The 137273-nt window shown below is 39.3% G+C and overlaps 26 protein-coding genes and 5 pseudogenes across 37 annotated transcripts in view; 15 read left to right on the forward strand and 16 right to left on the reverse strand.

The window, feature by feature from the left end:
- The window catches only part of si:dkey-57a22.11 (uncharacterized protein LOC569865 homolog), a 7494-nt gene extending 4424 nt beyond the window's left edge, over nt 1–3070 (forward strand). The window contains exons 7-9 of one of the 4 annotated variants that reach the window (XM_034203703.1): nt 1–1131; nt 2559–2673; nt 2768–3070. The exon at nt 1–1131 is cut by the window's left edge and continues 1587 nt beyond it. In XM_034203703.1, coding sequence (XP_034059594.1) covers nt 1–1131; nt 2559–2673; nt 2768–2903 — 1382 coding nt within the window. In that variant the 3' untranslated portion in view covers nt 2904–3070. The remainder of the gene's footprint in view (nt 1132–2558; nt 2674–2767) is intronic. The other 3 variants (XM_034203704.1, XM_034203705.1, XM_034203706.1) reach the window with 3 other exon arrangements.
- A 7462-nt stretch (nt 3071–10532) lies between these two features.
- Nucleotides 10533–14527, forward strand: LOC117538089 (uncharacterized protein C2orf80-like). The gene is made up of 8 exons (XM_034203619.1): nt 10533–10573; nt 10657–10738; nt 10841–10923; nt 11370–11460; nt 12076–12153; nt 12266–12353; nt 13443–13552; nt 13821–14527. The coding sequence occupies exons 1-8, from the start codon at nt 10533–10535 to the stop codon at nt 13887–13889; spliced, it is 642 nt and encodes a 213-aa protein (XP_034059510.1). The 3' UTR covers nt 13890–14527.
- A 961-nt stretch (nt 14528–15488) lies between these two features.
- Nucleotides 15489–17690, forward strand: LOC117538113 (gamma-crystallin M2-like). The gene is made up of 3 exons (XM_034203652.1): nt 15489–15500; nt 16362–16604; nt 17415–17690. Exons 1-3 carry the CDS (start codon nt 15489–15491, stop codon nt 17688–17690), a joined length of 531 nt encoding a protein of 176 aa, XP_034059543.1.
- Nucleotides 17691–19668: 1978 nt separating this feature from the next.
- Nucleotides 19669–22210, forward strand: LOC117538117 (gamma-crystallin S-1-like). The gene is made up of 3 exons (XM_034203655.1): nt 19669–19705; nt 20358–20600; nt 21860–22210. The coding sequence occupies exons 1-3, from the start codon at nt 19697–19699 to the stop codon at nt 22130–22132; spliced, it is 525 nt and encodes a 174-aa protein (XP_034059546.1). The 5' UTR covers nt 19669–19696; the 3' UTR covers nt 22133–22210.
- Nucleotides 22211–23508: 1298 nt separating this feature from the next.
- On the forward strand, nt 23509–25922 carry LOC117538123 (gamma-crystallin M2-like). Its single transcript, XM_034203665.1, has 3 exons — nt 23509–23517; nt 24118–24357; nt 25650–25922. Exons 1-3 carry the CDS (start codon nt 23509–23511, stop codon nt 25920–25922), a joined length of 522 nt encoding a protein of 173 aa, XP_034059556.1.
- A 760-nt stretch (nt 25923–26682) lies between these two features.
- On the forward strand, nt 26683–27587 carry LOC117538111 (gamma-crystallin M2-like). Its single transcript, XM_034203650.1, has 3 exons — nt 26683–26691; nt 26802–27044; nt 27255–27587. The coding sequence occupies exons 1-3, from the start codon at nt 26683–26685 to the stop codon at nt 27528–27530; spliced, it is 528 nt and encodes a 175-aa protein (XP_034059541.1). The 3' UTR covers nt 27531–27587.
- A 1785-nt stretch (nt 27588–29372) lies between these two features.
- Nucleotides 29373–30159, forward strand: si:dkey-57a22.15 (uncharacterized protein LOC795575 homolog). Its single transcript, XM_034203651.1, is given in 4 exon segments — nt 29373–29416; nt 29543–29785; nt 29886–30095; nt 30097–30159. Coding segments are annotated over 4 exon segments (525 nt in total). The 5' UTR covers nt 29373–29407.
- A 4060-nt stretch (nt 30160–34219) lies between these two features.
- On the forward strand, nt 34220–35248 carry LOC117538121 (gamma-crystallin M1-like). The gene is made up of 4 exons (XM_034203663.1): nt 34220–34278; nt 34403–34478; nt 34581–34832; nt 34926–35248. Exons 2-4 carry the CDS (start codon nt 34470–34472, stop codon nt 35199–35201), a joined length of 537 nt encoding a protein of 178 aa, XP_034059554.1. The 5' UTR covers nt 34220–34278; nt 34403–34469; the 3' UTR covers nt 35202–35248.
- Nucleotides 35249–41196: 5948 nt separating this feature from the next.
- On the reverse strand, nt 41197–42044 carry LOC117538105 (gamma-crystallin M3-like). 3 transcript variants are annotated; one of them, XM_034203642.1, is made up of 3 exons: nt 42033–42044; nt 41583–41822; nt 41197–41488 (listed from the first exon to the last, which is right to left on the reverse strand). In XM_034203642.1, exons 1-3 carry the CDS (start codon nt 42042–42044, stop codon nt 41210–41212), a joined length of 531 nt encoding a protein of 176 aa, XP_034059533.1. In that variant the 3' UTR covers nt 41197–41209. The 3 variants fall into 3 exon arrangements, with proteins under 3 accessions (XP_034059533.1, XP_034059532.1, XP_034059534.1); XM_034203641.1 differs by lacking the exon at nt 42033–42044 and adding an exon at nt 41942–41956; XM_034203643.1 differs by lacking the exon at nt 42033–42044 and adding an exon at nt 41942–41950 and having other exon boundaries at nt 41197–41476.
- Nucleotides 42045–48609: 6565 nt separating this feature from the next.
- On the reverse strand, nt 48610–49542 carry LOC117538110 (gamma-crystallin M3-like). The gene is made up of 3 exons (XM_034203649.1): nt 49531–49542; nt 48971–49213; nt 48610–48885 (listed from the first exon to the last, which is right to left on the reverse strand). Exons 1-3 carry the CDS (start codon nt 49540–49542, stop codon nt 48610–48612), a joined length of 531 nt encoding a protein of 176 aa, XP_034059540.1.
- Nucleotides 49543–56613: 7071 nt separating this feature from the next.
- On the reverse strand, nt 56614–57435 carry LOC117538126 (gamma-crystallin M3-like). Its single transcript, XM_034203669.1, has 3 exons — nt 57397–57435; nt 57007–57249; nt 56614–56907 (listed from the first exon to the last, which is right to left on the reverse strand). Exons 1-3 carry the CDS (start codon nt 57424–57426, stop codon nt 56632–56634), a joined length of 549 nt encoding a protein of 182 aa, XP_034059560.1. The 5' UTR covers nt 57427–57435; the 3' UTR covers nt 56614–56631.
- Nucleotides 57436–59558: 2123 nt separating this feature from the next.
- LOC117538128 lies at nt 59559–61160 on the reverse strand (annotated as a pseudogene).
- Nucleotides 61161–70905: 9745 nt separating this feature from the next.
- On the reverse strand, nt 70906–71788 carry LOC117538095 (gamma-crystallin M3-like). The gene is made up of 3 exons (XM_034203628.1): nt 71744–71788; nt 71326–71568; nt 70906–71219 (listed from the first exon to the last, which is right to left on the reverse strand). The coding sequence occupies exons 1-3, from the start codon at nt 71774–71776 to the stop codon at nt 70941–70943; spliced, it is 555 nt and encodes a 184-aa protein (XP_034059519.1). The 5' UTR covers nt 71777–71788; the 3' UTR covers nt 70906–70940.
- A 5091-nt stretch (nt 71789–76879) lies between these two features.
- LOC117538129 lies at nt 76880–77850 on the reverse strand (annotated as a pseudogene).
- A 2581-nt stretch (nt 77851–80431) lies between these two features.
- On the reverse strand, nt 80432–81247 carry LOC117538100 (annotated as a pseudogene).
- Nucleotides 81248–83890: 2643 nt separating this feature from the next.
- Nucleotides 83891–84668, reverse strand: LOC117538098 (annotated as a pseudogene).
- Nucleotides 84669–88339: 3671 nt separating this feature from the next.
- On the reverse strand, nt 88340–91651 carry LOC117538097 (gamma-crystallin M2-like). The gene is made up of 3 exons (XM_034203632.1): nt 91600–91651; nt 88782–89024; nt 88340–88683 (listed from the first exon to the last, which is right to left on the reverse strand). Exons 1-3 carry the CDS (start codon nt 91630–91632, stop codon nt 88405–88407), a joined length of 555 nt encoding a protein of 184 aa, XP_034059523.1. The 5' UTR covers nt 91633–91651; the 3' UTR covers nt 88340–88404.
- Nucleotides 91652–93413: 1762 nt separating this feature from the next.
- Nucleotides 93414–94253, reverse strand: LOC117538099 (gamma-crystallin M2-like). 2 transcript variants are annotated; one of them, XM_034203634.1, is made up of 3 exons: nt 94203–94253; nt 93855–94097; nt 93414–93757 (listed from the first exon to the last, which is right to left on the reverse strand). In XM_034203634.1, exons 1-3 carry the CDS (start codon nt 94233–94235, stop codon nt 93479–93481), a joined length of 555 nt encoding a protein of 184 aa, XP_034059525.1. In that variant the 5' UTR covers nt 94236–94253; the 3' UTR covers nt 93414–93478. The 2 variants fall into 2 exon arrangements, with proteins under 2 accessions (XP_034059525.1, XP_034059524.1); XM_034203633.1 differs by having other exon boundaries at nt 93414–93760; nt 94203–94230.
- A 1763-nt stretch (nt 94254–96016) lies between these two features.
- Nucleotides 96017–96847, reverse strand: LOC117538096 (gamma-crystallin M2-like). Of its 2 annotated transcripts, none has more exons than XM_034203631.1 (3): nt 96795–96847; nt 96447–96689; nt 96017–96349 (listed from the first exon to the last, which is right to left on the reverse strand). In XM_034203631.1, exons 1-3 carry the CDS (start codon nt 96825–96827, stop codon nt 96071–96073), a joined length of 555 nt encoding a protein of 184 aa, XP_034059522.1. In that variant the 5' UTR covers nt 96828–96847; the 3' UTR covers nt 96017–96070. The 2 variants fall into 2 exon arrangements, with proteins under 2 accessions (XP_034059522.1, XP_034059521.1); XM_034203630.1 differs by having other exon boundaries at nt 96017–96352.
- Nucleotides 96848–98667: 1820 nt separating this feature from the next.
- Nucleotides 98668–100149, reverse strand: LOC117538130 (gamma-crystallin M3-like). The gene is made up of 4 exons (XM_034203671.1): nt 100146–100149; nt 99392–99462; nt 99044–99286; nt 98668–98946 (listed from the first exon to the last, which is right to left on the reverse strand). Exons 1-4 carry the CDS (start codon nt 100147–100149, stop codon nt 98668–98670), a joined length of 597 nt encoding a protein of 198 aa, XP_034059562.1.
- A 1087-nt stretch (nt 100150–101236) lies between these two features.
- LOC117538131 lies at nt 101237–102677 on the reverse strand (annotated as a pseudogene).
- Nucleotides 102678–104896: 2219 nt separating this feature from the next.
- Nucleotides 104897–105680, forward strand: LOC117538108 (gamma-crystallin M3-like). The gene is made up of 3 exons (XM_034203646.1): nt 104897–104947; nt 105034–105276; nt 105365–105680. The coding sequence occupies exons 1-3, from the start codon at nt 104939–104941 to the stop codon at nt 105638–105640; spliced, it is 528 nt and encodes a 175-aa protein (XP_034059537.1). The 5' UTR covers nt 104897–104938; the 3' UTR covers nt 105641–105680.
- Nucleotides 105681–108483: 2803 nt separating this feature from the next.
- On the forward strand, nt 108484–109248 carry LOC117538107 (gamma-crystallin M3-like). The gene is made up of 3 exons (XM_034203645.1): nt 108484–108535; nt 108633–108875; nt 108976–109248. The coding sequence occupies exons 1-3, from the start codon at nt 108521–108523 to the stop codon at nt 109246–109248; spliced, it is 531 nt and encodes a 176-aa protein (XP_034059536.1). The 5' UTR covers nt 108484–108520.
- Nucleotides 109249–111429: 2181 nt separating this feature from the next.
- Nucleotides 111430–112208, forward strand: LOC117538120 (gamma-crystallin M3-like). The gene is made up of 3 exons (XM_034203662.1): nt 111430–111471; nt 111581–111823; nt 111930–112208. The coding sequence occupies exons 1-3, from the start codon at nt 111439–111441 to the stop codon at nt 112206–112208; spliced, it is 555 nt and encodes a 184-aa protein (XP_034059553.1). The 5' UTR covers nt 111430–111438.
- On the forward strand, nt 111462–114879 carry LOC117538119 (gamma-crystallin M2-like). 3 transcript variants are annotated; one of them, XM_034203661.1, is made up of 3 exons: nt 111462–111471; nt 114196–114438; nt 114533–114879. In XM_034203661.1, exons 2-3 carry the CDS (start codon nt 114244–114246, stop codon nt 114812–114814), a joined length of 477 nt encoding a protein of 158 aa, XP_034059552.1. In that variant the 5' UTR covers nt 111462–111471; nt 114196–114243; the 3' UTR covers nt 114815–114879. The 3 variants fall into 3 exon arrangements, with proteins under 3 accessions (XP_034059552.1, XP_034059549.1, XP_034059551.1); XM_034203658.1 differs by lacking the exon at nt 111462–111471 and adding an exon at nt 114038–114090; XM_034203660.1 differs by lacking the exon at nt 111462–111471 and adding an exon at nt 114038–114090 and having other exon boundaries at nt 114536–114879.
- Nucleotides 114880–116644: 1765 nt separating this feature from the next.
- LOC117538104 (gamma-crystallin M2-like) lies at nt 116645–117486 on the forward strand. 2 transcript variants are annotated; one of them, XM_034203638.1, is made up of 3 exons: nt 116645–116697; nt 116803–117045; nt 117140–117486. In XM_034203638.1, exons 1-3 carry the CDS (start codon nt 116665–116667, stop codon nt 117419–117421), a joined length of 558 nt encoding a protein of 185 aa, XP_034059529.1. In that variant the 5' UTR covers nt 116645–116664; the 3' UTR covers nt 117422–117486. The 2 variants fall into 2 exon arrangements, with proteins under 2 accessions (XP_034059529.1, XP_034059531.1); XM_034203640.1 differs by having other exon boundaries at nt 117143–117486.
- Nucleotides 117487–119248: 1762 nt separating this feature from the next.
- LOC117538103 (gamma-crystallin M2-like) lies at nt 119249–120093 on the forward strand. 2 transcript variants are annotated; one of them, XM_034203636.1, is made up of 3 exons: nt 119249–119301; nt 119407–119652; nt 119747–120093. In XM_034203636.1, exons 1-3 carry the CDS (start codon nt 119269–119271, stop codon nt 120026–120028), a joined length of 561 nt encoding a protein of 186 aa, XP_034059527.1. In that variant the 5' UTR covers nt 119249–119268; the 3' UTR covers nt 120029–120093. The 2 variants fall into 2 exon arrangements, with proteins under 2 accessions (XP_034059527.1, XP_034059528.1); XM_034203637.1 differs by having other exon boundaries at nt 119750–120028.
- A 1771-nt stretch (nt 120094–121864) lies between these two features.
- On the reverse strand, nt 121865–122666 carry LOC117538125 (gamma-crystallin M3-like). The gene is made up of 3 exons (XM_034203668.1): nt 122658–122666; nt 122263–122510; nt 121865–122160 (listed from the first exon to the last, which is right to left on the reverse strand). The coding sequence occupies exons 1-3, from the start codon at nt 122664–122666 to the stop codon at nt 121887–121889; spliced, it is 531 nt and encodes a 176-aa protein (XP_034059559.1). The 3' UTR covers nt 121865–121886.
- An 8118-nt stretch (nt 122667–130784) lies between these two features.
- On the reverse strand, nt 130785–131726 carry LOC117538114 (gamma-crystallin M3-like). The gene is made up of 3 exons (XM_034203653.1): nt 131718–131726; nt 131366–131614; nt 130785–131066 (listed from the first exon to the last, which is right to left on the reverse strand). The coding sequence occupies exons 1-3, from the start codon at nt 131724–131726 to the stop codon at nt 130785–130787; spliced, it is 540 nt and encodes a 179-aa protein (XP_034059544.1).
- A 1709-nt stretch (nt 131727–133435) lies between these two features.
- Nucleotides 133436–134333, reverse strand: LOC117538088 (gamma-crystallin M3-like). The gene is made up of 3 exons (XM_034203618.1): nt 134325–134333; nt 133928–134167; nt 133436–133757 (listed from the first exon to the last, which is right to left on the reverse strand). The coding sequence occupies exons 1-3, from the start codon at nt 134331–134333 to the stop codon at nt 133482–133484; spliced, it is 525 nt and encodes a 174-aa protein (XP_034059509.1). The 3' UTR covers nt 133436–133481.
- A 2406-nt stretch (nt 134334–136739) lies between these two features.
- The window catches only part of LOC117538122 (gamma-crystallin M2-like), a 1199-nt gene continuing 665 nt past the window's right edge, over nt 136740–137273 (forward strand). Inside the window, exons 1-2 of the mRNA XM_034203664.1 lie at nt 136740–136748; nt 136923–137165. Coding sequence (XP_034059555.1) covers nt 136740–136748; nt 136923–137165 — 252 coding nt within the window. The remainder of the gene's footprint in view (nt 136749–136922; nt 137166–137273) is intronic.

Raw genomic sequence — 137273 nt, forward strand, 5'->3', positions numbered from 1 at the left:
AAGAAGAAGAACGTCATGGAAAATATGAAGCATGCAACGAGCAAGAACCACCTGAGCAGTTCCCGTTTTGTGCAGATGAAGTCACCCAATCAGAGTTCTCTGAACCGCAGTGCAAAATAAAGAGAATAACTCAGCGAGTGAAATGCAGAGGGACATTCGTGGTCTCAGTGGCCAGGGAAAGCATCTTCTCTATCGGAGTGTCACCAGAAGTCAGTGCCCTAGAGCAGGACTTAATGCCTTCTACTGAAACCTCCACTTGTGGGACGGAAGAACCGGCAACAGTCATGGATGCCGGCGTTGATCTAAATAATTCAGAATCGAACCAGCACCGCGAAGGAGACCTTATCAAGGAAACGCCAAGCTCCTGTAAGCATCCATGGCGGGCCACTATGGACAGAGAAGCCCTTCAAGAGGATTTCAGTTGCAATGATGACCTCGAGGTACTGGCGCTGGACCAAGAGCGTACTTCAGCATCAGAGGTTCAGATATCTAAAAAAGCCAGGAGAGAGGGAAAGAGTAAATCTACTAAGAAGAAAGTTCAAAGGGAAAAGCGTGTAGATAATTTAAGTAAAAGAAAGAAGAAAGACAAAAGAATTAGCTTTCAAAATGAAGTGTGTTATCTTGAGGACGGCGGGGATGCCTCACATCACCGTGGCGATGGCGTTCCTGAGAGAAACGAGGAACAACTAGACGATTTACAAATGGCAGACTTGCATTCTCACATAAACGAGTCAGATGACAGCTTTGGCGATTTATTTGATTCAAAACCAAGCGAGTCAAAGTTCGGGATGGCACGGAATCCTAAGTGGTGTAGAAGGACATCCACGGCGGCACACACATCCACAGGAGGCAGAAAGCCACAGGAGACAATGATCGTCTACAGGCGGAAAACTCAAGACATTGTTACATTAAAGAACAAGAGGACCACTCATGTGTTAAACAATCTGGACACCAGGGAGGAGGCGGTTCGTCAGGATGTGGGAAACCTGCTGATGGACGAGATGCCGCCATGGATGGACGTAAATGTCCTTGATGACACCGAGATCGACTCTTTACTGGCTACTCCCAGGAGGAAGACATCTGTCCGAGCGGCCAAAGAGTCCCCTGCCGTCACAGCTAAACCCTCTCTAGGTAACCATTGTTTTCTCTCTTTGTTGTGTGCTCAAATTGTTTTTATCTAGTGTAGTAAAGAAGTTAAATGACATTGATTGGTCGTACAATTGCAACCTGTTCAACATCAACACCGTTATGGATGTAAAGATGTATTGAGTGTAAACGATTGCGAGAACATGGTTATTAGTAATAGATGGATAGATACTTTATTCAGCTCAAATTGGGAAATTCTGGGAAATTCAGGCATTGACATATTTAAAAGGTGGAATACAGTACAAACGTAATACCATTTTTAACACGTGTATTTCGGTTTATTAAGGCATTCATTTTATTATTCTACAGTATTGTTGTTTTATAGTTATTTGTTAATGTAACCCAATTTATGTTCTTTGAAATTGAAAAGGGTATTGTGTTTGTTACTTTTGTTGCAGTTGTATATGTCTTAAGTGTAATTTGGCTTGGCTTCCTATTTTGTATGGACAATGCTTTTATTATGAAGGCGAGTTAGCGCTGTTGACAGGAAGTTGTTCTCGCTATGGAAACAACGTGACGGCGAAAAGTAATATCTACATATAAAGACGGAGAAAGTAAACGATAAAGTTTATGGTTAAGTGTTGGCACCCCCTGAAGAGGCACAAGCTCTTAAGTTGATATTGGAGATTTCAATAAATTCAATTTGGCAGCTGCAGTGCAGCGCGGCTGCCAAAAAAAAAGAATATCCGAATAACGAAATTGAAAACCGAATAGTGGCCCAACAACCGAATATTCGGGTACGGCCCTCGAATCAACCAGGATTAAAAGGATGGTGTTAAATCAGTGGGCTTTTATCCATTAAGTCAATGTATTACTTACTCTACATCGTATGAGGATAAAAGCAATATGTTCTGTGAGCATCAGAAAAACGTATTTTATACCCACCCTCAGAAGTACATTGCTTTGACTTTATGCTGTTTCTGACATCTCCTGCACTGACCGTAGAAGTGTATAGAAGTTCCTCACACAACCCCACTTCAAAAAATGTACATAAAGATGGGGTAGGTAACTTCAGAAACACTTTGTTATATTCCATGGAATGCTCTTAACATCCCAATAGCAATGAATACATTAAATGCTTTGACAATAAATACATTAAAAAATATCATCTGGAAGCCGTGAATCATCTGAGCCGGCCCGGCTAAAGTAACTGGATGGCCTACCTGCCTGTCAGCTTTCCATCTGTGCACAAACTTATCTCGTGCCCTCATTGGTCATGTGCGCGCTCGTGTGTGTTGGAGGAGGGGCTCTGTAAGGAAGTCTGAAGGAAGAGGCAGATTTTTTTCGGCTGCATACTTTCAAATTCTAGCGCACTCGAGCTGGTTTCTCCATTCTTACCTAGCCTACCTTTAAGATTCAATTTTGTTCCATTTTTTTAAAAGGCAACTTAACTGTGATTTATTGTGCTGCAGCAGGGGGCGTCTTAACGTCACTAACCAACACCATTGCCACCCCAGAGCATGAAAATGGAGGAAGGAGCCGGAGAGGGAAAGGTGTAGTCAACTACAAGGAGCCGACCATTAACGGGTGAGGAGCCTCCACCCGTCGAGAAGAATCAGCGTAAATGAAACCAGAAAAACAGCAGCCAGTAATCATGTGTATTTCTTTCTTCTTTCAACAGTAAAATAAGGCGTGGCGACAAATTCACAGACTGCAAGTTTCTGAGTTCCCCTGTGTTCAAGGAGGAGAAGAAGAAGAAGAAGAAGAAGAAGACCACCAAACCCAAGTTGGAGAAATCTGTTTTGCTGGTGGACTGATTCTACTCTTTAATTATTTTTTTTGCCTTGTTTACATTTTTAATTGTTGTTTTTTTATTCAGCTTAATAAAGACTTTATTTATTGCTTGAAACCATATGTTGTAGATTAGACTGGACAAACGTGTGATCTGTGTGAAAATATTAAATGTAAACACTTACTTCCATCAGTGGTGTAATTTTTTTAATTTAATCGTTTATTTGGCAGGGACTATGCACAGTAATGAACACTTAAAACATTTACATGTGTCAAGCGTAACAGTGCCAGATTTAGCTTTGAGCTCATTTCCACCCGCAGTCCCTCACATAAAACATTTAAGAAGTTTACATTTGACAAACATAGCAAAAACTAAATACATGATATGCAAAAAAACAAGAGCAGCACACACAAGTATTTATGACCAGTGGCGACTGGTCATTAGGGGCACAGCCCCACCTAGTGTCAGCAGAAAGTATTAAAAATAATGATTACAAAAAAATGCAAAAAAATATATTAAATATATTTTAAGATCATGTTTAATCATCTGATTCGTCTGTACATTGCTGTTTTAGTCTGTGTTCTGCTAATTAGTGTCTACAGTGTGTGCCTAGTTATATGATGAATTGGAAATGGGGGACCCTGATGTAAACAAGACGAAAGTCTTTCTCTGGTCTGCATCCCCTTAACAATTGTATGTTTTGAGCTGTACTGTACCCAATATACAAGCTGTTAATAAACTTTTCAATCAATCAATCAAGCCTATTGAGCTGTTTAGAGCCATGTGGGACAAAACCCGATCCTGCCCTTCCCTCTTACTGTCTAAGTCAATGGTGACTGTAAACACTACACTGCGCATGCTCAGAATATTTTCCTATTTAATGTGTGTGGCAAAGAAATAATGACCATAGGGGCATAGTGCTGCCATCCCCACCATACGTCATCTCACATCATTCAGAGCTGATTGGCTGTAAGTACGTGTGCCGCGAAAAGTGTGGTGTGTGAAGAGGAGACGAGAGAGCTGCAGTGACGCGTCCTAAAACCCGGAAGTAAGCTTCCCTCGACAAAAAAAGCAATGAGATTTCTCCATAGGATTTTAGAAAATAGCTCCAAATAAGATCTGTGGGAAACAAACCTGTTAGATAAATGCACGTTTTGTTCAGCCGGATAATATAGACTTTTAAAACTACAAGAACATAAGGAGGACTTTTACAAAAAAGTAATAGAGATTTTTGTCCAGAAGGATCGGCAAATGGACTTAATCTTCAAGTCAAGTTAAGACTGCAATTTTATTGAAAATGGGATCTTACTGAGAGAACAATTCAATATTTAAATGATAAAATTAAAATGTGGGTATCCTTCTGTTGAACTGTCTGTTTAAAATGAATTGAAGCATCAGACAAAAAAAGCTTTTGAAAATATTATTATATTTTGATTTAGGTTAAAATATAATATTTGTAAACCTGAAGAGTCAGTGCCAGTGCCTCACCAGCCATGAACCTCACTGCAGAAGCTTATAGACATCTGAGTTTTTTGTGCCCCACCACTTTTGTACATATAAAAACGCCACTGTTTATGACATGGTAATACAATATAGCAGCAACGACATATAAAGTGCAAGAGAAGATACAAGAGCTACCTAAAGTGCGAGAGGAGATACCCCTGTATTGTAGTGCATTTAGCGGTGATGGCACGTCTGTTCATTTCTCAACCATTCTTTGAGTTGACCTTTAAAGCAATTGAGAGTGGGACAATCCCGTGTCTCAGTTGGGAGGCTATTCCACAATGAGCTGCCGTAAGAAGGACTCAGATCCTGTACGCAAGTAAAAGTAACAATACTACATTTCAAAAGTAGTTTTTTACGCGGAAAAGTCAAGCGTTTTATCAAAGTAAAAGTACAAAAGTATTAGCATCAGGACATACTTTTATATTCCATATGTCATATATTTTTGAATATATATATTTGTATATATAATATCTACATGTATATTTTCTATTTCAACATGTATATTTTTTATTTTATTTCTATTCTTGTTTATTTACAGTTTTATTGTAAAAATGCCTTGTCTTTTATGCTGCTGCAACAAAAACAATTTCCCAAATTGGGATCAATAAAGTACCATCTTATCTTATCTCATCTTAAAGCACCAAAAGTCAAAGTACTCCTCATGCTTAATGGCCCATTTCAGAATCAGTAGAGTTACTGCGTTACTATATGTTTTTATCACAACCGGTAAAGGTGGATCTAATTTGAATAACTTTATATACGGCAGCTGGATATATTAACCTAAACATATATGTAAACATGTATTTAATAATTAATTTAGACTTTGTGTTAGCTAATAATCTAAACCTAAAATGTAATTCAAGCTGTAAAATAAATGTAATGGAGTAAAAAGTATGATATTGGCTTCTAAAATGTAGTAGAGTAGGAGTAGCATAAATAACTGAGAATACTCAGTGAAAGTACCTCAAATTTGTACTTAAAGGTCACCTATCATGCTATTTTTAGGCAATAGCATAGGTCTCAGATATATCAAAAATATATAAAAAACATGTCTATGAAGTGTTTTGCTCAAAATACCAAACAGATCACCCATTCTATCCATGCCTCATATCCCTCTATTTCACTTCCTGTTTCAAAAGTGCTGATTTTGGGGAAAAGCTTTAAAAAAGAAAAGAAAATGATAAAAATAAAAATAAAAAAGGAGGCGGCTGAGCTCATGCGGGACCCGGCAGCATGGATGTATAAATCGGCCACTAACGGCTCGACTGTGACGTCAGAGTCTAATCCCGCCTGCTCCAAATAAGGGCAAAGAGGCGGGACCTGCTGCCTCCGAACTGGAAGTAAACAGAGCTAGCTCAGGCTAAGAAGCTAAGCTAACATGAAATACATGCATACCAAGTTACTGCTAACAGTGTAGTTCCCCTATATAAACGTTACATTCATAATCAAATGAGACAATCTGCAAGAGAATTAGCTATATTTTGTTATTCTTAATGCTTGTCATTCACACGTTGAGAAAAGACGGACTCCACCGCCCGGTCCTAACAGAGCCGCAGTGGGCTAGCTCCGGGACGCCGGCTGGAGCTAGCCCCCTGCGGCTCCGTTAGCTCCGGCGGCCACCACTGGGATAATTGGGTCCCCTATTAACATTTGCTCCCGTTTAGCATTATGGGCGTCATAGCCATAGACTATAAAAGTCTTACCCAAGGCTGAATCATAAACTAAAATGTATATGTATGCATAAAGGGTTACGTCCTTAGCTGGCTAATAAGTAACAAGCTAAGCTACCAAGCACACAAACACCTGCGAACGGGGTTAACATGTATAATATTATCATTTTAGACTTCTTGGAAGTTCTGTTAGTACATTCAAGCGCACAGCACGACATTTTAATTGTCTGGTATTTGTAACAATATTCCCTAAAAGGCACAATCACCATGAACCAGTGGCGGTTCTAGAATATTTTACATGGGGGGGCAAAGGGGAGGCAAGAGGTCATGCCAGGGTGGCATAGGAGGACGGACAGTACGTGGTATTTTATACTGTATATAACCTATTTATTGTTAATTCATGCCCTAACACAAGTGTTCTTAATGCACAAGAGAAACAAGGTGTTCAGACAAACAATCGGGTGCCCTTTGAGTCCCCCAAGCTTACCTCAACCATTTTAAATGAAAGGAAACTACAACATGTATTTTAAAGCAATGAATTAATGGAACAGGTTGTTTTGCATTACAATGTAAAATTAAATATATACTTTTGTCTTAGACAGACATATTTGCATGTCCTCACTAAGCATTATTACATACTAATTTAATATTAAACAAATCAAAATGGCCAATTATCGCAAAATGTTGCTGCTAATATAATCACATGCTTGTCAACTTTAACTCATCAAAAATCAATTCTGAAAAAATACTTGAATTATCTATGAAATTGCAATATTGTCCCTCAGTTTGTTTCAACCCCGTCACGCCATATCATTTACCCTCCTATTAAAATAATGGATCAGTCCATGTGTGATCTGCATGGAATTACATCACAAAAGTGTCAGTTTCTTCTCTTACCTATATTTCAGTTTTTGTATTTTCAGATTAAGATTGACAAGCTCAACAATTCAACTATGTTGTATGAATTAATAATAGTAAATAATTGTTTATCACAAAAATAAACAATAGTTTTGCAAAATATTACAATGTTGTAATGTCCTTGACTTCCATGTGGTGCCATATCTTAGCTAAACAAGGTCTCATGCCTACTTTTTGTCAAAAACTTCAACCCTGTTACATTTTTTCAAGGAAATTCCTAGTAATTATTTATATTTTGTGCCTGAGGTGGGAACATGTAAGTAGTCCACTACCAGATGTTATGACCAAACATTTTGGTTTCATTTTTCAAAGATATAAAGACCCAAAAGGCACCCGATTCAGAGAATACTCAGAATTCTGCATACTGTATGTACTTAATTATAATTAAGTACACAAATGACATCACCCATCTCTTCAGAGAGCTACAGGTGACCTGTGCAGCAACACATTTCAATCAATATTTGTCAATACTAAGAGCTGCTAGATTGTGCTGCTGTAATGGAATATGTAAGGAGAATAAGAACATACCATGTGGTCCAGCTGGAGTTTCATCTGCCTCCTGATCCCTGCCTCTGGCCCTCTTTCTGATACTTCATCTTTATTCCTCACATATATTTCTTCTTCTTCACTAATGTCTTCATCTCCTCCTCTTCCTCCTGCTCTGACCCTCCTGGTCTCTTCAGCTCTCTTTTCCTTTTCCTCTTTCTGTTCGTCCTGATCACTTCTCATATGTCTTTTTGTTGTTGTTGAATCACTCCTATACTCTGGCCTGTAAGAGTCTACTTGTGAAAAGCACTGGTACAAATGCTTGTATAACTTTACACGTTAGGGCCATGTAGCCTAGCTAATATGTAGCATATTGTAGTGCCAGGATATCATAAATATAACATCAGAAAGTATTGATCAAGCGCACACAGGCAGCTGTGTTTGGATCCAGTTTTTACGGTAAAGGATGTATCCTGGTTTCATTGATCTGGCCTCATGGCTGTGATGTGTAGTTTACGTGGATTTAATAGTAGGCTACCGCGTAGTTTAGCAAAGTGATCGATCTCCCAGCTAACGCTGTCTGCGTAGTATTGTGTAACGTAACGCCCCAAACAGCGCCCGTCTGTTAAACGCTATCGATTCAAACGGCAGCGTTTTATTAATATTTAGTTTCAAGCTCTCGTCCTTAGTAAAACAAAACTAGTGGAAAGGGAAATGCTCCCAGGGGAAGCTGATCCATAGGTGCTGGGACAGCTCGCTCCCTCTCTGCAGCGGTGTGAGCCGCGGTCTGTGTGAACGCCGCTCCGCAGTTTAATGCAGGGCCGTAGCTGCGTTTTTAACGGGCCTAAAATGATATTTAAAATGATTCAATTTTAACTAATGTAATGCTTGTTTTGTTGCTTGAGAAGCTTGTGGAAATAGTGTAAGTTTGTTTTAGTACAGTTTTAGGGAAACAAAAGTTAGGGGGGCAGCTGGGGGGGCAAGGCTCTACAGTGGGGGGGGGGGGGGGGGGGGGGGGGGGGGGGGGGGGGGGGGGGGGGGCAGCTGCCCCCTTGCCCCCCGTAGATCCGCCCCTGCCATGAACACGGCTAAAGCTAAAGGGTCAAGTACAGTATTATGACTAACTAACGTTGTAGCCTCTATGGTTGTAGCCTAGCAGAATGGACAAGTTGCTGTTAGCTGACAGTGAGGCATGTACTGTACGTGTCCATCAACGTGACCACGCCCTAATTTATGCAAACACTTTAAGACCTAATATAAATAAAAGGGTCGTGTTAGAAAACAATTCACTCACAGATTCATAATCATGAAGGTGGAATCTAACTATCGATAATAATATTTATTGCATCCATGGGTAGAAACATGTTTTTTTCTGCTGTAAAGTTGTGCATTTTAACATGGGGGTCTATGGAAATTGCTCCTTTCTGCAGCCAGTCCCTAGCGGCCCATGTATGAACTGCAGTGTGTGGCACTTCCGTATTGGCTTCCCGGCTGTTCCCCAGAGTTTGCCGCTTGGTCTAATCTAAATACTGCCGTGATGAAACGCCATATCATGGATTATCAAGGATTATTTCTGAAACAGTATGGAGCTCAAAGGCTTTCTCTCTTGCCGGTTATACCACAAGGTGAGTTCCTTTTTATTTCCTGCTTCTTCACACACATGCTCTCCAGTACAGGTTAGCTCTGAGTGTTAGCGATGCTAATGTAAACACCGACCATATTACGTCCAAAACAGTCGGGCATTGTTTCTGATAGCAACGTTTCTGATTGGGCCGTGGGTCCACATTTCCGATATTACGTCAAATCGGACGCAAATCTGGATCAGCTCCGTTGTAGCCCCGTTTTTAGAGATGTGGGTACGGAGGAAAAGAGAGAGGCTTTTGTTTTCTGACGCTGCGTGAGTTCCCTGACACACCAGGGACACATGTTTATGTATAAAATACATCAAAAAGTGCATTTTGCATGATAGGTCCCCTTTAAGTAATACGCATGTACTGTGTTATTGTCCAGTGTGTTTCTGCTCATGGTTTTAGAGATTGACGGGGGGGTTGGTCATGAATTATTTACCCCCGGTTGTTCACCTGAGACGTCTGCTCCACCTCGCTGTAGAGGCTTGTGTTCCCGCAGAGCTTCACATATTCAGTTCAGCTCGACTGCAGCCCTCTGAGCACCATGTCGACTCATCATGTGAAGTGAAGGTCTTTTAATGGTGGATCAGAACTCTGTGGTGAGTACAGACGTCAACTTTTTTAAATAAATAAGTCAGTTATTGTCTTGTTTTTCTATGTGGTTTTGCACCGAAGAGATGCGTTCAATTTAAGTTGTTTGGTTTTTGCTATTGGACAGTTGTATTTGTTTGTCTCTCTGTGGGTCCAACAGGGTGTCAGGTTCTGACTGGAAGCAGCAAATTAACCTCTTAGGGTTAGGTTAATGTTATGTAGCACACACTTATAGACATTTCCTAAACATATAATACAATGTGCACTTACTGCAACCTGATAAAATAAAACCAAATAGTTATTTTTATATTGGGATTGATTAACTGTGTTTTTACGCAGTGTAAATAAATGTCCTTCTTGATATAGTAATACGATTTTAAAAGATCATTTAATATCTTGTAACATTACAGGGAATGTATTGAACTCTCTGTGTAAAGCCTCTAAGACAAAGCGTTTCTACTTTAAAATGTACCTAACTGTTAAAGTAGTTTTTCTTGATTTCAAGTTAGATTTGATATCCTGTTCGAATAAAGAAATGTCATTAGATCAGACAAGGCAAAGATGACATTCAATATGAATCATTATGTACAGATACTGGAAAAAGGATGTTTATATTCTTTAATAAATGTATCAGTTTTGGAAAAAAATACCCAACTGAAAGGTATTACGATATTTATAACAATGTAAATACAATAAACGCATTTTATAACGCTGGAAAAGTTATTACATTGTTGGCTGCTGCAAGCCCTTTTTGTCAGTAGAGTCTCATCAAATTAGAAATGAGGAAATGACTGCAAGTAAAACAATATTTAGAAGTCTTTCTGTTTTTTGAAGGAGACCTACTTGAAAGGAAACATGGAGACACGGCAGCTGAAAAGAGAAGTGGAGGCTCTCATGTGAGTGGATATCAAAAGCTCAGTGTTTGTTAAAAAAGACATTTTTGAAATGCCAAATAATTAATTTGTCCATATCCGAACAGTGGCGATTACATCGGGCAGAAACTCAGAGAAAAGTCATTTGATCCGAAAGGGAAGGGGACCTCCACGATGCTGGATGACCTGGTAAAGACATCACCTGTGACTCTGTTTAACTGCATCAGTTCATAGAAAACAGAAAGAAACTGATCATTCTGAAGTGCTTTGTATTTCATTTGCGTGATTCAGGCTCACTATGACCTGGCCATTACTGTTGCCCTGTGGTGGTTGGACAAAGAAGAGGGGCGGGATGTGCTCGACAGAGACATCATGTGAGCTGCTGGTGTATTCATAGTCTAAAGAAAGATTAAAAGGTGGTGCTGGAAGTACTTGGATCTCTAGCTGTAGTTAAAGTATAATACCACTACTCTGATACAAGTCAAATTCATGCATTCAAAATCTTACTTGAGTAGAAGGGGCAAAAGTGTTGGCAATGGAGCTGGATTTAACTACTCGATAAACCTAATCAGAATCTGCAAACTATAGATATCTTTCCTTTTGGTTTTGGATCTTTATCAGTTTGCCTAAAAAATACATCTGTGCTGCTAGGTGCCGCTAAGCAGTGTCAATATTTGTGTTCAAAATCTGAGACTTATTTTAAGTTTTAGTAAAAACAAAACAGCCAGATGTAAACAAGGCCTCCTGCTGCAGCTGTGGAAATACTCTGCTGTTCTTATTTTAGTTATTTATTTAAGTGAAACTCTCCTCTGTGCCACAGTGGAGCAACAAGCTGCTCAGGAAGCGCTCAGTACCCAAACCGCTTGGAGCGAGAGGCCATGATCCTGTCCTCCTTTGCTGGGATTATCATGGTGAGTTATACCTGAATGCAGCTTTTACGAAACCCTCATGTTCCAGTAAGGTCAGATACATTCACACTAGAGAAGCCCAAGGGGGGTATATGGGTCCTCATTACTCATCTCATTACTCCTCCGTGAGTTCATATCAACTTTCATGTATATATTTGTTATATGACGGTGCATTTATGATATTACGGAACAGGATACGATCAACATGAGACATTTTTTTTGGGGATGTGACCAAAAGTGATTACAAAAAAATTAGTTCTGATTTTAATCTCAGAATTTTGAGAAAATAGTCGGATTTATGAGAAAGAAATAAAATCAGACTTTCTGATTTTTTCTCAGATTTCTGACTTTAAGCATAAGGTTCAGAAATGCTTTGAGTAAATATAAGTATTTTACACAATTTTCAGATTAAAGTCTGTATTCTGAGCAAAGAGTCAGAATTCTGAGAAAATGTGGGGATTCAAATCAGAACATCTCTTAAAACTTTTGGTGGCATCCCACATTTTGTTTATCTTGTGGCCCTAATTCTTTTACGTATGATGTTAATACTGCATAGATTGGACATACCTTTTTTATTTGCTAGCTGCGTTAAACCTTTCCTGCTCTGTCCCGCTCCAGAACCACCTTCCCGTGGAGGAGATCCTGGCTCTGTACCGCTGCAAACCAGCAGCCTCATTCCCCAACCAGCACTCCAAGGTGAAAGCATCCTAACAATTCACACTTGTGTTTAGAAGAAACATATGTGTACTCATCTGTTTAGCATTATTTTGGTCATTTAGAAATGCTAGTTGTCTGATTTTCTTCCTAGGGCACACTGGTGTACCCCTTCACTCTGTCCTACCATCCGTTAGCCATGCTCGGATCTTACAAGGCTGTGTACCACTCCAAGAAACACAGTAAGTGTGACAGATAAACCGCAGTATATTCTTTAAGCCATTTTACATGATACATCTTTTCCATTCCTACAGCCAGGAAAGAAATGGGAAATAGAGCATTCATTTTTAGGGCACATTTCAGAATTGAAAAACAATCAATAACATAATTAGAATTTCCTGTTTGAATTGTGCATGTTTCAGATGATGATTTAAAAACCCTAACCTTAACACTGTGAAGAAACAACAAAGACAAACAAACAAAACAGTGTAATGGATCACTGAATACACCTCTAGCTTAAAGGTCACCTATCCTGCTATTTCTAGGCAATAGCACAGGTCTCAGATATATACAAATAAATGTCTATGAAGTGTTTTGCTCAAAATACCAAACAGATCACCCATTCTAGCCACGCCTCATATCCCTCTATTTCACTTCCTGTTTCTAAAGTGCTGATTTTGGGAAAAAGCTTTAAAATAAATAAAAATTGATAAAAATCAAAAAGGAGGGTCTGAGCTCATGTGGGACCCGGCAGCTACTGTCTAAACTAAATGCTGCCGTGATGAAACGCCATATCATGGATTATCAAGGATTCTCTCTGAAACAGTCTGGAGCTCAAAGGCTTTCTCTCTTGCCGGTTATACCACAAGGCGAGTTCCTTTTACTTCCTGCTTCTTCACACACATGCTCTCCAGTACAGGTTAGCTCTGAGTGTTAGCGATGCTAATGTAAACACCGACCATATTACGTCCAAAACAGTCGGGCATTGTTTCTGATAGCAACGTTTCTGATTGGGCCGTGGGTCCACATTTCAGATATTACGTCACATCGGACGCAAATCTGGATCAGCTCCGTTGTACCCCGTTTTTAGAGATTTGGGTACGGAGGAAAAGAGAGAGGGTTTTGTTTTCTGACGCTGCGTGAGTTCCCTGACGCACCGGGGACACATGTTTATGTAGAGAAGACATCAGAAAGTGCATTTTGCATCATAGGTGGGGGACCTATGTGGGGGATCAGTGTGGGGGATCAGTGTGGGGGATCAGTGTGGGGGGGCCACACTGATCTAAAAAATTGGTGTAACTTATTTTAAAATAAAATAAAATGTCTCATAGGTCAAAAGCTGAAACGATGGCTGTCTGAGAGGATGAAGACTAGAGTACCGTCCAAACGAGTGACAGCCCCCTCTTCCTCCTCTTCCTCCTCGTCTCATTCCTTCCTCACTGTGAGTATCCACAGCGTCCTCATTTGCTCATCTGATACAAATACAGAATATTTTAGATGAAGACTTGTGTATCACTGACCAATCAAATATGTAAACAGGAAGTACCTCCATAACTTTCAAGAAATACAGTATAATGAATATTTTAAATCATCAAAGGTCTCTACTGCCCCCCTGTGGACACACACACACACACACACACACACACACACACACACACACACACACACACACACTTCCTGTCCATCTAACACCTCTCCCCTCTCCTCAGGACATCAGTGATTGCCCTGAGGAGACAGCTGAGCACTACGAGGGATCAAAGGAGTCTCTGCACGACTGAACACTCCTGCTGTCGGTCTTTTACTTTATTTCTGATTTCCTCAGAGAAAAAAGTGTTAAAATACCTTCATTTCTCACCTCTGTTCTGTTGTCCTGGACTTTAGTGCTCTCTCCATACTGTCACTCTGAGAAAAACCCTTTTAAATATTGATTGATAAAATGTTTCAGCTTTAGAGGCTTTTACTCGTGATCATTAACATACATTTTCCTTATGATACCTTTTTACCTAATAAGGTTTTAAATGCACGACTTTTACTTGTTGTAGACTATTTTACCTTTATCATATTAATACTTGACTTACTCATACTTGAATGAATCAGAAGACTTGTTAGTTTAGCATAATAGGATCTTTTACATTTATGATATACTTGACTATACACTCATGCAACCTATTTTCTTTTATGTATGCAGACATTTGCAAACAAATACCTCACAAAACACCTTTAAACAGTATTTATTTGAAGTTGTGCTAGCTTGTGTCCATACTTCCTGTTTACATATTATATTGGACAGTGATACAGATGTCTCTCTAGGTTTATTAAGTCTTTGCATGCTAACACTTCTCAAGTTTTAATGGTGCACCCTAGAGAGTGATACCTTAGGAAATGAGGAAGATTTAAGGGGGATGTATCAACTGCTGCTGAAACCAATTCTCATGATTAAACAATGAATTATAGAAAAAGATACAGCTGGAAAATTACCACGTTATTACAGTCACTTTGGTAGCCTACATTTCTCACAGAAAAAGTCAATATAACTCAACTCATGCACTGACCTAAAGGCTGGATATTTTGGAGGGTTAATGCATTCAAGAGATCACCATGACATGAGCAATAACAGTCATTTAAGGCTGTGGCTAAGTGGAGGTGTGCTGGAGTTCAAATCAGGGGGTACCAAGTTTGAGTCCCACTGCAGTCAGCATGTCGTTGTGTCCCCTGGAAAGACACTTCACCCCAAATTGCTCCTGTGGGGATTGTCCACAGTACTGAATGTATGTAAGTCGCTTTGGATAAAAGCGTCTAACAAATGACATGTAATGTAATGTCATTTAGGAAACAGGAAATGTACATAATTGTTTGCGATTAGCTGAAAAACGAGAAAGTGATTTTATGATGTGCACTAATGACTTGACCATGTGGAAGTTGAACAAATAGTACAACATAATTTCAATACTGATGTCAGAAATGTAGCCAGGCATTTAAGAACAACTCAAATATTCACGTGTTCGAGACTTTCAGCTCCAATTGTTTGAAACTCCAGGAAAAGGTTACATGCTGTGTTGTTTTGTGATGACCTCTGCGTGGAAAGATTGATCCACTCGATGAAGGATTAGCAGATAAAACGTCTTTCTGATGTGCATATCAATAAAGAGGGCACGTGGGTCAGTAATCTGCCTGGTAGGACTTTTGCAGTGATGATTCAGGCGTTTTCGCTCTATGCCCAGGATCAGGACCTTTGGCAGCGATGCCAGCGCGTTAAACCCCCGCTCATTGAAATAACAGCTGCTCACCCTTTGATTGAGGTTTATATAGAGCGCTCTGCTGCTGCTTAGTGAGACCAACATTTCCCCTAGGTGACTGGCTCCAGGACTCTTTGCAAGATGAGTAGTAAGGTAAGGATTTATGGATGTATCAACCTGGTAATGTATCCAGGGCAATGCAGGACATTCTGGATATTAATGCAACCTCTAAAAAATGTCAAAGAAACTGTTGTCTAGCTATTTATATCATGATAGGTGCGAGAATAAGCTGCTTACTCACGCGTCAACCTTGCAGGTATGATGAGGATTTGGGTTTGAAACTAACTGTCAAAAACGCGAGACGGAAGAAGAGTTTTACCTCATCACTTAAAACTGTCTTTGACTTCTTTCAACAGGCTTTATGTTCAAACAATGTGCATGCAGGAACAAAAGGAAGCCAACATGATGTGTTAGGCTAAAATATATGTTGTTCAAACAGCAGGGAAGTGATTAATAGTGCAACAACTATATATTTAAAATGTAGTTATCTTCTTTTGCACCTATGATTAGGTGGGAAACTAAGTGGGCAATTAATGTGAAAAGACCCATACTATTAAATCACACAGACTTAAAACACTCTGATGCCTTTATTGGCTTTATGTTTGAGAACATGCATGCAGACAACACAAATATGCAAAAGACCTTCAATTAAAATGTTCTTGTTCATTCGGTCGGACGTGGATTAATACTGCAACAACTTTGTATTAAGAATTGTTTTGCATGAGATAATATATGTATTGTATTCCTGTTTCATAGATGTAGGCCTATGTGCACAATAGCTTAGTTTTGGGAATGGAAATCTTGGGTCCTATATAGGCTCCTCCAACAACATACAATTTACCGAACTTAAAAATCCATGTTGTCACTAAATGGTGCAATAAAATAGATTTGCAGGAATTGTGGACTGAGTGTGACCTCTCCCTGACGTCTCCCTGATTTCTCTCCTGGACTCAGATCACTTTTTACGAGGACAGGAACTTCCAGGGCCGCTCCCATGAGTGCGACACGGACTGCCCCGACATGCACCCCCACTTCAGCCGCTGCAACTCCATCAAGGTGGAGAGCGGCTGCTGGGTGCTGTACGAGAAGCCCAACTACACCGGGTACCAGTACGTCCTGACCCGGGGCGAGTACCCCGACTACCAGCGCTGGATGGGCTACAACGACACCATCCGCTCCTGCCGTACCTTCTCCTATGTGAGTAGAAATGTCCGCTTTATGTCATTTGTTTTAGTGTTTTGATCTGGTAGACAATGAAGAAGGGGAATGAATGGATGTTCCTTTGTGCAAAGAGTTTTCACACACCGTATTTTAAAGTGAATTCATCAAAGGATTCAAAGGCTTTATTGTCATACAGCTACACAACAGTTTTTGCATTGAAAATCAACAATATACATAACATAAAATTAAGAACATAAAATAGTGCAATAAACAACATGGTGTAATGCATATTATTTTTTGTCTGAGATCAACTTGTTATATGTATGTTCTTTAGTTTTTTTCATTGTTTAAAAAGTCCCTAGATGTGTGTCTTATTCTGTGTGCATAATGGAAATGATAATGAATCAATTGCAAATGAAGGTTTTTCGCTCCAAACAAAAGACTCCGGGACTAAACTAAATGGATGTAACTGGATTTTTTCCTTCTGTTATTCCTTTATTTAACAATAATGACAAATATGTAAAATGCACGAGCTACACTGAAAAAACCCAAAAACGTCTTCTTTAATTAAGACTTTAATGTTATGTCAACAAATCACACTTAATTGTATTAGGTTAGTTGAAAGCTTAAATAAGTTGAAATAAAAACATTAGGCTCAACTACAATAGTATTACTTGCAACTAACCGAATACAATTAAGTGGAATTTGTTGACAAAATACATTTAATTAAATTAATGTTCCAGTCTTTTCAGTGCACTTGATTAAATCTACTTAGTTACTTTACTCCACTGCCTGCACACTTCCTGTTTTTAACTTTGTGTTTTTACCTCCCTGTGTTTCCTCCAGACCAGCGAGGGCCCGTACCGGATGCGGATCTACGAGCGTCCCAACTTCCAGGGTCAGATGATGGAGTTCAGCGACGACTGCGAGTCGGTGCAGGAGAACTTCTGCAGCCGCGACATTTACTCCTGCAACGTGATGGAGGGCTACTGGACCCTCTACGAACACCCCAACTACCGCGGCCGGCAGTACTTCATGAGGCCCGGGGAGTACCGCAAGTTCAGCGACTGGGGGGCCACCTGCGCCACCACCGGGTCCTTCCGCAGAATCACAGAGTTTTGATGTAATAATATAATATATGCATACTATTGATTTTATTTACATCTCAAACAAATCCAACATCTATGGAAATGTCTTTGAACTGTGTGGTAAAATTAGGAGTGGGGTGTTTCATTTGGCTATGATAAAGAGATTGTTTTGAATAACTAAATAAATTAATCTATTATAAACTGTTTCCTGCTTTTGTTAATATATATTTTGGTGTCGAGTGACTGGCTTCTAAAAAGCCACTTTGGGTCATTAAACTAACAAAAAGAAATCCATCTTTTGAAGTACCAGTAGGCCTATATCTTATTTTGTTTTCAGTGACACTGACACTTTAGATACACATATTTACTCTCAACTTGTTGTTTATTAGCATGCATATAAGTAGTTTATTGGCTCTTTATTAGTTATTATAAAGCAAAAAGCAAGCGTATTAATGCCTGAACATGTTCTACAACTACTAGGTTCAAGGTTCAAGATTCTTTATTCATACGAACATAGCTACAGTTATGCCGATGAAAATCTTAGGTCACAGGCTTCTCCAACAGTGCTACACAATAACACAGATAAACAGAAATATAGTGCAAGTAAATAGTAATATAGTAAATACAAAAAGAAAAATAGTTTAAAAAGGTGGAATAGTGCAATAAGAGTCTATATGCAAGTTATTGGAATGATATATTAGATAAGTAGATAAATAATTCTAAGCAGCAGATAAATGTTATGGATGTTGTTTCAACAGTTCAGGTGTTTAACAGATGTTGTTTCAACAGTTGAAACTGTCCCTGAGTCTGGTGGTTTTAGTCCGGATGCCAGGCGGCAGCAGACAGAACAGTTTGTGGCTGGGGTGATGGGGGTCTTTTATAATCCTGAGGGATTTCCTCCTGAGCCGCTGGGAGTCAAGGTTCTCCATGGATGGCAGCTCCGTCCTGGTGATGTTCTGTGCAGTTTTCCCCACCCTCTGTAAAGCCTTGCGATTGAGGGCGGTACAGCTGCCGTACCAGGCCGTGATGCAGCCAGGATACTATGCCATAAACAAAGAGTTTTACTGCTTATTGACAGTAAATAAACACTTTGCTCAGATGGTGGCACAAGAAGAGATATTCTTCTTTAATAACACTTAATAAAAATGGTCTATTCTCATGCGCAAACAAATCCACCTTTCTGTATCCGAATATGTTGTAAAGTTAGTTCTGACTAATTTGCTAGTTAACCTGAGTAGGCTTTATCTTTTGGACGTTCTATATCTGGAAAGATATTGTGAACTGGACCAAATCTAGAGTCATTTGAAACTGTTAACACTTGTAGCTTTAGGTTTTGTTACATATGAATAGACCAAATTATTATTATGAGCATAAAGTGTTGCCTTATTTTCTGTTTCCCACGCTTAATAATTACCACTTCTAATATTTGTATGTAATCATGTAGAGTCTATATTAATGCATGGCCCTAACATTAATACACTAGATTATACATTTTGTGTTTATTGTTGTTTTAAATATTTAAGATTAAGTGCTTGTTTATGAGATTACATTGTGGTACATTGAAAATAAGTGTGTTATTGTCCTGTTTTATTTTGTCTGCCAATCACATCCCTACAGATACAGAAAGCATCAACACTGATCAACTATGGGCGTACTATGGGCGTACTATTAACTCACTCGTCTGTTACTGACAACAGTAGACAACATATTCAAACACTGTTGAAGCTTATTAAAGCATATATCTATTTCCCCATGTTTACACATATTTCCAGCTTCTTAACCCTGTATGACTACACTGACAATATCCCATTTAAAACAGACAGAAGATGGGTCAAAGAGCTCAGCGCTGATTGTGTTGCAGCTGTTGCTGGAAGCGGCAGGTTTCTGTTAACCCTTTATCCCAGCGGACAAACAGGAGACTCCTGTAGGGTCTCTGCTGACTGCAGGACTACAATAACAACACGGGCTAACGTATAAAAACATGGACTCCCTTTGGTGGTCAAAGCACAGAAGGAAGTTTGACCAACATCAGCTGCCATCATGGGAAAGGTTTGTATCCAGATTTACTTTACACATAAAGATAGGACTGGCTGATAATTCAATATGATAGTTGATTGTCTTTCAATGGAAGTGATACATTTGAGATATTGTGATATACAATTGTGATGTACACATTTATAATAAAAAGCAGGGACTTACTAAAATGTGTTAGAAACTCTGGTGTGAATTAACGGAGGGAATATATATTTTAATATCGTTTTTTGGTTTTGTTTCACTCCAATACAATTAACAAACACTGTATACATTGATACATATTTATATACATTTCCCTATAATTTGACTTGAAACAGTATGTTAACTTTGAACTAAAAATCGTGACTAAACGAGAACATTATTTGTATTTGTCAAGTATATAATTTACACAGGAGTATACAAAAAAGCCATAACTACACTGAAAAACCAGAAACATTTACTTTAATTAAATGTATTATGTCAACAAGTTCCACTTCCACAGCGAATAGTTTTACATTTAACCTAATATTTATTATTTAAACCTAATATTATTGCTTTTAACTAACCTGATACAATTAAGTGGAATTTGTTGAAATAATATCTTTAATTAAAGTCAACGTTTCAGTTTTGTGTGTGTATAGATCGCTGTGATTGGCTAAATGTAATTCTTTGTTTTTTGCTCCTTCAGATCATCTTCTACGAGGACAGGAACTTTGGAGGCCAGCACCATGAGTGCATGAGCGATTGCTCCGACCTGCACTCCAGGTTCGAGCAGTGCCGCTCCATCAGGGTCGAGAGCGGCATGTTCATGATCTACGACCGCTCGGGCTTCATGGGAACTCAGTTCTACATGAAGAGGGGAGAGTACTCCGACTACATGGGCATGACTGGAATGAATGACTGCGTCAGGTCCTGTCGCATGATCCCCATGGTGAGGCCTCTTGTCAAATAATATACCCTATATCAGTGATTCTCAAACTTTTTTCAATCATGTACCCCCTTTGAAAACAAAATTCAGCCAAGTACCCCCCTGATCAGCGCAAACACAATTTGTTAGGGAAGAAATGCCTATTTAAAGAGGTACAGTACAGCGCTGCACCATCAGTGTCTGATTTATTAAAACAACAACATTGTAACTGAGAAACACTGAAATGCTAAATTTCAAATGTTTACAATCCATCACTAAATTCATGGCAAACCAATTTTAACATCATGCAATAACACTAAGACGACATTAGTTGCATTGAACTGATCTTTTTAATAAGTTGTACTTACAATGTAGTGAAACATGGGCTTGTGCTTCACTGAGGGTCTTTGTCATTCTGACATGAGGCAAACTGCAGTTATTACACTTCGTGTTTTGAAATATGTGTAACTCTGTTAATATAAACCCACACTGCTCAAACTTCGTTACTTTTCCTAAAAAAAAGTTTTCTTTTTTCCATTAACATAAAATAAATCTCATGTACCCCCTGCAGTACTCCAACGTACCCCTAGGGGTCCGCGTACCCCCATTTGAGAACCACTGCCCTATATTATCAATTCAATTCAAATAGCTTTATTAGCCAGTATTACCAAAGCTTTGTTCATTGCCACATCCATACATATACATTTGGAATATACTGTTAAGTTCATAAACATTGTGAACAAATGCAGGAATAACATGTTTTCTTTACAACAAAAACAATATACTTTTTGAACATAAAATTGATGTTATACTAAATTACAGATCAAAAGAATGTTTATGTATAACATTACATTTTTTGAGGTAACATGAAAGTAGCCTTTATCTAGACTCTTTCCTTTAGTTGCATTTTAACAATTACCAAATAATCAGAAATGGTTAAGACGTTGTGTATAACATATTTTTTCATGTAGTAGAGATGATATACAGTAGTAGAAATATACGACCAAGGATTCAACTTTGACTTGGACAGAGCCAGGCAAACTGCAATGCCCAGTCTTTATGCTAAGCTAAGCTAACTAGCTGCTCTTGCTATATCATTTTTTCTTTTAAATGTATTCATGTTTGGTATCAATCTTCTCATCTATGTCTTGGCAACCCAAATAAGCATGTTTCCGAAAATATCAAACTATTCATTTAAACAAAATGCTTTAGACAGTATTTAAACAATTTTGAAACCTCTGTGACTTTTGTTGAGATGTGACCATTTGACTTTCCCTCTGCAGCACAACGGCAGCTACAAGATGAGGCTGTACGAGCATTTCAACATGGGAGGTCAGATGATGGAGCTGACAGACAACTGCCCCAACCTCAATGAGCGTTTCCACATGTCCAACGTCAACTCCTGCAACGTGATGGACGGCCACTGGCTCATGTACGAGCAGCCCAACTATAGGGGACGTCACTACTACATGAGGCCCGGCCAGTACAAGAGCTTCAACGAATGGAGCGGCAACAACTCCAGGATCGGCTCCATCAGGCGCCTCATGGATCTCTAAAGACAGAAACACAGTTCTTGTCAAATGTCTGCTCTTTGCCCTGTTTCACACGCTGAATAAAATGGCGTCAGTGCTCAATTGTATTCAGTTTTTTTCTTGCTCTCTGCGTTTGGAGGGCATGTTTTCCTCTGAGGATGTGAAGGGGTCATGGCCTGACATCCTGACTCTCATCAGAGGCCTGAATAAAATCCTGCAAGCGCTGACACTTACAACCGAGACTCAAGTGTAATCTATTGTAGAGCTTAAAGAAAGTCTGCTTCACTCAGTGTGCTCTTCTTTGACACTAAATGAAATAGTTAAACAATACATTACAAAAGTGAATCTTGCCTTTCGACAATCTTACCACAAGGTCCATGGATTAGCTGTTAAAACACATCACATGATCATATCACATGATCTCCATCAGGCACTAGTTTGCCCAGTTGTTGTGGAAAAACAGGATCAAACTTTTAACCTTAAGAAATCCCTTTAGTGCTTCGAAAAAAGATACCTTTCAAAGTGATTTATGGGTGAATGTCTTGTGATATGATCAAAAGCTCCAGAATAGCTGCTCAATGAACCTTTTGGTGTGATTGGTTAATCTACATTTGCTTTAACATCTGATTAACTAATACAGAGTATGACTGTCCACCAGAGGGCAGTGGTAGAAAGATGAAATTATATAAAACCAAAAATCAAACTCACATGCCTTTAAAATAAAACAAACAGAACATCTCAAATGAAAACAGTGTGAGGAATAACATTTGCTCCTATAATCATCTTTAGATACAGCTTACAAATGATATGTACTTATAGGGTCATAATAAACAAATAAACAGGATCTATAAATAATATTGTTATCTATTAATATTCAATTTCACAACTTATTATTCTTGAAAATAAGAGAAAAGGCGATGTAGTGTGTTCTTAAACATTGTTGGTTAAACTTAACTTTGGAGAAAGTATTGATAATAAAGTAGCAAAAGATCCAAAGATGTGGAAATATAATCAGCGACTTAATCATATAGTCATCGAGCTAATTAGGTGAAAAAAAAGTGCATACCAATAAATACTCTGATGCAAGACATCTCTCCATGAGCACCTTTGCATAAACTAGAGGATAAAATACGAATATATATAAAAAATCCACCCATTCAGGACTGTTTCATGTGAAAAACCTCATGCCACAACACGTTACCAAACAGCTCTTACCTGTACAACCATCACTCCTAAACATCTCTTCAGGGTAACACCGTGACAAAAATGACAAAGATTACAATATGAATGACACGTGCAGAGTCTGCGTTTTGCTTTCACTATATATGTGAAAGGTGGGAGTCTTCAAAAAGCTGCACGGATCACACGGTGAAGGCATGGCGCAAGGCAACCAGGGCATCATGGGGAAGGTAAACAGAACACTATAGGAATAGGAAGGGGGACAGAACACCGTGTTTTACCTATAGGACTGGAACATGCTTTTATTTTGAATGTCCAAATAAGCCTCAAGGCTGTTCTTGAGCTTCATAACCGTGTTTTTTCCATTTAAAGTAGGAGAAAGTGAATAAATTATGTGAAAAAATGCTTTTTTTGTGAAGTAGAGGTATCCAGGCTTTCCTTTTTAAGCCTTAACCTTCATTACTATGATTCTTTCAAGATAAAATATGAGGAATCAGATGGAAATATTGTGAGAAAAAGGCTTTTATTGTGAATTTAACGAAGTACAAACAGGCCTCGAGGCTTTTATTTGAAGTCTTGAGCTTCCTTTCTTTCTTCTTTCAGATTAAATAAGGAGAAAGTGGGTTAAAACATGTTGTAAAGTAAACTAAATGAAAACAGGCCCCAAAGCTTTTCTTTTTAAGTTTTCAGCTTCATAGTAAATCCAGAAAAATGGAATTTGAAATACCCAGAACTAATTCGCTCTTGATCCTAAGTTTTACAGCATGATCATTTACAAATATGCTTAGAAATCTATTTCTAAACAAAAGCACAATATTTTCCATTTCTAGATCGTCTTCTATGAGGAAAGGAACTTCTGTGGGCGACAGTTTGAGTGCAACCAGGACTGTGCCGACCTGAGGTGCGTTCTCAAACAATGCAGCTCCATCCGAGTGGAGAGCGGCTGCTTCATGATCTACGACCAGCCCAACTTCAGCGGGAACCAGTACTGCCTGAAGAAAGGAGAGTATCCCGACTGTCAACACTGGATGGGCACCGACTCTGTCTTCTCTTGTCGACTCATCTCAATGGTGAGCAAATGTTTTGGGGGATTTGTAACACAAACCAGGTTTATATTGAGCTATATAGTTCTATTAAAATATGGATATTGAGATGATTTGTAGGAGATTTTCTTCTCCGAACAGAACAATTCAAGGTTTATATCCAAATGTTAGGTTTAGGGTACATTTTCCTCTACTGTGTTTATATGAATTCAAGGATCATTTGTGCTCACCAAGAATACACTGACCAAGAAACATTAGTGCATTCCTGTACTTCTTATAAGAAATTAGCATCAGGAGTAATGACAACTGCAACAAAAAAACGTGTGTATTACTTTTTTTCTGGCAGGTTAAAAATGTGCCTTAAGCACTTTGTTTTAGTTGGACTTTTATTGCCAAATGTCATGGCAATCCACCTTAAAGTGTCACTATATTTAAATCCAAATCACAAATGTTAACCTTATGGTGGAGCTAAAGGAAAAGTCACTTTGATCAGAATCAGAATCAGAATACCTTTAGTCCCACAGAGGGGAAATGTGCAGCGTTACAGCAGGAAAGAGCCACAGACAGCTTAATGTTACGTTAAAGTACTAAGTTATGATATAATACAAAATATAATACAAAAATAAAAGTAAACTTTTTTTTCAAAATACAAATCCTGTAACAGTTCTTAGGATTTAGCAGCCAGGTATATATTACACAGTTATTAATGGCATATATATATAATGTATATATTGCACACATAGTTTGATGGTATTTAACAGCAGCAAGTTACACAATTTAGAAAATACAAAAAAAAACACCTTGTAACGGTTCTAAGGATTTAGCAGCCAGGTATAAATTACACATTTATTAACGGCATATATATTGCACATATAGCAGCAAGGGGTGATATAGTCTGTGTTGTGGTGTGTGTAGGGGAGGGGATACATGAACGACTGTACTATTTCAGTCTAGACACCAACCAAACCACATTAGTAAGGTCTTTTAGAGAGAGCAAGACCTACATCAAGGCTTTCTCTATAAGTAAAAATAATAAGTGTATCCACCCATTGATTCGAACTCGCTCCAAAATGTAATGGCCCATGCTTTCATCTTCCACAAGGTTTTTTTGTAATCCTGCTCCAAAGCTAATGCTCACATCTGGGTGCATACAGTACATTTTAAGATTATTAACAACTCATTGTATTCTTTCTTATTTCTTCATATAAAATGGAGTGTTATCATTAAAGATACAATATAGGTGACACAAAGGATAACATTTATTGACATATAAATGTTATTTTGGTTTCTAAATGTTTCCTTTATCCAATTTAAACTAGGATGCCGGGGTGTTCAGCATGCGCCTGTACCAGAGGATCGAGTTCGGAGGTCAGATGATGGACCTGGCGGACGACTGTCCCAGCGTCCATGAACGATTTCACTTGAACGACATCTTCTCCTGCAACGTGACCAATGGAAACTGGCTGTTCTACGAGCACCCAGACTTCCAGGGCAGGATGTACCTGATAAGACGCGGAGAGTACATGAGGTTCAGCGAGTGGGGAGGCAGGAGCGCCCGAGTCGGATCCATCAGACGCATCCTGGACTATTGATCTGCTTTAGAGCATCCAAGACCTGCATTGAAGTTTTGCTTCATGCTCAGATAAAGACCACCAAAAGGACAATATACGTTATGTGACTCTCACTTGGACCTTTTCTGTAATATTTTGTCATTCATCTTGAAGGATAAGACAATATCCTAAAAAAACCTTTGAATTATTAAAAGGGATTAGAAATGGACTCCATGAAAAGCACAGACAACAACATTTTCATGACTTGTACTCACCATCGTAATAAAGCATTTGCAAAATGGAGTCTTCATATTCGCTTCAGTTGTGAGCAGGACTTCAAACATTTTAAAACATGGCATTAGTTTCAAGTTTCAAGATTCGAAGGCTTTAAGAAGCCTTCAAGTAGTGAGAGTGAAGTACTATGTATTGTACCACAGAAAATACTGTACATTTGCCCATGTCCATTAAAAAACATACTGACATGATAGATTGTACTGACTATCACGTGTCCGCAACATTTTATATCAGTTTAATCCTGCTGATGCGGTGGCCATTTCTGGAGGGAAATAGTGATGAACATGGAGGAAAGAACAATAACTCATCGCACACCAAGGATAATCTATACACAAACAGATTTTTCCCACCCACCCGCACCCCTGATACATCAACGCTGTGAGGGATATATTTAAATGACAATGCTTTATGCTGTGCAATCACACAGCCGCCCTTTCTTTCTTTTTTTATAAAGCACAGTGGCTTGGCTGAGGGTCATCATTGACCGCAGTCTGATACCAACATAACCATGGGAAAGGTAAGGAACTATGGTTTTATCCACACTGTATTTTACCCATTACTTTCCATCCAAAGCTCTGCATTAAAAAATGAAACTATCGGTGCATGTGCAATTATTGCTTTTTGCAGATCATATTTTACGAGGACAGGAACTTCCAGGGGCGCTCTCATGAGTGCAGCAGCGACAGCGCCGAACTCCACTCCTACTTCAACAGATGCAACTCCATCAGGGTGGAGAGCGGCTGCTTCATGATCTATGAGAGGCCCAACTACACGGGCAACCAGTACTACCTGAGGAGAGGAGAGTACTCTGACAACCAGCGTGCCATTGGCCTCAACGACTGTGTCAGGTCTTGCCGTATGATCCCCCAGGTAAGGCAGAAATAAAAAAATATCCCTAATGGACCAATTGTATAGTCTTTATTCCATTTGATGGGCTATTTTCTAGCTCTTAAAGGCTTATAATATGTCAGTAGTGGTGTACCTGACTAGTTTGAGGGATTACACACCTAAAATATCTCTGGATACCAATGGGATTTATTATAATGCTGCATAGTAACAATGTTTTCTATCCATTCCCAGCACCGTGGCTCCTACAAGATGAGGCTCTATGAACGCTCCGACATGTCCGGTCAGATGCACGAAATGTTGGACGACTGCCCAAACATCCAGGACCGCCTCAGCATGTCCGACTTCAACTCCTGTAACGTGATGGAAGGCCACTGGCTGCTGTACGACCAGCCCAACTACAAGGGCAGGGCGTACTACATGAGGCCCGGGGAGTACAGGAGGTTCAGCGACTGGGGAGGCGTCAGCCCCAGAGTCGGCTCCATCAGAAGAATCAGCGACTTGAACTGAAGCCATGCCTTAATTCAACGCATCTTTCCCCAAGTCTGTGTTTCCCAATAAACTTCAACAGCTTCATAAACATTCATGCTTCTCTTGTGTTTATTAGCCAGTTGTCAGCTGTGGTTTTGTGCTTCACAAGGTCATTGAATTAGTTGTACACTTTTTTGTAGGATTTCTAAATGCAGATTTTTTTCTTACAATTAATTGTTTCCAAACTTAGACTGCCATACCAAACAATCCATTAGTTGCTCTCTCCCAATTTGAGCCCCCAAAACTGGTGGGTATACTGGCAGACCATATCCACATGTTTGGTGTTAAAGCTGAATATAGAGAGACGCAGCAGCACACACTGGTATAACAAAATGAGCTGAATATCACAAATGCAATGATTGAGATTAAGACATACACCTCAAACATCATGATGGATTTGGTGAAGAATGACACACATAGACACTGTCTCAAAGTATTATAGAACATAATATTCCAAGCACAATTTATAAATGCACAGCATGAAAACAATTACAACCAACATCTTAAATGTTTCCAAATAATAATAATGAATTATTCTGATTCTGATGATCATAATTGTTATATCGTTTAGCTCCTGGAACTTTATTATTTCTTAAAATATACTTATAAATTATCAGAAATATAGGTATTCTGTTAACATTCATAATATTTAGAAAAACTATTACTGACAGTTAAAGAACAAAACCTTATGAAATGTTTTTCTTTATATACACCAAAGAGAGTTTGTTACAGTATATATCACCATAAATAATGTACTTTAGTCACTTAATAATATCAAACATTGATTTTAAACAAAAATATACAAGTAAATAACATTTAAAAAATAAATATAAATAAAATGTTCATAATACTGCGTCACAGGTGTGTATTTACTTACGATATGAAACAGAAGATTTTCTACATATCCTCTCTAGTCCCTGCAGTTAGAAATTCAATCAAAAATATAACTGGTCATCATCCTTTTAAAAAACATGTACAAATATGGCACCAACAATTCCCCATGACACCATGGAGGATATTTCCGAGAATAGATTTATTTTAATATTTACAAGATATTAGACAAACAACATCAATACATCCATCTTCATGAAGTAAAAGCATAGTCATCACTTGCTAAATCTGGAGCAATAATGGAGAACATAAATGCTACTCATTTTGTAGTTTAATATTATTAATGATATCTAAGGGGAAGTATTCGAAAAGTCAGACATGGCCGTGATACATCAAGGGAATTGTAGTCCATAGAGTCCAAACTGCCAGATACTTGAAGACACACACACACACACACACACACACACACACACACACACACACACACACACACACACACACACACACACACACACACACACACACACACACACACACACACACACACACACACACACACACACACACACACACACACACACACACACACACAGTACAAGACACTTTTAAAGCCTTTGGTTTCAGAGTAACACAGTCCAACAGCACAGTGTAAACTTACTTATTTGCATACAGTGGGTTTGCTCAGGTAGAACGTTAGGCAGAGCAAATGGCTTCCTGCTCTGTTATGCAACATATTTAATGCGAAAGGGCTGTTCCATGTTGTTCTGCAGCCATTGTCCACTGGACGTGTGGATACCATACTAGTCTTTTCCTTTGTCCATGCATGTCAAAACACCAAACCAGTTAATTATTTATCCTTTTTTCCAAATAGAAATCCATATTTCCGTCCCAATGTTGTGCTCCAACAAAAAGGTAAACATGTGCCAGTAGCCTTCAATTATAGAGAATTTGAATAACAATACTTTGTTTGTCAAGAGGTAGTATAAAAAGCCCTGAAAACATGGGGAATCTCTCCAACGGAGACCATGGGCAAGGTAAGTACTGTTTTTTTCTCTCTGCTTATATTAAATGTACTCGAACGTTTTCTCAGTATGTTTTATGTTTTCTCAACTCTTATTGCTGAATCATTGGCAGCTACTGACACATTTATTCCCCAATAGATTATCTTTTACGAGGACAAAAACTTCCAGGGTCGGAGCTATGAGTGCAGCAACGACTGCACAGACCTTCACTCGTACTTCAGCCGCTGCAACTCCATCAGGGTGGAGAGCGGCTGCTTCATGATCTACGAGCGACCCAACTTCATGGGCCACCAGTACTTCATGAGGAGGGGAGAGTACCCCGACTACCAGAGGTGGATGGGATTCAGTAGCTGTATCCGCTCATGCAGGATGATTCCACAGGTAAGACGACGATTAAAGACGATGGACATTTTGCTTAAAAGTCTGATCATTTCCAAAAGGCACTTGGTTAAAGAAGACTTCATGTCCTTTGTTCCCACAGTATCGAGGCTCCTACAGATTGCGCATCTACGAGAAGCCCGACTTCAGCGGTCACATGATGGAGTTCATGGATGACTGTCCCTGTGTGTCTGACCGTTTCCATCACCGCCATGTGTACTCCAGTAATGTTATGAATGGCTTCTGGATCTTCTATGAGTACCCCAACTACCGAGGCAGACAGTACTTCCTGAGACCTGGGGAATACAGGAGGGTACCGCGACTGGTGCGCCACCTGCGCCATCGTTGGCTCCTTCAGGAGGGTCAACGAATTTTAGCCATTTAGCGAAACCTTGCTGTAAATATCAAACACTTTGTTTATTAAAGATGTTGCATTTTTAAATCTCCTTTGTGAATGTGTTTTGATTAGTTTGACAAAGTCTGATGTTGTTGCCTGGGCTTAAAAATAAACAGAGCCTTTCATTAAGACGATAAAAAGGCTGTGTGGTTTGCAGATCTGTAATACATTTGCCGTTACTGTGAACAAAAGGGAATTCTTTTTGACATTTTGTTTACACCCTAACTACAAGAAACAAGAGGGGTAAGCAGCCACAACTGTACTGCAGCATATAAACTACCCATGAGAGTGAATAATGCTTCATCAACCTTTTCTTCTGTGATACTTGACTTAATTATCTACCCGATTTATATATTATCATATAATATATATTATCATATAATACTGAAGGTAAGTGTAATAAGCTAAGGCAATCAGCCTACACCACAACAAAAATGAACTCAAATACTATAAATCCTATTTTATTAGCACACACTGTACACACTTTAAAAAATATGTAATTATTTTACATATTTCTGATTATTTACAACTATTTATTTAATTTACTTTACATTACATTGCATTTAGCTGACACTTTTATCCAAAGCGACTTACAATAAGTGCATTCGACCAAGAAGACACAAACTTGAAGAAAACAGAATCATAAAGTACATCAGGTTTCATAGAGCCAACACATTTCAAGTGCTACTCAACTGGCTTTAGATAAGCCAGTCCTTTATTAGTATATAAGTGCTTTGTTAACAAATGATTATCTGCTTAAATTGAAGTCAGTTGATCTTACAACTTACCATGGTCCATGGGCATGTCACAAGTATAGTCACAACAGCCTTTTGTGCTCCCTCTACAGCAATTTAAAGCAGAAAAAAAGGCAAATACAATGGATAAGTTAACATATTAAATAAAGAGGCAAGCATATGTTAATACAATTTAATATGTACACATCCATGGTAAAAAGAAATGAAAACAAGTATCAGCATTATAAAAGTATGTAAATATATATAGAAATGTGCAAAAACATTCAGAGACATGAACACATGAACAATAATCAACTGTACACAAGTGTATGTGCACATGAGCAGTGGTATTCTCTTGTGAAAGCACCTGCAGCATCTCACTGTGAGACACTGCCAGAGGTGGGAGAAGTACTCAGATCTTGTACTTGAGTAAAGTAGAATACCAGAGTGTAGGAATACTCTGTTACAGGTAAAAGTCCTGCATTCACAAAGTACTAATTTTCCAGTATGGTCCATATCAGATTTAAAAATACTACATTTCTGTATTATAATCATCATTAATGCATTAATTTCAATGTTCATTTGGATTATTTGTATTACTTGCTATACTAATGGGAAGCGTAACCTATAATAATAATGATTTATTGGTTGGTTTATATTCTGTATTATGAAACCTGCAAAGTAGCTAGTAAGTCGTTTTCCAAATGTAATGTAGTGGAGTAAAAACTAAAATATAGTGCCTCCAAAATGTAGTCAAGTAAAAGTATAAAGTAAATGTAAAGTACCTCATAATTGTACTTAAGTAAATGTACTTGGTTAAATTCCACCACTGCTCATATGGTCCACAGTGCTCTACAGGGTGTGTGTTGATTGTAAAGTCTGATTGCTGCAGGAAGAAAGCACCTGCAGCTTATCTCTGTGAGACACCGCGGGGGAAGCAGGTGTCACTGAAGGTGCTGCAAAACAAAGGAGGAAGTGACATGATGTCCAGCAGGGACGACAGCTTGGCCATCATCCACCTGTCTGAAACTCCACAGTGTCCAGAGGGCATCCAGGACAAAGCTGGCCTTCTTTACCAGTCTGAGTCTCTTCAGCCACTAATGGCGCGTTTCCACTGCAGCGGGGTAGCCCCGTTTAAGCGTCCCTAAGCGTCCTCGCTCTGGCCTCGGGCTGCCTCGCTGGCCGGCCCAGGCCGTGGCGCATTTCCACAGTTTAGGACCTGGGGTAGCAACGCAGTGTAGGCGGGGCGATCGGCTTTGTTTTTGTTCACATTTCGAGTTGTTCCGTCGAGCTCCCGCTGGATTTGATCATCCCCAATGAGATGTCGGAACGTCGTCACCTCCTCGGTCGACCACGGTGTGCTTTTCTTATTAGACGTAGCCATTTTTGTAGCTCATCCGTTTACAAAATGCTGTTTATAAAAATGCTGCAAGCTTGCTTCTAAATATATATGCGACGTTAGGGATGAACTCGCGGGCGATCTTGTCGAGAGTGTTGACGTCACTAGTTAAGCCCTGGCCCTGGTCTGAGGGAACCACGATTTTATGAGGCCGGAAAAAGAGGGAAAAAGTACCCGCTGGCCGGTACTAGGCTATATGGAAACGCCACCAAAAACCGGCCTGGCCGCTTGAGGACGGTTAAGGACGCTTAAACGGGGCTACCCGCTGCAGTGGAAACGCGCCATAAGAAGCTGCTCCAGCAGGCCACTCAGAAGGCAGAAAGTCAACCTTGTTCCTCTGTCCTGCAGTGACTGAAACCATCCAGTAGTGAGTAAATAAATGTATACATTATTTTTTTAAGTAAGTAAAGGATATGTTAACTATCCGCTAGGCTAATTTATGCAATGTAAAAGGCCTAAAGCTTATGCTAATGACGTTAGCATGCTCCACATGTAGCTTGATTAGCAACTGACACGTTTTGTAGTGCTGCACTTTTTTTCTTCTTCTAATAGTGTGTTGTTAACTGAATTACAGTTTGCTTTCAGCTGTCTGTTTAAAGATAGCTCTGTATTCTTTGTCAGCTTTCCCTTTTTAAGATAATGACTTGTAGTTAGCATGTTTTAGTCAATTAGCATCATACATGTATAAAGCCTTCTGTCTCTACATGAATACGTGAACAGGTAAGATGTATTTTTAATAATAATTGTGGATGAGACATTGACTAGCAGTATGCCTACACAAATAAATTAGGAAATGAATGCTTTGAGCTAATGTTATGAGGTATTGATAGCTCAACTAGCAAAAGGTTTTATTTGATAGTATGGCGAAGTTGCAAATTCACACCAGCAAGTACTGGTAGTACTGGTAGTACTGACTTTTGCAAGACACATTTGCATAATATAACAGTTAGCATGAATTACGGATTCAACCAAGGAAGCTTGTTAGTTTTAACTTCACCTGTTAACTCAGGGTTTACTATGCTGTATTGTTCCTCTCCAGCACAACCTTCTCGTCTAATTACGGGTTTCGTTCGTAAATCTAATCGGCTGCTTCACAATAAAATCAGATCGCTGTAATCTAAAGAAACAGAGCGTTCTGATTTTACATTAATTTAAAAACGGGTAAGTAAACCACTTTCATCTTGATATGTATATTTAGAAATGCAGCTCCTCCTGTGCAAGTGCTTGTCAAAAGTTAGGATGACAGTGTAAGAAATGATTATTGAAGAGATAGAGTGTAACTCTACACACTCTCTTCAATAATAATAATTTATTACACATGAAACATATGCAGCTAGCTTGTGATATGAGATAATGTTAGCTTAGGTAGCTAAATGTTTAATTATGGACAACCAAGTATGGACAACACGCTTGGTGCTTTACTGCTCTTCTCCTGCTAAGAATAACCAAACAGTATTTTTCACAGTGCTTTAAATGTGGCACACTTGTCATATTCGACTCAGGAATAAACGGATTAGATGTTGCGGTAAAAGGTCAAGGTCTCTGTGATGAGACATCTTTTCAATTCTCGTGAAGGCGATATCTCAGGAATGTGATTACATTGTCCGAAGTAGTGTTCATTTGTAAGAGCAGTTTTGAGTCCTTTTCAATGTTTTTATTAATGTAAGGTGGCATTTTAACACCCTTTTAATTTTTTCAAGTTACAAAACAGAAATTGTGATCAGCTGAGAGGGAAACCTTTTTGATAATACATACAAATACAAAGTCAGGATGTTTAATTAATTATACTAACAAACTATTTGTACAGTTTCTGGGTTTCTCATAGGTTTGTCACAGATGTGGACTGTTGTCACCTTCGTTCCATCAGTGTTGATCAGACCATATGTGGAGAAGCTTCTGACTGAAAATGGAACACACACAAAGCTCATGCTTATAATAGACAATGCAGACGACGGCTGCCAGAAATGTATGGATGGAGAGCTATTGTTACACTTTTACAGACCCCGTTCAGCAGAAGTCATACTGCTTAATCATCAGCTTTACACATTTGAATAACAACACGTCATGGACCCAACACTTTTGTATAAAAGGGGCCTGGATTCATGGAGTTGGCAGAGCAAGTTGAACCATCCACTTGGAACTACCTAAACCATCATCATGGGCAAGGTAATGGGATGCTTATCTAAAAATACATTTCTACACAGAAAATACATTATCACTGATATTAACTATTTGGCTCCTAAACCATTACTTTTTTCTCCATTTCAGATTGTCTTTTACGAGGAGAAGAACTTCCAGGGTCGTTCCTATGAGTGCATGAGCGACTGCTCTGACATGTCCTCCTACCTGAGCAGGTGCCAGTCCTGCAGGGTTGAGAGCGGCTGCTTCATGACCTACGAGCGCCCCAACTACATGGGAAACCAGTTCTTCATGAGGAAGGGCGAGTACCAGGACATGCAGCGCATGATGAGCATGGGAATGATGTTTGACACCATCAGATCCTGCAGAATGATCCCCTTCGTAAGACACAATTTATACATCTCTTTGATTTTAATCAATTTCTTTGTCATACATTTTGTTGCCTACTTACATCTTCCCTTTATGGTATTACAGCATAGAGGCCAGTTCAGGATGAGGATCCACGAGAAGGAGAACTTTGGTGGTCAGATGAATGAGCTGATGGACGACTGTGACAACATCATGGAGCGTTACCGCATGAACGAGTGCCAGTCCTGCAACGTGATGGACGGTCACTGGCTGATGTACGAGCAGCCCCAGTTCAGAGGCAAGATGATGTACATGAGGCCCGGAGAGTACAGGAACTTCATGGACATGGGCATGAGCGGCCAGAGGTTCATGAGCATGAGGCGTATCACTGATATGTGCTAGACTTCTGTATTTGACTTAAGTAAATAAAAACAATGTGTAATTATTAACTATGTTTGTCAAGCACTTCCTTTCTTTGTGTAAAATGTCCTTAGCCGTTAAAGTAACTAAATAACTACATCATCAATACACAAATCTATACTAAGTGTTGATTAGTTGAGTTGCTTTTACTTGAATTAATACTTTTTTAAACCCATCCAAAATATGTTATATGTTCAAATTAGATACCAATAACACAGAAAAAAAGAAACAATTCGAAAACATTATAATTCATTATTTAGAATTTAAGAGAAATGGCCCAAATAATTCAAAGACAGTTATTGTTAGGACATCAACACCTAGCTTTTGTATTTTTTTTTAACAAAGACAAGTCTCTTGTAAAGGTTCTTTGCTTTAAAATGAGTCCTAATGATGACTTCAAGATGTTATCTTTTACCATGTTGTTTGAACACATTACAAGGCTGTGTAATAAAAGTGAAAAAACCCCATAATATAATCATCATTTTAGACATAATTGACATCCCCCAAATGTTAATTCTATCTGTAAAACGTTATTAATAGAAGGTAATATTCCCAAATATGCTGCATGCATCATAAAACTGCCTTATAATAACATTTATAATATTTAGCTTGTAATTAAAAATGAAAAGAAAATACTATAAAGTTGTTGTACTCAAACATTCCGTGGCCACTTTACTCTGGACAATTCAACAATTAAATAAAGTGGTAGTTAAGTTATTTCCTAGTGCAAACAATTATGACTGCAAGTGATTTTTTTACAAAACAACATGGTTATTGTTCTGTCAACTAAAGACCAACAAAACAGAATGGCGTAACTTTCCCCATTGTTTATCACAATGCAACTTTGATGAGCAAGCAAAGCTTTTCATCATTCTCCTAGAATAATACATTGTAATTTTAATCAATTGTTTTGAAAGTAAGCCCTTTTTTAAATAGCAGGTGTGGATCCCAAATATATACATATACGTGTGATGGATCATAACCAATTCCATATTTTAGTGTCGGAAAAAAACCTATTATTAAAGCTGAAAACAATATTCCTTTCAACAACACATATTTAAATAGCATATTATAGAATAGAAAGCCTTTATTGTCATTTAACAAAAATAGACAATACGATTTTGTACTGCAACTTCAGAATCCGTGATATAAATCACTTGCATAATCTAAAATTGTAATAATCACCCTTAGGAGCACCATTAGGAAGTAGCGCCACAACAAATGATTATTTCAATTATTAATGTGAAAAGTACAAGGTGATGTTTTTATTTTTTGTCAGTCCTAAACCAAAGATATTCTCTTACAGTAAATACAGTACCAGTCAAAAGTTTGGACACACCTTCTCATTCAAAGGTTTCTATTTATTTAAATTATTTATACGTTGTAGATTAATACTATAGACATCAAAACTATAAAAGAACACATATGGAATTATCTAGTAAACAAAAAGTGTCAAAAAAATCCAGAATATGATTTCTATTTTAGATTCTTCAAATTAGCCCCATGTTGCCTTGATGACAGCTTTGCACACTCTTGGCTTCTCTGTTAGCTTCATGATGTAGTCACCTGGAATGGTTTTCCAACCGTCTTGAAGAACTTCCCAGAGGAGCGGAGCACTTGTTGGCTGATTTTACTTCACTCTGCGGTCCAACTGATCCCAAACCTTCTCAATTGGGTTGAGGTCGGGTGATTGTGGAGGCCAGGTCATCTGATGTAGCACTCTGTCACTTTTCTTCTTAGTAAAATAGCCCTTACATAGCCTGGAGATTTGTTTGGGGTCATTGTCTTGTTGAAAAACAAATGACGGTCCCAGTACGTGCAAACCAGATGGGATGCCATGGCGCTGCAAAATGCTGTGGTAGCCATGCTGGTTAAGTGTGCCTTGAATTTTGAATAAATCACCAACAGTGTCACCAGCAAAGCCCCCCCACACCATCACACTTCCTCCTCCATGCTTCACGGTGGGAACCACACATGCAGAAACCATCTGCTCACCCTCTCTGCGTCTCACAAAAATGGAACCAAAAATCTCAAATTTGGACTCATCAGACCAAAGTACAGATTTCCACTGGTCTAATGTCCATTCCTTGTGTTTCTTGGCCAAAACAATTCTCTTCTTGTTGTTCATCGTCAGTAGTGGCTTATTTGCAGCAATTGGACCATGAAGGCCTGATTCACTACTCTGATGTATTTATCCTCTGTGTTGTGGAAATAATTATCATCATCAATTATCATGCCAATTTGTAACCTACAGGACAAACCTCGATGTCTGTTTACCTTCTTTAAGGACACAGGCGGCTTAGCCAATAATGTTATTGTTCCCATTCTGTGACCGGTCAATACTGGGTCACAGATGGTCTGTGTTGTGGGTACACTGGGACACTTCCTTCTCTGTATTTGTGGACTCCAAGGTAAAATCTTCGAGGTCATAAGTGTCCGAGGCAAGTAGCTCTGTGTTCCCACACTGTTTAGGCTATCTCCTCAAATATGTTGTTTACTCTCTGCGAAACCAGTTAGATGGGCTGGCAAGAGAGAGGCTCTCCAGAATTGACGTGGCAACTCTACCGTGAAGTCAGAACCTCTGACTCTTGGACTTGTGATGTGAATCCTCCGGCCGTTAACTCCAAATAAACCATCATGTGTTTGACATCAAAGCTACTGCTCTTCCCGTGTCTCCTTCCTGAGTCGGTGACTCCCACTGCATAGCTACACAGAAGTTTCCTCTACACTCTGCAGCAGAGGTAACTCTTGCTCTTCCTTTCCCAGGGAGGGGGGTCCTCACGAGAGCCAGTTTCATCATAGCGTTCAATGGTTTTTGCGACTGCACTTGAGGATACTTTCAAAGTTCTTGACATTTTCCGGATCGACTGGCCTTCATTTCTAAAAGTGATGATGGACGGTCGTTTCTCTTTACTGAGTTGAATCGTTCTTGCTATAATATGGATTACAACAGTAGTCAAATAGGGGCTATCCACTGTGCACTAACCCTACCTCTGCACAACACAACTGATGGTCTCAAACACATTAAGAAGGCAAGTAATTCCACAAATTGACAAGGCACACGTGTTAATTGAAAACCATTCCAGGTGACTACCTCATGAAGCTGACTGAGAGAAGCCAAGAGTGTACAAAGCTGTCATCAAGGCAATAGGGGGCTACTCTGAAGAATCTAAAATAAAAATCATATTCTTGACTTTTTAACACTTTGTTTACTAGATAATTCCATATATATGTGACCTGCTCCATCGAAATCAGTTGCATTGACCTGAACACACATTTTTAGTTGTATACACTGTTGGAAAGAGGAGATTCCTGGCTTTCTAATGATATCAGGATTGTTGTTGTACTCCAAATATTAAGCACAATATGTCACATTATATAATGACTCTCACCGAGTCATCATTTTGAGAAAAAGGCCTTCAAAGTTTCCTCTTCTCTGGAATCCATCGATCTGATTGGTTATTAGCAAATTATCAAAATACTACGGAGAGAAGATATTTTCATTTAGATTACTGGTCGGGGGAAGCGAGCGAGTGTGTGTTTGTGTAATTTGAGTTTGTGTGTATTGTGTTTGTTTCCCGGGGAAAAACCTCACGAGAAACACCGGCTGTTTTTATGCCTGCTGTGACGTTAAGTTACTCGGTTCTCCGCTTGTAATTATGCCGTTACAAGCTTCAACGTTGTATTTATCATCTGAATTTGCCGAAACAAGTTTATTATTCTGAAAGTCAAGACTTTGTTTATTTGAAATCAGATGCAGGGTTTCCCACACATAGACTATACTTGGGCGGGCCGCCCAAGTATATTTCGCGACCCATTTCGTTTTTTTATTAATTTTTTATAATTTTTTTTTTAAAATATTTTTTTTTTTTATTTGTCCGTGACCACGACGCCATCTGCGATCGACTAACTTGTAGACAATGATCCCTCGCTCCCTTGCTCTGATCTCGCCTCCTTCTGGCCTGTTAAGTGGCCTGCCTCACACAGGGTGACTGGCTGTCCACATGATGTGGCCTGCCGACATGGCCACTGTCATACAGATCATAAATCAAAGCCCTTGATTGGTCTCTGTGTGTCATTCAAGCTCGGGATAACCTCAGCTCAGGTGAGGTAAAGGACTCTCTGAGTGTTTAGATAGTTAACTTAGTCTAAGTTCTCAGTGGGTCTCATACGGTGAGGTCACCATTTATGTAAACACATATTTCCATTTGAGAGGGTAGTGATTGGTCTAATGGAGAGTGAGGTGGGCTGAAGATCGGAAGGCTGTGAGTTCAAATCCCGCCAGGAACACCACCACTAGTGTGCCCTTGAGTAAGGCACTTAGCCCTTAGTTACTCCAGGGAGAATGTCCCTGTAATCGGTCATTATAAGTCGCTTTGGATAAAAGCGTCAGCTAAATTAAATGTAATGTGATTAGTAAAATATGCATGAATAAATAAATAAAAAGTTAACTAGGTGAAAAAAGGTAAGATACACTTTTAAAACTTGTTGAGAGAAAATTAGTCTTTGCTGCTGCCTCAAAGAGGAGCAGGGGGAGAGGATGGAGAGGGGGGAGAGGGGGGAGAGGAGGGAGACAGGAGAGGCTGATTCAGGAGCACAGACACACTCACAACTATAAATGAACCAAAACTAAATTAATAAACAAGTTTCAGTGTTTTTTTCATATTGGAAATGGTATGTTATTGGTTATTGGCTTGATTTTATGATTATTGAAATGTATACAGTTCTGTTAAATATAGGTGTTTCCATAGATCTAGTCTCTTTATTTCCCCCTCAAAATGCACCAGATTGATGCATTTAACTCCAAAATAAAAAATAAAATCTTACCGGGGGGGCATGCCCCTGGACCCCCCTAGAGGATTTGAGGTCGACCCCCACTAAAAATCACATGGATAGGTTCCTAAATACATTAATAAATACATTTATTTTTTAAAATAGTAACCCATTTCCATATGTTCATGTGTGGGTAGTAGATTTAAACTATAGGGCTATCATTATGGACCCTGCCTGTACCTGTACCTGTTCGCTCTGCCATCGCGTGAAGGGTCTGCTAACAAGCGACCAACAGAAAGGTTAATGTTGTTGCACGTCACCTCAACCCCCCCCCCGCTACCACCACCCTCCAAAGTATATTTCAGATCTGTGGGAAACACTGGCAGTTAATGGACCAGCACCAGAGGCATTCCCATACACACAGGCGTTGGAGCTGTTCTTCATGAAATCCCAGAAGGATGAAGTGCTCTGACAAACAGTGCCATCTTTGCGCCAAATGATTATACCGGAATGAAAAGTCAATAAATAATGTTGTTAAAACTTTTTTTTTCTTTTCGCGCACCCCCCCCTTGCCACCACCCGCCCAAGTATATTTTATATCTGTGGGAAACACTGAGATGAAAACAAACTGTAACGGACCCTGCCGTGTTACCTATGATTACTATACGCCTTACATTCATAATTTCAGTTGAGGGAGGGAAAGCAGCGCTGCGGAACAGCAGAGTGGCAAGTGAGAGGTGCCTGTCATCTTCCCGTTACAAGCTTCAAAAATGTATTTATCGTGTGATTTTGGAAATAAAAGTTTCATATTCTGAAAGCCAAGACTTTGTTTATTTAAAATCAAACAAAACACCCGAACCCCATCCATCTTATCCCGCTTATCCGTGGTCGGGTCGCGGGGGTAGCAGTTCCACCGAACCCCCGAAAAACAAAAATGTTTTCTCGCAAATCCAGGTTTATTTTGAAATCAGCCGTTGCGACTTCCGACTGATTTCGATAGAGCGGGTCACATATGTTCTTTCATAACCTAAGTACAGTTATTTAAAGTTCTGTGATTCATATTTTTATAGTGTATACGTTTTCCATGTGTGTCAACCTCTTTACCATCAGTTATTTGTGTGTATGACTTTCAGATCACTCAATAATAACAAACAGAATAGTAGATTTTAAAAGAGAATCACTAGATTTTTATTAAAAATCTTTCATACAGTGGCGCTCTAATAACAGGAGTCCATGATGCGCTTCATGCTCATGAACCTCTGGCCGCTCATGCCCATGTCTCTGAAGCTCTTGTACTCTCCGGGCCTCAGGTACATCATCTTTCCTTTGTACTGGGGCTGCTCGTACATCAGCCAGTGGCCGTCCATCACGTTGCAGGACTGGCACTCGTTCATGCGGTAACGGTCCATCATGTTGTCGCAGTCGTCCATCAGCTCATGCATCTGACCACCGAAGTTCTCCTTCTCGTGAATCCTCATCCTGAACTGGCCTCTGTGCTGTAAATTAAAAAAGAATGATCATAATACAAAGAAATCCTCCTTCAAATATCATAACATTTTTCATTTATGAAATGTCATCATTTCAAAGTACCATGGGGATCATGCGGCAAGACTTGATGCAGTCACTCATGCCCATACGCTGGTAGTCAGAGTACTCGCCCCTCCTGACAAAGTACTGGTTTCCCATGTAGTTGTTGCGGTCGTACACCATGAAGCAGCCGCTCTCCACCTTGCAGGAGTGACACCTGCTCAGGTAGGAGGACATGTCAGCGCAGTCGCTGCTGGTCTCATAGGAACGACCCTGGAAGTTCCTGTCCTCGTAGAAGATGATCTGTAAAAAGGAATCATTATGATAACAGTGTAACGAAGATTTTATAAAGTACACATTTTTTCAGTTTTAACGACGACCCTGATTTGATTTGAATGTTAGAAATCGAGTGCTGTAAATACCTTGCCCATGGTCATGGTTAAAGTTTACTACTATTGCTTCAGCTCTAAATGACTGCACACTTTTTTCGATGTCCCCCAGTTGCTTTTATACCTGACCTAGCATCAAAGGAAAACATGACCCCATTGTTGAAATTCCTGACAGAGCAATACGTAGCAGAGGACCCCGTGTACAGTTCAATTCAAAGGGACCTATAACAGTTCATGATTTGCTTTGGTTGCAATAGTGGGAAGAGGCCCTGCTTTCCATTGTCTGTGCTGCTGAACAACACCAGCTGTTTTTTCACAAACAACATACTGTACTTCACTTGAAGGGCACATTAAATATGTAACCTCTGATCTAGAGTCAATTAATGGATTCATAGCCATGACTGATGCAGGATTAACTATAAGAGTCTAAGAAAACGTGGATTTTTATCAAATGTAATTATTCTACACCATGATATATTAAAAAAAACAGTAAGGCCCCTTGACACTTTTTTTTTTTGTGAGATAAAACCATATAACCATTTTCCAAAAGTCACACACCAGATAATATGTTTTGTTTTTTATATTATTTCCAAATAAAAGTGTCTTTATTTTTAGAATAATACCTCTTGGTAAAAACTTAGTTTCAGAAAAAAAAAGTACAACATCTTCTTTTAGATACAATACAGCATACAAAACCAACTCATCATATTATTTCATAGCACAATCTCCAAATACATGATTTGTATGCTGACATTATTCATACAAATAGTTGGAATGTAATTAACTTGGTTTTTATTGTATCTAGTGTACATTTATTAAATACTGTATGTGATACTGTGCACATTCAGTTCAGCAATTATAGACCATAAGAACAATAATAAGAGTACTATATTAACTCACAACTTTGACTACAACCAAAATGAAGATTAAATATATCAATTAATTTGTAAGTTTATAGCTTTTGGAGCAATCATTTTGATGGTTTGATTGTAATACTATTTAATGATTAATACCCAAGAACAGTCTTGCACGTACTCGCCACAAAAATAAATAGCTAAAACACATCACAATCATACTAGATAAATTACTGATAGTTCAAGCTGTTCCCTTTAAGCACTCATTCATCTTGTGGATTAAATAGCTATCTGATATTGAAAAAAATGGGTGAATGAAACGGGAGTGGGGTAATTGCTTTTGTCACATCGAAGGTAGGGGGGGGTGGAGTCAAAACCAACATGATATTTAAATCTGTAGTCTGTAAATCATTGGTGATTGCAATAAGTGTGGTATTTTGAGAAACCAAAAGGGTAGATGGTGCTGGAGAAAGAGAGGTAGACGGTGGAGCATTTCCAAATAAGCTAAGCCTCAAGTTAAAGGGGACCTATCATGCAAAATGCACCTTTGTACGTCTTTTATACATGAATATGTGTCCCAGGGAACTCACCAAGTGTCAGAAAACACAACCCTCTCTATTTTCCTCCTTAGCCAAATCTCTAAAAAAGGGGCTGCAACGGATCTGAAAAAAACGGATCCAGATTTCACTTCTTTTCTACGTCACAAAGACGTGCTCCGCTTATTGGTCAACTCTCCACCTATCAGGGGAATGAGCCACGGCCACGTGCATTGCCAAACCTCTCATTCGCATATAGGCTATCGGCAGGCTAAATCAACCCCAGTCACATCTGTGTTTTTACCTGCTCTTGCCAGGATGTCTAAGCCAGTTAAACGTTGTGCTGTTGTTGGCTGCAAGACTCGAGCAAGGGGACTGCATGCAATGCCATCAGTGGAAAATTAAAATAATCTGTGGCTAGACTTCACTTTCAAGGGACATGTGCCAGAAGACCACGGCAGATTTCTGTTGGTGTGACTGTGTTCCAAACATTTTACGACGGACATGTTTATGAACTTCTCTCAAGTCCAACACGGATATGCCTCCAAACTAATGCTAAACCCGGGATCAATACCAACCATCCGGGACCAGGCCAGTGAGGACACATCCAATTTTGAAGCAGTAAGTTTTTATTTAGCGGTGTTTTTCCTGATAAAGCTATCTCTAGCATGTAGCTTCGCCGTATCAATGTCGCCTCAAACCCAAATAGTAATCGGTTAGGTGTTTATATGTTTTTGTAACATTTTATTTTGTACGCTTTGTCTTTTATTTGAATTATCAGGCATTTGCTAACATGTTCAGACATACTGCCATAATGGTGATCTGTGTGAAGGCTGTAAAGCCACGCCCTAGCCGATAACACAAGTATTTATTCTCCTATTTATTAGTATTTTGTATCCTCTAAAATCATATTGAGTAAGTTATAATAACAAACGTAATCTTCTGTAGGTAAGTGCCGTTTTTTGCAGCGTTATATGTAAAAGCTTTTGTGATTGTAGTCTGTAAGAACGATCAGATATCATCGATCTGTAAGCTACGCTACGCTAATGAGACATGCCGTTTTTTGCAGCGTTATATGTAAAAGCTTTTGTGTGTTTACTTGTTTGCGCACATGAATATAAATGGGGGTGTGTGTGAGGATACAACACTGTGTGTATGTATGCGAGGGGGGACACACACCACGAGTAAAACGGAGCTAAAGCCCCGTTGGTCTGTTGTTGTTGACGAGGCCTTACCTCTAGCAACAGGCTAATTAGTGGCTAGCACTCATTACAGTCAGTCTACTGAGCTCAGCCCCTCTCCAACATATCATCTGTATTGAGTCAGAAACACAGCATGCACGTTATGGTTCAAAACTAACTCAGATTGGAAAAGGCTAAGCAAAGAGCTTTGCTAAATAGAGAGTTTTAAGCCCCATCTTTTGGGATTTCAGACTATATTTATCCAAATAGTATTTTCTCATCCTGAATACTAAATTGAGATGATTTTGTTCTAACTATGTTTTCTTCTTTACAGGCCAGCACCTCACATACTTACTAATTAGTGACAATTTGTACATCCTTTGCTAGTATTTACATTTTTTTTTATCATGGCGGAAACGAAAGACTGTACCTGGCAGCCCTGCACTACAATGAAAACGCTGAGCGTGCACAAGCCAACATCCACTGGAAACCCTCTGTATAAACTGCAGTTCCCAAAGGCCAGGAAGGGAGAATGCAGAGCAAAACCAGTAAAGACTGACCCCACATTCCGTAAGTGTTTAAAATATTTATTATACAACTATTTACAAATATAAAATAAAAAAATTAGAAATAACTTTCAGTTTTTTACATGCATATACTAATCTAAACCACATTTTTTGTTGTGCTTTTTTTTAACATTGCACAGGCTACGTGGCCAACTTGATGGACCTCATCTTCGACCAAGTCTTTGTCGACCCTGCACCATTATGAGCGACCTGACAGGGAGGAGGTCATCGCCGGGTATGCTACACGGTTCAATTTGGCTGCTGTCTGAACCCAACATCGACATTTTGCGGATCAGGAAACTCCTGCCTCCCTGAGGACAACGCAGGCCGGAATCACCACTCTGATCCTGCGTCCAAGGAAGCCCCAGCACCAGCTCGCAAAGCTTCTGTAGGCTAGATACCTGTGACGCCTGAAATCATTACAAAAAAATATTTAGTGTCATTTATACAAAATACAAGTACATTTAGTTTTTTTTTATGGGTTCAAAGAACCGTTGATTTTGACAATAAAGTTCCGAGTTGATATCAAATGTGTCGTGATTATTCATGTTTGGATGGGTAAAGAATATTCAGATTTCAAAAGCATAAGGTTGTATGTGGACTTTTGTTGTCGTACACATGGGTGTGTTATGCCATTGTTGTGTAGTATATAATAGTACATGTACAATGACAGAATGAAAGATTGCATAAAGCCATATACACCAGTATTTATTTCCATGAACAATATTGGCATTCGTTTTACAATTTCAGTCAAAACAAACAAACCACTCACTGCTCTATTTGCCTCAACTGTAGTCCACCATGTTCAGCTCTGTAAATATTCAATGCATTCTGCAGGGAGAACACATTCAGGCACACAGGCTCCAATCCAGGATGGTCCACCATACAAGTTACAGAGTCCTCAAGTTCCTGCATCCGTCTTGACACCTAGTGTGATAAACATATATTGAATGACATGTGAAAAATGTATTCTCTAAACAGACAACTTAGTGAAGCTATCAAAAATGTTACCTGTGGTATCTCCATGCAGCACATTCTCCGTTCAGAAGGCATCGTGGCGCAATTTGCACATGTACACCTGTAGAAAGAAGTCAATAACTGAGCTTTTAAAAACACATGAAACTACACACATTGCTGACAACTGAGGTGTTGTTGGAGTTATACTTTTTATCACCCTAAGTTATTGAACTTTCCAACGGTTGTTGCACGATGTTGGAAGAAAAGGACTGTAAACTATTAATAAACGCAATGAGGCCATTGTATATATGCTGAAAATATGAATGTCTCCCTTTATAAATATATATATATATATATATATATATGTATTGCTGTTTTTGCGTTACAAACTCTAAGTTATAAACTGTACACATTGCATTCTTGCTAATTAGCCAAAATATGAACGGAATAAGTAGCACGCATCGTAACAGAGTAAAATAAATAGGGACAACAGCTTATCAACTAACCATTCAGAAACGTCCTGCTGCAACCGAGATCTTTGCACCTCCACCAAAACCTCCGCTGCTTCAGGGTCAGTCTTTGGATCAAATTGATAATATGCTTGAACACATGCATTGCTCTGAGATGACATGTTTATTCCACACTCGTAATCACAGCAAGCATGATAACGTGACTCTCACCGGCTCATGCCCCGCTCTTCTGCAGGGGGGCGTGGTCAGCTGCTGCTCAGAATTTTCAAAGACAGGCTTGGAATAGAGCGAAAATGAGCGAAACGAGGCATGGCTAAAAAATGATCTGTTTGGTAATTTGAAAAATAAAATGTATAAATATACCTTATATAGGTATGGTCATACACTATATCATTTAAATATAGCATGATAGGTCTCCTTTAAATGGCTCCGTCTTTACCTGCAGGCAATCTTCAAAGGAAAAACACAAAGCAGCACTAACTGGCAGAGTAGGAGGCTGACGGATTGCTTAATTCACTCAGTGAAGATGTTGCAGATAATGCTACTCAATGAAGAATTGCATGTGATGGTAGTAAGAACCTTAAACTGCCACATGTAATTAGATTTCCTTTCTGCCCAGAGCTAAAGCGAATAAATTAGTGGAAAAGTCAAGTATAGATAATTTGATATGGATCTAAAATACATTAAATGCTCTTTGATTTTATTGCACTTATAAATTACTTACTCAGGGTTCCTGCGGGGTCTTAACAAGTCTTACATTTGATAATCAGAATTTAAGGCCTAAAAAGTCTTAAATAGGGTTTAGAAGGTCTTAAAAATGATCGGATTGAAAGGTAATTCTGTGTTGCGATCGTGTCTAAATGTGTTTTGGGGGAAATGTCCGGGCTGCAAAGTAAGCCAGTACGGTAAGAGCCTTTCAGTTCCCCCCCAACAATTTGTATTGAATTAAATCAACATGGAACCAGTAATCATTAACTTTGTTGCCCCCGGCCCCTTATCGGAGAACACCCAGCTAGCAACCAAGCTTCAGCTAGCGGAAGTCAGAAATTACGTATCTTCGAAAAAAAGTCTTACATTTGATAATCAGAATTTAAGGCCTAAAAAGTCTTTGAATCTACTTACAAATAATTATGGGGAAGTGTAAGTTCAATCGTATTTGGTTGAAAAACATCGAATTTAGTGCTTGGTTGAAACCAGTGGAGGGGAATGTGTTTGAAGCCCGCTGCACCTTTTGCAAACAAAATACAACAGCATGAATACAGCAGAGCTCTGACTATAGCTCTTGACACACACACGCGCACGCACGCGCGCGCACACACACTTTTTGGCTAACACAGTTCAGTGTACTGTTATGATGTTATTTTCAGTCATCGTTCTTATGTTGAACATGAATACATTTACTTTGTAAGTAATTATGGGATGTATTTCTTCTTTCCTAGCAATTATTCTTCATACTTTCTTGCCGTGAAATAGGTCTCACATTCTATTCAAATTGGTCTTCAAAAGTCTTACATTTGAGTTAGTGAAACCTGCAGGAACCCTGTTACTGAGAAGCCTTCCAGAGACGACTTTATTTGCACTGGCTTCTTAAATATTGACATCATGTTAAACTCCCAGTCTATGTAAAGTGAACCGCACCATTTTAATTGAGACAACGTTGTCTGCTTTCAATTGCTAACCCTTATTCGGATCCACATGACTGATGTGGAATGTGTCCTGCACCACTCAAATTATGAAATTCTATGTAACAAAAACTGTGCCATGACTTAACTCCTTCCTAAGTAAGGCTATATCGTGGTATATCTTTTTTTTATGTGAAACATTTTTTATGTGAAACATTTTTCAACCCCTAAAAAAAACATTTCAGAAATATATTTATGTATTTGCATTAACTTCTTAAGGTGAAAATATGAGGTTGTATATGATGGATAAAGAAGATAACGGAACCAATGAATAAGCAAAATAATTATCTATAATATACATCTCTTTTTTCTATTTTGTATTTAACAGTTGCATTCAAATCAGACATAATGTACAATTAAAATATTATTAACAATAAAGATTGCATACGCCAGGTTATATATGGATTTCTTTTATTTCAAAGTTTTGTTGAACGAAAACCAATTCATTTGTAAAACTAACAGGAGTCAGTAATGCGTCTGATGGAGCTGAATCTCATTGCATCATATCCCATGTCCCTGAAGCTCTTGTACTCTCCGGGCCTCAGGTACATCATCTTGCCTCTGAACTGGGGCTGCTCGTACATCAGCCAGTGGCCGTCCATCACGTTGCAGGACTGGCAGTCAGACATATGACAACGGTCCTGGATGTTGTCACAGTCCTCATTTACCTCATTCATCTGACCACCAAAGTTCTCGCTCTCGTAGATCCTCACTTTGTAGGACCCTTTGTGCTGTAAAGAGTATATATATTGAGTTAGTCGTCTCGAATGATAATTTAGCTCCTCATGAGAAATGCAGAATTTCATGATATCATACCATGGGGATCATCCGACAAGACCTGATGCAGTCACCGAAACCCATCATACGCTGGTAGTCAGAGTACTCGCCCCTCTTCATGAAGTACTGGTTTCCCATGTAGTTGGTGCGGTCGTAGACCATGAAGCAGCCGCTCTCCACCTTGCAGGAGTGACACCTGCTCAGGTGGGAGGCCATGTCAGCGCAGTCGCTGCTGGTCTCATAGGAGCGACCCTGGAAGTTCTTGTCCTCGTAGAAGATGATCTAGAATCCAACAGAGCAATTACAGTTTAGTATTACATCAAGGTGGATGGTAAATTAAAAACAACCCTGATGTAAACAGCTTAGTATGTAATCATTATCTTAGTGTGGTAATAGTGCAAAAAAGGATGCATCTATGCTCCCTTTCTATGCACTCAACTATAATAATAATACATTACATTTATAAAACGCTTTTCCTAGTGCTCAAAGCACTTACATAACTATACATGACATATAAAAACAATGAAGCAAAGACAAGAACTGAATGTGTGCTAACATTGATAGAGAATCATAAATAAATCTATCCATGATACACTCACCTTGCCGTGCATGGTGGCTGATGTATTGACTGATGCTATAGCATTCCTATCCGGGATTTAAGCCTTTTTTATACCTAACGTGGCATCCAAACAATCGACGGCACCATTGTATGGAACCCATGAGTCAGCAGCATGCAATGTTAGACTCTCTGTTTGTGAATGCTGATGGGAAAGGATTTATTATACGTCCTCCCACAGGCACTATCATTCCAGATAAAAGGGCTTATGTGTCTGTGATTTAAAATAGTGATTACTTTGACTGAATGATTCAATTTGTTTGGTTGAGAATTAACAGCTGGGGGCAGAGATGTTTGTACATCTTTGAATCTTTTTAAGGTGTTACGGCCTGGCTCATAGGCTGCAACCAAGATGGGAGACCAGACAAGTTAAGTGTAAGAAAAGCGTATTTATTTACTATAACCAAAACCAAAGGTCTTCACAGAAACCTAATAAACATGGAAGTCAGTTATCAGTAATGATTGCGTGTATGGGTGTGTGACAGGCCCGGTTCTACGGGGGTGCATAAGGGTGCATTGCACCCTCAGTTGAGTCGTTATGCACCCTCATTTAAAAAAAAAAAAAAAAAGTACAAAAAAAAAAAAAGTGAAAGATATTACATATAAAATAATAATAATAATAATAATAGTAGTAATAATAATAATAGTAAGAAGAAGAATTTAGTTGAAATAAAATAAATTGTAATTGTGGTTAAATAACATTGTCTGCTGCATTTATTTGGTTAATTTAAACGGTAACGTTATTATGTCAGGTGTGCGTGACCTGTGCCGCTGCGCGTTCGTCATCTGCAAAGTGCTTACACAGCAGTCAGTGATGGACATCAGAACATGGTTAAAACAACCAGCCCTTATCGCCAGCAGTAACACTGCATCTACTGCAGGTAATAACATTTCAGATCATGGGGACATTACGTTACCCGCGGCCACTGTCGTGGACACTAACGGCCGACTCGCCGGCTTTGCCCGCCTCTCCCACGTAGGCGGAGCAGCCGCAGCCGTCTTCGTTGCCCCAAACGCCGCCACTCCTCAGCGGCCCGCAAGTGCCAGAGGACCTCGGCAAAACAGATCCTGCCCAGGTATATTTAAAAAAAGCACCCAACTCGCCTGTACAGTGGGGTAAGGCGCTCATTTTGCAGCTCATGGTTTCAAAACAGAGATTAGCTGGAATATTCATGTAAAAAAGATGCCATCTTCTGCTATGCATGTAGACATTTCGGTTCAAGTAAGTCCGATGCCTTCACCACAACTGGCTACTACAACTGGCGCCATGCACTTATAGGCTACGTGATAAGGGACTGGGAAGGCATGAATCAAGCAAAGAGCACATAGATCTCTTAATGTTGCACCAGGTTGATACTTTTAACTTCAATATGTAAAATAAAATCTTCCCGGGGGAGCATGCCCTCGGCCCCTCCTAGCGGAGGTGAGGCCCCTAGAGCAGGGGTGGCCAACCCGCGGCTCTCGAGCCGCATGCGGCTCTTTGCCTAGTTTCATGCGGCTCTTCAGTTCATATCGAATTTTATATGTGTGAGTTTGGGGGAGAGACACTGACTCCTGACTAGTGTTGCACGGTGTACCAATACTTGAAAGGTACCGCAATACCCTGCCGTTAAAAACGTTACGATTCCTCCGTTTCATTAGTATCGGTACTTTAAGAATGACGGAGAAAAGTACTCCGGTGAGAAAGCGCTGTTTAATAAGAGCCGTGTGTGTTCAGCGCTCTGCTTCCACTCCCTGCACTGCAGCCGTGCCTGCAGCCCCTCCCTTCTCAAGCACGCTCTAAGTCCCTCCCCTCTCTCGTGCACGCGCTAGCTGCCAGAGCATGTGAGAAAACGAGAAGCATGGCTGCAAGTGGGAGTGCAACTGCCGCTGCGCCTCGGCCTGTCTGTAAGACATGTATTAATTTTATTTAATACGAATTCTTGTCATTTATTTTATTTATTGTTCTCATTGTTTAAAAGTTTGTGTTATGGTTCTGGTGTGAAATAAAGAACAATAATTACATTTAAGACTGTTTCCCTTTTTTTAAGAAAAGTATCGAAAAATAATCGGAATCGCAATTCTTGACTTGGTATCGAAACCAAAATGTTGGTATCGTGACAACACTACTCCTCAGAGTTAAACCTAATATTTAGTAGGTCTGTTAAGTATCGAATGCTGATAATTCTGACGTAATTTGGCCGGTCAAAGTTGTTTGGGCTCGGATAAAATCGCTCCGTTACTTTCGTCCCGTGTTACTTTCGTCCCGGCTCTCCCTACGTGTGTATGTGTGGTGTCAGGTGTCAGTATGAGAGGATGCCAGCGCGTCTAATTTTGATGTGGCCCAAGAGCCAATCACAATAATACCTTCGATGCAGTGAACCAATCACCTTTGAGGGGGGGAAAACCTATCATTGATTAAACATTATCCAGTGTTTCCCCTACCATTGTCTTGGAGGGGCGCTGCACCCTGCCAACGGAGCCCCGCGCACCCCCTGAAATTCAAGGTGTTTAAAAAATATATATAATTTTTTTTTTTTAAATATATTTTATAGCACCAAATTGCAAATAATCTATAACTACTGTCACTTTTCACATTGAACATGTGCTCTTTTATTAAATAAACTAAACGCTTTCATTTCAAGTTGTGAGTTTAGTGTTTTTGACCCTAAGAAACACTGATGCATTAATCAATAACAATAATCCACAGCTCCTCTCTCTGCTCCAGAGGATTTAAAAAATATATATCCCAATGCCACAAAAATGCATCAGTGACGTGGTTGAAATCTTGTCTCCAGAAAACAAAAAGCTGAAACAAGCGGTATCAGTGTGTTTGATGTGGCTCTTTGCAGTAACATAGAAAAAATGTGGCTCTTAACCTCTGACTGGTTGGCCACCCCTGCCCTAGAGGGTGTTAGGTCCACTCCCCGCTACCAAAAATAGCACTTTACCACTGCACCCTCTCTAATCTCAGATGCACCCTGAGTCATTTTGTTCTGGAACCGGGCCTGGTGTGTGAAAACGTGCAGAGACAAAGACGCAGCCGTGTCCAACAGAAGAGTGAGAGGGCAGTATGGGTTGGTGTTGGCCTTTTATGTCGACGGCCCAGGTGTGGCTTCTCAGGTTGATCACCTGAAACGCAAACAAGAGCCAGCAAGCAGAACACAAAGAGACCCCTAGTGGAGTGGAGGGTGTCGTATCACCCCCCCCCCCCCCCTTAAAAAAGGGGTTCCCCCTAGGAACACCGTCCAAATATAGCAACCAAAACAGAATAATATTTAAATACAAGGTTCAAAACGACATACATGTTCCATACTGACCGGTTTGAATTTCATATCGGTTTTCACCCAGTCTGCATTTTCCAACCCAGCAACTCTAGTGCCTGAAGAAACCTTTTAAGAGATGAAACCCCGCAATATCGGCGCCTAACCCCTCGATTCCACCGGGTCCGTCTGCGTCACGTCACGGCTGCGCCGCGGTTTTGGTCCAGCGTCATACCCTACCGGGCACGTTTCAGAAGCGGAGCGTCTTGCCTGCCGGCTCGCAGTTTTTGTTGATTTGCGCATATTTCCTGGACAGGCTACTTTTGTACAGACAAAGTTAATAATACATCTAATATTCCAGTTATAAACGACATGAATCAAAGATGTGTTGTATTTTAGTGGTAAAAAAATGCATTCATCATAATTATTCTATATATAATTAATTAATTTACACAGTGCCTTTAAACCGGAGGAGAACGCTGGCATTTTCCCTCCTACTTGAAAGACTACGGAGGGATAGGGTCTGCAAATGTAGTTTATTTTGGGGATGGGCCGGATGCTCTGACCGGTCCACTTCTGCCCGGCGCCTCTGGGACGCGGCGCGTCTGGTGGAATAGCACCCATTGACTAGAGTGGCCGCGATCTTTGCGAACGCCGTAACACGACGCAGACGGACCCGGTGGAATCTAGGGGTAAGGAAGCTTTTTAAGAGTTCACAGGAAAGATGGAGATCAGAGAGAACACACACTGAAGAGATGGATGATGGGCCATGCATGGAAGAGCATTAACAGGAGGTCCAAAAACAGATAAACATTCAACAGTATCCGACAAATTACCTGCAGCTAGACAAAGCTTGCCTTCACCAAGATTCTAGCTATCACAAACTAGAATCAACATAAGCGTCAAACCAAAGCTTCCTTTGAAACAAACGGCTCACTAGCCAACCAAGTCTTCCTCAGAAGCACAGCACAAAGAGGGAACCAAACTACGCAAAGCTCACCCAACCAAGGCATGAACTGCAACGCTTATGTTCCCGAAGCTTACAGGTCTAAATAACCACTTGCAGACACTTCCAACAAATTACCATTTTGCACTTCCCTCCTACTTACTTCCACAATAACCACTGTAGCATCCCACAACCCAGACTTGTTTTAGAACCAATAAAGCCAAACGGTTTTCCAGGATTAAGCTACCAACAGCAAAACACCAACATTATTTAACTACGGCGAGACAGATAACAAACACTCATGTAAACATTGTAAACTCACTTAACACATTTGCAGCCGATCTCAACTAGCACATACACAGATAACAGCAGTCATGTCCCTCTATCTACCAAACCAAACAGAACTACCTAAACTCCCCCCTAGTCTTCAGGTGCTACTTATGGTGGGTATTTATGCACTGAAACCCACAAGCCCGGTAAAGCAACCAGCAATTGGAAACTCCACCCGCATCTTTGGACGTGCTCCCGAACTAATGGCTCTAACCACGTCCACACCACACTAAAACCCCCCAACGAATTCCAAAGGGAATCCGTTCTGAAGCCTACAGGGACAGAAGTGAGAGACACTCACAGGACCACCAAAAATTGGCTACAAAGATCACCAATATAACGAGCTTAGCGACGAAAAACAAAAACACTACCCACCTGCATTTCATTACAACTGCTTACATTATCCAACAAAAACAAACATCTACTCACCACACTTGTCCATGTATCCCAAACAACCAGCATGCACACAACGAGGTGCACCTGCCTATCAAGTTACAGCTGATCTGATTCCTGTAATCAGTCTCAGCCCTTCAATCCACTAACAAGCAGACAAAGATGGCTGCACTACAGAATTAGAAACAATGTCAGTCGGACGAGTCCCCATTTGTTACGTCCTGGCTCATGTGCTGCAACAAAGATGGGAGACCAGACAAGTTAAGTGTAAGAAAAGCGTATTTATTTACTATAACCAAAACCAAAGGTCTTCAAAGAAACCTAATAAACATGGAAGCCAGTTATCAGTAATGATTGCGTGTATGGGTGTGTGAAAATGTGCAGAAACAAAGACGCGGCCGTGTCCAACAGAAGAGTGAGAGGGCAGTATGGGTTGATGTTGGCCTTTTATGTCGACGGCCCAGGTGTGGCTCCTCAGGTTGATCACTTGAAACACAAACAAGAGCCAGCAAGCAGAACACAAAGACAGACCCCTAGTGGAGTGGAGGGGGTCGTAACATAAGGTATAGTATGGATTTCTTTGTTATCATTATGATCAGACTGGAGTGACACTAAAAACAGTTTTAAATAATAATGTTGAACATCAATTATCTCAAGTGTTCCTACCAAGGCGCTGCTGCTATTTTAATTGTCTGCATTATTTCTATCAAGGACCCAGAAAATACCTGTGGAATTTATGACACTTTGTTTTAGAAAACATTATGGGATAACTTTATATTTTGACTAATTTGTACACACATAACATCGACATGTCGTGTTATCATATGCATAGTTAAAGTAATTGACCTTATTTTACAATGCATGCTTCAAGTTGGATAGAAGTTGGTTTGTTTGCAATGAAACTAGATATACTTTTTACATTACAAGGCAACATAAGTTGATTCTAGTATGGTGTATTATACTTTACCCACTGCAAAGAAGTCAACATGTAAAAAGTGAACTATATATCTAGGTATTGTCTTTATTTTATTTCCTCTAAGATTAGGACCTATACCTGTTTTTGCATCTTGACTTGATACTGTTTTATACTTTTTTTTTTCAAAAATACATGATCATGTAAATTGTTTGCATTTTATTCATGGTATTTTATGCTGCCTTCTAGTCCAGGTCTTTCTTCTAAATATGATTTAAATCAAAAACAAATCTTTTATCTGGCTTAAAGGTGGGTAGGTAATTTTGGAGAATCCAGCTCGAGTGCGCTAGAATTTGAAAATACACAGCCGGAAGAAATCTGCCACTTCCTTACAGAGCCCCTCCTCCAACACACACAAACGCGCACATGACCAATGACGGCACGAGATAAGTTTGTGCACAGATGGAAGGCTGACAGGCAGGTAGGCCATCCAGTTATTTAAGCCGGGCCGGCTAAAATGATTGGTCGTGCTTTTTACAGTACTACGGCTTCCACAGATGACATTTTTTAATGGATTTTTTGTCAAAGCACTTAAGATATTCATTGCTATCGGGATGTTAAGAGCATTCCATGGAATATAACACAAAGTGTATCTCGAGCCGGTTTCTCAAACTTACCTACCCCACCTTTTTAAATAAGGAAATTAAAAATAAAAATAAAATGCAAAAGAATAATACAAAATATTATTGAACAGAGCTTTACGTGATCTTTTTCAGGACTAAAAATTACTGCTTTTTGCTGTGATCATAATTACCGACAAGACGTGTCACATAGTAAACTCAGTCTTCTTTATACAGTATCTCATAGGAAAACAAAGTTAGTTAATAGCATATCCCAGTTGTAATAAAACAGCTGTAATAATATTCCAATTAGCTTAGTTTGGATTTTATAATTTTAGATTGTTCTTGCAGAATATCTGCAGGATTTTTTACATCAATTAATAATCTATTCCCTTTCATTATTACTGATTATGTAAATGTTTGCAATGTGCTGTGTCTATGGTATCATAGCATTTTTATTCTCATTATAATTCAACAAAAAAGTTCTTGGTTTAAACACCTTTTTATTTTTTGATTGTCATTATTAATCCTCATTGTTTATTGCTATTGTTTTACATAACTTCATATTTTTTTAATGAAATAAAACAGGAAAAAAGCCACAGGTTTTATCTTAAATGTTTTATTTCAAGATAGAACATTTCTAGCACATATCAGTGATACGCCTCATGCTCATGAACCTCTGGCCGCTCATGCCCATCTCCCTGAAGTTCCTGTACTCTCCGGGCCTCATGTACATCATCTTGCCTCTAAATTGGGCCTGCTCGTACATCAGCCAGTGACCGTCCATCACGTTGCAGGACTGGCACTCGTTCATGTGGTAACGCTCCATGATGTTGTCACAGTCCTCCATCATCTCGTGACTCTGACCACCAAAGTTCTCCTTCTCGTAGATCTTCATCCTGAACTGGCCTCTGTGCTGTTGTTGGAAAGGATTCAAACAAATCAATATATTTATATCAAGTTTTGTGAGGGTTGTCACATGTAGAAGAATCACAATATGTTGCTAAATACCTACCATGGGGATCATACGGCAAGACTTGATGCTTTCCCTCATTCCCATCATGCTCATGTAGTCGGAGTACTCGCCCCTCCTCATGAAGAACTGGTTTCCCATGTAGTTGTTGCGGTCGTAGACCATGAAGCAGCCGCTCTCCACCCTGCAGGACTGGCTCCTGCTCAGGTAGGAGGACATGTCAGCGCAGTCGCTCATGCACTCATGGGAACGACCCTGGAAGTTCTTCTCCTCGTAGAAGATAATCTGAAAATCATGGATCCATTAGAAATACTTTTGGTATGCAGTGAAAGTATTGACACAATTGTATCTAGAAAGCCTTTTGTACACTCTGTTTGAATAACAACATTTGCAATATTGGTGTATAATGTAAGAAATCGACCTGGAGCCTACCTTTCCCATGCTCATGTCAGTGGTGGACATAATTGTAGATGAGCTGCTGCTGTTGCTACTGCTGTACTGCTGTCCTGTGTCATTTAACTCTAGCTTTTATACCTGCCCAAACACTACAGAGTTGGTGGGCCCCCATTGTTCAAACCACTGACCCAGCAACATGGTACAGTATGAAGCACTGTACAGGCCTGTGTTGCAATATCACATGACTAGGCCATCGAATACTTTAGAAATTGTACCCTTCCAACCAGGTAACACAGACATGGCATGACATTAGGGAGCATACCACTATGCACAAATGCCCAGAACAGCAAACCTGATTTAATTTCTGGATGGACAGACGGTTTGCTGCATGTCATTCCAAAAAAAAACGTTTACAGCACAATGTTCAGATGTTTATTATTCCAAAAGCCTAATAGCCTTTCCCAAAACAAAACACTCTTAGTGCCAATGGCCCATCTATTAAGCTAGTATGCAGAATAACGTCATTGGAAATGTTCTTTTACCATACAGAACATACTCTAGCTCTTATTTGTTGTTTCCTTCGTTGACTAGACACGAGGAACGAGATTGGTTAAAACGGTCTAAATACAGTAAGCCTATTAGAGGCAGTAAGGCGGGTCAAGCTTTCACTATAGCAGTGAAAAAATAGAACAGAAAAGCTCCATTTACACATCTACTTCCGTTTATCGCACAAAGTATCCATTTTCAGAGCGAAAGGCCAGTAGAAAAATTGTCTGTCTGTTCTCCGGTAACGGACTGTCGGACTGATGGGCTTTTGGAATAGTTGGCCATTGGATCAGTGACATTAAACCCTCTCTTTTTCAAAATGTACAGTTCATCACGATCAAAGGAAAACCTTAAGATTAGGAATTATGATGTTAGTGCTGCGATTGTGCTGAAACTGATTTTTTTCTCTCTGCAACCCAAGCCTGGCAATATGCCTCTCATACTTTCCACTTCTAAAGTGGAAAGTATGAGAGGCATATTGCATAGGGCCATTGTTTGAGTACATTCTTGCAACATAAGCACTAGCTAACATTCAAGGAGCAAGTAAGAGGTTTAATGCAATTGAACCGCTGATCAGATATTATTTTTTGACATGTGACATCTCTTTCTGACCGTTAGAGCCTATAGAATCGAAGGGAAATCTCCCCGCGCACACTCATGTTAAAAAAAGATGGCGTTTTCTGGCACACAGTTTTGCTCCAGAGTGAAGCTGTCTCTAGGTCTGACATCTCAAAACCGAAAAGCAGATTTATTGCTCATGTATTATCTGAAATCATTCAAAGTGACACAGACACATTGTATTAACCTATGGATTAACTTCAACATCGTTTTTATAGTTTTAAGGCCATTGAAGACCACTTTTGACCAAACTACCACACAGGTGAGCCATTTTGCCGTTTTTAGCTAACTAGCTCCATATGTTTTGATGTGTGTTCTTGTCATTATCTCCGATAATTCGTATAATTGAGTGATAATGAGGGTACCCATCAATTCTGTGTCCCCTCACGATGTGAAACGATGGGTTGAGATGTGCAGCAAAGATAAATAAGGTTTTGTGAGTGAATTTTGGTGCAGTCATCTGTTAGCATTTTTCGCTCGTTGCTAATTCAGAGGCTCAGCGTTATCATTGTGGTGTTTTAAACATTTTTTATTTTTAAATGATCGTTGGATGAGTTTCTTTCCGTTACATGGATATAAAACATTCATAGTTTATTAAATGAACATGCCCTCAGACACTGTTTTCTGCAAGATGTTGCAGGAGGCCGCCGGAACCGGGGTCTCTCGGGCTTAACAGGTTAAGTATTTGTGTAAGTTTGTTTTAAACATCAGCAATGTATAAATAGTGTATTTATTTTAGAATACTAAACCTAATTTGTACCAAGCTTAAAACATGTAATACCCTGTATTTGATTTACTGTTTATTTTAATTTTATTTGGTCTGTCCTGTAATAATACAAATTGTAAAAATGCCCAGGGATCCTTTCATGATCAATTGATTATTTTCATGTTCACAATCTATACATTTTAAGATCAACCATTTGTCCGTTGCATTAAGCAGTAACATTTTCAAGATACTATATAATACTTACTGCAGCAGTTCAGCAATGAGCTTGCAAAAGCTATAGTTTTGTAGTAAAGATTTAGTGGATACATTAAGTGAACATGTAGTTGCACACGTCTATGTTAGGCCTCATGCTCATAAAGCTCATGCCCATATCCCTGCAGCTCCTGTAGTTTCCTGGCCTCAGGTTAACCATCTTGTCTCTGTTATATGGCTTTTTGTACATCAGCCAATGACACTCTATCACATTGCAGACTGGCAGTGGGACACACGGTAGTGCTCTATGATGTTTTCAGAGACTTCCGTCAGCTCATGCATCTGACAACTGTGGTTCTTCTTATAGATCCTCATCCTGATATGGCTTCTGTGATGTCATTTTTCCTTTGACAGTTACAAATATTGTCTAATGAAGATTTTGTGTGGGGGTTATCACACATAGTGATATCATAGTTTGCTTTAAACCTGCCATGAGTATCATATGACAAGACCTGAGGCTGTCCCTCATTCTCATCATGCTTCTCTAGTCAGAGTGCTCGCCCTTCCTCATGAAGTACTGGTTCCCCATGTAGTTGGGAAAGTCGTACACCATGAAGCAGCCACTCTCCACCCTGCAGGAGTGGCACCTGCCGCATTAGGAGGTCATGTCAGAGCAGTTGCTCATGCATGACCCTGGAAGTTCCATGCATCGTAGAAGATGAACTGTAAAAACGAATTTGTTATGGTTAGATAACGCGGCATTGTGAATATGGTGATCTAGTTTTTTTAAATACTATTTTCTGCTTATCCAAATAGATCTTTAAGAGAACATGTATTATCATGTTCATGTCGTTGTAGCTGTAGATTTCAAGGCTACATACCTTGTAGTGGATGTGCCTTTTCTCACGAGTAGGACAGATTCCAATAATTAAAATAAAATGTATTTTTCATGGCTTTTTGTGAAATAATGATACAGTAGCTTACATTCTAACTCACTGCAAGAAAACATTTTTTATGCTTGCTCTCGGAAAGCATATAATTTCTGATGACACGCGTCATGTACAAGAAACTATGATGCAAACATCATATTCAAGCAATTGTAAAATACAGTTGGTAGGCCTGTCGCGATAATCAATAAATTGACTTATCGTACGATAAATAAAAATGGACTCGATAACTTTTCTGAGCTCGATAAATTGCCGTTTACATGCGTGTTTGTTTACATATGGATGTGAGCAGAATTTTTGCCCGGCGCGCTGTGAGGGGCGGGGCCTCACACACAGCCAAGTCAGGAAACTCCGCGTGCAACATTGTGTTGAAAGGTGCTATATAAATAAACTTGCCTTGCCTTGCCTAGCCAAATTAATAATATAGAGACAAGCAGGAGACAACGTGTGACTTACTCGAGGGGAAATTGAAGTTAAATGGAATTGGTTGCAAAACCGAATACCACATCTCCGGTGTGGGAATATTTTTGGATTTAAGTCAAATCAACGAGGCGAACCTACGGACTTGAACGAGCCGGGCGGTGTATCGCATTTGTTTAAAAAAGGTAACAACAAAAGCTAGCAATACGACCAACCTTAAACTGCATCTGAAACACAACCACCCCATTCCGTTTTCCCAGCTGGGAGCAAACACGGCAGCTGGAGATGGAGAGCCCCCACCTTCCCGACAGTTTACAATCAAAGATGCATTTGCCCGACAATGCAAACATGTTGGTGTTCCTTGCTCGAAATCTTTGAAATACAGAATTTTCATTGTTTTGCGGATGATACTCAACTATATTTATCAATCAAGCCTGATGAAATTAATCATCTAAATAAAATTCAAGACTGCCTCAAGGACTTAAAAACGTGGATGACCTTAACCTATTAAGCCCCATGAACCCGGTTCCGGGCCGAAATCGCGTCATATTAATATTTAATAAACTATGAATATTTTATATCCATATAATGGGAAAAACTCTTAACTGATCTTTTTCATTTAAAAAAAAAAAAAACAAAACAAAAAAACACACAATGCTAACACTGAGCTTCTGAATTAGCCCCGAGCGAAAAATGCTAACCTATTATTGCACCAAAAATCACTCCTCGCTCCCTTATTACTTATCCTGGGTGCACATCCAACACATCGTTTATGATCGCAACGAGACACAGAATCTAACGGTGCCCACCTCAACACTGAAAGATACAAACTCGCAGAGGTGGTACCAAGTCATTGTTTTGCAAGTCCGAGTCAAGTCTCAAGTCTTTGCGCTCAAGTCCGAGTCAAGTCTCAAGTCATTGTTTTGCAAGTCCAAGTCAAGTCTCAAGTCAGGTTGGGCAAGTTCAAGTCAAGTCCAAGTCCTAAACTTTGACAAAACGAGTCATAAACAAGTCATTATGTGTTTTTCACCAAATGTAATGACATCGATCAACAGAATAATACTTAATAATCAAATTGCTCTTTATTAGTCACATTAATAATTTAATAATCCATTTTCTCTCTGCTGGTAAAGTAACGTGTGTTTTTCTAATTTAAGAGGGAACAGTAAGGTAAGGCTACCGTGACGGTTTGATTCAGAAGGAGTTTAATGTATAAGATCCCTGATGTTGAGGTAACCAGAATGTTTATTTCCACTGTGTACAACATGTTATAAGGGACCCCACAATCTATCTTTATGCAAGGGATAATGTGCAGCCAGGTGGTCTCTATGGGGAAGAGAACACCTGCATCTAGATCCCTCTGCAGGTGGTACTTTAAGTATATTTTGATGCTAATACTTTTGTACTTTTACTTGTAACATTTTGAATGCAGGACTTTTTATTGTACAGGGTTCCTGCAGGTTTCGCCAACTCAAATTTAAGACTTTTTAACACCTTTTTAAGACCACTTTGAATAGAATTTAAGACCTATTTCACGGCAATAAAGTATGAAGGAAAATGTATATAAAGAAGAAATACGTCCCATAATCACTTACAAAGTAAATGTATTCATGTTCAACATAAGAACAATGACTGAACACAACAGCGTAACAGTACAGAACTGTGTTAGCGTGTTAGACAAAGTGTGTATGTGTGTGCGCTTGAGTGTGTGTGTGTGTGTTAGGGCTGTGCAATTAATCATATTTTAATCGCAATTACGATTTTGGCCTGCCACAATTACGAAAACAACATAATCGGAAAAAACGATTATTTTGCTTTGCTAGGTTGTGACAGTGCACCACAACATATTTGATCTAATGAATTTTTTAGTAATGTATCATTTATTTAATTAATTTTTGTATTGGTTTTTCAGTTGAATTATACGTTCAGGGTAATCAACAGTTAAAAAGATACTGTTCAAATTATTATCTGTTTTAAAGTTCAATAAATGGATGTTTTCAAAGTCAATGAATAATCATATTTAATAATCGTGAAATTAATTATTGACCAACATAATCTTGATTATTGCCATAATCGAGCAGCCCTAGGTGTGTGTGTGTGTGTGTGTGTGTGTGTGTGTGTGTGTGTGTGTGTGTGTGTGTGTGTGTGTGTGTGTGTGTGTGTGTGTGTGTGTGTGTGTGTGTGTGTGTGTGTGTGTGTGTGTGTGTGTGTGTGTGTGTGTGTGTCTGAGAGAGAGTGACAAGAGCTATATTCAGACTGAGCTCTGCTGCCTTGGCTACACTATTTCATCGTTGCTGTTGTATGATTGGTGTTTAGCTACGGTATTTAGCGTCTACAGCACCTCCGCTTTTAGGGTTGACGTAGACCCAAACTTCGCCCGGAGGTCCCCCGGTGTTGTTGCGGGAGCTGCTGCACTAGCTAACGCTGCACTAGCTGCTGCTGCACTAGCTAACGCTGCACTAGCTGCTGCTGCACTAGCTAACGCTACATTAGCTGCTGCTGCACTAGCTAACGCTGCACTAGCTGCTGCTGCACTAGCTAACGCTGCACTAGCTGCTGCTGCACTAGCTAATGCTGCACTAGCTGCTGCTGCACTAGCTAACGCTGCACTAGCTAACGCTGCACTAGCTGCTGCTGCACTAGCTGCTGCTGCACTAGCTAACGCTACATTAGCTGCTGCTGCACTAGCTAACGCTACATTAGCTGCTGCTGCACTAGCTAACGCTCCACTAGCTAACGCTACATTAGCAAAACAAACACTAATTTATTTTGCAAAAGGTGCAGCGGGCTTCAAACACGTTCCCTCCACTGGTTTCAACCAAGCACTAAATTAGATGTTTTCCAACCAAATACGGTTGAACTTACACTTCCCCATATTTATTTGTAAGTAGATTCGAAGATAGGCTACATGAGCTGAAGCTTGGTTGCTAGGTTACTAGCTGGGTGTTCTCCAATAAGGGGCCGGGGGAAACAAAGTTAGTGATTACTGGTTCCATGTTGATTTAATTCAATACAAATTGTTGGGGGGAACTGAAAGGCTGTTACCGTACTGGTTACATTGCAGCCCGGACATTTCCCCCAAAACACATTTAGACGCTATCGCAACACAGAAGTACCTTTCAAATCCGATAATTTTTAAGACCTTCTGAATCATATTTAAGACATTTTTAAGGCCTTAAATTCTGATTATCAAATTTAAGACTTTTTAAGACTTGTTAAAACCCCGCGGGAACCCTGATTGTAACTTTGTTTTAATTGTCTGAACTTCTCCCACCTCTGACAATAAATCCTGAGTGTTTACCCTGCTCTGAAGGTTATTTTCATTTTACAAATCCTGCACTCAGCTTTGCTTTCTCCAATATCATTGAAAAGCAGCCAGATGCTGCTTCTTTTTTCGGTTTTCGCTCATTTCTTGACTTTTTCCGACGCGCTTGCATTTAAATCCGTCTCCCCGTCGCTCTGCACATGCTGTGCCCCCCACCCTTCTTTCACATAATGGTATGATCCTAGTGTGTCCTCGCATATGATTGGCCGCATGGTGGCCCAGCTAAATAAAGACCCGCCCCTGCCTGCAAGGATTCTCAGCAAGAGTAGGAGTGGCTGAAGATTCTGCTTTCCCCGACGGGAGTCTTCTCTTCTAGCGGCAGCTCGCGATCGGCGTGTTGGAGACCTCTGAATTAAAGTAGCAAGTCACCTCAAGTCAGAAGGCTCAAGTCCAAGTCAAGTCCCGAGTCATTGGTGTTCAAGTCCAAGTCGAGTCGCAAGTCTTTTGTGATGTTGTCAAGTCGAGTCTCAAGTCATAAAATGTGTGACTCGAGTCTGACTCGAGTCCAAGTCATGTGACTCGAGTCCACACCTCTGCAAACTCGCGACGTTATCAACAAAAACGTACATCAAAACATGTGGCGCTAGGTAGCCTACAACGCTAACATGGCTTACCTTGGTTTTGTCTGGTCAAAACTGGTATTCAATGGCATTAAAACGATAACAACGATGCTGTAGTTAATCCATAGATTAATATCCAATGTGGCTGTGTCCCCTTTGAAATGTTCTGATAATCTATAAGCAATACAACTGCAATTCCGTTTTCAAACATCAGAGCAGGCCATTCCTACGCTCTGTAGCAAGATTGAATGCCCTAACCCTAACCCTTTATAACATGAGTGTGTGCGGGAAGATTTCCCTTTGATTCTATTGGCTCTAACGGTCAAAGAGATGTCACATGTCAAAATCGAAGAAGGGGGGCCAGAGATAAAGAAAATCCACCCAAATGGCCCCAGAAGAAGTTTGTTTTGCTAAATCTGTCTAAAAAGGTCAAATATCACTCGTTTTGCATCAATCTTGATACAGGGTACTTATTATATGTTGTATTTTGGATTCCTAAAGCTTTTAGTCTACTAACCCATCATCCAAGGTTAGTTTTCACTATAAGTACAACATATATTTTGGACGGACACTATAATTTACAGTTTTTTACCATGTTCAATCTGAATTTTCTTTAAAATAAAAAACATCTATATTGATTCTAGGGCTGTGCAATTTAATCGATCCTGCGATATATATCGATATTTAGTTTTCCGAGAAAGTATCGATATTTCAGCCGCGGGTATCGATACCTTAAGTCTGATAACTGTGTTCGTTATTCTCGCGTCCAGGAGAGAAGCTTTAAAAAGGAGACTAATTGAGTCTCTGAGAAGGTTCAAATGTATACTTTAATTAATAAAAAGCGCGGTAATGTTACAAGCAGAAGATGGTTCAGTCAGAAAAACAGCTGTGTTCTGGCTCTCGTGAGCGAAGGGAAGAGAGCGAGCTACACCTTAACAGCTGTTAAATATCCTCTGCTGGCTCCTCCCTGTGGGCCGGTTGGCGCTGCTGGGGGCCGGCCCTCCACGTCTCCAATGTTCGTTGTTGCGCATTACAAAGGATTCAGACATTGTACATTAAATATATAACTAAACACGCCTTCTCTTTCATGACTTTTCATTTAATACATTTTAAACGCTGTAATCAATGCTCCAAAAATACCTCACGGCTGGTATCATTTCCGGTAGTTCCGAATGTTGTCTCATGCTACCCACGTCTGTAAACAAACATATTCAAATAAACTGTACCTTCATTTAATATTCAGCAATAATAATATCTCAACGTCTATAGTTGTAGTGTTGAAATCAGTAGGTTTCGGTGTGCAACACTCCGTGTCATATCGCTACTAAATTCACTTCTATAGTAAATGGTATATTAGCCACATGCTAAATGCTAACCGGAGATGAAGGTTTTTCAGAATAAAAGCTTAACAACTGGTTGTGCACGAGAACTTCTGGTTTTTCATTATAAAACAGCATTTAAACTGACGGTATGTTTAAGGTACATTATGCCATCAAAACATTGATTTTAATTTCTAACAAGTCCCATTCAAATCCCCCGTGTTCCGCCACCTGCTGCACCTTTTAATTCTGCATTGTCCATTGTGATACTGCACTTTATGTACTTATGTTTCAAAGGCTTGTAAGCTACAGTTTGCACTGTTTCAATAAATGAAACTAATTTTCTCACCACATCTTTTGATTCATTTTGTCCAGCATTTGCAAGCTGTAGACTCTCTGTCAGAGCCATATATTGTATAATTGATGCTTTCAGTTTTCAGTTGAATTAATTCAATCCAAGTCAATGGAACACTCACAAGATGTCACCAAAATCACACTGTCCCTTTAAAATCTTTCAGAAAATGATATAAGTGTATCGTATTATATCGAATCGTATCGAATCGTATCGTTGGCTGAATATCGTGATATATATCGTATCGTTGGCTGAATATCGTGTATCGTATCGTGAGATTAGTGTATCGCTACAGCCCTAATTGATTCTGACTTTTCTACATCCAACTCACAGGTTTATCATTACTTTGAGAAAAAAGATTATTAATTTAACCCTTTTAGAAGGGGCTTGGGGCTTAAGAGGTTAAACGTTTTGATGTTAAACACGACTAAAACTGAAGTTATTGTACTTGGCCCGAAGAATCTACGAAACAAATTATCTAAAGATATACTAACTATGGATTTGGCCTCCAGTGAGACTAAGGAATCTTGGCGTTATATTTGATCTATCCTTTAACGCCCACATAAAATCAATTTCAAGGACCGCCTACTTCCATCTACGTAACATTGCAAAAATCAGGCATATCTTGCCTCAAGACGATGCAGAGAAACTAGTCCATGCATTTGTTACTTCAAGGCTGGATTATTGTAACTCCTTATTATCAGGGTGTACCAAGAAGTCAGTCAAGTCGCTTCAGCTGATTCAAAATGCTGCAGCTCGTGTACTAACCAGAGTTAGGTAAAGGGACCACATTACTCCTGTTCTGGCTGCCTTACACTGGCTCCCTATAGAACACAGGATAGAATTTAAAATTCTTCTTCTCGCCTACAAAGCCCTTAATGGGCAGGCGCCATCTTACCTTAAATAACTCATTATACCCTACTGTCCTACTAGGGCATTGCGTTCCAAGAATGCAGGGTTGTTGGTTGTTCCTAGAGTCTCTAAAAGTACAATGGGAGCCAGAGCCTTTTCTTATCAAGCTCCACATTTGTGGAATCAGCTTCCAGTTTGTGTTCGGGCGGCAGACACCCTATCCGTTTTTAAGAGTGCGCTTAAGACCTTCCTTTTTGATAAAGCTTATAGTTAGGGCTGATTAGATTCAGCCCCTAGTTTTGCTGATATAGGCTTAGTTTGTCGGGGGACATCTTACTTCTTCCTTCTCTCTGTCCATACCTGTGTGTACTCATGTTCCGATTAACCCAGCTTCCCCAAATCTCTTTCTTTTTGGTGTCTATATACGCCGGGATCCGGAGTCATGGATGATCCTGCGGTCCTGTGTCCTGGACCGCGAGTCCTGGATCTTGAGTCGTGGCTGTGGTCCTGGATCATAGGTCCTGGATGGATATCCTCGTGGATTCATCTTCTTATTATACACACATGCATCCAAACATTTGGACTACCTATGTTGCAAATGTATTATCTTTTCAATTTACACACGGCATCTATTGCACGTCTGTCCGTCCTGGGAGAGGGATCCCTCCTCTGTTGCTCTCCCTGAGGTTTCTCCCATTTTTCTCTTTTAAACTGTGGGTTTTCTCCGGAAGTTTTTCCTTGTACGATGTGAGGGTCTAAGGACAGAGGGTGTCGTAATGTCATACTGATATTCTGTACAAACTGTGAAGTCCACTGAGACAAATGTAACATTTGTGATATTGGGCTATATAAATAAACATTGATTGATTGATTTGGATATGGCCTGTTGAGGCATCTGGGTCTTTGTATGGACAGTGGACTGTACACTTGACTGCTATTTTAAGGAGGTTTATTTTGCTTGTGAGACAATGTGTGCTCATATTTATTTATATATATGAGAGCAGGGTGTCCGCGGGGTCTTAAAAAGTATTAAAAGTTGATAAATCAATTTAGCGAAAATGAAGCCTAATAAAAAGTATTAAAAGGCATTTTCCAAGGTATTAAGAAGGTCCACAGCAACGACAACATGAAACACCCTTTAATTTACTGAAACAACATGTCGGGAAACCCCCTCAAGGTGGCCCCATGCATAGCGTGCCATAAAATGCTGCTTCTTATTTTAAGTTTCGGTTATCTGCTGGTGGACTACCTGAGAGATATTCAGCAGGAGAACACGCCGTCCACCACGGAGAATAAACAGAAGGGCAACCATGACAACCATGCTCCGGGGTCTTCTTCGCTGCTTTTGGTGTATTTTGTGGCGGCAGCAGCGCCACTTACAGGCCTGGCATATGTACTACAGCGTTTCCAGCATTTCCAGCGGTCTAGTGGGAACGGACACGTTAATGAATCGAATGCGTGTGAACGGAAGACTTTTTTGCTTTTGCATATGCGTTTTACTGTATGTTTCCTCGTGGGGCCGGGGTCTAAGCCAAACTATATCCGGTCACAGAGATCTGCTATTTTAAAGTAAGGTCAACACATATCGACCTAAATATAGTCTATATTAAGAACGAGAAAAGTCTTAACATATATATCGTTTTTTGTAAACATATGACAAATGTGTGAGGGTGATGACGTCAGAGCATCGTCCTATGTGCCGGGCTTAGCCCCGGCCCAATTTAACCGCTGGGTATTTGTGAGGGAGCTCCTATATGGCATTACCCCGCTGAAGCTCACCAAAGTTTAATATATTTCATAGTTCAAAGTTTTGTTTATTGGTCAAATACTGGTTTCTGAGGAGTTTTACTGGAATGAAAGAGCACAGAGTACAGAAGCAACAAAGCAACATACTGCATTAAACCTGACCTTCACAGAGAGGTTGAAGTTCATGTGGAGAGGAGGCTTCAGTAGTCTGTCTGCACTCTGTTTAGTTGTGCTATCTTACAATCAATATAGTAAATGTGAGGTAAAGTGTGTCGCCAATGTAACCGGTTAGAACTCAAAGTTGCGATGAGGTCTTAAAATGTATGGAAAGGGTCTTAAAAAAGGTCTTAAAAGGTATTACATTTGACTTCAGGATTCCTGCATATACCCTGGAGAGAGAACACTCTGTTTTCCAGCCCGAGTCTATTTAATTGATTGTTTTAGTTGTGTGTGATTTAATTAATTTTTTATAATTTAATTTGTTTTATTTATTACATATAATTTATATATTATTTCACATTTCATTTGCAATGTTGGATGTTCAATAAAAAGTTCTGTTTGAAAGGATGTACTTGAATTATTATTATATATTATCATTATGTCAGTGGTCTAAAATGGTCTTACAACGGTGCCGACAATATTATCGTGAAAATGTATCGTCCAACAAAATTATCGTGACGGGCCTAACAGTAGGTAATGCATAGAATGACTTAAGTGTTTTACTTACAGTTAAGTGGTATTGATATGAAAATATTTTTCAGCTATGTTGTGTGCTATGTTTGCGAATTCCCTTAGAATTATATGATTTCAATTTGTATATCTACATATATGTTTATTATGGCATGACTTTAAAAAACCGATTTAAAATATTAAATTATATAGTACGGCGCCCTGGAGGGTTCATAGAGAACAATAAATAAAACGAGGCCACCTATTACTCGTTTTATGAAGGAAATGTCCAGTCACCAGGGCGCATGATGTGTAAATAACCCAATTTGTGTTCTGTGAAACATATGACATTGTTTTTGTTACTTTCGTTGCAGTTGTATATGTCTTAAATGTAATTTAGGTTAACTTCCTGTTTTATTTAGATGCTTTTATTTTGAAGGTGAGTTTACACTGTTGACAGGAAGTTGTTGTTGCTATGGAAACGTGAAATACTACATGATGTGTGTGTGTGTGTGTTCGGTGTATGTGTGTCCGACACCGGCATTTGTTTTCAAATGACCATGAACAGTAATTTACACACATCTGGCTTACTCCATAGGTGTATTCCCAAGTGAAAGAAGTTCGTTTATTCTTAATCTCGATGGAGGCTAGTGCTAAATGCAGTCTAAGTGCACCGGAACGAACACTACTATCATAATATCTTCTGAAAACAAATGCCCACACATACAGAGACACAGACACACACACGCCCTGGCGACCGGACATCTTCTTCATAAAACTAATAATATGGCGGAATAATCGGGCAGTTCGATGTGTCTAATCATAAGAAAGTATCTTGTGCGAACGAGAAAGTATGCACAAATTAATAAAGCGTGGCCTCGTTTTATTTAAATTGAGGCCACGAATTACATCTCGTGCGCACAAATTAATAAAACGTGGCCTTGTTTTATTTATTTTTCTCTCTATGAACCCTCCAGGGCTCCGTAATATAGTATGAGTAGTGAATGAAGATTTTAACTTCATCCATTATATTTAAAATTGTATTCAATATTCTACAGTTTCATTGAATATATTCAATTTTTAAGTTGTATTGTTAATTGATAGGTAGTCTTCATGTCTAAAACTTTGTGCTCAACTAACATACATTTGATGAGTGATTATCTGTAGAACATTGACACATTGTTCAATGCTTATATTATTATTTAGCAGATATGTCTTTGTGACAGTATAGGGCAATAAGATTGACAGAATGTTAAATTAGTGCAGAAATTATTTATTTAATGGCAATTGTTAGATTCAGTGAACATTTAGTAGCAGGAATCGGTGATGCGCTTCATGCTCATGAACTTCATGCCGCTCATGCCCATCTCTCTGAAGCTTCTATAATCTCCGGGCCTCATGTACATCATCTTTCCTCTGAAGTTAGGCTGCTCGTACATCAGCCAGTGACCGTCCATCACGTTGCAGGACTGGCAGTCGGACATGCGGTAACGCTCCTGGATGTTCTCACAGTCGTCCATCATCTCGTGACTCTGACCACCGAAGTTCTCCCTCTCGTAAATCTTCATCCTGAACTGTCCTCTGTGCTGTTTTTGGAGAGAATAAAAACGAAGGCATGTCTTAATATCAATATATGTCAAGGTTTTCATTTAAATACGTGTCAAAGTACGACATATGCTGCTTAATACCCACCATGGGGATCATACGGCAAGACTTGATGCAGTCCCTCATTCCCATCATGCTCATGTAGTCGGAGTACTCGCCCCTCTTCATGAAGTACTGGTTTCCCATGTAGTTGTCACGGTCGTAGACCATGAAGCAGCCGCTCTCCACCCTGCAGGACTGGCTCCTGCTCAGGGAGGAGGTCATGTCAGAGCAGTCATTCATGCACTCATAAGAACGACCCTGGAAGTTCTTCTCCTCGTAGAAGATGATCTGAAAGAAAATTAAAAGTCAAAATTACATATACAAGGCAAATTAAAATATATGTATCCTCGTAGAAGATGATCTGAAAGAAGTTAATTGTTATAAATTAAATTCACAATTAAATTGGGTAATCCCATATTGTCAAATTAAATGTTGTGCATATTACAAAATGTTTTAAAAGTACCTTTCCCCTCATGTTCATGTCGGTGTTGCTCATGTTGGCTGTAGATGTGCTGTTGCTGAACGTACTGACTCCCTGGAAACATTTTGCTTTTATATCTGTTCAACGAATAGAATCAGTGACCCCTCCCCCTCAGAGAACCCCCCTACTCAGCAACTTAGTATTGAAGCCAACAGAATACAGAGGTCACGTCCATTTTTCACAGACTGCATACCTTGTAAAGGATGACAACTGACTACAACTGTGACACCTCACACTGACAAAAAGTCTAGTTCTTTCCTAATTTACACGCTGAGTATGATACATTCTATGATTTGTGGTGTTGACGAATAGATGCCCAGGAATAAAAAAATGGTCAAGAAGAAATGTTTTGCTGGTGTTGCATTATGTCATTTTCAATAGGTGACTGTAATTGTTTTCCATTTTCTTCTTACTTTTAGAGCTTTTTGGAAAACAAAATGGCCAGCATTTGTACACATTACCTTGGACCAAATTGTCCACATTAATTTTCCTTGAAGAAGGTCCCTGACACATCAGTCATGAAGACATAATGTAGGTTTAGTAAGATGGCAAGCTATGACTGGTAAAGGGCAAATGATTAGTATTTCATGTCTCTTTGCCGAGTCAAAGTAATCATTTAGGAATAAAATCACCTTATTTGACAAAGTGATCATTTTTATAGAGTGATGCAGGGATGAAGATTTTTCGTTGGCCGACCTGGAAGTGGGCATCGCAAGGGGTCCCTTGACAAAAAGCAATACCCCATTTGGTTTTTTGAATATTGCAGGAAATTATCTCTGTGGCAAACACACCATTATGATAGTTAACATGTTTTATTCAGTAGGATAATATCCACACATCAACACCACTTCATGATTTTTAAAGCGGCAGAAGTAAAAAACGATTGTGCTATAAACAAACTATATTATGATTTAATGGCTGTGCATTACCACTGCTTAACAATAGGCCAACTGTTGTTGGGATTATGACGTTTAGTGTTTTATTAAATCACATGCTAGCAATTGCTGTTTTATGACACTAAGAAGCTTTGGACATTCACCAGTGGGGTAATTTCTGCCGTATTTGTCACCTTATTTGACAAAGTGACCATCTTTTATAGAGTGGTGCAGTGATGAAGATTTTTCGTTGGCCGACCTGGAAGTAAGCCTCACAAGGGGTACCTTGATAAAAACAATGACATTTCCACATTGGATTTTTGGATAATGCAGAAAAAATAATCTCTGTGGCAAACACACAATTATGACACTTATGAAGCTTTGGACATTCACCAGTGGGGTAATTACTGCCGTATTTTATTTTGTAGAACAAAACGTTTAATCTCTTTGGCTTGTGTTAATTCAGGCGTCTAACAAAAGACCTGTTAAAGGAAACACTGACTTTGAGACAAAGGTCTTTGTGAAAGTTGTAAAATGCTATTTGGGTTTTAGGACTTGTTCTTGCACCACTCCCTAAACCCAAATTCTGTTTAATCTGCACCTGACTCTAGAGTGTAAGTCAACTGTGACTGCAGACAGCAGTACATGTTGAACTGCATTGATGGACAATAAGTAACAGTGTTTCCCCTAGGTTTACTGCTTTGGGGGGGTTTTAAACACCTTGAATTTCAGGGGGGGCGCGGGGCTCCGTTGGCGGGGCGCAGTGCCCCTCCAAGACAATGGTAGGGGAAACACTGAGTAAGTAAATCATATTAATACATTGCTTATACAATATGAGGTACTTGAACTTGAGTATTTCAACTACTTTATACTTCTACTTCACTACAATTCAGAGGTAAAATATTTACTTTTAACTGGTCTTCATTGATAACTAGTAACTTTGAAGATACAGATTAATAATTTAAAATAAATCAACAGATCATTAACTACAGTATATACTAATATAGGTATAGGTCAGTGTTTCTCAAACTTTTTCATACCAAGGACCACTTAACCATAAAAAAACACTCGCGGGACCACCTAACTCCACAAATATCAAAAAACACATCGTTTTTCTAGAACAGATTACAAATCGCCTGAAAATGGTACAAAACAAGGGGAAACATGTGTGACGAAGGTGTTGCGATGGCTATATCATGCAATTGATAGTGAAATTAACATCGCTCCATTGCGGAGATATTCCCGCGAGAGTGGCGGAAGACTTAAATATATTTATTTATTTCAAATGTGAAATTGTACCAATATTACTCACGGACCACTAGGGGGCGCTGACGGACCACCAGTGGTCCGTGGACCACACTTTGAGAAGCACTGGTATAGGTAGACACACTTTATTGGATGAAAATGTTTTACTAAATACTTTGACCAACATGAGCCTCTCAGACAACATTTGTACAAAATAGCAGAGGTGGGACCAAGTCATTGTTTTGCAAGACCGAGTCAAGTCTCAAGTCTTTGCGCTCAAGTCCGAGTCAAGTCTCAAGTCTTTGCGCTCAAGTCTCAAGTCAGGATGGGCAAGTTCAAGTCAAGTCCAAGTCCTAAACTTTGACAAAACGAGTCTAAAACAAGTCCTTATGTGCTTTTCAACAAATGTAATGACATCTATCAACAGAATAATACTTAATAATCAAACTGCTCTTTATTAGTCACATTAATAATTTAATAATCCATTTTCTCTCTGCTGGTAAAGTAACGTGTTTTTCTTCTATTTTAAGAGGGATCAGTAAGGTAAGGCTACCGTGACGGTTTGATTCAGAAGGAGTTTAATGTATGTTAAGGTGACCAGAATGTTTATTTCCACTGTGTACAACATGTTATAAGGGACCCACAATCTATCTTTATGCAAGGGATAATGTGCAGTGAGGCGGTCTCTATGGGGAAAAAACACCCGAATCTACATCACTCTGCAGGTGGTACTTTAACTATATTTTGATAATACTTTTCTACTTTTACTTGTAATATTTTGAATGCAGGACTTTTGATTGTAACCGAGTATTCCTACACTATGGGTACTTTTACTCAAGTACAAGATCTGAACTTCTCCCACCTCTGACAATAAATCCTGAGTGGTTACCAAAAAAAAAGGTTATTTTTCATTTTACAAATCCTGCACTCAGCTTTGCTTTCTCCAATATCATTGAAATGCAGCCATATGCTGCTTCTTTTTTCGGTTTTCGCGAATTTCTTGACTTTTTCCAACGCGCTTGCATTTAAATCCGGCTCCCCGTCGCTCTGTAGCTGGCCTGTACCACTACACCTGCTGTCTTTGCAGTGTCTGTCCCCCACCCTTCTTTCACATAATGGTATGATCCTAGTGTGTCCCCGCATATGATTGGCCGCATGGTGGCTCAGCAAAATAAAGTCCCGCCCCTGCTTGCATGGATTCATTTCACAGCAAGAATTGCAGCGGCTGAAGATTCTGCTCTCCCCGACGGGAGTCTGCTCTTCTAGCGGCATCTCGCGATCGACGTGTTGAGACCCCTGAATTAAAGTATCAAGTCATCTCAAGTCAGAAGGCTCCAAGTCAAGTCCCGAGTCATTGGTGTTTAAGTCCAAGTCGAGTCGCAAGTGTTTTGTGATTTTGTCAAATCGAGTCCAAAGTCATCAAATTGGTGACTCGAGTCCACACCTCTGCAAAGTAGCCATACAAACTAGATATTGTTGGAGCAAATGAACAATCCTTCAGTGTAGAAGAAAACACTGCACCATAATTGATGAACTCATCTTAAATTTAACAAGAATTAAGTGAACTGACCTAAACAGTTTCAGGTCACTGCATTGTAATCTTTCACTTGTGCTTTATGCAAAAGGAGAACATTTTGTCTGTCATTCAATGTGTTTTACAAAAAGAGTCTTGCTAGTGATAGCTGTATAAACTGGCAAATATAAGTAAAAGAAGGCACATTTAGAGTAATAGTTGATGTTTAAAGTTTTGCTTCATTGCACAAACATGAGCAAACATTACCTAAGTGGCTGCCATTTATATGGTTACTTTCCGTATCCTAATTAAGATGTTTCCTGTGTTGAAGGTGAAATAAGTTACACTCCAAAAAAAATTCACCTTGCTTTAAAAGTAGAAAGTGTGGGGGAAACTTCTGAAGCAATTGGAAACAGGACTCAGAGAGACACGAGGAGAGCGGAAGCTTTGATGGCAAACACTGACGGTTTATTTGGAGTTACGGCCGGAGAATTGACAGGGTGGTGTGTCACGAGTTGACACAGCGGTTGCCAAACCAATCCTGAAGAATTCTTCTGCAGCTTTTTTTGATATATTTTATTTATCCCCGTGGGGAAATTGTTTCTCTGCATTTGACCCATCCTAGTGTTAGGAGCATGTGCTGCCATTTTGAACGGCGCCCGGGGAGCAGTGTAGGGAACGGTGCCTTGCTCAGGGACACCTCGGTAGCACTTGGTCCTTGCCGGGACTTGAACTGGTGACCTTCCAGTTACCAAGCCAAGTCCCTATCGACTTCGCCACCACCCACCCCCGTTGCTCGATGCTTTAACTAGTTTGGGAGTGTAATAATCAACATTCTTTATCAGTGAGACTAAACAATTATGGACCCTGAATCTAACTAGAGCTCCTCGTCCATAGAAAAGAATGTGCACCAGGGAACCTACGTCCCTGAACAGTAAACTACCTCATGGCGGCTTGTGCTCTGTCATAGACTGGCAACAACAATGCGCCCAAGCTGCTACTCCTTAAGAGAGATAGCAGCAATACCCAAGACCGTAGACCTATGCCATGAGAAAGGAGACAGTAAAGAGAAAACACAATGAACTGGGTCGAAGGTTGAATACCTAAGCAAATTATTCCCTAACAAAAAGTATAGTTTCAATTTCGTTGCTAAACATATGATTATCCATTGTGGGTTAACAAATATTTCAATACCCAGGAAATTAATTCCTGTTTCAAGAATAATGAGACTTTGGCTGTAGAAAAAATGTAGAGCCAATTTCTCATCAGATTTAAAACATTGAAGGATGAACATATGACTGAAGAAATCTGCTTGCTTTGTGAAAAAAAAACTAATAAATATAACTTTATAAAACGATATGTATTTTTGATATAGCATAATATGTCTTTTGAAGGTTTGACAATGAGCTTGACAAAAGTTAAAGTATTGCAGAAATGATTTATTTAGTGGAATTTTGATACATTCAGTGAACATTGAGTGAACATTTAGTAGTAGGAATCCATGATACGCCTCATGCTCATGAACTTCTGGTTGCCCATGTCCCTGAAGCTCTTGTACTCTCCAGGCCTCATTGTACATAATCTTTCCTCTGTACTGGGGCTGCTCGTAATCAGCCAGTGACCGTCCATCACATTGCAGGACTGGCATTCGTTCATGCGGTAACGGTCCATGATGTGTCACAGTCCTCCATCATCTCGTGACTCTGACCACCGAAGTTCTCCTTCTCATAGATCTTCATCCTGTACTGGCCTCTGTGCTGCTTTGCGGAGAAGAATTATAAATTAATGATTTAATGTAAAGCGTTGTGGGGTGGTCACCCATCAGTAGAATCGTATAATGGAACTTGCTACTTTATAGACATAGACATACAGTAATTTATTGTCAGTTCAACAAGACACAGAGTGTACTATTAAAACGAAATTTCGTTGTACTGGCTTACAGGAACAGGACAATATAAAAACTTGCTAAAATTGTCATATAAATAAATAATAGTGACGTGGTGGCTGATAAAGATAAAGTGTGCGTTTAAAATATAAAGACTTACTATACATATAAATAAAGATATATATATATACCCACCATGGGGATCATACGGCAAGACTTGATGCAGTCCCTCATTCCCATCATGCTCATGTAGTCGGAGTACTCTGCCCCTCTTCATGAAGCACTGGTTTCCCATGTAGTTGTTGCGGTCGTAGACCATGAAAGGCAGCCGCTCTCCACCCCTGCAGGACTAGGCACCTGCTCAGGTTGGTGGTCATGTCAGAACAGTCATTCATGCACTCATAAGAACGACCCTGGAAGTTCTTCTCCTCGTAGAAGGTGATCTGAAAGAAGGGAATTTAATGGTTAGAAATAAATTATCAAAGTATAAATGGTGGTATTGCAAACAGTAATTCTGATTATTACAAAAATACTTCTAAAGTACCTTGCCCCTCATGTTCATGTTGCTCATGTTGGCTGTAGATGTGCGGTTGCTTGTGAAACTGAATACCTAACTGGTTAACCCTTGTCTTTCATACCTGTTCAACGTAAATATTAGTGACTCCTCCCCCTAAGAGAACACTCTACTCAGCAACTTACAATTGAAGCCCACCGAATGGAGAGATTTTGTTCATTTTTCAGAGGACCTGGTATTTTTTAGTGGACACCACTGAAGTAAACATCTGACGCTCACAACATTCTGAGAACAATACGAGTATTTCTTCGGCCTTTCCCCCCAAGTATGATATTCCATGTGTTCTTTAATGTTGACCAATAGAGAGAAAAGAACACAGAGGCAAATAATGATGTGGGTGTTGCCAACAGATACACACTTCTTGTACAAACGATTCATTCATATTTAGCATTATTCTTCTCAAAAGTTGGTCTCTAGTCCCTTATTCCTAATGACATCACGTAGGTAGTGAAACACACTAAGCTGTGATTAGTTGGGGGCCAAATTGTAGTCTATTAGGTCTCTCAGAAGAGTCACAGCAAGAATTGGATCACCCTACAATTACATAATCTGATACAGTGACAATTTTACCAGATACAAATGTTGTGTAGTCTGAAAGTAAGAATAAGTTGTTATAGATAAGAAAACTGAAAACAAAACAGAACTAATATACAAGCCATCATTTTTATTCATAGACTAATGGGAAACAGTTATAAAGATTGACCTAAAAATAATTACCCATGTGCTTTTGTTTGTTGCTGAGAGAGTGTATGTTGCAAATAATGGGCCTTCAAAACAATGAACAATTGTATTTGAGATAATGGTCTGTCGGGCATATTGTTTGGGCTTTTGGTCCAAAGGGGCCTTTTTTCAAACTCTTGATGTTTTGGGATAATGGGCAGTCAGAACAATAACATGTCACCAAACTTTGACTTCAGTAAATGTCGATCTGTAATTGTGGGTATGCTCCCCCCACACCCTATATAATTCCCAAGTTAAATAAGCAAAGCTGTTAATTTCAGACATTTATTTTAAATAATATCGACAATTGACCTTTTAACATAAAAACAAGAGTATCCTTAATAAATAAACAATTGTATAGGTTTATGTTTTGGCCCTCAATTGCAATGATTCTTAATGAGAGGTTCATTCAATCAGTTGAGTATGACAACTGCCTCCAAACTTTGATACCCTCATGAGCCTCAGTCGAGATTCAATATACTGAACAATAGCTGCTTAATTAGTCTTCTATTTATCCATAATTTAACAAACTAATGTGATCAATTAATCATTTAGGTAATAACTTGGGTATGAAATCATACACTGAAAAAAAATATAAACGCAACACTTTTGTTTTTGCTCCAATTTTTCATGAGATGAACTCAAAGATCTAAAACATTTTCTATATACACAAAATAACCATTTCTCTCAAATATTGTTCACAAATCTGAAAAAATCTGTGATAGTGAGCACTTCTCCTTTGCCGAGATAATCCATCCCACCTCACAGGTGTGGCATATCAAGATGCTGATTAGTCAGCATGATTATTGCACAGGTGTGCCTTAGAATGGCCACAATAAAAGGCCACTCTGAAACGTGCATTTTTGCTTTATTGAAGGGGTCTGGGGGGTCCGAAAACCAGGCAGTATCTGCTGTGAGGGGTAGGGTTAGGGTTAGGGTAATGTTGTGAATCGAGTGGCCCATGGTGGTGGTGGGGTTATGGTATGGGCAGGCGTATGTTATGGACGACAAACCCTAACTCTAACCCTACCCCTACCCTTCACACCCAGATACTGCCTGGTTTTCGGACCCCCCCAGACCCCCCCCAATAAAGCAAAAATGCACGTTTCAGAGTGGCCTTTTATTGTGGCCATTCTAAGGCACACCTGTGCAATAATCATGCTGTCTAATCAGCATCTTGATATGCCACACCTGTGAGGTGGGATGGATTATCTCGGCAAAGGAGAAGTGCTCACTATCACAGATGTTTTTCAGATTGTGAACAATATTTGAGAGAAATGGTTATTTTGTGTATATAGAAAATGTTTTAGATCTTTGAGTTCATCTCATGAAAAATGGGAGCAAAAACAAAAGTGTTGCATTTATATTTTTGTTCAGTGTAGTTACTGGCAAAAACTAAAAAATGTGTTTACATTTGCTACCTTCAGTGGAAATGTTCAGTGTTAGCTGTTAGTCAGGCTGACTGCATTTAAACCTTATGCTAGATATTTTTAAGTATTTTGTGGTAATTTGTACACAGTGGATTATGTAAAACTACATATGCATTTAACCTTACTTTGAACATGTGGTAGTGTAATTTAGTTTTATATATTTATTTTTAGCTTCCAATATTTATGATTTTTTATTTAATATACCCAGAATAGTAATTCTTCTATCAAGATCAATTTTAAGCCTCTGAATGTTTGGTTAAACCGTAACATTTAACAACACATTTTGTCATCAGATTTCAAACTCTTAATGATGAAATGAGTTTAGTTGTTTTAAAAAATATATGTTTTTCACGACTCATATTTTTTTGGTGTAATATTTAAAAATATGTAATTTTAAAAGTTGGACAACAAGCTTGAGAAAACTTACATTTGCAGAAATTATTTATTCAATAGCATTCAATACATTCAGTGAACATTTAGTTAACATTTAGTTGCAGGAATCGGTGATGCGCCTCATGCTCATGAACCTCTGGCCGCTCATGCCCATATCCATGAAGTTCCTGTACTCTCCGGGCCTCATGTACATCATCTTGCCTCTGAACTGGGGCTGCTCGTACATCAGCCAGTGACCGTCCATCACGTTGCAGGACTGGCACTCGTTCATGCGGTAACGGTCCATGACATTATCACAGTCCTCCATCATCTCGTGACTCTGACCACCGAAGTTCTCCTTCTCATAGATCTTCATCCTGTATTGGCCTCTGTGCTGCTTTGGGGAGAATAATTATAAATTAATGATTTAATGTAAAGAGTTGTGGGGTGGTCACCCATAGTAGAATCGTCGGTTACAGTTGTATACCCACCATGGGGATCATACGGCAAGACTTGATGCAGTCCCTCATTCCCATCATGCTCATGAAGTCGGAGTACTCGCCCCCTCTTCATGAAGCACTGGTTTCCCATGTAGTTGGAACGATCGTAGACCATGAAGCAGCCGCTCTCCACCCTGCAGGACTGGCACCTGCTCAGGTTGGAGGTCATGTCAGAACAGTCATTCATGCACTCATAAGAACGACCCTGGAAGTTCTTCTCCTCGTAGAAGGTGATCTGAAAGAAGGGAATTTTAATGGTTAGAATAATTTATCAAAGTATAAATGGTGATATTGCAAACAGTAATATTTCTGATTATTACAAAAATACTTCTAAAAGTACCTTGCCCTCATGTTCATGCCGGTGTTGCTCATGTTGGCTGTAGATGTGCTGTTGCTGGTGAACTGATATCCTAACTGGTTAACCCTTGTCTTTTATACCTGTTCAACGTAAATAATTAGTGACTCCTCCCCCTAAGAGAACACTCTACTCAGCAACTTACCATTGAAGCCCACAGAATGGAGAGATTTTGTTCCTTTTCAGGGACCTGGTACTTTTAGTGGACAACAGCTGAAGCAACATCTGACGCTTCACAACATTCTGAGAAACAATACAAGTCTTTTCTTCGCCTTTCCCCCCAAGTATGATATTCCATGTGTTACTTTATGTTGACCAATAGGAAGAAAAGAACACAGAGGCAAAATAATGATGTGGGTGTTGCCAACAGGATACACACTTCTTTGTACAAACTGATTCATTCATATTTACATTATTGTTCTCAAAAGTTGGTCTCTAGTCCCTTATTCCTAATGACATCACGTAGATAGTGAAACACACTAAGCTGTGATTAGTTGGGGGCCAAATTGTAGTCTATTAGGTCTCTCAGAAGAGTCACAGCAAGAATTGGATCACCCTACAATTACATAATCTGATACAGTGACAATTTTACCAGATACAAATGTTGTGTAGTCTGAAAGTAAGAATAAGTTGTTATAGATAAGAAAACTGAAAACAAAACAGAACTAATATACAAGCCATCATTTGTATTCATAGACTAATGGGCAACAGTTAAAAAGATTGACCTAACAATAATTACCCATGTGCTTTTGTTTGTTGATGAGAGAGTGTATGTTGCAAATAATGGGTCTTCAAAACAATGAACAATTGTATTTGAGATAATGGGCTGTCAGGCATATTGTTTTGGCTTTTGGTCCAAAGGGGCCTTTTTTCAAACTCTTGATGTTTTGGGATAATGGGCAGTCAGAACAATAACATGTCACCAAACTTTGACTTCAGTAAATGTCGATCTGTAATTGTGGGTATGCTCCCCCCACACCCTATATAATTCCCAAGTTAAATAAGCAAAGCTGTTAATTTCAGACATTTATTTTAAATAATATCGACAATTTACTTTTAACATAAAACAAGAGTATCCTTAATAAATAAACAATTGTATAGGTTTATGTTTTGGCCCTCAATTGCAATGATTCTTAATGAGAGGTTCATTCAATCAGTTGAGTATGACAACTGCCTCCAAACTTTGATACCCTCATGAGCCTCAGTCGAGATTCAATATACTGAACAATAGCTGCTTAATTAGTCTTCTATTTATCCATAATTTAACAAACTAATGGGATCAATTAATCATTTAGGTAATAACTTGGGTATGAAATCATACACTGAACAAAAATATAAACGCAACACTTTTGTTTTTGCTCCATTTTTTCATGAGATGAACTCAAAGATCTAAAACATTTTCTATATACACAAAATAACCATTTTTCTCAAATATTGTTCACAAATCTGAAAAAATCTGTGATAGTGAGCACTTCTCCTTTGCCGAGATAATCCATCCCACCTCACAGGTGTGGCATATCAAGATGCTGATTAGTCAGCATGATTATTGCACAGGTGTGCCTTAGAATGGCCACAATAAAAGGCCACTCTGAAACGTGCATTTTTGCTTTATTGAAGGGGTCTGGGGGGGTCCGAAAACCAGTCAGTATCTGCTGTGAGGGGTAGGGTTAGGGTTAGGGTAATGTTGTGAATCGAGTGGCCCATGGTGGTGGTGGGGTTATGGTATGGGCAGGCGTATGTTATGGACGACAAACCCTAACTCTAACCCTACCTCTACCCCTCACACCAGATACTGACTGGTTTTCGGACCCCCCCAGACCCCCCCAATAAAGAAAAAATGCACGTTTCAGAGTGGCCTTTTATTGTGGCCATTCTAAGGCACACCTGTGCAATAATCATGCTGTCTAATCAGCATCTTGATATGCCACACCTGTGAGGTGGGATGGATTATCGCGGCAAAGGAGAAGTGCTCACTATCACAGATTTTTTTCAGATTTGTGAACAATATTTGAGAGAAATGGTTATTTTGTGTATATAGAAAATGTTTTAGATCTTTGAGTTCATCTCATGAGAAATGGGAGCAAAAACAAAAGTGTTGCATTTATATTTTTGTTCAGTGTAGTTACTGGCAAAAACTAAAAAATGTGTTTACATTTGCTACCTTCAGTGGAAATGTTCATTGTTAGCTGTTAGTCAGGCTGACTGCATTTAAACCTTACGCTAGATATTTTTAAAGTATTTTGTGGTAATTTGTACACAGTGGATTATGTAAAACTAAATATGCATTTAACCTTACTTTGAACATGTGGTAGTGTAATTTAGTTTTATATTTTTATTTTTAGCTTCCAATATTTATGATTTTTTATTTAATATACCCAGAATACTAATCCTTCTATCAAGATCAATTGTAAGCCTCTGAATGTTTGGTTAAACCGTAACATTTAACAACACATTTTGTCATCAGATTTCAAACTCTTAATGATGAAAACGAGTTTAGTTGTTTTAAAAAATATATGTTTTTTCACGACTCATATTTTTTGGTGTAATATTTAAAAATATGTAATTTTAAAAGTTGGACAACAAGCTTGAGAAAACTTACATTTTGCAGAAATTATTTATTCAATAGCATTCAATACATTCAGTGAACATTTAGTTAACATTTAGTTGCAGGAATCGGTGATACGCCTCATGCTCATGAACCTTTGGCCGCTCATGCCCATGTCCATGAAGTTCCTGTACTCTCCGGGCCTCATGTACATCATCTTGCCTCTGAACTGGGGCTGCTCGTACATCAGCCAGTGACCGTCCATCACGTTGCAGGACTGGCACTCGTTCATGCGGTAACGGTCCATGACGTTGTCACAGTCCTCCATCATCTCGTGACTCTGACCACCGAAGTTCTCCTTCTCATAGATCTTCATCCTGTACTGGCCTCTGTGCTGCTTTGGGGAGAAGAATTATAAATTAATGATTTAATGTAAAGAGTTGTGGGGTGGTCACCCATAGTAGAATCGTCGGTTACAGTTGTATACCCACCATGGGGATCATACGGCAAGACTTGATGCAGTCCCCTCATTCCCATCATGCTCATGAAGTCGGAGTACTCTCGCCCCTCTTCATGAAGCACTGGTTTCCCATGTAGTTGGAACGGTCGTAGACCATGAAGCAGCCGCTCTCCACCCTGCAGGACTGGCACCTGCTCAGGTTGGAGGTCATGTCAGAACAGTCATTCATGCACTCATAAGAACGACCCTGGAAGTTCTTCTCCTCGTAGAAGGTGATCTGAAAGCAGGGAATTTTAATGGTTAGAATAAATTATCAAAGTATAAATGATGATATTGCAAACAGTAATTTCTGATTGTTACAAAAAAACTTCTGAAAGTACCTTGCCCCTCATGTTCATGCCGGTGTTGCTCATGTTGGCTGTAGATGTGCTGTTGCTGGTGAACTGATATCCTAACTGGTTAACCCTTGTCTTTTATACCTGTTCCACGTAAATAATTATTGACTCCTCCCCCTCAGAGAACACCCTACTCAGCAACTTACCATTGAAGCCCACAGAATGGAGAGATTTTGTTCATTTTTCAGGGACCTGGTACTTTTTAGTGGACAACAGCTGAAGCAACATCTGACGCTTCACAACATTCTGAGAACAATACTAGTATTTTCTTTGCCTTTTCCCCCAAGTATGATATTCCATGTGTTACTTTATGTTGACCAATAGGAGAAAATAACACAGAGGCAAAATAATGATGTGGGTGTTGCCAACAGGATACACACTTCTTTGTACAAACTGATTCATTCATATTTACATTATTGTTCTCAAACGTTGGTCTCTAGTCCCTTATTCCTAATGACATCACGTAGGTAATGAAACACACTAAGCTGTGATTAGTTCGGGGCCAACTTGTAGTCTATTAGGTCTCTCAGAAGAGTCACAGCAAGAATTGGATCACCCTACAATTGCATAATCTGACACAGTGACAATTTGACCAGATACAAATGTTGTGTATTCTGAAAGTAAGAATAAGTTGTTATAGATAAGAAAACTGAAAACAAAACAGAACTAATATACAAGCCATCATTTTTATTCATAGACTAATGGGAAACAGTTATAAAGATTGACCTAAAATAATTACCCATGTGCTTCTGTTTGTTGCTGAGAGAGTGTCTATGTTGCAAATAATGGGCCTTCAAAACAATGAACAATTGTATTTGAGATAATGGGCTGTCGGGCATATTGTTTTGGCTTTTGGTCCTAAGGGGCCTTTTTTCAACTCTTGATGTTTTGGGATAATGGGCAGTCAGAACAATAACATGTCACCAAACTTTGACTTCAGTAAATGTCGATCTGTAATTGTGGGTATGCTCCCCCCAGAGATGGGGACTCGAGTCTGTGACTCGGACTCGAGTCGCACTTAAGTCGCACACACAGAGACTTCAGACTTGACTTGGACTCCTGCTCAAAAGACTTCGGACTCGACTTGGACTCGTGTTTTGGGACTCGTGAACAATCATTGTGTTTTCTATTTTTGGCGTATTAAAGGTGGGGTAGGTAAGTTTGAGAAACCGGCTCGAGATCGCTAGAATTTGAAAATACACAACCGGAGAAAATCTGCCACTTCCTCACAGAGCCCCTCCTCCAACACACACGAACGCGCACATGACCAATGAGGGCACGAGATAAGTTTGTGCCCCGATGGAAGGCTAACAGGCAGGTAGGCCATCCAGTTACTTTAGCCAGGCCGGCTATCGGGATGTTAAGAGCATTCCATGGAATATAACAAAAAGTGTATCTCGAGCCGGTTTCTCAAACTTACCTACCCCACCTTTAACTTTAACATTAACATCATGGTAACACCATGGCGACCGGCGGCACACCTGCAGCTGTACCGCTTGTAATTAGGTTCAACTATAAAAAACTTCGAACAAAACGCCGGCGGCACCAACAAAAGGAGCGCACACTGCAAAGTCCGCAATATTAAAATCAAGGATGCTGGTGCAACAACGTCAAATGTCATCAGGCACTTGAAAACTCACCCGGAGAGGTCAGTCACATTAACGCATATGGACGGTTAGCAAACATGTTTAGCTCAGCATCAGCTATGTAATGTTAACTTAGCTTGCTACTAGCTTTGTAACTGAATATTTGAAAAGATGAGTGAATGTTTGCTCGTCACACTTGTTTGCGTTGAGTGGCGTTGACATCCAACTCTTGACATGACATAAAAAAGGTCGGTAACGTTAATCATTACGTTCTGCTGCCACCATCTACTGGCTAACGTTAAACGTAGAAAAATACATAGTTACATACATAAATACATCTGTCGGTTTATAGGCAGGTTACAGGTTTATTGTTGACCACGTAACGTTAATGTAACAGGTTTATCAGGTTACCATTACACTGGGTTTGAGTGAGAGGATAGAGGAATATGTTTATTTATAGTAGATTTAAAAGATGTCATTAGAGACCCAGTGTAATTAAACAATACGGTTGCAGAGGTCAAATTTGAACATTTTTGTCCACTGGCCAAATGGCTAGCCTAGTGAATGTTGAAATTTTACCAGCCACTCAATAGATTGGCATTGTTATTTTTGGCTGGTGCGTGCAACATACAGTAGGCCTACCAGCCACTTGCATGATTTACCAGCATTTGGCTGGTAAATGGTGTTAATGGTAGATATCTCTTTTGGAACAGGTCATGTTTTAATATCACCAGTTCAGTATATTTCAGATAATATTGCAGCAATAGTTTTTTAGTTGCAAATGGCACAGAACAAATGTTTACTTTTAAGTACTTTTAACACAGTTTCCCTGCGGGGGATTAATAAAGTATTTGTGATACTGATTTCTGATTCTGAAGTGTTTTGCTTATAAGTTGTTTGCATTTAGCTAAACTGTGATGTTTTTCCTCATATTGCATTGCAATAGCCTGTTTAAAGTGATCATATAACAAACAACTAATCAGTACTGATACTGTATGCTAATAGATATAGGAGTGATAATAATACAGTAAATGCTTTGCATTTCTTAGATATAGCTGTGCAGTATTCTTAACAGACTGGATAGCAGCAGACAATAGAAGGCTTATTACAACCAGAAGAGACATGAGACTTTTATTTTTTAGAGACTTGAGACTTGACTTGGACTCGTGACCAAAGACTTGAGACTTGATCAAGTCTCACCCCACAAAGACTTGAGACTTGACTTGGACTCGTGACCAAAGACTTGAGACTTGACTTGGACTTGCAAAAAAAGACTTGTGAACATCTCTGGCTCCCCCCACACCCTATATAATTCCCAAGTTAAATAAGCAAAGCTGTTAATTTCAGACATTTATTTTAAATAATATCGACAATTGACCTTTTAACATAAAAACAAGAGTATCCTTAATAAATAAACAATTGTATAGGTTTATGTTTTGGCCCTCAATTGCAATGATTCTTAATGAGAGGTTCATTCAATCAGTTGAGTATGACAACTGCCTCCAAACTTTGATACCCTCATGAGCCTCAGTCGAGATTCAACATACTGAACAATAGCTGCTTAATTAGTCTTCTATTTATCCATAATTTAACAAACTAATGTGATCAATTAATCATTTAGGTAATAACTTGGGTATGAAATCATAGTTACTGGCAAAAACTAAAAAATGTGTTTACATTTGCTACCTTCAGTGGAAATGTTCAGTGTTAGCTGTTAGTCAGGCTGACTGCATTTAAACCTTACGCTAGATATTTTTTAAGTATTTTGTGCTAATTTGTACACAGTGGATTATGTAAAACTAAATATACATTTAACCTTGCTTTGAACATGTGGTAGTGTAATTTAGTTTTCCTTTTTAATTTTAATTTTTAACTTCCAATATTTATGATTTTTATTTAATATACCCAGAATAGTAATTCTTCTATCAAGATCAATTGTAAGCCTCTGAATGTTTGGTTAAACCGTAACATTTAACAACACATTTTGTCATCAGATTTCAAACTCTTAATGAGGAAAATGTGTTTAGTTGTTTTAAAAAATATGTTTTTTCATGACTCATATTTTTTTGTGTAATATTTAAAAATATGTAATTTTAAAAGTTGGACAACAAGCTTGAGAAAACTTACATTTTGCAGAAATTATTTATTCAATAGCATTCAATACATTCAGTGAACATTTAGTTAACATTTAGTTGCAGGAATCGGTGATGCGCCTCATGCTCATGAACCTCTGGCCGCTCATGCCCATGTCCATGAAGTTCCTGTACTCTCCGGGCCTCATGTACATCATCTTGCCTCTGAACTGGGGCTGCTCGTACATCAGCCAGTGACCGTCCATCACGTTGCAGGACTGGCACTCGTTCATGCGGTAACGGTCCATGACGTTGTCACAGTCCTCCATCATCTCGTGACTCTGACCACCGAAGTTCTCCTTCTCATAGATCTTCATCCTGTACTGGCCTCTGTGCTGCTTTGGGGAGAAGAAGTATAAATTAATGATTTAATGTAAAAAGTTGTGCGGTGGTCACCCATAGTAGAATCTTACGATTACAGTTTTATACCCACCATGGGGATCATACGGCAAGACTTGACGCAGTCCTTCATTCCCATCATGCTCATGTAGTCGGAGTACTCGCCCCTCTTCATGAAGCACTGGTTTCCCATGTAGTTGGAACGATCGTAGACCATGAAGCAGCCACTCTCCACCCTGCAGGACTGGCACCTGCTCAGGTTGGAGGTCATGTCAGAACAGTCATTCATGCACTCATAAGAACGACCCTGGAAGTTCTTCTCCTCGTAAAAGGTGATCTGAAAGAAGGGAATTGTAATGGTTAGAATAAATTATCAAAGTATCCATCCATCCAACTTCTCCCGCTTATCTGTGGTCAGGTCGCGGGGGTAGCAGTTCCAGCAGAGAGCCCCAAACTTTCTTTTCCCTGGCGACATCAACCAGCTCTGACTGGGGGATCCAAAGGCGCTCCCAGGCCAGCGAAGAGATATAATCCCTCCACCTGGTCCTAGGTCTACCCCTTGGTCTCTTCCCAGCTGGACGTGCCTGGAACACCTCCCTAGGGAAGCGCCCAGGTGGCATCCTAACTAGGTGCCCGAACCACCTCAACTGGCTCCTTTCGACGCGAAGGAGGAGCGGCTCAACTCCAAGTCCCTCCCGGATGACCGAACTTCTCACCTTATCCCTAAGGGAGACACCAGCCACCCTGCGGAGAAAACCCATCTCGGCCGCTTGTATCCGCGATCTCGTTCTTTCGGTCATGACCCATCCTTCATGACCATAGGTGAGGGTAGGAACGAAAATGGCCTGGTCGACAGAGAGCTTTGCCTTCTGGCTCAGCTCCCTTTTCGTCACAACGGTGCGGTAAGGCGACTGCAGTACCGCTCCCGCTGCTCCGATTCTCCGGCCCATCTCACGCTCCATTGTTCCCTCACTCGAGAACAAGACCCCGAGATACTTGAACTCCTTCACTTGGGGTAAGGACTCATTCCCTACTTGGAGTGGACAGTCCATCGGTTTCCTGCTGAGAACCATGGCCTCAGATTTGGAGGTGCTGATCCTCATCCCAGCCGCTTCACACTCGGTTGCGAACCGATCCAGTGAGTGCTGAAGGTCGCAGACCGATGAAGCCATAAGAACCACATCATCTGCAAAAAGCAGTGGTGCAATCCTTAGTCCACCGAACTGCAGACCCCCTCCCCCATGACTACGCTTCAAAATCCGATCCATGTATATTACAAACAGGATTGGTGACAAAGCGCAGCCCTGGCGGAGGCCAACCCTCACCGGAAATGGGTCCGACTTACTGCCGAGGACCCGGACACAGCTCTCGCTTTGGGAGTACAGAGATTGGATGGCCCTGAGTAGAGACCCCCTCACCCCATACTCCCGCAGCACCTCCCACAGTAACTCCCTGGGAACTCGGTCATACGCCTTCTCCAAGTCTACAAAACACATGTAGACCGGATAAGCGTACTCCCAGGCCCCCTCCAGGATCCTTGCGAGAGTAAAAAATTGATCCGTCGTTCCACGACCAGGACGGAATCCGCATTGTTCCTCCTCAATCTGAGGTTCGACAATCGGCCTGACCCTCCTTTCGAGTACCTGAGAGTGAACTTTCCCGGGGAGGCTGAGTAGTGTGATGCCTCTGTAATTGGCACACACCCTCTGATCCCCCTTTTTAAAAAGGGGAACCACCACTCCGGTCTGCCACTCCTTCAGTACTGTTTCCGACTTCCACGCAATGTTGATGAGACGTGTCAACCATGACAGACCCTCAACACCCAGAGCCTTCAGCATTTCTGGGCGGATCTCATCCACCCCCGGGGCTTTGCCACTGTGGAGTTGTTTGACGACCTCAATGACCTCCCCCCGGGAGATTGGTGTTTGATCCCCCGTCATACTCCAGCTCTGCCTCTAACATAGAGGGCGGAGTTGTCGGGTTCAGGAGTTCCTCAAAGTGTTCCTTCCAACGCCCCTAACACTCCATCAGTTGAGGTCAACAACGTCCCATCCTTACTGTACACAGCTTGGATGGTTCCCTGCTTCCCCCTCCTGAGGTGTCGGACAGTTTTCCAGAACAACTTTGGTGCCGCCCGAAAGTCCTTTTCCATGTCTTCTCCGAACTTCTCCCACACCCGCTGCTTTGCCTTGGCCACGGATGAGGCTGCTGCCCTTCGGGCCTGTCGGTACCTTGTAACTGCCTCGGGAGTCCCCCGGGATAACAAATCCCTGATGGCCTCCTTCTTCAGTCGGACGGCTTCCCTGACCACCGGTGTCCACCAGGAGGTTCGAGGGTTACCGCCCCTTGAGGCACCTAGTACCTTGAGACCACAGCTCCCCGCCGCGGCTTCGGCAATAGAGGCTTTGAACACCGACCACTCTGGTTCAATGTCCCCAACCTCCACAGGAATGCCCGAAAAGCTCCGCCGTAGGTGTGAGTTGAAGGCCTCCTGAACTTGGGCCTCCTCCAGACGTTCCCAGTTCACCCGAACTACACGTTTGGGCTTACCAGGTCTATCCAGAGGCTTCCGCCGCCACTCGACCCAACTCACCACCAGATGGTGATTAGTTGACAACTCTGCCCCTCTCTTTACCCGAGTGTCCAAAACATACGGCCTCAGGTCCGATGATACGATAACGAAATCGATCATGGACCTTCTGCCTAGGGTGCTCTGGTACCACGTACACTTATGAGCATCCTTATGTTCGAACATGGTGTTTGTTATGGCCAATCCATGACTAGCACAGAAGTCCAGTAACAAACCACCACTCCGGTTCAGATCAGGGGGGCCGTTCCTCCTATATCAAAGTATAAATGGTGATATTGCAAACAGTAATTTCTGATTGTTACAAAAAGACTTCTAAAAGTACCTTGCCCCTCATGTTCATGCCGGTGTTGCTCATGTTGGCTGTAGATGTGCTGTTGCTGGTGAACTGATATCCTAACTGGTTAACCCTTGTCTTTTATACCTGTTCAATGTAAATAATTAGTGACTCCTCCCCCTCAGAGAACACCCTACTCAGCAACTTACCATTGAAGCCCACAGAATGGAGAGATTTTGTTCATTTTTCAGGGACCTGGTACTTTTTAGTGGACAACAGCTGAAGCAACATCTGACACTTCACAACATTCTGAGAACAATACTAGTATTTTCTTTGCCTTTTCCCCCAAGTATGATATTCCATGTGTTACTTTATGTTGACCAATAGGAGAAAAGAACACAGAGGCAAAATAATGATGTGGGTGTTGCCAACAGGATACACACTTCTTTCTACAAACTGATTAATTCATATTTACATTATTGTTCTCAAAAGTTGGTCTCTAGTTCCTTATTCCTAATGACATCACGTAGGTAGTGAAACACACTAAGCTGTGATTAGTTCGGGGCCAACTTGTAGTCTATTAGGTCTCTCAGAAGAGTCACAGCAAGAATTGGATCACCCTACAATTGCATAATCTGACAGTGACAATTTGACCAGATACAAATGTTGTGTAGTCTGAAAGTAAGAATAAGTTGTTATAGATAAAAAAACTGAAAACAAAACAGAACTAATATACAAGCCATCATTTTTATTCATAGACTAATGGGAAACAGTTATAAAGATTGACCTAACAATAATTACCCATGTGTTTCTGTTTGTCGATGAGAGAGTGTCTATGTTGCAAATAATGGGCCTTCAAAACAATGAACATTTGTATTTGAGATAATGGGCTGTCGGGCATATTGTTTTGGCTTTTGGTTCGAAGGGCCTTTTTTTCAACTCTTGATGTTTTGGGATTATAGGCAGTAAGAACAATAACATGTCACCAAACTTTGACTTCAGTAAATGTCAATCTGTAATTGTGGGTATGCTCCCCCCACACCCTATATAATTCCCAAGTTAAATAAGCAAAGCTGTTAATTTCAGACATTTATTTTAAATAATATCGACAATTGACCTTTTAACATAAAAACAAGAGTATCCTTAATAAATAAACAATTGTATAGGTTTATGTTTTGGCCCTCAATTGCAATGATTCTTAATGAGAGGTTCATTCAATCAGTTGAGTATGACAACTGCCTCCAAACTTTGATACCCTCATGAGCCTCAGTCGAGATTCAACATACTGAACAATAGCTGCTTAATTAGTCTTCTATTTATCCATAATTTAACAAACTAATGGGATCAATTAATCATTTAGGTAATAACTTGGGTATGAAATCATAGTTACTGGCAAAAACAAAAAAATGTGTTTACATTTGCTACCTTCAGTGGAAATGTTCAGTGTTAGCTGTTAGTCAGGCTGACTGCATTTAAACCTTACGCTAGATATTTTTTAAGTATTTTGTGCTAATTTGTACACAGTGGATTATGTAAAACTAAATATACATTTAACCTTGCTTTGAACATGTGGTAGTGTAATTTAGTTTTCCTTTTTTATTTTTATTTTTAACTTCCAATATTTATGATTTTTATTTAATATACCCAGAATAGTAATTCTTCTATCAAGATCAATTTTAAGCCTCTGAATGTTTGGTTAAACCGTAACATTTAACAACACATTTTGTCATCCGATTTCAAACTCTTAATGAGGAAAATGTGTTTAGTTGTTTTAAAAAATATGTTTTTTCATGACTCATATTTTTGTGTGTAATATTTCAAAATATGTAATTTGAAAAGTTGGACAACAAGCTTGAGAAAACTTACATTTTGCAGAAATTATTTATTCAATAGCATTCAATACATTCAGTGAACATTTAGTTAACATTTAGTTGCAGGAATCGGTGATGCGCCTCATGCTCATGAACCTCTGGCCGCTCATGCCCATGTCCATGAAGTTCCTGTACTCTCCGGGCCTCATGTACATCATCTTGCCTCTGAACTGGGGCTGCTCGTACATCAGCCAGTGACCGTCCATCACGTTGCAGGACTGGCACTCGTTCATGCGGTAACGGTCCATGACGTTGTCACAGTCCTCCATCATCTCGTGACTCTGACCACCGAAGTTCTCCTTCTCATAGATCTTCATCCTGTACTGGCCTCTGTGCTGCTTTGGGGAGAATAATTATAAATTAATGATTTAATGTAAAGAGTTGTGGGGTGGTCACCCATAGTAGAATCGTCGGTTACAGTTGTATACCCACCATGGGGATCATACGGCAAGACTTGATGCAGTCCCTCATTCCCATCATGCTCATGTAGTCGGAGTACTCGCCCCTCTTCATGAAGCACTGGTTTCCCATGTAGTTGGAACGATCGTAGACCATGAAGCAGCCGCTCTCCACCCTGCAGGACTGGCACCTGCTCAGGTTGGAGGTCATGTCAGAACAGTCATTCATGCACTCATAAGAACGACCCTGGAAGTTCTTCTCCTCGTAGAAGGTGATCTGAAAGAAGGGAATTTTAATGGTTAGAATAATTTATCAAAGTATAAATGGTGATATTGCAAACAGTAATATTTCTGATTATTACAAAAATACTTCTAAAAGTACCTTGCCCCTCATGTTCATGCCGGTGTTGGTCATGTTGGCTGTAAATGTGCTGTTGCTGGTGAACTGATATCCTAACTGGTTAACCCTTGTCTTTTATACCTGTTCAACGTAAATAATTAGTGACTCCTCCCCCTCAGAGAACACCCTACTCAGCAACTTACCATTGAAGCCCACAGAATGGAGAGATTTTGTTCATTTTTCAGGGACCTGGTACTTTTTAGTGGACAACAGCTGAAGCAACATCTGACGCTTCACAACATTCTGAGAACAATACTAGTATTTTCTTTGCCTTTCCCCCCAAGTATGATATTCCATGTGTTACTTTATGTTGACCAATAGGAGAAAATAACACAGAGGCAAAATAATGATGTGGGTGTTGCCAACAGGATACACACTTCTTTGTACAAACTGATTCATTCATATTTACATTATTGTTCTCAAAAGTTGGTCTCTAGTCCCTTATTCCTAATGACATCACGTAGGTAGTGAAACACACTAAGCTGTGATTAGTTGGGGACCAATTTGTAGTCTATTAGGTCTCTCAGAAGAGTCACAGCAAGAATTGGATCACCCTACAATTGCATAATCTGACACAGTGACAATTTGACCAGATACAAATGTTGTGTAGTCTGAAAGTAAGAATAATTTTTTATAGATAAGAAAACTGAAAACAAAACAGAACTAATATACAAGCCATCATTTTTATTCATAGACTAATGGGAAACAGTTATAAAGATTGACCTACAATAATTATTCATGTGCTTCTGTTTGTTGCTGAGAGAGTGTCTATGTTGCAAATAATGGGTCTTCAAAACAATGAACATTTGTATTTGAGATAATGGTCTGTCGGGCATATTGTTTTGGCTTTTGGTCCAAAGGGGCTTTTTTCAACTCTTGATGTTTTGGGATTATAGGCAGTCAGAACAATAACATGTCACCAAACTTTGACTTCAGTAAATGTCGATCTGTAATTGTGGGTATGCTCCCCCCACACCCTATATAATTCCCAAGTTAAATAAGCAAAGCTGTTAATTTCAGACATTTATTTTAAATAATATCGACAATTTACTTTTTAACATAAAAACAAGAGTATCCTTAATAAATAAACAATTGTATAGGTTTATGTTTTGGCCCTCAATTGCAATGATTCTTAATGAGAGGTTCATTCAATCAGTTGAGCATGACAACTGCCTCCAAACTTTGATACCCTCATGAGCCTCAGTCGAGATTCAACATACTGAACAATAGCTGCTTAATTAGTCTTCTATTTATCCATAATTTAACAAACTAATGGGATCAATTAATCATTTAGGTAATAACTTGGGTATGAAATCATAGTTACTGGCAAAAACAAAAAAATGTGTTTACATTTGCTACCTTCAGTGGAAATGTTCAGTGTTAGCTTTTAGTCAGGCTGACTGCATTTAAACCTTACGCTAGATATTTTTAAAGTATTTTGTGCTAATTTGTACACAGTGGATTATGTCAAACTAAATATACATTTAACCTTGCTTTGAACATGTGGTAGTGTAATTTAGTTTTCCTTTTTTATTTTTATTTTTAACTTCCAATATTTATGATTTTTATTTAATATACCCAGAATAGTAATTCTTCTATCAAGATCAATTTTAAGCCTCTGAATGTTTGGTTAAACCGTAACATTTAACAACACATTTTGTCATCAGATTTCAAACTCTTAATGAGGAAAATGTGTTTAGTTGTTTTAAAAAATATGTTTTTTCATGACTCATATTTTTGTGTGTAATATTTCAAAATATGTAATTTGAAAAGTTGGAGAACAAGCTTGAGAAAACTTACATTTTGCAGAAATTATTTATTCAATAGCATTCAATACATTCAGTTAACATTTAGTTGCAGGAATCGGTGATGCGCCTCATGCTCATGAACCTCTGGCCGCTCATGCCCATGTCCATGAAGTTCCTGTACTCTCCGGGCCTCATGTACATCATCTTGCCTCTGAACTGGGGCTGCTCGTACATCAGCCAGTGACCGTCCATCACGTTGCAGGACTGGCACTCGTTCATGCGGTAACGGTCCATGACGTTGTCACAGTCCTCCATCATCTCGTGACTCTGACCACCGAAGTTCTCCTTCTCATAGATCTTCATCCTGTACTGGCCTCTGTGCTGCTTTGGGGAGAATAATTATAAATTAATGATTTAATGTAAAGAGTTGTGGGGTGGTCACCCATAGTAGAATCGTCGGTTACAGTTGTATACCCACCATGGGGATCATACGGCAAGACTTGATGCAGTCCCTCATTCCCATCATGCTCATGTAGTCGGAGTACTCGCCCCTCTTCATGAAGCACTGGTTTCCCATGTAGTTGGAACGATCGTAGACCATGAAGCAGCCGCTCTCCACCCTGCAGGACTGGCACCTGCTCAGGTTGGAGGTCATGTCAGAACAGTCATTCATGCACTCATAAGAACGACCCTGGAAGTTCTTCTCCTCGTAGAAGGTGATCTGAAAGAAGGGAATTTTAATGGTTAGAATAATTTATCAAAGTATAAATGGTGATATTGCAAACAGTAATATTTCTGATTATTACAAAAATACTTCTAAAAGTACCTTGCCCCTCATGTTCATGCCGGTGTTGCTCATGTTGGCTGTAGATGTGCTGTTGCTGGTGAACTGATATCCTAACTGGTTAACCCTTGTCTTTTATACCTGTTCAACGTAAATAATTAGTGACTCCTCCCCCTCAGAGAACACCCTACTCAGCAATTTACCATTGAAGCCCACAGAATGGAGAGATTTTGTTCATTTTTCAGGGACCTGGTACTTTTTAGTGGACAACAGCTGAAGCAACATCTGACGCTTCACAACATTCTGAGAAAAATACTAGTATTTTCTTTGCCTTTTCCCCCAAGTATGATATTCCATGTGTTACTTTATGTTGACCAATAGGAGAAAAGAACACAGAGGCAAGAATAATGATGTGGGTGTTGCCAACAGGATACACACTTCTTTGTACAAACTGATTCATTCATATTTACATTATTGTTCTCAAAAGTTGGTCTCTAGTCCTTTATTCCTAATGACATCACGTAGGTAGTGAAACACACTAAGCTGTGATTAGTTCGGGGCCAACTTGTAGTCTATTAGGTCTCTCAGAAGAGTCACGGCAAGAATTGGATCACCCTACAATTGCATAATCTGACAGTGACAATTTGACCAGATACAAATGTTGTGTAGTCTGAAAGTAAGAATAAGTTGTTATAGATGAGAAAACTGAAAACGAAACAGAACTAATATACAAGCCATCATTTTTATTCATAGACTAATGGGAAACAGTTATAAAGATTGACCTACAATAATTACCCATGTGCTTCTGTTTGTTGCTGAGAGCGTGTCTATGTTGCAAATAATGGGCCTTCAAAACAATGAACATTTGTATTTGAGATAATGGGCTGTCGGGCATATTGTTTTGGTTTTTGGTCCGAAGGGGCCTTTTTTTCAACTCTTGATGTTTTGGGATTATAGGCAGTCAGAACAATAACATGTCACCAAACTTTGACTTCAGTAAATGTCGATCTGTAATTGTGGGTATGCTCCCCCCACACCCTATATAATTCCCAAGTTAAATAAGCAAAGCTGTTAATTTCAGACATTTATTTTAAATAATATCGACAATTTACCTTTTAACATAAAAACAAGAGTATCCTTAATAAATAAACAATTGTATAGGTTTATGTTTTGGCCCTCAATTGCAATGATTCTTAATGAGAGGTTCATTCAATCAGTTAAGTATGACAACTGCCTCCAAACTTTGATACCCTCATGAGCCTCAGTCGAGATTCAACATACTGAACAATAGCTGCTTAATTAGTCTTCTATTTATCTATAATTTAACAAACTAATGGGATCAATTAATCATTTAGGTAATAACTTGGGTATGAAATCATAGTTACTGGCAAAAACAAAAACATGTGTTTACATTTGCTACCTTCAGTGGAAATGTTCAGTGTTAGCTGTTAGTCAGGCTGACTGCATTTAAACCTTACGCTAGATATTTTAAAAGTATTTTGTGCTAATTTGTACACAGTGGATTATGTAAAACTAAATATACATTTAACCTTGCTTTGAACATGTGGTAGTGTAATTTAGTTTTCCATTTTTATTTTTAACTTCCAATATTTATGATTTTTATTTAATATACCCAGAATAGTAATTCTTCTATCAAGATCAGTTTTAAGCCTCTGAATGTTTGGTTAAACCGTAACATTTAACAACACATTTGTCATCAGATTTCAAACTCTTAATGAGGAAAATGTGTTTAGTTGTTTTAAAAAATATGTTTTTTCATGACTCATATTTGTTTGTGTAATATTTCAAAATATGTAATTTGAAAAGTTGGACAACAAGCTTGAGAAAACTTACATTTTGCAGAAATTATTTATTCAATAGCATTCAATACATTCAGTGAACATTTAGTTAACATTTAGTTGCAGGAATCGGTGATGCGCTTCATGCTCATGAACTTCTGTCCGCTCATGCCCATGTCCTTGAAGCTGCGATACTCTCCAGGCCTGACGTACATCATCTGACCTCTGAAGCTGGGCTGCTCGTACATCAGCCAGTGACCGTCCATCACGTTGCAGGACTGGCACTCGTTCATGCGGTAACGGTCCATGACGTTGTCACAGTCCTCCATCATCTCGTGACTCTGACCACCGAAGTTCTCCTTCTCATAGATCTTCATTCTGTACTGGCCTCTGTGCTGCTTTGGGGAGAAGAATTATAAATTAATGATTTAATGTAAAGAGTTGTGGGGTGGTCACCCATAGTAGAATCGTCGGTTACAGTTGTATACCCACCATGGGGATCATACGGCAAGACTTGATGCAGTCCTTCATTCCCATCATGCTCATGTAGTCAGAGTACTCGCCCCTCTTCATGAAGCACTGGTTTCCCATGTAGTTGGAACGGTCGTAGACCATGAAGCAGCCGCTCTCCACCCCTGCAGGACTGGCACTGCTCAGGTTGGAGGTCATGTCAGAACAGTCATTCATGCACTCATAAGAACGACCCTGGAAGTTCTTCTCCTCGTAGAAGGTGATCTGAAAGAAGGGAATTGTAATGGTTAGAATAAATTATCAAAGTATAAATGGTGATATTGCAAACAGTAATATTTCTGATTATTACAAAAATACTTCTAAAAGTACCTTGCCCCTCATGTTCATGCCGGTGTTGCTCATGTTGGCTGTAGATGTGCTGTTGCTGGTGAACTGATATCCTAACTGGTTAACCCTTGTCTTTTATACCTGTTCAACGTAAATAATTAGTGACTCCTCCCCCTCAGAGAACACCCTACTCAGCAATTTACCATTGAAGCCCACAGAATGGAGAGATTTTGTTCATTTTTCAGGGACCTGGTACTTTTTAGTGGACAACAGCGGAAGCAACATCTGACGCTTCACAACATTCTGAGAACAATACTAGTATTTTCTTTGCCTTTCCCCCCAAGTATGATATTCCATGTGTTACTTTATGTTGACCAATAGGAGAAAAGAACACAGAGGCAAAATAATGATGTGGGTGTTGCCAACAGGATACACACTTCTTTGTACAAACTGATTCATTCATATTTACATTATTGTTCTCAAAAGTTGATCTCTAGTCCCTTATTCCTAATGACATCACGTAGGTAGTGAAACACACTAAGTTGTGATTAGTTGGGGACCAACTTGTAGTCTATTTGGTCTCTCAGAAGAGTCACAGCAAGAATTGGATCACCCTACAATTGCATAATCTGACACAGTGACAATTTGACCAGATACACATGTTGTGTATTCTGAAAGTAAGAATAAGTTGTTATAGATAAGAAAACTGAAAACAAAACAGAACTAATATACAAGCCATCATTTGTATTCATAGACTAATGGGAAACAGTTATAAAGATTGACCTACAATAATTACCCATGTGCTTCTGTTTGTCGATGAGAGAGTGTCTATGTTGCAAATAATGGGCCTTCAAAACAATGAACAATTGTATTTGAGATAATGGGCTGTCGGGCATATTGTTTTGGCTTTTGGTCCAAAGGGGCCTTTTTTCAAACTCTTGATGTTTTGGGATAATGGGCAGTCAGAACAATAACATGTCACCAAACTTTGACTTCAGTAAATGTCGATCTGTAATTGTGGGTATGTTCCCCCCACACCCTATATAATTCCCAAGTTAAATAAGCAAAGCTGTTAATTTCAGACATTATTTAAATAATATCGACAATTTAGCTGTTAACATAAAAACAAGAGTATCCTTAATAAATAAAACAATTGTATAGGTTTATGTTTTGGCCCTCAATTGCAATGATTTCTTAATGAGAGGTTCATTCAATCAGTTGAGTATGACAACTGCCTCCAAACTTTGATACCTCTCATGAGCCTCAGTCGAGATTCAACAATACTGAACAATAGCTGCTTAATTAGTCTTCTATTTATCCATAATTTAACAAACTAATGGGATCAATTAATCATTTAGGTAATAACTTGGGTATGAAATCATAGTTTACTGGCAAAACAAAAAAATGTGTTTACATTTGCTACCTTCAGTGGAAATGTTCAGTGTTAGCTGTTAGTCAGGCTGACTGCATTTAAACCTTACGCTAGATATTTTTAAAGTATTTTTGTGCTAATTGTACACAGTGGATTATGTAAAACTAAATATACATTTAACCTTGCTTTGAACATGTGGTAGTGTAATTAGTTTTCCTTTTTTATTTTTATTTTTAACTTCCAATATTTATGATTTTTATTTAATATACCCAGAATAGTAATTCTTCTATCAAGATCAATTTTAAGCCTCTGAATGTTTGGTTAAACCGTAACATTTAACAACACATTTTGTCATCAGATTTCAAACTCTTAATGATGAAAATGTGTTTAGTTGTTTTAAAAAATATGTTTTTTCATGACTCATATTTTTTTGTGTAATATTTCAAAATATGTAATTCTAAAAGTTGGACAACAAGCTTGAGAAAACTTACATTTTGCAGAAATGATTTATTCAATAGCATTCAATACATTCAGTGAACATTTAGTTAACATTTAGTTGCAGGAATCGGTGATGCGCCTCATGCTCATGAACCTCTGGCCGCTCATGCCCATGTCCATGAAGTTCCTGTACTCTCCGGGCCTCATGTACATCATCTTGCCTCTGAACTGGGGCTGCTCGTACATCAGCCAGTGACCGTCCATCACGTTGCAGGACTGGCACTCGTTCATGCGGTAACGGTCCATGACGTTGTCACAGTCCTCCATCATCTCGTGACTCTGACCACCGAAGTTCTCCTTCTCATAGATCTTCATCCTGTACTGGCCTCTGTGCTGCTTTGGGGAGAAGAATTATAAATTAATGATTTAATGTAAAGAGTTGTGGGGTGGTCACCCATAGTAGAATCGTCGGTTACAGTTGTATACCCACCATTGGGATCATACGGCAAGACTTAATGCAGTCCTTCATTCCCATCATGCTCATGTAGTCGGAGTACTCGCCCCTCTTCATGAAGCACTGGTTTCCCATGTAGTTGGAACGGTCGTAGACCATGAAGCAGCCGCTCTCCACCCTGCAGGACTGGCACCTGCTCAGGTTTGGAGGTCATGTCAGAACAGTCATTCATGCACTCATAAGAACGACCTGGAAGTTCTTCTCCTCGTAGAAGGTGATCTGAAAGAAGGGAATTTTAATGGTTAGAATAAATTATCAAAGTATAAATGGTGATATTGCAAACAGTAATATTTCTGATTATTACAAAAACACTTCTAAAAGTACCTTGCCCCTCATGTTCATGCCGGTGTTGCTCATGTTGGCTGTAGATGTGCTGTTGCTGGTGAACTGATATCCTAACTGGTTAACCCTTGTCTTTTATACCTGTTCAACGTAAATAATTAGTGACTCCTCCCCCTAAGAGAACACTCTACTCAGCAACTTACCATTGAAGCCAACAGAATGGAGAGATTTTGTTCATTTTTCAGGGACCTGGTACTTTTTAGTGGACAACAGCTGAAGCAACATCTGACGCTTCACAACATTCTGAGAACAATACTAGGTTAATTGTTTGAACCATTTTGTATCATTGTATTTGTGATTCGATAACAATGATAAAGTCTCCGTGAAAGCAGTTTCACCTTCTTTATAATATTTTCTGTAGAATGATAATCCAAAATTATGCTTTAGACAAGCATTCTATGGAAAGCAGTAAACAGCGCTTTTGAAGGGTGCATATCTAAATAGCTTGAGTACTATTTTAACAATCATCCATCGGGCACATGGACTGGTTTAGGGGTCAGGGGGGTATTTGGAGTCTAATATGATATTTTTATCAATACAAGACTGATGTGCATCTGTTTTCTTAAAACTTGTACTTCAAACAAGCCAAAAGATATTGGTCCTCGTCAATAAAGTACCTCTGCAACGCCGTCCGTGTGCCTTAAGTTATGGAGGGATTTCATGATACAGTTTTTCAGACACAGCCAGCAAATCAATACTGCGGATTCATGCGGTACTTGTACTTAGAATCAATGAGGATGGATAATTTATTTGATTGCTGCACACCCTTGCACAGTGAGAGGCTAAGGACAATAACACTTTCCCTGCACAAAGAAACTTTAAGTAGTTAGCTGCTGATGGAGCAAGAGTTTGCAGAATCTTGACACTTTCATTACATGGTTAAGGGTTGTCAATGAAATAATACTGGTTCTGGTTGTTCTGCAAAGCAGCTCGCCAGTCATCAAAACGTATTAAGCCTGTACAGTGAGTCTATTTAAGCCAGAGTTCTTCACAAAAGATTTGATGCATTTTCTGAGATGTTTGAAGTTTCAATTGCTTATGTGCACAGCCATCACTTATATCAATGACTTCTCAAAAGCTGATTCAAATATTCAGAAAGGACGACAAAAAGTTATAAAAGAGAAATTGCTCATATATAGTGAAACAAGCTTCAAGATAAAAACTGAAAAGCTGTTTCTTTTGACAGATAATCCACAAGCTAGTAACTTTGCAGAAGGAAAAATATGAAGTAATGCAACGAATCAAGTGAGTTAACACCATAAAAAAATGTCCTCAAAGAACTAGAGGAAATGGAACTATGAGGAACTGCTTCCTCATATTGCCTGTGTCTTGGCCAAATAGCCACAATTGAACACAATGCAAAGACTAAAGCCTCTTTGCTACAGCCAACCAGCACATACCTTCTGCGCCTGGGAAATACCTTTAAGTTATAGTGCAGTAGTCTTTGGATTTGAAATTCAAAAAAGGAAACTGGGAAACTATAGAAATACAGGCTGTGTTGTCAACTTCCTTCCTAATGGCTATGTTGTTGTCAAAATATCCAAGTATTGTACCTGAATGATCATATTAGATGAAGATGTAAATCAAAAAGAGCGTGAGTGTTTTTCTTGACTTTAGTGCCTTGCTTGTTTTCCTCATGTCCGTTTCTGTTCTTTTGCACTGATTCACTTAAGCCAAACAGCCAATAAGAAAGATTTCTCTCACTGACTGAATCCTCTGCTAATTCAAAATTCAGAATATCCAAAAATGGCAGCAACAAGAGCCAACTAGTGCCAACACACGCGACACCTTGCAGGAACTGAGGCAACACACACTAACCAATGGCTTACAATCAGCTTGTGGTGTCAGGGACTTGAGGATAATTATTTTCATAGACTTGTATAGAGTTGCTCTTTTTGCAAGCAGTGGAATGTCACCTGCCAGCCATTCATATAAGAAAACAAGCTTATGGCACCATAGCTTTGTCGAGAAGGGTATTAAGTGTAACTATAGGCTAAAAGAGGAGCCGATGCACACATAAAGTCTCAACCACACAATGCTACAACTTTCACTTCAACATAAATCCAGTTAAGCAAAAGCAAGATTTCCAGGATTTCAATGTTAAACAGGTCACTGTAATATAAAGGGTATATTGGAAATGCATGCAGAACAATGAGTATATTGAGAGAGTCTAGAAGCACACTTTGGAGTCTGCCTTCACTTCAAAAGGGTTATAATGGGTGCCACAGAAATCCATTTGTTTGCTTTGGGATTAGTACAGATAAATATCTGAATCAAATTATTGAGAAAATATGGTATCTCAAATCGATGTCTTGGTTTCTTTATTCAATATGTGATAACTCCTTGATGCCCGTAATGACAATCCAGCCATTCTCTTTCACCAAATCAATGGCAGTGTGTTTTGTCATTTATAAATTGATATTACCATATATATTTCAGATGACAATGCAAGTATGAGATATCCCACAATTAATGTTTGTTTAGCTTTGGACAAAATGTAAGTTAGCTAGCGCCTATTGATTCAGGGGATTTATACAAATGAATAAATAAGAATACATATCAAATAAAATTTAACTACAAAAGTTTTAGTTTTGACTTGACAATTACTAAAACAGTAGTGATGTTGTATAAATGTATATAGAATACTCGTATAGACAAACTACTGAAACATTCTTGAAAAACATAGCTCTATTTGTGTTAAAGGAAAATTCTGTTTGACCGTTTGAGGTTATGACCGTGACCATTGGCGGTGAGCAATTCAAAACTATATGCCTCTATAGGAGGTTGCTGGGTCAGGGATTTGAACAATAGAGGGGCACCCAGTCTTTGTCTCTGGCCAGGTATAAATGTGACTTGTTCAGACAGGCAGAGTATCAGTTCAGAAACATTTCTCTCAGAGATCAGAAAAACCTCCTGAATCAACATGGGCAAGGTTGAAAAAAAAGAAGCAAATGATTAAATTAAATAAATGTCAATTTGCCTACAAATATTTAATTTTGACTTTTGAATTTCTTTCAGATCACCTTCTACGAGGAGAAGAACTTCCAGGGTCGTTCCTATGAGTGCATGAGCGACTGCTCTGACATGTCCTCCTACCTGAGCAGGAGCCAGTCCTGCAGGGTGGAGAGCGGCTGCTTCATGGTGTACGACCGCAACAGCTACATGGGAAACCAGTACTTCATGAAGAGGGGCGAGTACTCTGACTTCACGAACATGATGGGAATGAGCAATGGTATCAGGTCTTGCCGTATGATCCCCATGGTAGGTCATCTTTGACCAATAGCTTTCAACACTGTCAGATTCTATCAATCCACTGTCTGATGTTTATTTTTTCTTCCGGCAAACACAGCACAGAGGCCAGTTCAGGATGAAGATCTATGAGAAGGAGAACTTCGGTGGTCAGAGTCACGAGATGATGGAGGACTGCGACAACATCATGGAGCGTTACCGCATGAACGAGTGCCAGTCCTGCAACGTGATGGACGGTCACTGGCTGATGTACGAGCAGCCCCAGTTCAGAGGCAAGATGATGTACATGAGGCCCGGAGAGTACAGGAACTTCATGGACATGGGCATGAGTGGCATGAAGTTCATGAGCATGAGGCGCATTATGGATATGTGCTAATTGTACATTTTGACAACAATAAATAATGTAACTTTCTAAATTGTGGTGTCACGGTATTTATTTAAGAAAGTAAACCCTCTCGAGAAATGCAGATTATCACTGATCGGAAAATATTTCATATATATATTAAAATTAAAATGTTCATTTTCTTCTTCCTTTCTACAAATATTTGGTCCTTTCTACATGTGACTACAAGGCAATTCATATCAAACCTCAAAAGTACAGCGAGACATCTTCTGGTTACACATGTAAAGAGCCAAAAGATAGACATAATTTCCAAAATACGTAAAGCTTATTTATTACATTTTAAATAAATTGTACACATAGGTTTACAATAAAGAAACTATGTACCTCTCAATGTCTTGAAAAAGACCCAAGGAAGTATGCTTGGCTTTGAACCAATTTTTAAGCCGTGGAACTACATCCATCACTTGAATACATTGTTCCATAAAAAGCACATATGTACTACATGTAAAAGCTTACTCCAGCGTGATTTGCATAGGCATAATGAACTACCATTCTCAGGTTGGGTGCGTGGTCTATGAGCCCATCAATTCGAAATATCCAGGTTATATCACACTCAACAGACAAGAAGAACAACTGAAAGTAACATTGGATTACATTAAACATTTGAGGTTCTCTGGGTAATAGTGATGCTAGCTTCAGATTGTTGCATTATTATTCCATGTTTAAAGTGCAGACTGAAGTGAACTGGATTTCCCAAGCTCAGTAATACAGCCATTACCAGCAATGTACAGTAATGCAATATTGACTGTGTTCAATAAGGGAACATATTAAAAGATAGTAACGCATAAATGTAAGGGCAGAGAAAGCAGTAAGGGCATTATAAATACATATAACCCAGTCTTTGTTATGTATTAAAGAGAGGGGAGGCAGCCTTTCATACAGCTTATAAGGATGAATGTAATAATTATCACCATAGAGGAGAGGAGTGATTAACAGCCAACTTCTTTAGAGTTGCAGTTAAAGAATGCATGTATGAAATGTCACCTTAATTCAAGACAGAAATCTTTAATTGTAAAATAGTGTTTTCTAGACATCATGTGACACATAAAATAGGTGACCACCCCGGGATTCAAACACCCTCCAACTAAAAAAAGATGGGTGATTCCCGATTGTCCCAGTTCAACTAAGAAGACAAATGAAGGCAATGTTGGAGTTACTGGAATACGAAGGTGTAGTTTAGGGTGATTTGGAATTAAGGTCAAATGGTACCGATAAACAATCTTTACTTTTTTACACTAATCGAGCCTTAGAGTAGATTTTGCAATGACTTTTTAATTCATCCCTAACTAATACTTATTAATGCATTGCATAATCGTATTGCACAATGACAGAAAGGGATGCAAGAAGACAGATAAAGGAATAGAAAGGGGATAGAACAAACATGGTTTCTTTTAGAAAACTAGAGAAGTTATTGTCAAGCAATTTGCCAAATGCAATGCAATAAATGGCCTTACCACTGAAAAGGCAGGTCACTACTGCATTATCCCTGTTTTTGTGAGAAAGGCGTTTGCTTCTTATTGCAAAATTATCACTGAGTTGTGGATTAAGCACATCACCATTTCTTATTGACAAGAGTTATGGCTGAAGTAGGATAACCCTGCTTGGAAATCATTGCAAAAGAGAGGGGGGAAAAAAATATATGCTGACAGCACTTCTCAATGAAGCTGTTGAATATGGGTCTAATATCAGACAATGGATGGATCAACTTTGTTGAGGTGTTTTTTGGACTGGTGAAGGAAATTCCAAGCCCTCTTGCCGAAGAGCCTCGTCCACAGGAGTTACTCAAAACTAAAAAATCATGTCTGTGCTTTCGCAACACACATGTGACAGCCAGTGGACAGGGCCTTCTTCAAAAACATTTCGCACCTATGAAACCAATGGAAGGTATGGGTCTACACAAGAGGGATAGTTCCAAGGAAGCTTCAGAGACATCTCTTTCAGCCTTCAAGTTACTGAGAAGAAGCACCTGAGACCCCTCAGAGCCCTTACCCAAGGCTGATGTTTGAATCTATACTGTTGCCATTTGCTTAATATCATCCCCTCTCTCTCTCTTTACTTTCCGGTCTATCTTCAACAAATCTATCATTAAAGCACTAAAATCCCCCCAAAAATATTTTGTCAAATACCTACAAGAGAATGACTTTTATAAGTATTTTGACCCAACCAATCAAATGAATAAATAATCCCTAATAGTGTCTTTCTCCCTTTATGTAGTTTAGGCATCAAATTATCTAATTCCATGTAGTATCACAGAGTTTTTGCACTAAATTATTTGAACAAATTAGAACTGCAATATGTATTTTTGTCTTGAGCATTTGTCTAAATGTATACAAATGTCTTCAAAATCCAGCAAAACATATAGTTTTGTTATCTTTGGAATATCAAATATCTCCACCAGAAACTAATGTAGTAGTGCCCAAAACTACACACATGTGAAAAGCAATATCCGTTTTGTGATACACTCTCAGACGGGCAAGCCTGTCTATTGTGGTCACATACAAAATAAATCTCATGTTAATAACTGTCCACTTACCAATGGAGGCCACACATTGTGTTTTTGAAATGTGTAAGATAGACTATTGTTTGTTTTTGTTTTGTTACAATAAAGCTCATTGTATTGAATTGCCAATGGAAAAATCCATTCTAAAGTCTTCTAGGGGGTCCAGTCACATGGAAATGTGACAAATGCCCCTGAGCACTCTATAGGCCTCTATACCATGTTGCTTGGTCAGGGATTTAGACAATGGGGGCAACAAATTCTGTGGGTTTGGTTAGGTATAAAAGTATCAGTTAAAACAGGACCGACATCAGTGTTACAGCAACATAGTTCTCTGAACTACAAAGACTACAACCATGACCATGGGAAAGGTAAGCATATTCTCTTCACCAATATTTTCGATTATCAATCATTTAAATACTGTTTCAAGACTTAATCCTTAACACATATCTGTGTAACCTTTTTCAGATCATTTTCTACGAGGAGAGGAACTTCCAGGGTCGTTCCCATGAGTGCCAGAGCGACTGCTCTGACATGTCCTCCTACCTGAGCAGGTGTCACTCCTGCAGGGTGGAGAGCGGCAGCTTCATGGTCTACGACCGTCCCAACTACATGGGAAACCAGTACTTCATGAAGAGGGGCGAGTACTCCGACTACATGAGCATGATGGGAATGAGGGACTGCATCAAGTCTTGCCGTATGATCCCCATGGTGGGTATATAGAAGCATATATTATAAAATGATTCTACTATGAGGGAGAATCCTCAAAAATCTTGAAACTTAAACGAACTGTTTCATTCTCTCAAAACAGCACAGAGGCCAGTTCAGGATGAAGATCTATGAGAAGGAGAACTTCGGTGGTCAGAGTCACGAGATGATGGACGACTGCGACAACATCCAGGAGCGTTACCGCATGTCCGACTGCCAGTCCTGCAACGTGATGGACGGTCACTGGCTGATGTACGAGCAGGCCCAGTTCAGAGGCAAGATGATGTACATGAGGCCCGGAGAGTACAAGAGCTTTAGGGACATGGGCATGAGCGGCCAGAGGTTCATGAGCATGAAGCGCATTACTGACATGTAAAAGAGTAGTGTATAAGTTGTTTAAATATGCCAAAATAATAAAACTTTTTTGACAAAATGTTTCTACTGATGGAGTCATTTATAATAAATCAAATACATAGTTTGGCAACCATTACTGTATCACGTGACTAAGGCATCTTAGTGATTTTTAGCGTACACCATCAACTGCTTGTTTTAATCTTTAATATCAAATAAAAATCTGATATCTGAAACCCTACACAAAAGACTAAAGTGCTTAGTACTTTGATTAGTAAAGCTCTGCCAACTGTAAATATTACAGTACAAGTTTAACAATAGTAAGAAATTAAATTTTAATTTACAAAAATAAAATGCTTGTTTGTGGTTTGCAGACCCGATACTATTTATTGTGATTACACTATATACACATTTATTTTAAGTAAGATTACATTATTTGATGATGATGATGATGATGATGAAGAATGTGTTTTAAAGGGATTTGCATGTTTGAATTACTTTAGGGTATATTTGCACCATAACAAGTGTTTAACTTGAAAAATTATCCCAACCCTCCATAACGACAGAACGTGTATCACTATAACCAGAGACTTAAAACATTTTGTCAGTATGGTTTTAACCTAAGTGATATTAAGGCCCCCAATATAAAACACTAGCTTTTTATATTTTCATTAAATATACAGATTATTACTGTTTTAGGGAAGATTCAGGAGGAACATTTATGTTGGAATATATGAAATATACAATATGTATGAAATGTGCAATGGACATTGATGTTTCAATAGAAATGAACCCTTTTAATTTATAAAATCTTAAATCACCTTAAGGGAAATCTTTACAAAATTATGTTGTAATTTTGCTTTTAAAAAACGTTCTCTAGTCTATGCGTTATTTTAAACCGGTATTAACAGCATCATTCATTTTGCTCACATTTAACATAAACACTTGTCTTTTCTGCATCTGTGTTTTTCAGTAATAGCTTCTGTTAATGTTATTTTGTATTTTCATTACATTTTTAAAGTCATGTATTCAGTATGGATGATCAAACTGCTCAAAATCCACTTGCTTTTGATGTCTATTGGTGCCTATGTTTTCTTAAGTCGGACGCTAGTTGGCAGAATAGCGTGGTGTCTGTCTTACTGTGCCACAATTTATAGCTAACAGTCCATTTTGATTTGATTTCTAGTTTAATTCCACAGATATATCAACGCATAAAAAATACAATTAACATATAAACAAACTCAACTCTCAATAATGTGGCATTTTGAGAAACATCCATATAATATATATGTATATATATGTTTTTACTTCAAAAATGTGATATTTCAAAATGTCAAACAATTGCGCTTTATTATTTGTTAGCTTAATGTACAAACAAATTCAAGTGGAAAACTTTTCTAATCAGTTGTTGTACAATTCTCTTGCTAGATTTTGTTTATTCAAATTATGTGTTTAGCGAAAACAGGTACAAGGCCATAAACACAGTGAAATGATCATATGACATATGTTTTTATATATATATATATATATATATATATATACACTGTATGTATAACATGTATGTATTTGCATTTTTTGTATTCTAAATGTTTTTCATTTCATTATGTGTATTCTATGACTCAGAGTTAAAACAAATATTTAACTTTTTGCCACATGAATCTTTGTCATATAATTTCTTCATTTATCAAACTGTTATCAAACTGAAAAAGCCCAAAGGTTGTAGTGTTTTATTTTCATGCTTAATGTTTAATTGAAGATCATATTAATGCTGTGTTTTGTGAGGGTAACCCAGATTCATATATTTTTTTAAAGAAATGAACTACAAGCATTTCCAATATTAAAATCAATCAAAAACTTCTGATAATGGCTGATATACAGGGCCAAGTGAAGAATATTCTCAATATAACAAAAATAAATAAAATGTATGTACCATCCAGTGCATACATACCGTTTTTAACATACATATGGGCAAACCTATCCACTAGGATTGTTGGGAATTATTTCTGTATTGAGAGAAAAGATCTTTCTAAATGAGGTACCCTGTCCCTGAATTTTTTTTACATAACCCTGTATACTGTACGGTATTATGTTGGCTTCAATAGTAAATTGCTGAATAAGGGGGTTCTCTGAGGGGGAGGGGTCACTGATTCTTTACATTGGGCAGGTATAAAATGAATGGGCTAAACCAGGTAGCAACAGCACATCTACAGCCAACATGAGCAACACCAGCATGAACATGAGGGGCAAGGTACTTTCAGAAAATCTTTTTAATATACAGAAATTACTTTTTTCAATATGTGATCACAATAATCACCTTGATGAATATTTTCCTAACCATTACAATTCCCCTCTTTCAGATCACCTTCTACGAGGAGAAGAACTTCCAGGGTCGTTCTTATGAGTGCATGAATGACTGCCCTGACATGACCTCCTACCTGAGCAGGTGTCACTCCTGCAGGGTGGAGAGCGGCTGCTTCATGGTCTACGACCGCAACAACTACATGGGAAACCAGTACTTCATGAGGAGGGGCGAGTACTCCGACTACATGAGCATGATGGGAATGAGGGAGAACATCAAGTCTTGCCGTATGATCCCCATGGTGGGTATTAAGAAGCATATGTCATACTGTGATACTTCTACATGTGACAACCCTCACAAAACCTGCCATTAAGATATTAACCTGTTTTAATCCTCTCCAACAACAGCACAGAGGCCAGTTCAGGATGAAGATCTACGAGAAGGAGAACTTCGGTGGTCAGAGTAACGAGCTGATGGACGACTGCGACAACATCCAGGAGCGTTACCGCATGTCCGACTGCCAGTCCTGCAACGTGATGGACGGTCACTGGCTGATGTACGATCAGGCCCACTTCAGAGGCAAGATGATGTACATGAGGCCCGGAGAGTACAGGAACTTCAGGGAGATGGGCATGAGCGGCCAGAGGTTCATGAGCATGAGACGCATCACCGATTCCTGCAACTAAATGTTAACTAAATGTTCACTGAATGTATTGAATGCTATTTAATAAATCATTTCTGCAAAATGTGAGTTTTCTCAAGCTTGTTGTCCAACTTTTACAATTACATATTTTTAAATATTACACCAAAAAATATGAGTCATGAAAAACATATATTTTATAAAACAACTAAACACATTTTCATCATTAAGAGTTTGAAATCTGATGACAAAATGTGTTGTTAAATGTTACGGTTTAACCAAACATTCAGAGGCTTAAAATTGATCTTGATAGAAGAATTACTATTCTGGGTATATTAAATAAAAATCATAAATATTGGAAGTTAAAAATAAAAATAAAAAAGGAAAACTAAATTACACTACCACATGTTCAAAGCAAGGTTAAATGTATATTTAGTTTTACGTAATCCACTGTGTACAAATTAGCACAAAATACTTTAAAAATATCTAGCATAAGGTTTAAATGCAGTCAGCCTGACTAACAGCTAACACTGAACATTTCCACTGAAGGTAGCAAATGTAAACAAATGTTTTTGTTTTTGCCAGTAACTATGATTTCATACCCAAGTTATTACCTAAATGATTAATTGATCACATTAGTTTGTTAAATTATGGATAAATAGAAGACTAATTAAGCAGCTATTGTTCAGTATGTTGAATCTCGACTGAGGCTCATGAGGGTATCAAAGTTTGGAGGCAGTTGTCATACTCAACTGATTGAATGAACCTCTCATTAAGAATCATTGCAATTGAGGGCCAAAACATAAACCTATACAATTGTTTATTTATTAAGGATACTCTTGTTTTTATGTTAAAAGGTCAATTGTCGATATTATTTAAAATAAATGTCTGAAATTAACAGCTTTGCTTATTTAACTTGGGAATTATATAGGGTGTGGGGGGGAGCATACCCACAATTACAGATCGACATTTACTGAAGTCAAAGTTTGGTGACATGTTATTGTTCTGACTGCCCATTATCCCAAAACATCAAGAGTTGAAAAAAAGCCCCTTTGGACCAAAAGCCAAAACAATATGCCCGACAGCCCATTATCTCAAATACAAATGTTCATTGTTTTGAAGGCCCATTATTTGCAACATAGACACTCTCTCAGCAACAAACAGAAGCACATGGGTAATTATTGTAGGTCAATCTTTATAACTGTTTCCCATTAGTCTATGAATAAAAATGATGGCTTGTATATTAATTCTGTTTTGTTTTCAGTTTTCTTATCTATAACAACGTATTCTTACTTTCAGACTACACAACATTTGTATCTGGTCAAATTGTCACTGTGTCAGATTATGTAATTGTAGGGTGATCCAATTCTTGCTATGACTCTTCTGAGAGACCTAATAGACTACAAGTTGGCCCCGAACTAATCACAGCTTAGTGTGTTTCACTACCTACGTGATGTCATTAGGAATAAGGGACTAGAGACCAACTTTTGAGAACAATAATGTAAATATGAATGAATCAGTTTGTACAAAGAAGTGTGTATCCTGTTGGCAACACCCACATCATTATTTTGCCTCTGTGTTCTTTTCTCCTATTGGTCAACATAAAGTAACACATGGAATATCATACTTGGGGGAAAAGGCAAAGAAAATACTAGTATTTTTCTCAGAATGTTGTGAAGCGTCAGATGTTGCTTCAGCTGTTGTCCACTAAAAAGTACCAGGTCCCTGAAAAATGAACAAAATCTCTCCATTCTGTGGGCTTCAATGGTAAGTTGCTGAGTAGGGTGTTCTCTGAGGGGGAGGAGTCACTAATTATTTACGTTGAACAGGTATAAAAGACAAGGGTTGACCAGTTAGGATATCAGTTCACCAGCAACAACACATCTACAGCCAACATGACCAACACCGGCATGAACATGAGGGGCAAGGTACTTTTAGAAGTCTTTTTGTAATAATCAGAAATATTACTGTTTGCAATATCACCATTTACACTTTGATAATTTATTCTAACCATTAAAATTCCCTTCTTTCAGATCACCTTCTACGAGGAGAAGAACTTCCAGGGTCGTTCTTATGAGTGCATGAATGACTGCTCTGACATGACCTCCAACCTGAGCAGGTGCCAGTCCTGCAGGGTGGAGAGCGGCTGCTTCATGGTCTACGATCGTTCCAACTACATGGGAAACCAGTGCTTCATGAAGAAGGGCGAGTACTCCGACTACATGAGCATGATGGGAATGAGGGACTGCATCAAGTCTTGCCGTATGATCCCCATGGTGGGTATACAACTGTAACCGACTATTCTACTATGGGTGACCACCCCACAACTCTTTACATTAAATCATTAATTTATAATTATTCTCCCCAAAGCAGCACAGAGGCCAGTACAGGATGAAGATCTATGAGAAGGAGAACTTCGGTGGTCAGAGTCACGAGATGATGGAGGACTGTGACAACGTCATGGACCGTTACCGCATGAACGAGTGCCAGTCCTGCAACGTGATGGACGGTCACTGGCTGATGTACGAGCAGCCCCAGTTCAGAGGCAAGATGATGTACATGAGGCCCGGAGAGTACAGGAACTTCATGGACATGGGCATGAGCGGCCAGAGGTTCATGAGCATGAGGCGTATCACCGATTCCTGCAACTAAATGTTAACTAAATGTTCACTGAATGTATTGAATGCTATTGAATAAATAATTTCTGCAAAATGTAAGTTTTCTCAAGCTTGTTGTCCAACTTTTCAAATTACATATTTTGAAATATTACACAAAAAAATATGAGTCATGAAAAAACATATATTTTTTAAAACAACTAAACACATTTTCCTCATTAAGAGTTTGAAATCTGATGACAAAATGTGTTGTTAAATGTTACGGTTTAACCAAACATTCAGAGGCTTAAAATTGATCTTGATAGAAGAATTACTATTCTGGGTATATTAAATAAAAATCATAAATATTGGAAGTTGAAAATAAAAATAAAAAAGGAAAACTAAATTACACTACCACATGTTCAAAGCAAGGTTAAATGTATATTTAGTTTGACATAATCCACTGTGTACAAATTAGCACAAAATACTTTAAAAATATCTAGCGTAAGGTTTAAATGCAGTCAGCCTGACTAACAGCTAACACTGAACATTTCCACTGAAGGTAGCAAATGTAAACACATTTTTTTGTTTTTGCCAGTAACTATGATTTCATACCCAAGTTATTACCTAAATGATTAATTGATCCCATTAGTTTGTTAAATTATGGATAAATAGAAGACTAATTAAGCAGCTATTGTTCAGTATGTTGAATCTCGACTGAGGCTCATGAGGGTATCAAAGTTTGGAGGCAGTTGTCATACTCAACTGATTGAATGAACCTCTCATTAAGAATCATTGCAATTGAGGGCCAAAACATAAACCTATACAATTGTTTATTTATTAAGGATACTCTTGTTTTTATGTTAAAAGGTAAATTGTCGATATTATTTAAAAGAAATGTCTGAAATTAACAGCTTTGCTTATTTAACTTGGGAATTATATAGGGTGTGGGGGGAGCATACCCACAATTACAGATCAACATTTACTGAAGTCAAAGTTTGGTGACATGTTATTGTTCTGACTGCCTATAATCCCAAAACATCAAGAGTTGAAAAAAAGGCCCCTTTGGACCAAAAGCCAAAACAATATGCCTGACAGCCCATTATCTCAAATACAAATGTTCATTGTTTTGAAGGCCCATTATTTGCAACATAGACACTCTCTCATCGACAAACAGAAGCACATGGGTAATTATTGTAGGTCAATCTTTATAACTGTTTCCCATTAGTCTATGAATAAAAATGATGGCTTGTATATTAGTTCTGTTTTGTTTTCAGTTTTCTTATCTATAACAACTTATTCTTACTTTCAGACTACACAACATTTGTATCTGGTCAAATTGTCACTGTGTCAGATTATGTAATTGTAGGGTGATCCAATTCTTGCTACGACTCTTCTGAGAGACCTAATAGACTACAAGTTGGCCCCCAACTAATCACAGCTTAGTGTGTTTCACTACCTACGTGATGTCATTAGGAATAAGGGACTAGAGACCAACTTTTGAGAACAATAATGTAAATATGAATGAATCAGTTTGTACAAAGAAGTGTGTATCCTGTTGGCAACACCCACATCATTATTTTGCCTCTGTGTTCTTTTCTCCTATTGGTCAACATAAAGTAACACATGGAATATCATACTTGGGGGGAAAGGCAAAGAAAATACTAGTATTTTTATCAGAATGTTGTGAAGCGTCAGATGTTGCTTCAGCTGTTGTCCACTAAAAAGTACCAGGTCCCTGAAAAATGAACAAAATCTCTCCATTCTGTGGGCTTCAATGGTAAGTTGCTGAGTAGGGTGTTCTCTGAGGGGGAGGAGTCACTAATTATTTACGTTGAACAGGTATAAAAGACAAGGGTTAACCAGTTAGGATATCAGTTCACCAGCAACAGCACATCTACAGCCAACATGACCAACACCGGCATGAACATGAGGGGCAAGGTACTTTTAGAAGTCTTTTTGTAATAATCAGAAATATTACTGTTTGCAATATCACCATTTATACTTTGATAATTTATTCTAACCATTAAAATTCCCTTCTTTCAGATCACCTTCTACGAGGAGAAGAACTTCCAGGGTCGTTCTTATGAGTGCATGAATGACTGCTCTGACATGACCTCCAACCTGAGCAGGTGCCAGTCCTGCAGGGTGGAGAGCGGCTGCTTCATGGTCTACGATCGTTCCAACTACATGGGAAACCAGTGCTTCATGAAGAAGGGCGAGTACTCCGACTACATGAGCATGATGGGAATGAGGGACTGCATCAAGTCTTGCCGTATGATCCCCATGGTGGGTATACAACTGTAACCGACGATTCTACTATGGGTGACCACCCCACAACTCTTTACATTAAATCATTAATTTATAATTATTCTCCCCAAAGCAGCACAGAGGCCAGTTCAGGATGAAGATCTATGAGAAGGAGAACTTTGGTGGTCAGAGTCACGAGATGATGGAGGACTGTGACAACGTCATGGACCGTTACCGCATGAACGAGTGCCAGTCCTGCAACGTGATGGACGGTCACTGGCTGATGTACGAGCAGCCCCAGTTCAGAGGCAAGATGATGTACATGAGGCCCGGAGAGTACAGGAACTTCATGGACATGGGCATGAGCGGCCAGAGGTTCATGAGCATGAGGCGTATCACCGATTCCTGCAACTAAATGTTAACTAAATGTTCACTGAATGTATTGAATGCTATTGAATAAATAATTTCTGCAAAATGTAAGTTTTCTCAAGCTTGTTGTCCAACTTTTAAAATTACATATTTTGAAATATTACACAAAAAAATATGAGTCATGAAAAAACATATTTTTTAAAACAACTAAACACATTTTCCTCATTAAGAGTTTGAAATCTGATGACAAAATGTGTTGTTAAATGTTACGGTTTAACCAAACATTCAGAGGCTTACAATTGATCTTGATAGAAGAATTACTATTCTGGGTATATTAAATAAAAATCATAAATATTGGAAGTTAAAAATAAAAATAAAAAAGGAAAACTAAATTACACTACCACATGTTCAAAGCAAGGTTAAATGTATATTTAGTTTTACATAATCCACTGTGTACAAATTAGCACAAAATACTTTTAAAATATCTAGCGTAAGGTTTAAATGCAGTCAGCCTGACTAACAGCTAACACTGAACATTTCCACTGAAGGTAGCAAATGTAAACACATTTTTTTGTTTTTGCCAGTAACTATGATTTCATACCCAAGTTATTACCTAAATGATTAATTGATCCCATTAGTTTGTTAAATTATGGATAAATAGAAGACTAATTAAGCTGCTATTGTTCAGTATGTTGAATCTCGACTGAGGCTCATGAGGGTATCAAAGTTTGGAGGCAGTTGTCATACTCAACTGATTGAATGAACCTCTCATTAAGAATCATTGCAATTGAGGGCCAAAACATAAACCTATACAATTGTTTATTTATTAAGGATACTCTTGTTTTTATGTTAAAAGGTAAATTGTCGATATTATTTAAAATATATGTCTGAAATGAACAGCTTTTCTTATTTAACTTGGGAATTATATAGAGTGTGGGGGGAGCATACCCACAATTACAGATCGACATTTACTGAAGTCAAAGTTTGGTGACATGTTATTGTTCTGACTGCCCATTATCCCAAAACATCAAGAGTTGAAAAATGGCCCCTTTGGACCAAAAGCCAAAACAATATGCCCGACAGCCCATTATCTCAAATACAATTGTTCATTGTTTTGAAGGCCCATTATTTGCAACATAGACACTCTCTCATCGACAAACAGAAGCACATGGGTAATTATTGTAGGTCAATCTTTATAACTGTTTCCCATTAGTCTATGAATAAAAATGATGGCTTGTATATTAGTTCTGTTTTGTTTTCAGTTTTCTTATCTATAACAACTTATTCTTACTTTCAGAATACACAACATTTGTATCTGGTCAAATTGTCACTGTGTCAGATTATGCAATTGTAGGGTGATCCAATTCTTGCTGTGACTCTTCTGAGAGACCTAATAGACTACAAGTTGGCCCCGAACTAATCACAGCTTAGTGTGTTTCACTACCTACGTGATATCATTAGGAATAAGGGACTAGAGACCAACTTTTGAGAACAATAATGTAAATATGAATGAATCAGTTTGTACAAAGAAGTGTGTATCCTGTTGGCAACACCCACATCATTATTTTGCCTCTGTGTTCTTTTCTCCTATTGGTCAACATAAAGTAACACATGGAATATCATACTTGGGGGAAAAGGCAAAGAAAATACTAATATTTTTATCAGAATGTTGTGAAGCGTCAGATGTTGCTTCAGCTGTTGTCCACTAAAAAGTACCAGGTCCCTGAAAAATGAACAAAATCTCTCCATTCTGTGGGCTTCAATGGTAAGTTGCTGAGTAGGGTGTTCTCTGAGGGGGAGGAGTCACTAATTATTTACGTTGAACAGGTATAAAAGACAAGGGTTAACCAGTTAGGATATCAGTTCACCAGCAACAGCACATCTACAGCCAACATGACCAACACCGGCATGAACATGAGGGGCAAGGTACTTTTAGAAGTCTTTTTGTAATAATCAGAAATATTACTGTTTGCAATATCACCATTTATACTTTGATAATTTATTCTAACCATTACAATTCCCTTCTTTCAGATCACCTTCTACGAGGAGAAGAACTTCCAGGGTCGTTCTTATGAGTGCATGAATGACTGTTCTGACATGACCTCCAACCTGAGCAGGTGCCAGTCCTGCAGGGTGGAGAGCGGCTGCTTCATGGTCTACGATCGTTCCAACTACATGGGAAACCAGTGCTTCATGAAGAAGGGCGAGTACTCTTCCGACTACATGAGCATGATGGGAATGAGGGACTGCATCAAGTCTTGCCGTATGATCCCCATGGTGGGTATACAACTGTAACCGACGATTCTACTATGGGTGACCACCCCACAACTCTTTACATTAAATCATTAATTTATAATTATTCTCCCCAAAGCAGCACAGAGGCCAGTTCAGGATGAAGATCTATGAGAAGGAGAACTTCGGTGGTCAGAGTCACGAGATGATGGAGGACTGTGACAACGTCATGGACCGTTACCGCATGAACGAGTGCCAGTCCTGCAACGTGATGGACGGTCACTGGCTGATGTACGAGCAGCCCCAGTTCAGAGGCAAGATGATGTACATGAGGCCCGGAGAGTACAGGAACTTCATGGACATGGGCATGAGCGGCCAGAGGTTCATGAGCATGAGGCGTATCACCGATTCCTGCAACTAAATGTTAACTAAATGTTCACTGAATGTATTGAATGCTATTGAATAAATAATTTCTGCAAAATGTAAGTTTTCTCAAGCTTGTTGTCCAACTTTTAAAATTACATATTTTGAAATATTACACAAAAAAATATGAGTCATGAAAAAACATATTTTTTAAAACAACTAAACACATTTTCCTCATTAAGAGTTTGAAATCTGATGACAAAATGTGTTGTTAAATGTTACGGTTTAACCAAACATTCAGAGGCTTAAAATTGATCTTGATAGAAGAATTACTATTCTGGGTATATTAAATAAAAATCATAAATATTGGAAGTTAAAAATAAAAATAAAAAAGGAAAACTAAATTACACTACCACATGTTCAAAGCAAGGTTAAATGTATATTTAGTTTTACATAATCCACTGTGTACAAATTAGCACAAAATACTTTAAAAATATCTAGCGTAAGGTTTAAATGCAGTCAGCCTGACTAACAGCTAACACTGAACATTTCCACTGAAGGTAGCAAATGTAAACACATTTTTTTGTTTTTGCCAGTAACTATGATTTCATACCCAAGTTATTACCTAAATGATTAATTGATCCCATTAGTTTGTTAAATTATGGATAAATAGAAGACTAATTAAGCAGCTATTGTTCAGTATGTTGAATCTCGACTGAGACTCATGAGGGTATCAAAGTTTGGAGGCAGTTGTCATACTCAACTGATTGAATGAACCTCTCATTAAGAATCATTGCAATTGAGGGCCAAAACATAAACCTATACAATTGTTTATTTATTAAGGATACTCTTGTTTTTATGTTAAAAGGTAAATTGTCGATATTATTTAAAATAAATGTCTGAAATTAACAGCTTTTCTTATTTAACTTGGGAATTATATAGGGTGTGGGGGGAGCATACCCACAATTACAGATCGACATTTACTGAAGTCAAAGTTTGGTGACATGTTATTGTTCTGACTGCCCATTATCCCAAAACATCAAGAGTTGAAAAAAGGCCCTTCGGACCAAAAGCCAAAACAATATGCCCGACAGCCCATTATCTCAAATAAAAATGTTCATTGTTTTGAAGGCCCATTATTTGCAACATAGACACTCTCTCATCGACAAACAGAAGCACATGGGTAATTATTGTAGGTCAATCTTTATAACTGTTTCCCATTAGTCTATGAATAAAAATGATGGCTTGTATATTAGTTCTGTTTTGTTTTCAGTTTTCTTATCTATAACAACTTATTCTTACTTTCAGACTACACAACATTTGTATCTGGTAAAATTGTCACTGTGTCAGATTATGCAATTGTAGGGTGATCCAATTCTTGCTGTGACTCTTCTGAGAGACCTAATAGACTACAAGTTGGCCCCGAACTAATCACAGCTTAGTGTGTTTCACTACCTACGTGATGTCATTAGGAATAAGGGACTAGAGACCAACTTTTGAGAACAATAATGTAAATATGAATGAATCAGTTTGTACAAAGAAGTGTGTATCCTGTTGGCAACACCCACATCATTATTTTGCCTCTGTGTTCTTTTCTCCGATTGGTCAACATAAAGTAACACATGGAATATCATACATGGGGGAAAAGGCAAATAAAATACTAGTAGAACTGATTGAGCAACAATTAGAACAAGACTCTTGAAACCAATTTGACCATTTCTAATTTGTATTGTTATGCAGTTATTATATGCATGAAAGTTTACCACTCATAGAAATGGGCCTTATGATAATTTACAACCCTGATGCACATCTCATCTCCATTGATATTGCCTCCTGTACTTCCCCAGACAACCAGTGAACGTCAAAGTCAAAATAGAAGAATGGAACGATTTTATTTAGCAGATTTTTGCAAACATTTAGTTGCAGGAATCCATGATACGCCTCATGCTCATGAACCTCTGGTCATTCATGCCCATCTCCCTGAAGCTCTTGTACTCTCCGGGCCTCATGTACATCATCTTGCCTCTGAAGTTGGGCTGCTCGTACATCAGCCAGTTTCCGTCCATCACGTTGCAGGACTGGCAGTCGGACATGCGGTAACGCTCCTGGATGTTGTTGCAGTCCTCATTCATCTCATTCATCTGACCACCGAAGTTCTCTTTCTCGTAGATCCTCATCTTGTAGGATCCTCTGTGCTGTTGAGGAAATGTTTGAGAAAAGTAGATACAGAAGATCAGAAAAACATTCAAATAAATCTGAAGGGAATATCTTTGAAGAGGATGAATATCCTACTGTACCATGGGGATGGTACGGCAAGACCTGATGCAGTCGGACATTCCCATCACGCTCATGTAGTCGGAGTACTCGCCCCTCTTCATGAAGTACTGGTTTCCCATGTAGTTGGGGCGGTCGTAGACCATGAAGCTGCCGCTCTCCACCCTGCAGGAGTGACACCTGGTCAGGTAGGAGGTCAGCTCAGGGCAGTCGCTGCTGGTCTCATATTGACTACCCTGGAAGTTCCTGTCCTCATAGAAAATTATCTAAAAAAACAACAATGATTCATTTTTATTATTTTCAGTGAGCTCTGAGAAGGATTTGAATTACTGTCCAACGAGAATTAATAACAAGCTTTATACATTTTGGATTGAAGTGTTTTTTTTGTTGACTGAATCACTGCCAGTACCTACCTTGCCCATGGTCATGATTTCTATTTGGTTGGTCCTCTGGACTGAGCTGTGGCTGCTGTGTAGCTGGTAACCGTAACTTTTATACTTGCTCAATGTGAAAAATGATGTAGGGCTGCTATTGTGCAAACCACTGAGTCAGCCACATGCCATAGAAGCACGAGCAGTAAGGGTGCTGAACAGTTATTTAGCACTATACCTCTGGTGGAAATTCATGTACTGTACACATACAGTATTGTTGTCCAACATATAAAGAAAAGCTTCCAACCGTAATATTACTTCCATCATTATCTTTCACAGTGTACTGGATATTTCACTTGATTTTCAAAATGATTAGAAATATGTTCTTCAAATATAATTCAACATCAATTCTTAAAAATCTGATAATAGAGGCAATGTAAATTAATTATCTGGCTAAGGACGATGTGACTTTAACAATCTAATTAAAAGGATACATCCGGTAATATTTGGATTTATACATATAATGTTTTACATTTTAATAAACCTATTGTGTTGCCTTATAAAGTTCTGTTGGGGTAACCTTTTATACGCTTTTATAGAGGCGTACACCAATGTTGTAGTTTTATATAGAGATAAGTTAACATTATTATGGTTGTGAGCATTTAGTGAGTTCTTCTTGAGTGAAGTGAAAAATAGTAGCTAGAGGAATAACCAATCAGATTATGCTTTTTTTTTGCCTCAGCCGTGGCCGCGGGTGTGGGAGAAGTTCGGAGAAGACATGGAAAAGGACTTTCGGGCGGCACCAAAGTTGTTCTGGAAAACTGTCCGACACCGCAGGAGGGGGAAGCAGGGGACCATCCAAGCTGTGTACAGTAAGGATGGGACGTTGTTGACCTCAACTGATGGAGTGTTAGGGCGTTGGAAGGAACACTTTGAGGAACTCCTGAACCCGACAACTCCGCCCTCTATGTTAGAGGCAGAGCTGGAGTATGACGGGGGATCAACACCAATCTCCCGGGGGGAGGTCACTGAGGTCGTCAAACAACTCCACAGTGGCAAAGCCCCGGGGGTGGATGAGATCCGCCCAGAAATGCTGAAGGCTCTGGGTGTTGAGGGACTGTCATGGTTGACACGTCTCATCAACGTTGCGTGGAAGTCGGAAACAGTACCGAAGGAGTGGCAGACCGGGGTGGTGGGTCCCCTTTTCAAAAAGGGGGATCAGAGGGTGTGTGCCAATTACAGAGGCATCACACTACTCAGCCTCCCCGGAAAGTTTACTCTAAGGTACTCGAAAGGAGGGTCAGGCCGATTGTCGAACCTCAGATTGAGGAGGAACAATGCGGATTCCGTCCTGGTCGTGGAACGACGGATCAGCTTTTTACTCTCGCAAGGATCCTGGAGGGGACCTGGGAGTACGCTTATCCGGTCTACATGTGTTTTGTAGACTTGGAGAAGGCGTATGACCGAGTTCCCAGGGATTTACTGTGGGAGGTGCTGCGGGAGTATGTGGTGAGGGGGTCTCTACTCAGGGCCATCCAATCTCTGTACTCCCAAAGCGAGAGCTGTGTCCGGGTCCTCGGCAGTAAGTCGAACCCATTTCCGGTGAGGGTTGGCCTCCGCCAGGGCTGCGCTTTGTCACCAATCCTGTTTGTAATATACATGGATCGGATTTCGAGGCGTAGTCGTGGGGGAGGGGGTCTGCAGTTTGGTGGACTAAGGATTGCACCACTGCTTTTTGCAGATGATGTGGTTCTAATGGCTTCATCGGTCTGCGACCTTCAGCACTCACTGGATCGGTTCGCAACCGAGTGTGAAGTGGCTGGGATGAGGATCAGCACCTCCAAATCAGAGGCCATGGTTCTCAGCAGGAAACCGATGGACTATCCACTCCAATTTGGGAATGAGTCCTTACCCCAAGTGAAGGAGTTCAAATATATCAGGGTCTTGTTCTCAAGTGAGGGAACAATGGAGCGTGAGATGGGCCGGAAAATCGGAGCAGCGGGAGCGGTACTGCAGTCGCTTTACCGCACCGTTGTGACGAAAAGGGAGTTGAGCCAGAAGGCAAAGCTCTCTGTCTACTGGGCCATTTTGGTTCCTACCCTCACCTATGGTCATGAAGGATGGGTCATGACCGAAAGAACGAGATCGCGGATACAAGCGGCCGAGATGGGTTTTCTCCGCAGGGTGGCTGGTGTCTCCCTTAGGGATAAGGTGAGAGCTAAATGCAATGTAATGTGAGAAGTTCAGTCATCCGGGAGGGACTCGGAGTTGAACCGCTCCTCCTTCGCGACGAAAGGAGCCAGTTGAGGTGGTTCGGGCACCTAGTAATGATGCCACCTGGGCGCCTCCCTAGGGAGGTGTTCCAGGCACGTCCAGCTGGGAAGAGACCAAGGGGTAGACCTAGGACCAGGTGGAGGGATTATATCTCTTCGCTGGCCTGGGAGCGCCTTGGGATCCCCCAGTGGTCCCCCAGCTGGTTGATGTGGCCAGGGAAAAGAACGTTTGGGGCTCTCTGCTGGAACTGCTACCCCCGCGACCCGACCACGGATAAGCGGGAGAAGATGGATGGATGGATTATGCTTTTTTATTTGTAGTTTTCATACAATATTGAGTAATTTATGTTTGGAAAACTTTTTTACCTAACTAACATTTTTCCCATTTGATCATATTTGTTAAACATTTTATTTGAATAGTTCTTTATAATTTTAAACAATATTATTTGTTAACCTTTTGAGTTTAATGACAGTACACTTGACCAATTTTGATCTTGGTTTTGGAACCCAATTCTAGAAGGACTTCTTTTTTTTCTAATTAGTTCAAATTTGTAACAGTGTAACTGTTGCTCTGATCATAAATCAATTTTGGATGCGGGTGGATGAGGTGAATTAAGAGTTTCAGGTGATTCATGCTGTACGAACAATGGAAAGAAGACTTTACGCACAAATAGAAACATGTCAAAAACTGGTGAAGCCACTAACATTGTGACCTGGTGTGACCTTATGCCCTCTTTCTGGACTTAAGGCAGTGCCTAGTACAATGATTGAACTGAACTGAGCTTCTCTTTTTCTAACTATTGTTGAGGAATTGAGGGAAAATTGAAGTAACTTGAAAGTTTGAAGTGAAAGTTGGATACAGCGTATTTTTGGTATATTCATCTTAATGTCCCCTGATATATAAGAAGTGTGTTTTTATATATTCATGTGTGTACTTAATTACTTTGTATTTAATAGTAGCAGTTTATATGAACAAGAAGCTGGAGATATGAGAAGTGGAGGGGACAGAGAGGAAATACCCTTATATAGACATATGCTATCGACAGCAGAGGGTAGAATGTGTGTGCGTGAAACCTGCTGAAATACCAGATGTTTTTGCTTCAAACTAAGACTGTTTCCGGATCATCTCGGCTGGCGCGCGCTGATACGCTACGAAAGCCCATCGTTTGTAAATGGGCCAATAGATTACCTGTATGGGAGGACCATGCACACAGCTCCTCCTGTTGTTTTTACAATATCTCCTGTTGAGTCCTGGTGTTCGTTCTCTTTTTCCTGCTGCCAAGACGAGTAAGTAAGAGTTCCCAGCGGGAGGAATCAGGGCCGGAGTAATCCGGATTACTTCGTGAAATGGTGTTATTGTGTCTGTTGCCATTAAATCAGCATATTTGTTATAACCTTACCAATGGTTGCTGTGAATTCTTCCTCTGTTAATCTGACCCATTCACAAAAGGACGCGTGGAGGCAGGGGGGGGGGCCTTAGAGCCCCCGCCAAAGAATGACTCTGCCACAACACTATGTCCCTCGTTTTTTATGTGTCTGGAATCTCAAAGATAAGTACAACCATTCATTTGTGTGCCCTGTATTAATGTGCCCTGTCCAGTGTAACAATTAAGCCTATTTAAAGGGGACCTATCATGCAAAATGCACTTTTGTACGTCTTTTATACATGAATATGTGTCCTCCCCGGTGTTCCAGGGAACTCACCAAGTGTCAGAAAACACAACCCTCTCTATTTTCCTCCATACCCAAATCTCTAAAAAAGGGGCTGCCACGGATCTGATACAGACTGATCCAGATTTGAACACTTTATTGACATCAGTAAAGTGGCGCTACGGCTATTGGTCAATTCTCCACCTATCAGGGGAATGAGAGGTTGGGCCACGGCCGGCCATTGCTGCTCGAAAGCGCTGGAGACACTGTAGTACATACAGTGGCGAGCCGTGACTTTTATACCGGCCCATATTGAAAATGACTTAGGCCTACCTTTGATGATCAAATCACTGAAACACAAAGTCCATCCTCTCCTCCTTTTGGATGAAGTACTTGATGGCGGGGTCATGCAGCTGATACTTTGCCACTCCAGTTTATCATTGTAACTCAATCTTGAAAATGACTGGTTAATAATTTCGAAACGATGTAATCACTATTACTAACGTGAGCCATCATGAACGAACTTATGCTAATCATAAATCTATCGATTAGATTTATGACTCGAAAATAATAAAAGTAGGGTAGACATGTGGATATTATCCGGCTGAACAAAACGTGCATTTATCAAACATGTTCGTTTTCCACAGACCTTATTTCAAGCTATTTTCCAAAATCCTATGGAGAAATCCCATTGCTTTCTGTCGAGGGAATCCGAGCGCGGCTTACTTCCGGGTTTTAGGATGCGTCACTGCACCACTTGCATAGACCTCACAGCAGGCGGAACTTGTCATAAAGTCTGCAAAAATAAAGCCCACCCATTTAGAGGGAAGATATGATTGGTCAATTGTACTGTCATTTGACATTACTCTCTCGTTCAGTTACTATAGCTGGCCCTCTGTGAATGTAGAGAGGGACCAACAAGCTCTCCCGTCTTCACATAACTCGCAGAGACGGCATTTAACCCTTCACATTCCAACACAAACTGAACAGGCAGATTCGAAGGATTTATTTCTTTGGAAATGTTATTTTAAATACAATTAAATCAAGTTATTTAGGTTGAACTAATGAAACATTTAACAACAACAACAACAACAACAACAAATAATATTTAAAAAAAAATGTTTTTTTTTTAATGTTTTCAAATATTATTTTTTAGAATATCCTAGGCCCTCACAGAGGGCCTAGAGGGCCCTGACGGCTCGCCACTGAGTACATATGCCAGGCGCTGTAGTCTGCCACAAAAGCAGCGAAGAAGACTTCCCTTGCATGGTTGCCATGGTTGCCCTTCTGTTTATTCTCCGCTGTGGCTCTTTTTCTCCCTCCCCGAGGCAAGCTTTTGCGCCTCCTGCTTTAAAACAAATTAATAATGACTCTATATAATCATATGTAAGGGATAATGTGCAGCGACGCGGTCATTATGGGGAAAATAACACTGACAGGCTGATCAGGAGCCCCACGCGGAGGGATCTAGATCGGCATGAAGGCACATTATGCAATGTGCACATTATCCCGCTTATTACATGGCCACATTTTCGACAAAGTAACGACATGACTCCCAATATTAATTGAAATGTTTTATGGATTTAGAAAATTATTTTATTGATTTAAAAAATAGTTGTATGTATTGATTTAAATTGACATGCATCCGCTAAGAAAAATAGTCCATTGTTACTGTTTGAACTAACGTAGCAATGGCAGGAACTGCTTCTATAGTGTTTTTGAGGAGCTTTTTGATTACAGATTTGAAAACATTGTTGCTTGCTTTAAAAGTAGCACAATTCATTATGTCAAACCTTGGAAAGTATCTAGATATCCCTGCCCTAATGCCAAAGTAACTGAATATGTGTCGCCGTTTGATGTCTATGTCTGGACCGCTGCGTAAAAAGGAGGGTTTCTGCCCCATTACTTCTCTTCTTACTTCAATAAGAATAAAACACGGTGGACGGAGATCTATTTTTCTCCCCCTCTTCTCCCTGCTGCAGCCTAGCAGCTGATCTCAAAGCACGCTCCCCTCTCCTGCAGGGGGGCATGGTCAGCTGCAGCTCACAGAATCAGCCCCCTGCAAAAACAGCGCTGGAAAGAGTAAATAGAGCTAAATGAGGCATGGCTAAAATTCAGGATCTTTTTGGTATTTTGAAAAAAAAACTATATTTATATACTTTATATAGGTATGGCCCTACAATATATTGTTCATATATAGCATGATAGGTGTCCTTTAAGTAATTAGACTGCTGCTCTTAACTTTTTTTTTTTTTTTCATGAAATTGACTTTAATTCAAAAGACCAATGTTTGTTTTATCAAGAGAATATCATTCAGCACAAATGTGAATGTACATGATTGTACACATATTATACAGAAACTGCACAGACTACCTCATCAGTGATATATTTATAGTCTTTATTTCAGTCGAAAACATTTTTTATTCTTAGTCATAATATCCATTTTATATTATAATGCAAATATGGCTCAGTATGGTTCGTTGTTCCTATATTTTTTGTTTTGTTTATTCAGCATATTATCATTTTTATCAACAAATCAAAAGGTTTCGTATCCTTAAAAAACCTTTGAACTGTAGGGAGATGGTGAGACTTTATTCAATGAGAACATCCAGTTGACATATTTTAGGTTCAAAATATTTAATATGAAGACCCTGACAATATACCTTATATTCGAGTAGACAGGTTGACTGGTCATAGTAGAAAAGCTAAGTAAAAAATATCCCTGTTTTAGATTGCTGTGAAAATAGAATTTAAGATGTTTTTTGCAATATCTTCCTATGACCGGTCAATCATGAATGCTGTGAAAATTAGTGTTAATGTAATTTCAACACTATCAACTTCCAAACTTAATATTTACCATGAACAAAAATATAAATGCAACACTTTGGTTTTTGCTCCCATTTTTCATGAGATGAACCCAAAGATCTAAAACATTTTCTATATACACAAAATAACCATTTCTCTCAAATATTGTTCACAAATCTGAAAAAATCTGTGATCGTGAGCACTTCTCCTTTGCAGAGATAATCCATCCCACCTCACAGGTGTGGCATATCAAGATGCTGATCAGACAGCATGATTATGGACGACGAACACAGGTGCATTTTATTGATGGCATTGTGAATGCACAGAGATACCGTGACGAGATCCTGAGGCCCATTGTTGTGCCATTCATCCACGACCATCACCTCATGTTGCAGCATGATAATGCACGGCCCCATGTTGCAAGGATCTGTACACAATTCCTGGAGGCTGAAAACATCCCAGTTCTTGCATGGCCAGCATACTCACCGGACATGTCACCCATTGAGCATGTTTGGGATGCTCTGGAACGGCGTATACGACAGCGCGTTCCAGTTCCTGCCAATATCCAGCAACTTCGCACAGCCATTGAAGAGGAGTGGACCAACATTCCACAGGCCACAATCAACAACCTGATCAACTCTATGCGAAGGAGATGTGTTGCACTGCGTGAGGCAAATGGTGGTCACACCAGATACTGACTGGTTTTCGGACCCCCCCAGACCCCCCCAATAAAGCAAAACTGCACGTTTCAGAGTGGCCTTTTATTGTGGCCAGCCTAAGGCACACCTGTGCAATAATCATGCTGTCTAATCAGCATCTTGATGCCACACCTGTGAGGTGGGATGGATTATCTCGGCAAAGGAGAAGTGCTCACTATCACAGATCTTTTCAGATTTGTGAACAATATTTGAGAGAAATGGTTATTTTGTGTATATAGAAAATGTTTTAGATCTTTGAGTTCATCTCATGAAAAATGGGAGCAAAAACAAAAGTGTTGCATTTATATTTTTGTTCAGTGTACGTGCTAGTAGAAAAATGGCCTCATATATTTCTATTTAGAATCTACAATTGTTAACACTAAATCTAATTGTTGTCATCTTCTATCAATGCTGACATTTCAGGAAACATGTAGAAAATCGTGCACAGTGTCATCATTTTCATTTTGCTTTCATCTTTAATGTCACAAGCATCATATATGACATAACACATTTCAAAGGTAGAAGGAAGTCTTGATTTAATAAAATAGCAGCATCAACCACAGCCCAAACTGTCCTTTGACATACAGCTGGATGCTGGAAAATAATGCAATTTATTGTCAAATGTTGTGCCAAAAACGTCTTCCAGTCTCACTGGTGGATGTCTGGTACCTCAATCATAAATTGATACATTCTTTATTACATTTTGTTGTGGACATTTTAAAGCCTCGGGCCTGTTCTGTTCTTTAACAGGAGTCCATGATACGTCGCATGGATCCGATCCTCATGTCCATGGGACCTGTTCCCATATCTCTCATGCTCCTGTACTCTCCGGGCCTAAGGTACAGCATCCTTCCTTTGTATTGGGGCTGTTCGTACAGCAGCCAGTGGCCGTCCATCACATGAGCAGACTGGCAGTCGGACATGCGGAAACGATCCTGGATGGAGTCGCAGTCGTCCAACAGCTCATTCATTTGGCCTCTGAAGTTCTCCCTCTCATACATCCTCATCCTGAACTGGCCTTTGTGCTGTAAAACAAGATGCAAAGAGACAGAAGATATTAAAAAAACGGTTTCAAAAATCTGGATCAATGTCCCAGGTCTGGTGCAACTCTCACTTCTTCAGAATCAAGACTGTATACATTTTCCATTTGCTGCTGCCCTTTATTAAAACAAACACCTAATCATCCTACCCACCACTGTAACTTATATTATTTCATTTTTATAAAATGATACACTTGCCTTGCCTTCATTTTTAGCTGTTTTTGAGAGTTTCTAATAAAAGTTTATATATTTTTCCCCCTATGTCAACAACACAAAGAGCATACCGTGGGGATCATGCGGCAGGAGCGAATGCAGTCACTCATGCTCATTCCCATCAGGCGCTGGTTGTCGGGGTACTCTCCCCTTCTCGCCAGCGTCTGGTGGCCCATGTAGTTTGGACGTTCGTACACCATGAAGCAGCCGCTCTCCACCCTGCAGGAGTTGCAGCGGCTCAGGTAGGAAGTCAGCTCAGCACAGTCGCTGCTGGTCTCATAGGAGCGACCCTGGAAGTTATTGTCCTCGTAGAAAATGATCTGAAAATTAAACGACACATTCTAAAAACGATTTCTCTGTGCAAGATAATCTGAAATGTACTTTTTTTTTTCTTTCTGATACATCATAAAAATGGTCACTTACTCTGCCCATTTTGGTGTTCATTCCTTTTCCTGACGGTACTAACGGTACTGACACTCAGTGTCACTTTTATACCCTTTATGATAGCGAAATTATCTATAGAGCTCTTGTTTTGAATATCTTACTCAGCAGTGTACTAAACAGTTTGTTAAATCGGTCTGTAATTGGGTTATTATTCTAGACTGTATGCATCTGGTGCGGTGCCAACTGCATGGGCTCAGCTGTGGGGTACAGGTGGGTGACATGTTGCTGTCGGTATTAAGAGGTGACAGTAGTACAGGTACTTGTACCTATATTGTTATGGATATTGTTTTTATTTATCATACAATTCAAAAGTGTATAGGGAACATACAGCATGTTATGCTCTGCTCCATTTGCTGAGCTGTATAAAACGTTTTGGAAAGTGCTATGGAAAAAAAGAAGTAAATTAAGAGAACAGTACATTTTGCTTATCATCCGTAAATACTTAAGACATGCATAGCCGGAATTGTATTTGATTTCAACACTGTGGTAATGGTAATTTTGCTTTTATGGTAAGTAAAGGATTTGTACACTGTAGTTGTATTAGACTGTTAATCTAACTGTATTAATTTGTATTGTTTAATTTATAGTCATTCAATATAATGAATACAATTTAATTATTGGTGTGGATCACCACAACAAGAAAAAAAGAAGAGAAGACCATACAACTTCATAAGAGCTTCAAGTAAAAAGCAGATGCATTTAGATTGTATACATACTGACATTACATTCCATCAATGTATTGTAATGTCATACAAAAAAGAAGCATTAAAAAGCATATTTTATATTATTATAATATAGAATTTTAGCTAAACGTATTGGAAAAAAAGTTAGCAATAAATTCAGTATAAAACTGAGTTAAAAGTTTACTCAGAGGTATTTAAAATTGGTCTAAAAGGTGTTTCAAGCTATTTAGAATTGTAAATATCTTAAGCGGCAGGATTCTCAAGAAGCAGGTTATATGAAAGGTAAAGAACAAAAATGCATTACCCTTTATACATAACTGCTGATGTCCTAAATACTATTTTGAGTGCCACAGAGGATAGTATACAAATGTTTTCACTTGGTAATAATCTGCACGCTATGTTAATTTAGTGGATGTCCCTTTTAAGAGTTTTTTTTCTAATCACAATTTATAACGTTATAGTCAGCAGATGAATATGTATGTGAAATGCGTGTTCATATTAACCTCTCAACAAGATGATGGGATAAAAAAACGTTATTTGCAGTTGTGTGCTGTTAATTGATTAAAAAACAGATTTTCATAGGCGCTTGCACTTATAGCTATATCAAATTGCATGGCATCAAGCTGGTTACATTACATTTAGCTAGAAGATAAATACAAAAACTATGACTTGGATTACACCTGTTTAATCGGCAATGAAAACAATAGATTTATAATCATGAGCAAGTGTTTTTTCATTAGGTTAAATCGCAGCAAGTATGGTGAATTAAACAATTGTGTACAACCTAATAATACATATATTAATCGTTTTTTATCATTCCTGTATTTGTATGTCAAAAACTAGCACGCTATTAGCTGGTGTGTTATTTTGATTTTGTAAATGTAATTGGTGGTAATGATAATAATGTGGGACTATCAGAATGAATATGATATCTCCTTATACTCCAGTTTTTCAGAGTAACGCTCACAGACTTCAATCTTTAGTTTGATATAAGACAACACAATGACAAGGACATTGGATTCTTCTCTTATTTTATTCAACACGTTTATGTTTTTCTGCTTCAACAGGAATCCATTATACGTTTGACTGAGTTGAGCTTCAGGCCGCTAAATCCCATTTCTCTCATGCTCCTGTACTCTCCGGGCCTCAGGTACATCATCCTGCCTGTGAACTGGGGCTGCTCGTACATCAGCCAGTGACCCTCCATCACGTTGCAGGACTGGCAGTCGGACATGCGGTAACGCTCCATGATGTTATCGCTGTCCTCCATCAGCTCATGACTCTGACCACTGAAGTTCTCCTTCTCGTAGATCTTTATCCTGAAAGATCCTCTGTGCTGTTTACAGAGAGGAGGACGGGTCAACATGAAGCTTGAAACTTTGCTGATCTGATGATAAAATACATGCTATTTTTGTAAGAAATAACAGCTCTGCTACCATTTCAAATCAATATTATAATAACTACATCATTTCTAATAATGTTAATCTTTAAAAAATACCTGCATACCTGTGGAATTTGACGGCAGGATCGGAAAGAGCCACTCGTGCCAAAAGACATGTTGTCGGAGTACTCTCCTCTCCTCAGGAAAAACTGGTTCCCCATGTAGTTGGGACGATCGTAGACCATGAAGCAGCCGCTCTCCACCCTGCAGGACTGGCTCCTGTTCAGGTTGGGGGTCATGTCAGAGCAGTCGCTCTGGCACTCATAGGAGCGACCCTGGAAGTTCTTCTCCTCATAGAAGGTGATCTGCAGATAAGAAAAAACAGTACAAACTGATTATGATGAATGTGTCCATTTGAAACATGTAGTATCATGCACCTTTCTTTTATCTTTTTCAACTTGTTTACATTGAGTGCCTCCTAAACTGAAAAAATGCTTGTTTTCTATTCCACTCTGTGCATACCTTGCCCATGTTTGATGATCTGTGTTTGTGGGAATCTGTCCAACAACCTGTGGCTGCCAGGCGGCTTTTATACTTTATACGCGCTGTAACAGGGTTTTGTTATTCAAATGATCTGGAAGCTGATGAATAAGCAGCTCTGCGATCGCTTTTAATTTAATTTGTGCCATCATGATTCAGAACAAAGGGAGGGGGAACTAGGTGGAAGACACAAGGCAGAGAAGGGAGAAGGACTCAGCTAGAGTTTATACATTTACAACTGTATACAATTAGGGTGACACTAAAGTTTGATCACAGTTCAACCAGACAAACAGTCTCAAAGGATTTTTCATTTTTTGTTTAAATCAGCTCGAGTTCAGAGAATTTGGGTCTTCAGAAGAACGGAAACAATTGTCCATAGATCTATTGTTATCACAGTTCCTCCCCATTTCAAAGTTATATTTGCAGTGCCCTAAAATGGTACAACACCACAGTAAGTGGGAGGTAAGACTACAAATGAGCTTTAACCAGATTCTGATATCAATTAATCATGTGAACTCATGGTTTCTTATCAGTTATTTTTTGCGATGTGCATCATTAATGTACAGTATCATGCAACAACAAAAAGCAGATTTAATTACATTTAAAAGCAACATCCTTAAGGTTCAAATCAAGATTTTTTCTCTAACTCTAAATCTTTCTTATCCCTGCTGCTTGAAACAATTGAACATCAGCTTTATTCATCTTTTTATGAATGGCTCTTCTCTCAAACTTTCTCATCTGGACTTGAAAGACACAAGAGTAACTAATAACATCCCAAAATACTTAATGGTGATTTTATCTATGAAGCAATGACATTGCGGCTTTGATTGGATTAAACTTAGAAGAAAAGTCAGTCTAAGGGTTGAAAACGATGTGTAGTTAAATGAAATAGATGTTTTATTATACAGTTGCAAGAAAAAGTATGTGAACCCTTTGGATTCTCCACACATAGCGTTGTGTGTTCCTTCCAAACAACTCAACTTTGGTTTCATCTGTCCACAGAATATTTTGCCAGTAGTGCTGTGGAACATCCAGGTGCTCTTTTGCAAACTTCAAACGTGCAGCAATGTTTTTTCTGGACAGCAGTGGCTTCCTCCGTGGTGTCCTCCCATTAACTCCATTCTTGTTCAGTGTTTTACGTATCGTAGATTCGTCAACAGAGATGTTAGCATGTGCCAGAAATTTCTTTAAGTCTCAAGCTGACACTCTAGGATTCTTCTTCACCTCATTGAGCATTCTGCGCTGTGCTCTTGCAGTCATCTTTACAGGACGGCCACTCCTAGGGAGAGTAGCAACAGTGCTGAACTTTCTCCATGTATAGACACTTTGTCTTACCGTGGACTGATGAACATCAAGGCTTTCAGAGATACTTTTGTAACCCTTTCCAGCTTTATGCAAGTCAACAATTCTTAATGGTAGGTCTTCTGAGAGCTCTTTTGTGCGAGGCATGGTTCACATCTGGCAATGCTTCTTAAGAATAGCAAATTCAAAACTGGTGTGTATTTTTTATAGGGCAGGGCAGCTTTAACCAACACCTCCAATCTCGTCTCATTGATTGGACTCCAGGTTGGCTGACTCCTGACTCCAATTAGCTCTTGAAGAAGTCTTTAGCATAGGGGTTCACACCCTGCACTGTGAATGTTTACATGGTGTGTTCAATAAAAACATGAAAACATATAATTGTTTGTGTGGTATTAGTTTAAGCAGACTGTGTTTGTCTATTGTTGTGACTTAGATGAAGATCAGAACACATTTTATGACCAACTTATGCAGAAATCCAGGTAATTCCAAAGGGTTTACATACTTTTTCTTGCAACTGTAGTTGTTCCGAATTCTTTAAGATTTATTTTGTTTACATTGCATTGTATATGCATGCTATTGTTTGGCTGACAACCTGTAACTAGTAGGTCTTTAACCATCTCCAAAACAAGATGCAGGTATGAAATATTGGAATTAAAGATAGGAGGTCACAGTTTCCAGGTAGAGCCAACTAGTGTCCAACATTTAAGGACTGCATTTGTCTTGGGATCATATTCTGTAATCTCCTCTTTTAAGATAGCCAAATGTACAATTGTTTTCCTATTCGAAAAAACCCCCCTCCAAATATTAGACCAAATAACATACCAATGATCAATTGATAGAGCTAATTCAATGGCAATAATACACATAATGATCATTAAACATGACTGTCGTCTTTTATATGTCAGTTTTGGCAATTATTTGATAGGAGGTTATCTCATGTGGACAAGAGGAAATCAAACTTGACCAAACCATTTTGCTGATATGCAAATCAGGCTAATTTAGATAACAAAAGCTTCCCCTCGTCTGCACATTCTGTATTTCGATATAAACCACAACACAGCTGCAGTTGGTGGCAGGCAAGCAATACCAGTAACAATGGGGAAGGTAAGGAGCAAATGCGGTTAACTATTAGTTTTCATCTTTCAGCCAGTAACTATATTGCATATCTCTAGCTTGTTGTCATTTTAATGGCAGCCAGGCACAAAAATACTCTGTAATTGTATGTTTGCCTTTCTGCAACGATAGTTTACCAGTATCTGTCTGCTTCCTTTAATCCAGATTGCATTCTTCGAGGATAAGAATTTCCAAGGCCGAAGCCATGAGTGCTGCACCGACTGTCCTGACCTGCGTTCTTACTTCGGCTGCTGCAACTCCGTTAAGGTGGAGAGTGGCTGCTGGGTGCTGTACGAGCGTCCCAACTATACTGGCAACCAGTACATCCTGAGCTCCGGGAAATACCCTGATCACCAACAGTGGATGGGATTCAATGATAGCATAAAGTCATGCCGCTCTATCCAAAATGTAAGCACAGTTACCACAAGGTGTTTTTTTTTAACACAGCCAACAGATTACACAGCAATGCAAGTCATACTGAATTTATGCTTGTCTATTTCCTTTAATATTATTACT

The sequence above is a fragment of the Gymnodraco acuticeps genome, unplaced genomic scaffold, assembly GCF_902827175.1.
Source record: "Gymnodraco acuticeps unplaced genomic scaffold, fGymAcu1.1, whole genome shotgun sequence".
NCBI lineage: Eukaryota > Metazoa > Chordata > Actinopteri > Perciformes > Bathydraconidae > Gymnodraco > Gymnodraco acuticeps.

Excerpts from the sequence above, each read along its gene's own strand:
- LOC117538089 (XM_034203619.1), top strand. The coding sequence starts at position 10,533 with ATGGAGACACGGCAGCTGAAAAGAGAAGTGGAGGCTCTCAT. Across the intron at positions 10,574-10,656 it reads AGAGAAGTGGAGGCTCTCAT|TGGCGATTACATCGGGCAGA; the intron begins GTGAGTGGATAT and ends ATATCCGAACAG. Across the intron at positions 11,461-12,075 it reads CCTTTGCTGGGATTATCATG|AACCACCTTCCCGTGGAGGA; the intron begins GTGAGTTATACC and ends GTCCCGCTCCAG.
- LOC117538113 (XM_034203652.1), top strand. Across the intron at positions 16,605-17,414 it reads CCTGCCGTACCTTCTCCTAT|ACCAGCGAGGGCCCGTACCG; the intron begins GTGAGTAGAAAT and ends TGTTTCCTCCAG.
- LOC117538117 (XM_034203655.1), top strand. Across the intron at positions 20,601-21,859 it reads CCTGTCGCATGATCCCCATG|CACAACGGCAGCTACAAGAT; the intron begins GTGAGGCCTCTT and ends TTCCCTCTGCAG.
- LOC117538123 (XM_034203665.1), top strand. Across the intron at positions 24,358-25,649 it reads CTTGTCGACTCATCTCAATG|GATGCCGGGGTGTTCAGCAT; the intron begins GTGAGCAAATGT and ends AATTTAAACTAG.
- LOC117538111 (XM_034203650.1), top strand. Across the intron at positions 27,045-27,254 it reads CTTGCCGTATGATCCCCCAG|CACCGTGGCTCCTACAAGAT; the intron begins GTAAGGCAGAAA and ends ATCCATTCCCAG.
- LOC117538121 (XM_034203663.1), top strand. Across the intron at positions 34,833-34,925 it reads CCTGCAGAATGATCCCCTTC|CATAGAGGCCAGTTCAGGAT; the intron begins GTAAGACACAAT and ends ATGGTATTACAG.
- LOC117538105 (XM_034203641.1), bottom strand. Across the intron at positions 41,489-41,582 it reads CTTGCCGCATGATCCCCATG|CACAGAGGCCAGTTCAGGAT; the intron begins GTACTTTGAAAT and ends TTTAATTTACAG.
- LOC117538110 (XM_034203649.1), bottom strand. Across the intron at positions 48,886-48,970 it reads CTTGTCGGATGATCCCCATG|CACAAAGGGTCCTACAAAGT; the intron begins GTATGATATCAT and ends TACTCTTTACAG.
- LOC117538126 (XM_034203669.1), bottom strand. The coding sequence starts at position 57,426 with ATGTCCACCACTGACATGAGCATGGGAAAG. Across the intron at positions 57,250-57,396 it reads CTGACATGAGCATGGGAAAG|ATTATCTTCTACGAGGAGAA; the intron begins GTAGGCTCCAGG and ends CATGATTTTCAG. Across the intron at positions 56,908-57,006 it reads CTTGCCGTATGATCCCCATG|CACAGAGGCCAGTTCAGGAT; the intron begins GTAGGTATTTAG and ends TTCCAACAACAG.
- LOC117538095 (XM_034203628.1), bottom strand. The coding sequence starts at position 71,776 with ATGAGCAACACCGACATGAACATGAGGGGAAAG. Across the intron at positions 71,569-71,743 it reads ACATGAACATGAGGGGAAAG|ATCATCTTCTACGAGGAGAA; the intron begins GTACTTTTAAAA and ends ATTTTCTTTCAG. Across the intron at positions 71,220-71,325 it reads CTTGCCGTATGATCCCCATG|CACAGAGGACAGTTCAGGAT; the intron begins GTGGGTATTAAG and ends CTCCAAAAACAG.
- LOC117538097 (XM_034203632.1), bottom strand. The coding sequence starts at position 91,632 with ATGAGCAACACCGGCATGAACATGAGGGGCAAG. Across the intron at positions 89,025-91,599 it reads GCATGAACATGAGGGGCAAG|ATCACCTTTTACGAGGAGAA; the intron begins GTACTTTTAGAA and ends CCCTTCTTTCAG. Across the intron at positions 88,684-88,781 it reads CTTGCCGTATGATCCCCATG|CACAGAGGCCAGTACAGGAT; the intron begins GTGGGTATAAAA and ends TCCCCAAAGCAG.
- LOC117538099 (XM_034203634.1), bottom strand. The coding sequence starts at position 94,235 with ATGACCAACACCGGCATGAACATGAGGGGCAAG. Across the intron at positions 94,098-94,202 it reads GCATGAACATGAGGGGCAAG|ATCACCTTCTACGAGGAGAA; the intron begins GTACTTTTAGAA and ends CCCTTCTTTCAG. Across the intron at positions 93,758-93,854 it reads CTTGCCGTATGATCCCCATG|CACAGAGGCCAGTACAGGAT; the intron begins GTGGGTATACAA and ends TCCCCAAAGCAG.
- LOC117538096 (XM_034203630.1), bottom strand. The coding sequence starts at position 96,827 with ATGAGCAACACCGGCATGAACATGAGGGGCAAG. Across the intron at positions 96,690-96,794 it reads GCATGAACATGAGGGGCAAG|ATCACCTTCTACGAGGAGAA; the intron begins GTACTTTTAGAA and ends CCCTTCTTTCAG. Across the intron at positions 96,353-96,446 it reads CTTGCCGTATGATCCCCATG|CAGCACAGAGGCCAGTACAG; the intron begins GTGGGTATACAA and ends TTCTCCCCAAAG.
- LOC117538130 (XM_034203671.1), bottom strand. Across the intron at positions 99,287-99,391 it reads GCATGAACATGAGGGGCAAG|ATCACCTTCTACGAGGAGAA; the intron begins GTACTTTTAGAA and ends CCCTTCTTTCAG. Across the intron at positions 98,947-99,043 it reads CTTGCCGTATGATCCCCATG|CACAGAGGCCAGTACAGAAT; the intron begins GTGGGTATACAA and ends TCCCCAAAGCAG.
- LOC117538108 (XM_034203646.1), top strand. Across the intron at positions 105,277-105,364 it reads CTTGCCGTATGATCCCCATG|CACAGAGGCCAGTTCAGGAT; the intron begins GTAGGTCATCTT and ends CGGCAAACACAG.
- LOC117538107 (XM_034203645.1), top strand. Across the intron at positions 108,876-108,975 it reads CTTGCCGTATGATCCCCATG|CACAGAGGCCAGTTCAGGAT; the intron begins GTGGGTATATAG and ends CTCTCAAAACAG.
- LOC117538120 (XM_034203662.1), top strand. The coding sequence starts at position 111,439 with ATGAGCAACACCAGCATGAACATGAGGGGCAAG. Across the intron at positions 111,472-111,580 it reads GCATGAACATGAGGGGCAAG|ATCACCTTCTACGAGGAGAA; the intron begins GTACTTTCAGAA and ends CCCCTCTTTCAG. Across the intron at positions 111,824-111,929 it reads CTTGCCGTATGATCCCCATG|CACAGAGGCCAGTTCAGGAT; the intron begins GTGGGTATTAAG and ends CTCCAACAACAG.
- LOC117538119 (XM_034203658.1), top strand. The coding sequence starts at position 114,058 with ATGACCAACACCGGCATGAACATGAGGGGCAAG. Across the intron at positions 114,091-114,195 it reads GCATGAACATGAGGGGCAAG|ATCACCTTCTACGAGGAGAA; the intron begins GTACTTTTAGAA and ends CCCTTCTTTCAG. Across the intron at positions 114,439-114,532 it reads CTTGCCGTATGATCCCCATG|CAGCACAGAGGCCAGTACAG; the intron begins GTGGGTATACAA and ends TTCTCCCCAAAG.
- LOC117538104 (XM_034203638.1), top strand. The coding sequence starts at position 116,665 with ATGACCAACACCGGCATGAACATGAGGGGCAAG. Across the intron at positions 116,698-116,802 it reads GCATGAACATGAGGGGCAAG|ATCACCTTCTACGAGGAGAA; the intron begins GTACTTTTAGAA and ends CCCTTCTTTCAG. Across the intron at positions 117,046-117,139 it reads CTTGCCGTATGATCCCCATG|CAGCACAGAGGCCAGTTCAG; the intron begins GTGGGTATACAA and ends TTCTCCCCAAAG.
- LOC117538103 (XM_034203636.1), top strand. The coding sequence starts at position 119,269 with ATGACCAACACCGGCATGAACATGAGGGGCAAG. Across the intron at positions 119,302-119,406 it reads GCATGAACATGAGGGGCAAG|ATCACCTTCTACGAGGAGAA; the intron begins GTACTTTTAGAA and ends CCCTTCTTTCAG. Across the intron at positions 119,653-119,746 it reads CTTGCCGTATGATCCCCATG|CAGCACAGAGGCCAGTTCAG; the intron begins GTGGGTATACAA and ends TTCTCCCCAAAG.
- LOC117538125 (XM_034203668.1), bottom strand. Across the intron at positions 122,161-122,262 it reads CGTACCATCCCCATGGTACA|AGGATCCTACAAGATGAGGA; the intron begins GTAGGATATTCA and ends TCAACAGCACAG.
- LOC117538114 (XM_034203653.1), bottom strand. Across the intron at positions 131,067-131,365 it reads CCTGCCGCATGATCCCCACG|CACAAAGGCCAGTTCAGGAT; the intron begins GTATGCTCTTTG and ends CTTGTTTTACAG.
- LOC117538088 (XM_034203618.1), bottom strand. Across the intron at positions 133,758-133,927 it reads CCTGCCGTCAAATTCCACAG|CACAGAGGATCTTTCAGGAT; the intron begins GTATGCAGGTAT and ends CTCTGTAAACAG.